General features: G+C 47.0%; 12 protein-coding genes across 21 annotated transcripts in view; 10 read left to right on the forward strand and 2 right to left on the reverse strand.

Annotated features, from left to right (window-relative positions):
* Window positions 1-1,186: 1,186 nt before the first annotated feature.
* cica (capicua transcriptional repressor a) lies at window positions 1,187-19,165 on the forward strand. Of its 6 annotated transcripts, none has more exons than XM_084696169.1 (20): window positions 1,187-1,354; window positions 4,112-7,860; window positions 9,101-9,232; window positions 9,368-9,521; window positions 9,891-9,987; window positions 10,135-10,317; window positions 10,537-10,669; window positions 10,826-11,004; window positions 11,212-11,350; window positions 11,519-11,586; window positions 11,768-12,665; window positions 13,109-13,248; window positions 13,384-13,544; window positions 13,774-14,306; window positions 14,519-14,754; window positions 14,850-15,010; window positions 15,245-15,396; window positions 15,486-15,623; window positions 15,823-15,948; window positions 16,168-19,165. In XM_084696169.1, the coding sequence occupies exons 2-20, from the start codon at window positions 4,272-4,274 to the stop codon at window positions 16,440-16,442; spliced, it is 7,494 nt and encodes a 2,497-aa protein (XP_084552295.1). In that variant the 5' UTR covers window positions 1,187-1,354; window positions 4,112-4,271; the 3' UTR covers window positions 16,443-19,165. The 6 variants fall into 6 exon arrangements, with proteins under 6 accessions (XP_084552295.1, XP_084552297.1, XP_084552296.1 ...); XM_084696171.1 differs by having other exon boundaries at window positions 14,522-14,754; XM_084696170.1 differs by having other exon boundaries at window positions 13,387-13,544.
* A 452-nt stretch (window positions 19,166-19,617) lies between these two features.
* On the forward strand, window positions 19,618-26,694 carry LOC146295332 (glycogen synthase kinase-3 beta-like). The gene is made up of 10 exons (XM_084696175.1): window positions 19,618-20,028; window positions 21,730-21,917; window positions 21,992-22,075; window positions 22,174-22,284; window positions 22,397-22,527; window positions 22,767-22,971; window positions 23,131-23,226; window positions 23,461-23,647; window positions 23,752-23,829; window positions 24,270-26,694. The coding sequence occupies exons 1-10, from the start codon at window positions 19,854-19,856 to the stop codon at window positions 24,332-24,334; spliced, it is 1,320 nt and encodes a 439-aa protein (XP_084552301.1). The 5' UTR covers window positions 19,618-19,853; the 3' UTR covers window positions 24,335-26,694.
* Window positions 26,695-30,602: 3,908 nt separating this feature from the next.
* On the reverse strand, window positions 30,603-32,326 carry LOC146295333 (ladderlectin-like). Its single transcript, XM_084695712.1, has 7 exons — window positions 32,296-32,326; window positions 32,113-32,188; window positions 31,947-31,994; window positions 31,566-31,768; window positions 31,250-31,384; window positions 31,035-31,146; window positions 30,603-30,950 (listed from the first exon to the last, which is right to left on the reverse strand). The coding sequence occupies exons 2-7, from the start codon at window positions 32,171-32,173 to the stop codon at window positions 30,889-30,891; spliced, it is 621 nt and encodes a 206-aa protein (XP_084551838.1). The 5' UTR covers window positions 32,174-32,188; window positions 32,296-32,326; the 3' UTR covers window positions 30,603-30,888.
* Window positions 32,327-34,980: 2,654 nt separating this feature from the next.
* Window positions 34,981-36,707, forward strand: LOC146295334 (ladderlectin-like). The gene is made up of 7 exons (XM_084697140.1): window positions 34,981-35,022; window positions 35,120-35,195; window positions 35,314-35,361; window positions 35,540-35,742; window positions 35,927-36,061; window positions 36,164-36,275; window positions 36,360-36,707. The coding sequence occupies exons 2-7, from the start codon at window positions 35,135-35,137 to the stop codon at window positions 36,425-36,427; spliced, it is 627 nt and encodes a 208-aa protein (XP_084553266.1). The 5' UTR covers window positions 34,981-35,022; window positions 35,120-35,134; the 3' UTR covers window positions 36,428-36,707.
* A 1,318-nt stretch (window positions 36,708-38,025) lies between these two features.
* On the forward strand, window positions 38,026-39,584 carry LOC146295335 (ladderlectin-like). 2 transcript variants are annotated; one of them, XM_084697141.1, is made up of 6 exons: window positions 38,026-38,166; window positions 38,293-38,374; window positions 38,701-38,828; window positions 38,955-39,089; window positions 39,182-39,296; window positions 39,364-39,584. In XM_084697141.1, the coding sequence occupies exons 2-6, from the start codon at window positions 38,320-38,322 to the stop codon at window positions 39,432-39,434; spliced, it is 504 nt and encodes a 167-aa protein (XP_084553267.1). In that variant the 5' UTR covers window positions 38,026-38,166; window positions 38,293-38,319; the 3' UTR covers window positions 39,435-39,584. The 2 variants fall into 2 exon arrangements, with proteins under 2 accessions (XP_084553267.1, XP_084553268.1); XM_084697142.1 differs by having other exon boundaries at window positions 38,114-38,132.
* A 30,986-nt stretch (window positions 39,585-70,570) lies between these two features.
* On the forward strand, window positions 70,571-86,603 carry LOC146295336 (glutamate receptor ionotropic, kainate 5). 2 transcript variants are annotated; one of them, XM_084695424.1, is made up of 19 exons: window positions 70,571-70,685; window positions 71,327-71,491; window positions 72,128-72,225; window positions 73,316-73,481; window positions 74,247-74,425; window positions 74,631-74,684; window positions 75,340-75,501; window positions 76,454-76,606; window positions 77,732-77,836; window positions 78,021-78,128; window positions 78,433-78,636; window positions 80,045-80,158; window positions 80,772-80,881; window positions 81,052-81,225; window positions 81,510-81,675; window positions 81,839-82,064; window positions 83,509-83,637; window positions 84,121-84,293; window positions 85,145-86,603. In XM_084695424.1, exons 1-19 carry the CDS (start codon window positions 70,571-70,573, stop codon window positions 85,787-85,789), a joined length of 3,246 nt encoding a protein of 1,081 aa, XP_084551550.1. In that variant the 3' UTR covers window positions 85,790-86,603. The 2 variants fall into 2 exon arrangements, with proteins under 2 accessions (XP_084551550.1, XP_084551551.1); XM_084695425.1 differs by having other exon boundaries at window positions 84,121-84,242.
* An 842-nt stretch (window positions 86,604-87,445) lies between these two features.
* LOC146295337 (cell adhesion molecule CEACAM5) lies at window positions 87,446-99,631 on the forward strand. The gene is made up of 9 exons (XM_084697215.1): window positions 87,446-87,537; window positions 87,932-88,261; window positions 89,119-89,403; window positions 90,475-90,741; window positions 91,942-92,229; window positions 92,451-92,705; window positions 92,912-93,029; window positions 96,101-96,151; window positions 96,637-99,631. The coding sequence occupies exons 1-8, from the start codon at window positions 87,492-87,494 to the stop codon at window positions 96,117-96,119; spliced, it is 1,608 nt and encodes a 535-aa protein (XP_084553341.1). The 5' UTR covers window positions 87,446-87,491; the 3' UTR covers window positions 96,120-96,151; window positions 96,637-99,631.
* Window positions 99,632-107,196: 7,565 nt separating this feature from the next.
* Window positions 107,197-113,463, forward strand: LOC146295338 (uncharacterized). Of its 2 annotated transcripts, XM_084696176.1 has the most exons (6): window positions 107,197-107,449; window positions 108,473-108,601; window positions 108,774-109,100; window positions 109,187-109,350; window positions 109,577-109,692; window positions 110,486-113,463. In XM_084696176.1, the coding sequence occupies exons 1-6, from the start codon at window positions 107,332-107,334 to the stop codon at window positions 110,646-110,648; spliced, it is 1,017 nt and encodes a 338-aa protein (XP_084552302.1). In that variant the 5' UTR covers window positions 107,197-107,331; the 3' UTR covers window positions 110,649-113,463. The 2 variants fall into 2 exon arrangements, with proteins under 2 accessions (XP_084552302.1, XP_084552303.1); XM_084696177.1 differs by lacking the exon at window positions 108,473-108,601 and having other exon boundaries at window positions 107,198-107,449.
* A 3,820-nt stretch (window positions 113,464-117,283) lies between these two features.
* gnb3b (guanine nucleotide binding protein (G protein), beta polypeptide 3b) lies at window positions 117,284-120,828 on the forward strand. 2 transcript variants are annotated; one of them, XM_084696179.1, is made up of 8 exons: window positions 117,284-117,350; window positions 117,821-117,966; window positions 118,127-118,211; window positions 118,388-118,544; window positions 119,318-119,384; window positions 119,650-119,851; window positions 120,015-120,231; window positions 120,722-120,828. In XM_084696179.1, exons 1-8 carry the CDS (start codon window positions 117,294-117,296, stop codon window positions 120,826-120,828), a joined length of 1,038 nt encoding a protein of 345 aa, XP_084552305.1. In that variant the 5' UTR covers window positions 117,284-117,293. The 2 variants fall into 2 exon arrangements, with proteins under 2 accessions (XP_084552305.1, XP_084552306.1); XM_084696180.1 differs by having other exon boundaries at window positions 118,148-118,211.
* A 3,295-nt stretch (window positions 120,829-124,123) lies between these two features.
* tpi1a (triosephosphate isomerase 1a) lies at window positions 124,124-126,493 on the forward strand. The gene is made up of 6 exons (XM_084695431.1): window positions 124,124-124,358; window positions 124,673-124,796; window positions 124,934-125,151; window positions 125,514-125,599; window positions 125,697-125,784; window positions 125,946-126,493. Exons 1-6 carry the CDS (start codon window positions 124,247-124,249, stop codon window positions 126,062-126,064), a joined length of 747 nt encoding a protein of 248 aa, XP_084551557.1. The 5' UTR covers window positions 124,124-124,246; the 3' UTR covers window positions 126,065-126,493.
* A 640-nt stretch (window positions 126,494-127,133) lies between these two features.
* Window positions 127,134-135,018, reverse strand: LOC146295341 (gamma-enolase). The gene is made up of 12 exons (XM_084695426.1): window positions 134,948-135,018; window positions 132,857-132,942; window positions 131,981-132,076; window positions 131,780-131,838; window positions 130,967-131,036; window positions 130,592-130,725; window positions 130,087-130,309; window positions 129,694-129,891; window positions 129,351-129,552; window positions 128,815-128,923; window positions 128,483-128,541; window positions 127,134-127,816 (listed from the first exon to the last, which is right to left on the reverse strand). Exons 2-12 carry the CDS (start codon window positions 132,939-132,941, stop codon window positions 127,747-127,749), a joined length of 1,305 nt encoding a protein of 434 aa, XP_084551552.1. The 5' UTR covers window position 132,942; window positions 134,948-135,018; the 3' UTR covers window positions 127,134-127,746.
* A 2,709-nt stretch (window positions 135,019-137,727) lies between these two features.
* Window positions 137,728-137,982, forward strand: part of LOC146295342 (cell division control protein 42 homolog) — a 5,196-nt gene continuing 4,941 nt past the window's right edge. Inside the window, exon 1 of the mRNA XM_084696181.1 lies at window positions 137,728-137,783. The gene's annotated coding sequence lies outside the window, so the exon portion shown is untranslated. The remainder of the gene's footprint in view (window positions 137,784-137,982) is intronic.

Consider the following 137,982-nt stretch of genomic DNA (forward strand, 5'->3'; position numbering starts at 1 on the left):
ACACCAAGTGGGTGGGTGCCTCTCCTTCTGGGAGAATGTTTGTGTACACCAGGACACCCGTTAGTGTGAGTGTGTGGAATTACACGTGCATGTTGCGTAACGCCGTAGCATGTTCAAACGGTGTGGTGGCTGGCTGCGTGAGAAGCCTGCAGTGCTGCAGCAGCGGAACCCAGATAACTCTCGCCATCTGTGTACAGACTGAGCACATCTGTGAGCCTGTGCATATGAATGTATGTCGCACTGCAACAACATCTGCACACTCCCATAGAGCTGTATGAAATTGACTACCTATCTGAGTTACAAACAGTAGAAGAATGTATAAGTGGGTCAGTCCCTCAGGAACAGTAATCCGAGGTTAAGACGCTCGACCCTTCCTGTTTGGCTCAGCTGATGGCAACAAGCACGATGACCTCATCGCACTACTTGGTCATTGGCCTAGAGACCCTCTATCACTTGGCCAATCACGAGATGATTTGGTGACGTTAGCGTAAAAGTCTGCTCAGGTTGGAACGGGGAGGCGGGCTTTCTCCTGAGCTGACGTCAAGCACAACTCAAGGACCTCTGTGGATTGCCTGATTTCATGTACATAAAGAATAATATGAAGACAGTTAACATAAGTAGAGATACATTTCACACGAGAATAAGAAACCTCGTCGCGTTTTAGACCTGCCAATACCAAACTCAACTGTCATATTAAGTCAGATTTTTTTTCATCCCCTCCCCTTTTCACCTGCTGATTTACGAATTGTCTTTGTGCTAGCTCTGATGTAAGCTACAGGTTTACAGTTGTTCTCGCCAAAGGTATCCCTACGTTATAACAACCGCTAACCCAATAGTTGACAACACGGCATCTCCCAAATCACCCGTCTGAAAGAATCTGTTTACCTGTCTGTCACTATCTCTGCGAGTTTGTAGATGGGGAAACAAGCAGATACATTTTTCTTTCATTTCCCCGCCTACCTCTTGTTGCAGACACTCCTATTGGGTACCGCAGAGCAGCTCCTAAACAGCTGTTCCATGTTTTCCCACAGTATGATTTGACTGCATGCGGTGTCCATCAAATTTACTTAGTCGTGTAGCTCCACCCGTGGAGTTTGTCTCAGGGATATTATTGGCTACTGTACCCATTCGTGTTCTCTGATTGGCTACTCGGACTAGTTGTCAAGGCTCTGTGCTTCATTCACCATTTTGAGACTGTAGTGTAGAATGAAAAAGCAGTAGTTTTCCTCCTTTTAAGTTGCTTTGCCGAGGAAAATGACAGCACGTTAATCGTCAACCGCGGACTACAACCTATTCTGTACTATTTCCTACTGACTGAATTGACGTCTGACCTACATATAAAATAACTGTTTGGGTGAGTAGCCTGCATCCTATAAACATTTCTTCTGCAGTAGCCTACTGCAGTAGACGTTTCTGCTTTGTTGAGCATGCTACGTTGTTAGACGTTTGCTTCACAGGTCAGCTATAAATAATCGTTATTATAATGCTATTCACTAGTTAATAGTATTCTGCAAAGATAATTAAAGGAACGATTGGACACGGTGGTTCATTGAAAAGGGAGCGGTACGAGTGGTTATGTGGACTAGTAAGCATACAAACTTTTTCCCTTGAAATTATTCATCGCCATAACCATTAGACTTCCTAGAACTGTTTTCGCTCGTTGCGTTAGGAAGCTTTAGGCCAACGGCTTTTCACACCTTACTCCTACGTCTAGTTGTCATTTTCTATTCGATTCTTCTCGTGATTCAAATGTAGGTTGCCGAATCTATCATTCCCATGCCTTGCGGGCCTTGTTTTGATGTTACAATTCTTACTTTTGTAACTTAATGTAAAATGTAACAAATTTACACGCGCCAGGAGAATTGTTATAAAGTTGCGCCTAGTCTCGAGCTTCACGTTAAGAGGACTGTCACTTTAGATTTTCCAACTATTTACTTTGTTCTCAGTCTACAGCCGGATTGTTCAAGTTGCCTTAGATGTTGCCTATTAATGATCGTACTTTTAGTAAAAATGAACTACGTGTCAGCACACAATGTGTTTATACAGGCCTATCGTACCGTAAACTTGTCTAGAAAGGCACGATTTCTCCGATAATGTTTATTGACTAAATATTTTACAAGCGGCCTTGGAGTAGTTAGGCCTGCGTCACGGACCGGAGGGCCCTGTTCTGTAGTAAGCAGATTGTAATCTCCAAAACACTACGACCAATACGGGAGGTTGACACATACGGTACTATGCAGCTCAACTCAGTCGGCTTTCTTGACATCGTTGTTGTAGCCTACTATATAACTGTTGTTAGGCCCTGTTTAAAGGTATTGTAAGCTTGTGATATTTCATGGGATAGGTTGTTTGCGTTTGTTCAAAAGCCGGTTCACGTTGTCAACGATGCACTTTGTGCTGTACGAACTATAAAGTAGTTGTTAGCATAGGCCTACAACATCATTCAATACTACTACTCGTTAGCATGATGTACACATCGGGATCAGCGTGTAGACACAGGCCAGAAATGTACTTTAGTGACCATGTTATAACACACTCACTCAGACCCGCTCTAGAATACACAACGGGGCTAAAAAGACTCCTTACCCTTTGATTATTTTTCTGAACTATATCTCATTCAGTTTATGTAAGAACAGCTGCATTGTATTCAACGCTATCGCAATCTTTCTCAATGACTGAGTGCACTTATAAGACAACAATGTGGATCCTTTTAGCTTGAGAAAGTGTGTCAGTTCATTTCTTTATGATGACTGTTCTGTGAATACAATCTCATCATACCTCCTAAATAACATTTACATGTAGGCCTACAGGAATAGGCTGCATACTGATACCGACTAGGCGTATAGCCTTCCTTATCAAGCAAGGTTGTGAATATGTGTGGGTGTGGTGAAGAGTAGTTACGGAGGTGCCTAGTCAGACAGATATGAAAAAGAATGCCATACATTCAATAGTGATGTGACCAGCATTTGAAGGCTGCCACTTTCAGTAAACACTGACTTGCATGAACAGGCAGACTCACACATTTTGATAAGATATTCAGTTCAGTGAAGAATGTATCCCGTTTCTTTGATCCAGAGCACATTACTTTGTGCTATTTCAAGTTCTTTCTTGAACCTTTGTAGTCATGTGTGCGCTTTGTTTGATTTTGAGAACGCGGATACCTTATTTGCTGACAAGTCATGTTGTAGTGTCATGAATCATGATGTGGTGTTGTGGCATCTTACTGAAACTCCAAGCAGGATGGAAACTCAGTATTGGAGTAAATGAGCCATCTTATCCACTCAGTAAACTAGACCTACCCTTACTACTACCTACTAATAAGAAAACAAACTGGTTTGCTTTGGCTGGCTTTTTATTTGCCTAAGTCAACAACATCTTCCTCTTTTATGAGGAAGGCTAGCAGTGGCATCCTAGCGACATGGCTAGCAGTGGCTTCCTAGCGACACAGGGAAATCACAGACGGGAGAGAAAGAGAGAGGATGAGAAACGAGACACGGAGAAGCAGGAAGTTAGCTAATAGCGCATAACAGGAAATAGCCGTGCTGATTGTAGGGGCGGATTGGCTGAGCTATAAAACAGATAAAGGTCACTACGGGTGGGGGTGTGGTAGTGGGAGGAGAAGAGAGATCGAAGGAGAGTGAGAAAGGCGAGAGAGAGAGTGCTCTAGAAATGCCAATGAACTAGGAATTCCCCCACCTCCTCCTCCTAGCGCGCGCGCGCGTGTGTGTGAATAAGTGCTTAGACTAGTCTGGGCAAGTGTCCCGAAGTGTGTACACTGCTATTCTAGACATGATGTTTTCCAGTGTTACCATGTTCTACTGTCCAGCTGAGGTTTTCGCACTGCTATATTGGGAACGTGTTATTTTTATGTATCATATTAAATGGACTGGACTGTCATACTGTGAAATGTTTAGCTACTACTGAGGTGTAATGATTTTGTAAGGGATAAAGTCCATTGCTTTCAACTCTGAAATTGTGAAATTTGTAAGCAAACAAATTACTGAGCAAATCTTTCATTTTGAACAAATATTCAGATTTTGGGGTTGATGTTAACTTTGGGATGGATGTTGTTTTGAAGAAGTTAATCCTTGTCATTGTCATCTTCTATCAGGGTGTGTATGGGAAAGGAGAGAGCGAAGGTAACTGAATGAGAATAAAGTACGGGATGAGAGAGAAGAGAGGGGCAAGGAGAGAATAAAAGTAAAGAAAGAGAGACACCGTCAGTGTCCCGGTAAACAACAAACCACCGGGCTGACCAATCAGATGACAACATGAAGCCCATCAAGAAGCTAGGCAGGAGCTCCCCGCCCTCCACCAGGGCCAAGGGGGGGAAGAGGAGAGGGGTAGGGGGCGACAGCCTGGACGGGGGGGAGAAGAGAGACCATGCACCCTCCCCCAGGGGCCACCCCTCCCCAGATTCCTCTCAGGAGGAGCCAATTTTGTCACAGACCATGGGCCACGCCCCCCGAGAGGATAGTGGGAATGTGTCCGAGGAGCATCCTAGGACCCTGGGAACACACAACGACAGCAGCAGTGGCGGTAGCAGCACGGCCAGCGCCAACAACAGTCCTAACCCTGCCTCCAGCCGCAAGACCGCCACCTTCAAGGCCCGCGTTCCCAAGAAGAAGTATACCTCGGAGCACTGTGCCATCGCAGTCGGTAACCCCAGCACGCCACCCCTGCAGCAGAACAGCACCAGCAGCACCGTGGCTGGAGTCCACAGCAGTATGGTGGGCCGACAGTCTTCATCCTCCTCATCTTCATCCTCCTCCTCAGGCTCAGGTTCGATGACAGGAGAGAGTGGGGTACAGGGCAGAGACAGCAGGGGGGCAGGAGAGGAACACTCCATCCTCAGCAGAGTCCCTCAGGGCATTGCACCTGACCCCGCAGCCCTGGAGAGGGGGAGAGGGGCAGACAGGGAGCGAGAGGCGCCCCCCCCCAGCCCCGTGGTGCGATGCTCCTCCACGGACACGGCCAGCGAGCACTCTGCCGACCTGGAGGTCAGTGACCCGCGGCCCCACCCGGCTGACACACGCCCCCAACACCCCCCCCCAGGGGCCGCCCCCGGGGCTCACACACTCATGCATGCCCCCCGCAGCCTGCCGGAGGCCCTGGCCGAGACCCTGGCCAAGGGGCTGAAGAACCAACGCGTCTTGGCTCGGCAGGCGTGTGCGAGGGCAGGGTTGACGGGCGAGGAGGTGGAGCGGCGGAGGGGGGAGGGCGAGGCCGCCATGGACTTTGTGTTCCGAGCGGGCGTTGTGCGGAGGGTGAGCGGCGAGCACGGCAGCCTGGAGGTTCAACTGAACGGCGAGAAGGGCCTGTGCCGCTACCCGTTCTGCGAGGGCCCGCGAGAGGAGCCTGTCGACATCGTCCTGGATGCCCCGCCCCCAGGCTCCCAGCCAGTAGCCATCGGCACTGGCGTGTGCGTTCCGTTCGGAAGCGGGGCCGGCGAGGACGTCGGCGAGCCGCAGAGGCAGTGGTACCGGGAGGGCGTGATCACCCAGGTGGACAGCCACCCCGCCGTCGCATACCCCTACCGCGTGCTGCTGTGCGAGGACAGGAGAGCGCCCTCCGGCGGTGAGGACGGGGTCAGCAGGGCCGCCGCGGGCACCACGCAGGCCGTGTGGGTCTCCCGACAGAGCCTGCGTCTGCTGGTGCCCCCCTGGGACCTGGACCTGCCCGGGGGCGGGGAAGCAGGGCCGGATGGCGACGGAGAGAGGGGGATGGAGAGGGAGGACAGGGAGGAGATGGACGTGGAGCAGGAGCTGTGTCGTCTGAGTCGAGGGATGGCGCCGGGCATGGGGTCTGTGTTGGGGCGTGGTGGGCTATCCTACCCTGCCACAGCTCCACCATCCTCCTCCTCCTCCACCGTCAGCTCCCCTGTGACCCCCGCCTCTGTGCTCAGCCTGGGGCCCGCCAGAGACTGGGACAGGGACCTGGAGAGAGAGAGGGACATCCAGAGGAAACAGGAGAGAGAGAGGGAGCGAGAGAGGCCCAAACACAACCCCTTCCTTCCTCTCACCCCCGAAGAAGACATGGAGGTGTCCCACTTCAGCATGGTGCCAATTGGGGCGACCATACCAAGCGCCAAGGTCATGGGGGTGTCCCAGCACCGACCCATCCTCTCCAAGCCCCCCCCAGGCTACCTCAGCCCCCACCTCTCTGTGGTGCGGGGCATCGGGACTCCCCTGGGCCCCCACCTGGCCCTCAACCCGCACCCCCCTCCCTCCCCAGTGCTTCTAGGCCTGGATTCTGCCGCGGTGGGAATGGGGGTCATCTCTACCCCCCAGCTCCCCCCTCTCCCCCCTATCTCCTCATCCTCCTCCTCCAGACCCTCCCAGGAGAAGACTCCCTCGGCCTCCGGCGGGGGGGCGGGGTCGGGGTCGTCCTCCCGCTCCCGGACCCCTCTGACGGCCGCCCAGCAGAAGTACAAGAAGGGCGACGTCGTGTGCACGCCCACTGGCATCCGCAAGAAGTTCAACGGCAAACAGTGGAGGCGCCTGTGCTCCCGCGAGGGCTGCTCCAAGGAGTCCCAGCGCCGGGGCTACTGCTCCAGACACCTGTCCATGAGGACCAAGGAGATGGAGGCCAGCGGAGGGGGGGTCCGCGACCGCGGCGGCGCCAGCAGCACCGGCACCCTCACCCCCTCAGACCTGCGGCTCGGAGGAGGCAGGACTAGCTCCGAGTTTGACTGGGACGAGACGTCGAGGGACAGTAGTGAGGCCAGCAGCAGGGGCGGAGACTCCAGGCCCCGCCTCGTCCTCCCCTCGCTCCTACCCCAGGACCTGTCTCGCTTCGACTTTGACGAGTGCGAAGCGGCGACCATGTTGGTGTCCCTGGGGAGCTCTCGCTCCGGGACCCCCTTCTCCCCCATATCCAACCAGTCGCCCTTCTCCCCCAACCCCTCGCCCTCCCCTTCCCCTCTCTTTGGCTTCCGCCCTGCCACCTTCAGCCCCATCGCTACTCCGCCCTCCCTCACCCCGAGGCGCCACCGCCACCTCAGCGGCACCAAGATGGGCACCCCCGGCTCGGACCGCGAGCGCCACCTGTCGGGCATCGTGCCCACCTTCCAGACCAACCTTACCTTCACGGTGCCCATGAGCCCCAGCAAGCGCAAGCTGGATGCTCCCCCTCCGCCCCTGCCTGTGTCCCAGGACTACGCCAAGCCAGACCAGCTGGGGGTGCTGGTGGGCAGCGACGCCTTCCGCGTCCTCTCCCCCCAGAGCCAGCCCACCACCCCTTCCTCCCTCTCCTTCCCCCGTCCCCGCAGTGCCACCAGCCGCCCCCCCTCCTCCGCCGCCTCCACCCCCCCTCCCATGCTGGTGTCCCCCACTCCGCCCTCGCCCCTCCCCCAGGAGCCCAGCCCCCGTCGCCTCGTGCCCCTCCGGGACTCCCCCGTCATCGTCAGGAACCCGGACGTCCCCCTGGCTAAGTTCTCCGACGGCCCCCTGGCGAGGAGGGAGCGACGGAGCCGCGAGCTGAGCCAGCCCCCTCACCTGTCCTCTGGCCTTCAGGCGCCCGTCCCCATCAACGGCGCCGCCACCAACGGCGCCGTGCTCCTCCGGAACCCCACCTCCACGCTGGTCCTCGTCACCTCCTCCCAGTCGCTCACGCCTGCGACCTCCCACTCCAGCCCCGCCTCCAGCGGCTCCATGGCAGGCTCCGCCCTCTCAGGCTCCGGCACCGGGGGCAGGGAGAGAGACAGGAAGTCAGGGGGGCACCAAGATGGCATTGGGGGGGTGCTCCCCCAGCCGGTGGCATGCCACCCCTCCCCCACGGCTCTGCTGCCCCTCATCCTGCCGGCTGAGTCACCTCATCCTGCCCCTCGCAAGGACATCATCATGGGACGCCCGGGCACAGGTGAGAGGGGATACATGGATGGTTAGATTAATGCATGGATTTATTCATTTGTATAGTCATTGATAATGAATACATAGATGGCTGATAGACTGGTTTAATGTTTGGCGGATGGAGAGAAGACTGCTGATGTAACTCTCTGACAGGCATGCTCTTTAGTGAAGCGTTAATGTTGCTGCTTCGTGGACGGTATAATTAGCTCTTTCTGAGCAGGAAGCTGCCCATGTGTGGGCTGCTGAAAAAACAGGACCTAAAGATTTTGATTTTATTTCATTTAGAGGAGCTGAAGGTGTGTTTTGGCTGTGTGTGTGTGTGTGTGTGTGTGTGTGTGTCTGTTGGGTAGGGTTATAGAGTGCAAGTTCTTGGTCATTGTGCTCGCTAGAGTTTCAGTGAAACTTTAAAGGGAGTATATATAGACATGTCTAGACATATAAGACTGGAGGAGGACAACAATAAGTAGACGAACGCACACACAAACACCATGTCACGTGTTTGTTTTTCATCCTAATCAACTGAAAAGGAGTCCTGGTTTTGCAGTGTTGTCATAGATACTCCGTCTGGCTGGGAGTGCAGTAAAGCGTGGATTTCTGCCAAATCTAACGCTGATATCATAATTCACAATTGTCTCCTTCACCTCTCACTTTAGGCAAACTCCTTTGAAGGGTGAAAATAGCTCATGCATATTCATACAAGTTAACGCCTGCAGGTGGCAGAGGACGGAATCCCTCCAGTTTGCTCCTCGATGCTCCATAGGGCGTGATGCTGTGGAGAGGGCAGAGGGGAAGGGCTGGAAGGAAAGGGATGGAGACAGTAGAGATACAGAGAGGTTGTGGGCTCATGGTCTCGTGTCTGTCTAGACGTGCGGTCTAGTCTGGTGTATATGGTATAACAGACTCCCGCATGATCACATGATGGCCAGGGAGGGGGGGGGGGCTCGGCCTGGGGACTTCACACTGACTTCAAACACACACTTCAAAGAACCAGCCTGTCAGAACAGCCTGTAAACACACACACACTCGTTTGTGTCCTCCACCAAGGAAACAGGCTTCCTACTACACTTTTCTGATTGTATCATATGTATTGCCTAAGAACCAGCCTGACAGCACTTCTCCTCCAACAGCTCAGCCGATGGAGAAGTTGATATTCTTTTGTAACTGGACCCGAAACAAATCAATGTACTTTATCTATTCCACATTGACAGGAGTCTTCCCCCTTTCTCCCTCCTTTTGTACTCCTCCCACAGTTTGGACCAATGTGGAGCCCCGGTCAGTCCCTGTGTTCCCCTGGCATTCATTGGTTCCTTTCCTGGAGCCCAGCCAATCGGCTGCTTCTGCCCACCCTGCTGATAGCCAAGAGCTTGTCAATCAAAGCAAAGGTGTTCACTACATTTTTCCTCTCAAGTTGAACAGTATTGCTAGTTAACAGTGTTACCTATTGTATTCCTAGTTGACTATGTGGCATTTACTTTGTACTGGAAACCAGCTGAGAGGTCTGGGTTTTATTTTCCCAGAGCCTCGTTGTGCCTTGGCCCTGGTGGGTGATGGGCAGGCGGCTCCACCAGACACAGAGCGGGGATCTCCCTCATGCCCGCCTCCCGCAAGCGACAGCCAACCAGCAGAGAGGGGCATAGCTGACAGCGAGACAGAGAGTGACGCAGATGACCCGTGAGTAAAGATGATGACAGCAATTATCTGTCTGTCTACTTTCTAGACACCCAAGGACAACGTACCCACAATGCAGTAGAAAGTACAAAATTGCAGTAGAAAGTACAACATGTATGATTTTGAATCAAAGAATTCTTGTCTTCTTGCCAGTCAATGAACACAGTAAGTCTTTGCAGAACACATTGTGAATTTTCATAATAGACAGCATTGAATACAGGTACATGATGGGGCTTCACTCAAGTGAACATAGATGCTGCCGAAAATCTGTAAAGTCACTGATGTTTTCTTTCTAATCTTGCATTTCAATCATTTATTAAACAATCTGACCCAACTGGGACATGATTTATGAAAGGAAAACTGACCCTGCAGGTTCTTCCCAAGTGTGTCAGAACCTCCATCCTCTGCTGGTCCTATGAAGCGCCGAACACAGTCCTTGAGTGCGCTTCCCAAAGACGGAGACAGGAAGGTCAGTCCTCCCCGAGAGAGACATAACTCCATCCCACATCCGACTTTCCATCCCTCTGTCTTTTCCGTGTGTCCTTTGTTCTAATGCAGGCCTGCCTTTTTTCTGTCTCTCTCTCTCTGTCTCTCTTTCTCTCTCTCCATCCCTTAGAGGGAAAAGGACCACATTCGGCGGCCAATGAACGCGTTCATGATCTTCAGCAAGCGCCACCGCGCTCTGGTCCACCAGCGGCACCCCAACCAGGACAACCGCACGGTCAGCAAGATCCTGGGGGAGTGGTGGTATGCCCTGGGGCCCAACGAGAAGCAGAAGTACCACGACCTGGCCTTCCAGGTAGGACGCGCCCCTCTCGTCCAATGCACATGGGATGTCCAGTAGATGTGTGCTTGAATTTGTACCCTCTCTGTCTCCGCCCTCTCTCTCTTATCACTCTCTGTTGCAATCTGTCTCTCTGTTGCACTCTCTCTCTCTCTCTCTCTCTCTCTCTCTCTTTCTCTGTATTTATCTCTCTTTCTCTGTATTTATCTGTATTTATCTTTGTCACTCTCTCAGGTGAAGGAGGCCCATTTCAGGGCTCACCCAGACTGGAAGTGGTGTAACAAGGACAGGAGGAAATCTCTGTCTGAGGGGCGGGGCACTCCGGGCGCCAAGGAGGCCCGCGAGAGGAGCATGTCTGAAAGCACAGGTGTGTGTTTGGGTGGTATCACAAGTTCTCTGTGCACACACCACGTTTGGAAAGGCTGTCGCAGGATTCATCTTTCACCTCTTCCATGTACCCTCTTTCTCCTCCTCTCCTCCTCCTCTCCTCCTCTTCTCCTCCTCCTCTCCTCCTCCTCCCCAGAGCCCCCTCCGGTGTCCCAGGCGTCGGAGGGAAAGGCCGTGGCCTCAGGCTGGGCCGGCGGTGGGGCTGAGCGGCGAGTGGGTGGCCTCTACGGAGCCCAGCTGCCACGCCCCCGAGCGTTCTCCCAGAGCGCGGTTCACAACCTGGAGAGACAGGAGCCAGAGACAGGCCTGGAGAAGGTAGACTCAGACGCTTCTGTCGTCTCCCTTTAGTTTATGCGGAGGATTTACATTATTCCTGTCCAATCCTGTCCATTATTCCTGTTTTTGCTGGAGGATGTTTCAAGGGTTTTAGAATATTAAGTGATCTTCCCTTTCTTCACCCGCCTTTCTCTCTCAATCTCTCTCTCTCACACACACACACACACACCATCTCCCTCCTCTCAGTTGTGTCAGGAAGGGGCAGGGTCATTCCATAGCCGTCTCCCTCCCCTCTCTCTGTTGCAGCGCAGGACTAGCGAGGATGTAACCAGCGACGAGGAGCGCATGGTCATCTGTGAAGAAGAAGGGGATGATGATGTCATGGGTAAGGTCACTTCCTGTGTCGAATAGGTCATTTGTGGTCCCAAGGTGTCACACTGCCATTGGGGCCATGACCATAGGACCTGGCTGTTGTCATATGATCCCCCCTCCCCCTGCTCTAATGTCCCACCCCTGACCTGGCTGTTCTGTCTGTGTCCACCCTCCCCTCCAGAGGATTCCATAGACCTGAAGTGCAAGGAGAGAGTCACTGACAGTGAGGAGGATGAGCCTGATGGACAGGTACAGCGCTGGGTTCTGCTTCACTTCACTTCCTTTTTTTCCAATTTCAGTTCTCTCTCTCTGTGACAGAAGAGATATCCCCATATTTCCTGTGTGTGTGTGTGTGTGTGTGTGTCTGCCTGGTAAAGGGCACACAAGGACATTCAGTTAAATCTTGTCTTTGATCCCCCATCCCCTCCAGGGTGGCAGCCAGACGGGGGTGCACTCCTCCCTCCCCTTCTCCGCCTCCACCCAGGAGAGCGCTGCGGGGGGCAGCACAGACAGTTCTGAGAGGAGGAGGAAGAGAGGGATGGAGGGAGGGGAGGAAGGGAGCGGAGGATCTAAAAGAGGAGTCGAGGCGGCGGGAGGAGGAGGAGGAGGAAAAGTAGGAGGGGGGCAGATTCCGGCTGACTCCTCCTCTGGGTCAGTCCTGAACACGCTGCCCACCCCTACTCTGGGACATGGTTTCAACCAGGTGCTGGGTGCTGTCTGCGTGGCCCCCACCATTGTGACCAATGTGGTACGACCCATCACCAGCACGTCCATCCCAATCGTCAGCAAGCCAATGGAAGGACCCGTGGCTCTCAGCGCACTCCCCCAAGAGAAAGCCACCCTTCTTATTGGAGGAGCGGGAGCAGGAGGCGGGACAATCACAGCAGGGGGTGGGTACCTGTCCTCAACCTCCCCCAATTCGGTCAGTGTAGGCAGGGTTGGGCCTGGGGGATTGGTCACCAGCCTTGTTCTGGGAGGACCTTTCCCTGCCCAGCCAGCCATTCAGCTGATAACACCTCCCCACCCGCTCTCCTGCACTGCTCCTAGCCTCTCCCACTCCACCTTGCCCCTCCCCCTGCTACAGCCACAGTTCCTCCCCGCCTCCTCGCTCACGCCCCCCGGCGCCAAACAGCCAGTCACACAGCTCCAGTACATCTTGCCCACCCTCTCCGCCAGCAGCAACCCCAAGAGCCCCTCCCCCCAGCTACCCCAGCAGCCAACCAGCATCCTCGCCCTGCCCTTCTCCCCGCCCACCCATGTGTCCCTGGCCAATGGAGTGCACTCGGGGGCAGTGGCAGCAGTGGGAGGGGTCAGCCCCGCAGCAAGAGGTGAGATAGAAAGTAGGGTCCAGCTGACGGGGCTGATGTTAATGATGGAGCGCGTAGAGTGTTTTTAAACATGGTGGATGATAGGGACGCTCATCTCTGTTCTCATCGCCAGTCTCTTTGTTCTTATCTGTCAGGTTGATAGCTGATGTGTATGTATACATAGGCAGATATGAATATATACTGTGTGCACTGTGTAATAGACATTACTATGAAACAGTTGTATGTATTACATGCACAAGAATATCGTAGTGTCACTGGTCAATGAAAGCTTTAAACGTCTCAACATCTCTTTCTCCCTTACCCTCTCTCCATCCATCCATCCATCCCTCCTTCCTTCCCTTTCTCTCTCTCTCTCTCTCTCTCTCTCTCTCTCTCTCTCTCTCTCTCTCTCTCTCTCTCTCTCTCTCGCTCTCTCGCTCGCTCTCTCTTTCACCCTTTCCCAGTCCAAGCACAGTCTCCAGTCTTGCAGAGCAAGATGATGGTTCCCATGGCAACAGTGAGAACAGGTTCCACTCCTCCTCAACCTATTTCCCTGGTGGCCCCGCCCCTTCCTGTGCAGAATGGCATCCAGACAGGAAACAAGGTTTCGACAACTATCAGTCACATACAAACAACATAGAACCATAGGAGGTTCTGTTTATGATATCCCATGGGATTTAACAATGAAATTTTCCTTGGCTAATCTTTAGTAAATATATCTGTGTTTGTCCACGTTCAGCAGATAATCCAGATAGCTCCCATGCCAGTGGTCCAGACCAACGTCCATCCCACTGGAGCAGTGCACACTGGGAACCCCTTCCCTGTTTCCATGGCAACAGCGTTGATGGCGCCGGGCTCCGCCCCACCTCAGACGGTGCTGCTGAGCTCGCCTGCGACGAGGTACGAGGAGGGCCCCCCCTCCCCTACTGACATGCTCACTGTGACCTCAGACAGTGGACTGCTTGAAGCATACGTACGACTGGTTGAACATGAGAGAATCTGTATCTCCACTTCCATGTTTGGTGTTTTGGATGTCAGGACATGTGCATGGTCCTCTATTGACTGGCAGGACTGTATGTACCCATTGTATGTATCAGCTGACCCTTTCCCCCTCCTCCTCCTCCTGTAGGATCACCTATGTTCAGTCCCCCCCTGGGGTGGTCTCCACGGCAACCGTCCAAGCCCCACCCCCTCCAGACCCCGCCTACCTGCCATCTCCCCTGGCAACGCTGGGCTTCACTGCCATAGCCCCAGCAGGCCATACACTGGTTCAGCCAATCGTAGCAGGCCAGCCTCCCATGCTAGCTCCAGCCCCTCCCCGGTCAGCTAACGGCAGCTGTCCATCACAACCTTCCGGCTCCATGGCTCCAGGAGCCCATCACCAGTTTCTCACTGCCATTTACCCCTCCCCGAACGTCACTCTGGCGACTGGAGTAGTCTCTGTGGCGACGGCGCCAGTGGTCGCCACAGCTGCCGCTCTGGCTGGTGTCCCGGGGGCGCTGGCACAGCCCACTAGCGTGTGTCTGCAAGGGCTGATGCCACACACACTGCTGGGGGAAGCAGAGCCCGGGCAGGAGGACACGGGAGAGAGGCAGAGAGGGAAGGAGAGGGAGATAAAGAAGGAGAACCTGGCCGACTGTCACACTGACGTGGAGGCGACAGGTACGTCACACCTTGGCGTCTGACTGGCCGTCTGTGTCCATGTCCTGGTCCTTGTCCCACAGCTGCTCCATCAGTCAGTACTGTCACTTGTCCTGTGCTGGCAGCAGCTCTCCTGGTATAGAACAGGGTGTTAGTGATTGTGTTAGTTCAAACTGTATCCACTCTGGGTTGTTAATCAGTCTCTTTGTGTGTGTGTGTGTGTGCTCCACCAGCAGGTGTAAAGGAGGAGAGAGGAGCCCCTCGACGCATCAAAGAGGAGAACACCAGCGAGGACTACGACTCCCCCCGCGAGAAGCCGCAGACCAGGGTCAACCGGGAGAGAGAGGGCGGCTGGGAGAGGGAGGTGAAGAAGGAGAGTGAAGGGGGCAGCTGGGAGGCCGAGAGGCCCAGGGAGAGGGACGAGCGCAGCACACCGGACGGGGACGGCAGAGGAGGCAACAGCAAGGAGGTACGACACCCGCACGCACCGCACGCAGACGTGCATCGCTCTCTCACTTTGTTGATCTCTCTTCTCACACTTTCTATCTCTCTCTCTTTGTTCAGACTGGACCCAGGGACTCCCTCCCTCGCTCCCCTCCGCCCCCTCCCTCAGGATTGGACACTCCTCTGCCGCCACCTCCCTGTGACCGAGACCCCGCCCCCTCTGCCAAGAGGATCAAGTTCCGCCCACCGCCACTCAAGAGGACCCCTGACTCAGTTGACAAGTGAGTGACAGGATGAGTGACAGGATGAGGGAGTTTGAGAGAAACAGGAAGCGTTCATTATGACCACGATTCACGACGAGCTGTGTTCGTGATACCATCGATGACTAATGAAAGAGGCAGCTATCTAGCTGAGAGTAGAAAACGTCATTGTCCAACTGCATCCACAAACTGAACAGGTTGTCCTGGTGTGTGGTGCTTTGTTCCGACCGTCTCTCTCCTTCCCCTCGAGCCCAGGGTGCTCTCGGGGTCCTACTTTGAGGAGCGCTTCGCCGAGCTGCCCGAGTTCAAGCCCGAGGAGGTGCTGCCCTCCCCCACACTGCAGAGCCTGGCCACCTCGCCCCGCGTCATCCTGGGCAGCTACCGCCGCAAGAGGAAGAACTCCACCGGTGAGAGGGGAGGATGGGAAGCGATGAATGGAGGAAGAGAGGGAGAGATAGGTGGAGATCCGTCATGACAACCCTTTCCCTTCTCCCAGACCTGGACTCGTCGGCAGAGGACCCCGGCTCCCCCAGGAGGAAAACACGCCGTCTGTCCAGCTGCAGCTCCGAGCCCAGCACTCCCAAAAGCGCCACCACCAAGTGTGAGGGGGAGATCTTCACCTTCGACAGAGCCGGTGTGTAGGAAACGCCGTGACCTGCCGCAACAGCGCCCGACCTCCAAGAAAGAGTGTTCAGTTGACCTGAACCTTTTTCTGTCCTCCATGTTACTCCTCCCGTTTTCTTTTCCTCTCATGTGACCCCTCTCTCCGTCCTCCGTTCTTCTTCTCCTCCTCCTCCTCCTCCACCACCTCCTCCTCCTCCTCCTCCATCCAGGAGCAGAAACCGAGGATGTCCTGGGGGAGTTAGACCGGGTCCCCTTCTCTTCCCTGAGGAGAACCCTGGACCAGCGGCGCGCTCTGGTCATGCAGCTGTTCCACGAGCACGGCTTCTTCCCCTCAGGTAACACCGCCTGCCCCACATGCCCCCGCTCCCTTTGCCGCTTACGGTTCACTGTGTTTTCACACAACCTGTGATCTGCAACCTGTGACCTTCCATCGATCTGTCAGTGATGGTTTGTTGGGTTTCCATTCGCTTCTGCGTTTTTAAACCTGTCCGTTCCAGCTTTCAAACAGGTCAGTCACATGGTCATTAAGTTGTTGTTGACCCTTCCCACCCCAGCTCAGGCCACAGCAGCCTTCCAGGCCCGCTACTCAGACACCTTCCCCACCAAGGTGTGTCTGCAGCTCAAGATCCGCGAGGTCCGGCAGAAAATAATGCAGACGGCCACGCCCGGGACCGCCGACCTCGGGGGACCGACAGGGGGTGCAGCAACCGGCAACGACCCCGCCTCCGCTGGTGCACTGGGCTCAGCCAATCCTCAGGCCCGAGAGGACAGCGGGGCGGAGCCAGGGGAGAGACGTCGGAGCCCCGAGGAACCCAGGAGCGAGGCGTAGGGGTCCTGCCAGGGGAGAGAAGGTCGAGGAGCGGAGAGAAAAGAGAGAGACTGTGTAAAAAGTGAGGAATGAGTGTTGACCCCCGAGCATGTCCTTGTACGCGTGGTAACAGGACTCCCTGTGGCGTCAGCGCTACACTGGCACTACACTCAGCACATTTGTAGTTTGTATTTTAACACAGAGGCTTCTTCTCTCACTCTCTCTCTCACTCTCTCTCTCTCTCTCTCTCTCTCTCAAACACACACCATATATTCACACAAATATTGATATACACATGCTCACACAGCTTGGTGCAATCTCTGGCGTGTACAAGGCTCAGCCACACACACACACACCTCCCACCAAGTAAATCAGACTGTTACTACGGGATGGCATGCCCAAGAGCTGTCACCAGAACCACACACACGGCACTTTGTCACTGGTGCAGAGGCAGGATGCAGGATGCCAGCTCTCTGATGCCATTGATTTGACCCCACCCCCCACCTCCCCCATTCAGCCCTGTGGGGGGAGGGGCAGGATTTAATAACCTCTGACCTCCGATGATAATTCCACAGCCCCTCTATGCTGCAAAACAAGACAGCACTGAACTGGACACACACACCTCTCACCGCATACACTTCACACACACACAGTCAGTAAACCCAATCTCATCTGACCAAGCCACTGCAATGGCCTGCACAGTTATAGGGACTGTATAAAAATGTTAAAGAGACTTGAACATGGATCGACCTCCTCCATTTCCTCCTCCGCAGAGATTAAATGTAACTCAGTGTGACTGACCAATCAATTACCTTGTTCATTGCCATGACAACTGACATGGTGAGCTCCCCGTGGCTGGAGGTGATGCAGTGTGTTGGAGTTTCAACCTCATGGCCACCGATCCTGTCTAAAGAAGCAGAGCAACGACACCAATCACCAGTTGACTCCCCCTAGCAGAGCACAGGGAAGACCAGACAAGGAGGTTTGTCCACCGTGATTGGCCGGCCCAGATTGATTCACGCCACTGGCAACCACAGACTCGGCCATCCCTCAGAGAATAAACTGGTATACAACAAAACAAAGCGAGATAGCTAGATTTTTAAAACAACCTTCCTTCATCATTCACCCAGTGGATATGTTGCTTTCTCTCGTGGTTTTGCCGTGAAAATAACATGTTTCATGTGGCCTGTTGCTCTTGTGGCTCTAAATGGTGTTTCTCCAGCATAAACTGTTTAGAAGGGGGCCCGAGAGCGCCTTTTGTCCCGCTCATGAGGAGTTTATTTCTGGCCGTTCCGCCCCCTCTCCTCCCATGACTGGTCACTAGGCTCACCAAGGAGGGTGCAGGGAGTGCTTGTTTTTAAACGTCAAAATCAGGTGTTTGCACAACATGTGGTCTCTGACTGCAATTAAAAATCAGGAAAGTATTGTTTTTAGAGATTGTTTTTAGTACAATTATAACCTTGTTCTGTCGTGTTAACAATCTCCCTCATTCTTCCACTCGGAGACCCCTTCCCCACCTCCTTTTCCTCATTCTCTTTCTCTTCCATATCCACCTCTTCTTATTGTCTTCTCCCTCCTTTTGCACCTCGTCCAGCTTGCTTCTCGTCCTCGTGTTGTCCTTCCCTTTGTCCTCTTCCTCCTTTTCTCCCTCATCCTCCTTCCCCTCTTCATCATCTTCCTCTTCTACCCCCCTGTTCCTCCTCCTCGTGTCCTCTCTCTCTCTCTCTTACTCTCTGTTTCTCCAATGTGGTTAGAAAGTGCCCTTCAGCCCTGGTTCCAGGGTGAGCATGGTTCTTTAGCTCAGGATGGCTCTGGTTAGGGTTCCATCAGGGACAACACATCCTAGACCAGCAAAGGGGGGTGTTCTCTAAAGCCCCCTTTTCCTCCTCCAACTCCTTTTTCCTCCTCTCCCACTCCTTCCTGCTTCCTCCCTTAGTCACTTTATTTCTCTCCCAGTAATGGTGCAATAGGACTTTCTGAATGGGTGATAAGTTATTTGGGTCTGTGCCATAGATATTGACAGTACAGTGGACCCACTATAGAAACGCTGGTGTATAGAAGAGGAAACCTCAGAAATAATCTACTATTGAAGAGATTATAGAAGGCGAGTATGTAACTTACTAAAAGTCAAAGAAAATTCAAATAGCACTTTTGCCTCTTCACGCATTTGGCGAAGAATGGGGGTAATTATTATATGGGTATATCTTTATTTCTCTGTGTAAACAGTTGGATGTGTGTGTGAAAAATATATATTTCCATAATATGTGCATATAGAGGGTGTGTGTGTTTGTGTGTGTGTTTGGGCTCATGCATTCACAGTATGGACGTTGACTGACCCCTTCTGGTTCTCTCACACTGCGTACAATAATACATTATCAACCTTATAACATATAGTTTCTATGGTCACACGAAGACTATTGAATGCTCTCTTGACTGTTATAGTGTCAGGTAATTCAGGATTAAACACAATGTATCAGTTATTCAAATGCCAACAGGTGAAAGTCTACTTGACATGCGTTATACATGCATGTGCACACTCACACACACATGCACAGACATATACACACACATGTATGCGTGTCCACCGTATGATTGTGCTTAAAAAAACTATCCTTACTTTGGAGAAGGAATTTTAGAATGAGAGAGATGGGTGTAAGCTCATAAACAGGCATGTTGACCATGTGCAATATTTCTAAACAAAAAAAACAACAAAATATTGAAAACATTAAAGACCTAACACAATATTCTTTATTGCTTGTGCTTTATTCTGAACGTCATGGTGATCTGGTGTTTGTCTATAGTTTGTTGTTAGGAGGCTAAAAGAGAGAAGACAAATAAACGGTAGGACACGTGTAGCAGAGGCTACTACATCCAGTGACTAATTTGCTTCTGGGTGTAAGCAGTCAGGTCTGTAACTACACTATTGTCAAGACATGGATGGGTTACCAAATTACCTTGAAATGTACAGCTGACGTACTATATCAACGAAACGGGTCAAACTGGATGGGGTAGGCCTAAATTATGTACCTAGTTAGCATCTCTAACCTAAATTACTGTAGGCTACATTTCTCTGCACCCCTTTGTGAGGAATTCTATTTATAACATGGTTGAAATAACAGGAGAGAGCGCCATCTCCGGTGTAATTTAAAAGTGACATTCTAACCGTGTAGTTGTTTTCTTTCTTAGAAGACAAGACGGCCAGACCTAGGCAGCAGCTACCGTCAACTTCATATCCCAGGAGGCAATGCGATCTGTCAGTTCCTAAGGTCTACAAGCCCAGACAACCTACGAAAGGGAGGACTCGTCGGTGCGGCGACAATTCTGTCGGTCTTTCAACGATTATTGTTGTTAAAATAGCGGCATACATTACAATTCAATTGGGTAGAAGTAGAGCATACCAAGCCTCCCGCCCCGCTACCCCTGCACAGAGATATGAGCGGCAGCGGGCGGCCCAGAACTAGCTCGTTTGCTGAGCCACAAGGTGTACCAGGAGCCGCCGCAGCATCCGCTGGATCAGCCGCTGCCGTGGGGAGCAGCACAGGAAAGTCCGGGGTCCCGCAGGCCTCGGGGAGCAGCTCGTCGGGATGCTCGAATTTAAAGCTGACCAGTACGTTTATTTGATTTATTTTGTACTCGATAAGTAGATTTTCACAATTTAACCCTCAAATGTTATGTATGTATTAATATTCGATTTAAAAGCCTCTGAAGGCAAGGCTAGCCAAGAAGCTAGCTGTTACCTAGCTAGGGTAACGTCAATTACAGTAACTAAAGCTAACGTTTGCAGGGTTTATAGCAAGAGTTATCTATCTTGTAAGGTCTAAGCCAGTTGTTTTGTGTGGTAGCTAAATTATTTTAGATAAATATTATTTTATTTAGTGGGAAAGTTGTCTGACTCAGCGTGCTTAGTTTGCTACACCAAGCAAGAAGAAAGGTTAGCTAGCTGGCTACTCGGCTGGTATCCATTCAGATAGATGGCTAGGTAGCTAAAAAGGGTGTGTGGAAAGAGGTGATATAGCTAGCCAGCTACAAGTGAACCACTGTCTGCCAGTAACGTTTGCTGTCCTGACCAAATTGGAATCTAGCTAACTACACATAGTAATGTGTAATGTAATTCTATTCGTTGGTTGTAAACGTACGAAGGTTAACGATGACTGATGACAAGGTTACATACAGCTAAGCTGTGACTCAAAGTTCTAATTGCATGGTAAGGCGCAATGGTAACATCTGGAGGTAGATATTCGATAAAAAATGAATTTGAATGCCTTCTTGATAGGACATTGATTGTTGGTATTTTGATAGGTTAAAACAAATACCTCTACAGTATTCATCTCAGAGGTTTGATTGGGTGTTATTTTCGCATGGTAGAAAAAGGTGTGTGAGGGAGCAAGCGATATGAGTCCACAGGGGGTCATTCTCAGTGCTTTGGGTATCTCTACCAGTTTCCAATTGAGTTCTACTCCAAACCTTATGTCCCTGTCCAGACAATTACACACACACACACACACACACACACACACACACACACACACACACACACAACTCAGTGACCTAGGTCACCATGCAGTGGGTAGTGTGTGAGCAGGGTTCAGGTGTAACAGATATGACCAACAGGCCTATTGGATGTCTATTATCCTACAGGCCAACTATCGTTCACCGAAATTGATATCATTCGAGTAAAACACACGGGTGGTGCCGGCTCTGTGGGCTTGTTGACGCTTTTCCATAAAGCAAAGCCCTTAGCCCTCGTGTTATCTGTGAGTATCAATGTTAACATGGGCCCGTTATGACTTCACTGGTAACCTGTATGTCAGACAGTCAGGTTCAGTGGTTACACAGGTCTAGTCTAGGTGGTAGGCTTAAGCCTACTTCTAGTCTGGAGGACAACATGACCCTGCTGGTCTCTGTTTCAGTCCCATGATGAGTTATAGTTGACCCTTTAACCTGTAAGACAGTAGCCCCTGAGGACAGAACAGGTTAGGACAAGTCAGGTGGGTTATCATTATGACCTGGATTCAGGTGCACCAAAGTTCAAAGCTCTGCTACACAGATGAAAAATGTTTAATTTTCAAAGCATAGCTTTGAGCATCCTTTGCTTGTCATCTAGGCTACTTTCTGTTGAGTTGATATAAACCACAACTAGGGGTTTACCTAATTATGTGAGGTTTCTGGGATACTTTTCACAATCAAAGAGTATTGATCTTAAATTAGTTTTGGGGATGAGTTAACAATCCTAGATCACTGACACTCATTTGATTTCCACTAATGATGTCACTTCCGTCCCCTCTTTTCCCTTTCTCTTGTTTCCCAGGAGACAGCGGAAAGGTGACGACGGTGGTCGCCACGCCCGGCCAGGGCCCGGACCGCCCCCAGGAGGTGTCGTACACAGACATCAAGGTGATCGGTAACGGCTCATTTGGTGTGGTCTACCAGGCACGACTCATCGACAGCCAGGAGATGGTGGCCATCAAGAAGGTCCTGCAGGACAAGCGGTTCAAGGTAGGGGTCGCGTCCTACAGGGTACAGTTCTTCTTCCTCCACAAGTTAGACTGATGGATTCTTCTCCCCTGCAGAACCGAGAACTCCAGATCATGAGGAAGCTGGACCACTGCAACATCGTCAGGCTACGCTACTTCTTCTATTCCAGTGGTGAAAAGGTACGTCTCTCGTTCTCACCACAGCGCCCCCAGCCTTTCTCAGAAGCCTCACTAGTCTTCACCATGGTCCTTCAATGCTGCCCCTCTCTCCTCCGTAGAAGGATGAGGTATACCTTAACCTGGTGCTGGACTTCGTCCCAGAGACTGTGTACAGGGTGGCCCGCCACTTCAACAAGGCCAAGAGCATCATTCCTATTATTTACGTCAAGGTAAGACTCATATGCATACAATTTTTTTTACCTCCCTCACCCACGTCTCTGTGGACCTTCCTATCTCTTCATTCACTTTCTGAGAATACATCTCTCTCCCCCCCCCCCCCAGGTGTACATGTACCAGCTCTTCCGTAGCCTGGCCTACATCCACTCCCAGGGCGTGTGTCACCGAGATATCAAGCCCCAGAACCTGCTAGTGGATCCAGAGACAGCCATTCTCAAGCTCTGTGACTTTGGCAGGTACAGACACGGACCCCCTTTGACCGTGCAGCCAGTCTCGGGCTTAACAGGACTGGATGCATCCACATATCAGATATCCACTGAAATGGTTGTGAGTGGAATGCCAGAGATGAAGGTGACAGCTAGCGGGGACATGAATAACTGAGATGGATGGACTCCATGTGAGAGTATATCAGTAAGAGGCAGGGGGTTTTCAGCTCCACCTCCATGACCGTCCCCCCCTTTCTTTTGCCCCACAGTGCCAAGCAGCTGATCCGCGGGGAGCCCAATGTGTCGTACATCTGCTCGCGGTACTACCGCGCCCCGGAGCTCATCTTCGGGGCCACCGACTACACGGCCAACATTGACATCTGGTCGGCGGGCTGCGTGCTGGCAGAGCTGCTGCTGGGCCAGCCCATCTTCCCCGGAGACAGCGGCGTGGACCAGCTCGTGGAGATCATCAAGGTAGGTGGCAGAGCGTGTTTGTGGGTTATTGTTATCGTTGGGGGGGGGGGTGAGTCTGAGAGATTAGATGTGTATATATGGAGGGGGGTTAGCGATATGTGTGTTTGTCTATTGGGCTCCACCCACCCACCCACCGGCCTGCCTCCTCCCGTCCCTCAGGTCCTGGGGACCCCGACCAGAGAGCAGATCCGAGAGATGAACCCCAACTACACAGAGTTCAAGTTCCCCCAGATCAAGGCCCACCCCTGGACCAAGGTACCTGGCCTCTCTCCCAGGAGACAAGGCAGCATCTCCTCTCTGCTGCCACCAGCCTAGACAGATTTGGGATTAGGAATGTAAACTTGCCAAGACTCTTGTTTCAGTGTGTAATCACTTTTTTTATCTTTTTTTTTATCCCTTTATCGCCCATATCTGTCTTTCCTCCATGTTTTCCTCCTTCTAATCCTTGCTTTAATCTCTACCCATTATGCCCTCTCTCTCCCACCCCAGGTGTTCAAGCCTCGCACGCCTCCCGAGGCCATCGCCCTGTGCTCCCGCCTGCTGGAGTACACCCCCGCCACACGCTTCTCCCCCCTCGAAGCCTGCGCCCACACCTTCTTCGATGAACTCCGCCAGCCCAACGCCCGTCTGCCCAGCGGGAGAGACCTGCCTCTGCTCTTTAACTTCAGCACCACCGGTACGTCCTCCTGAGGTCGTTACCTCACACACACGCGCGTACACACACACACTGTCACCATGGTGCTTTAACCGCTCTTTGTGTTTCTGTCCGTCTCCTTCCAGAGCTGTCCATCCAGCCCCAGCTCAACTCCACCCTCATCCCTCCTCACGTCCGCGTTCAGACCTCCGCCTCCTCTCACGGTACGATGGCACGCTCCACAGCACCATCACAGTAGTCCTGCCGTCCCCAAAGGAAAGGAAATGCCGCTAAGTCGTATTGCCGCTTGACACGATTAAAAACACTCCCAGCAATGTGCCACCATACTTACTTTAGGGTTAATAAGTGCACAATATTTGGTGATGATAAATAAATAAAAAGTATGCATCCTACAGTTTCAAAGTCTCGCCAGAAGGGGGTGGTGTTGGAACCACCACCACAGTAGCTCAGTCCCAGTCATAGGGCTGTCGTAATTACAATGGTAGCACATGGTGGAAATTGCATGTACACTATATCAATATGATTACTAGTATATCTCAAGTAGGATAAATAGTTATTTTGAAACAAGTAGAGTATCCAATGGCATTTATGTCCTTTGTTTTTCTTCTCCCTCCCCCCACTCTCCCCTGGGTGTCCTCCATAGATGGGATTGGTTCTGATGGTTCGTCTCAACACAGCTCTGTACCCGGCTCCCTCAACAGCACCTGAACCATCATCAACCTCAGCTCACCTGCCAGCCCCCCAACCCTGCGTGCACACACTCTCACATTCACACACACACACACTCACACACATACTACATCCTGGACAGCTTTCTCCATGCTGCTTGTTATCTCCCATTGGTTAGAGCCATTCCTTTTTGTACTGTACATATACACACCTGGGAACTTTTGTTAACGTTCAACTCAAACAAAACGAGTGCTCTGAGAGACATGGAGAGACACACTCACAGTGTTATTTCATGCCCTACTTTGACTCATTAGCTCAGTTCTATGTGTGTGGTTAGAAGCCTGATGCTGCTGCTGATTGGTCGAAGGTCCTGTTGGAGGGGCGGGTCCTCTGGATAGTCACTTTTTTTCTTAATTGTATTTTTCGTATTCCTTCCGCTTATTTTTTTTCTCCCAACAACACTTTTTTGTTGAAGTTGTTTTCTTTTAACTGGAGTTTATTTATTGGAGACAGACGACCACATGATCAGCTCATGGCCCCTATACCACATAATGTTAAAGAGAAAAGCTCTCTCACCTCCAGGGCTCCCGTTTAGAGTATTTTGAACACATACTTCCCTTCAACCATACCTGGGATTGACCTCCATTCTGATACGACAGGACTGGTGGAAGGCAGCAGAATTATGTCAGGGTGTGACCTATCCCTTATCGGGTCAGAGGTCAACTCCCAATGAGAGGAGGGAGGTTTTGTGATTTCAGACGAGGCTGTCGTGTTTTTTCTTCTTCTGGCTAGTCAGAAACCATGAAGGCCCCCCCCCCCCCCTTGACAGGGTGTTTTAGAAGCAAATTGTTTAGTTGTGGAAACACATACTCGGACCTGGGCACTATATGGACGTGGAGAGAAACAGTAGTGTTTTTTATACGTTTTATTAAATTACCATGAAAACTGACGACAACAGCTGCTTTTTTTTATTTTTTTGCTTTTTTTGCATACTTAATGTAAATGTATTTATTATTTTAAATAGGTTTTCAGAGTGCCACTATTCACTCTGAAAAGGTTGGGGAGGGACGGAAGGGGAAGGAGGTCGAAGTGATCGATTTACTAGCTCTATTTGTTAGCCATTTTCCATCGGTGGGAAATGTCTCTAAGGAAGTCTTAATATTGGTTGCAAGAAGGATTTCCATAGAAATAAGACACACAAACACACACACGCACCCATATGCTGGATTGAGACAGCAGTTGTAAAGGATTTAACAACTGTGGTACAGCCGTCTATATAAAGAAAGTATATAGGCTTTCAGCAGCCATTTTGACTAGAGTATTAACTATGGAATAACTGACTCCTGCTTGAACAGGACACATCTCTGTGCCCTTCAGTTCTGTGACATAGGGTTTGTAAGTGTGTGTGAATGTGAGTTTGTAACCATGTCTACTCTTGTTGCCAATGTTGTAGGCAGGATTCAGAGTTTCTTTAATCCTGACATCATGTAGCTACTTCACGTGAGACGATGTGGGATGGTTGAGGGGTAAAGCATGACTGGGGTTTGGTGTCCGACAATAGTGTGTGTGTGTGTTGTCCTTGTAAGCTGTACCCTTCAATCCAGACCGCACAGTTTAAAAGCCAGTGTAGTAGGTTTAGATCAGTTGTCAGTACTGACCACTTGAAAGCTTCTAGTGCAAGCCTTTTCTATTGTGAAACCCCGCCCTCTCGTCTTACAATGTGATCAACAACCCTGTATAATAACTTTGTTTTACAGAACACTGTACTGTAGGTATGTTTTATGAAGCTTCCCTGGTGTCCCCTGTAAGGTGGGGTTTGGGCATTAGCATCAGTTATAAACCTGAAAAGATTTAACTCTTTCCCATGTGGCACCTCGGGAAAGAAAATACATTTAGCACACCTTACGTTGACATCCTTTGATTTCAGAAGCCATTAGTTCCCCCCCCCCCCCTAATGTATTGTACTCTTGTTGCACATGTGTAAATATCTCACATTTGTGTTTATTTTTGATTCCAATGTTTGTTGGATTGACCTGTCATGGGATGTGAGCTGGTCACCACGGCCCAGGTTCATTTTCCATTCATCTGTTTGTAAATACTTTTTTTTCTTTCTTTCATGTCCTGATCCAAGATGTACAGAAATTAAATTGATGCTTTTCACCTCAACCGGACCCTCCCCCACCTCCCTCCCTCCCTGGTTGTGTTCTCCCAACATGCTGGATCTCTCTCCTCTGCCGCTTGTTCTACATCCCCAGACTGTGGTAGCGGACATTTGTCTGTCAGACAAGTTGGGAAAGCTGTAATAGTGCAGACCAGTTAAACCAGGAGGAGGGAGACACAGAACCCCCATCTGTCTGTGTGTATGATATGGGCTCATTTAATAAAGTGATGAAACAGGAGATGGTTTGAGGATTTTACTGATGTCAGGATGAGTGGCCATAGCAATGGCTGAAGGCCTACTGACACACAAGTGTAATCTAAACTGTTAAAGCCATTCCATAGCATAGTTGTGGATGCAATAAAGGTCTAGATTAGCATTGAGGCAGCAATCATTTTGAGGTCCAAATAGTGGGACAGACTGTTCAATGTCACTTCAATGTCTAAAACACTTCAATGTCTACATCAACACTTCACCTGACCATGCATCATCACGTCTATCAAGTTGGCAGCTGACAGCCAATAACTATTTTTCACTTGTGTTTATTTCCATGCTAGTCAGTTATTCATAGAGAGAAGGTCAGCCAATTCAACTGTTACATGTTACACACTGAAGTACTGGTCAAAACACAAACTTTATTGAATGAGAAACATCACAGAATCCCAACAATAATTCAGGGACAGAGTTGCAAGAAATGTACTAGATTAATGGTATGTAGGGATTGTTAGAGAGCAGATAAATTCGGCTTGCAGATCACACTGAGCACCAAGCCAACCACGATCACCTGAGGACCAATGGAACAGTCAGATAGTAACAAGGACTGAGACACATCTAAGTCAATATATATCCTACTTCCAAAGTTCATCATTAAACATGATGTCCTGCCACTCTCGTTGCCGTCATCCAAAGCATGCACGTGAATGTAGTCAAACTTGGACCCATCGCTCCAGAACCACGAATCTCTCTGAAGATTAACCAAATGTTTGTCAAGAAAATAAAGCATGGATGCAAGCACTGATGCCTATGGACTATTACATCCACCCTTGCTTACGTCATAAACATTGGTCCCTCCAATCCAAGTACGGGTGGAAGCTCCTGTCTTTCTCTTGACCACTTCCTGGAGGATGTTGTTCTGCTTCAAGGTGTGCACAGAGGCAAGGTGTGCACCCAAGCGCAAGCAATACAACTGTAGAAAGAAATGATTCATTTTCTCAAAGAGCAACATTCTACCCAACAGAACAAAGTGTTCCACAAGCTTCCAACAGGCTAATTGAATATGACCCATAATTAGTATCAATGTGTACAATTATGCACAAATAACAACTGCCCCATTACTCAGTTACCTCAGCATCAACCCAGTTAGTTGGATAGGACAGATAAAGGTAACATCTTTTCCCACAGTTGGACCATCCTGTAGGACATCTACTCCCTGCTTCTCTTCTGGGGAAAGTGTGTTGTTTTTTGCCCTTAACCACATGTCCTTGAAAAGATGGAGGATGGGAAGAGAAAGAGATCAGTTGTAAGGGTTGTTGTTTAAATGTCACATATTCTGTCACATTCTTCAAGCCATGGTTGCATGTTTTTGCATTGTAACAAAACAATTTTAAAACAGTATTTAATCATCATTTGGCTTGACCTGCGCCCAGCGTCTAACCCACCCAGCAGAGAAATTGTAATTGACAATTTGACTATTTCAAATCAGAAGGCAACCTGATCTAATAAAAAGGCTAATATGACGGACAATCCTGGATTTAAATTAATATTTGTTTAAGAGCCACTATTATAGTTCCAGTCTTGTTCCATACAGAAGTACATTTTATTCGGGTTAAGAAAATATTTTCACATGTTCGTCTTCGTTAACAATATTGGTGTTATTGTGTTGTGCATCTCACCTGTAGCCACAGTCACGGAAAAGCCGGCACAGAGAAGCAAATGGATGATCCACATTGCTAAATTGTTGGAATCCGAAAATAAAACGAGTATGTTTTAGTCTGTCAGAATTCCTGCAAACATAACCTATTTTAAAATGTCAAACCATCGCAGTTTAAGAAATAGGGTCTATGCGAATTTCCATTCAAGCAATTTTAGGTCGGACAAGTTGTGCACTAATGGATACCAGCTGATGGTCATGGCTGCATTACAGAGAGCCAGTTGCGAATCTAGATTCCCACGTTTGGGGGGACTAAGCCCCTAGATAAAACCGATTGTTTTTCCAGGAAACTAGGGGGGTCTGGGGGCATGTTCCCCCAGAACAAACTGTTGAAAATATCATTTAAAATACTGTCCTCTAGTGGGTTCTAGGGTTTTATTTTGATTTAAAATATGAGAAAATATATATATTTGGGGGGGGTTAAGGAAACTGTTTGGGGGGCTCCAGCCCAAAATAGGGCTAGATACGCCCATGCAGAGAGCGGCAATTACACTCACAACAGACAACGCTTCAGCCACTAGTGGGCCTTGTGTTTCATTGAAAAACGTTCTCCCAAAGTAACATACATTTTCCCTTAACAAGGTTCAACAATAAATAATAATGCACATTCAGAAACAAACACAAACTACAAAAACGAGGTCAGAAGTCAGAGTACAGTTCTAAGTAACTAATATGACAAATGACAACACACACATTTAACCTGCACAAACAACCTTCCACAGCATCATCACCTGTTCTGCATGCTTCCTCTGAGTCCTACAATTAAAGCAGATAAACATCGTGTCACTGGGGCATAGTAAGGCGTCACAGTGGTCATCCATCTCTTTTAAAATAACACATAAAGAAACCAAACCTAGTAATTTGATTCTATGGAGTAGATTAACTGATGTTCGGGAAGAAGGTAGCGCACCAAGACTCTTTACTCCAATCAACTCATACGCATCCCCATTTTCAATTAGCCTACGAGTTCTGTATAAAGTCATTTCCGTTCCTCTGGTCCTTGTGCTAGCATGTTATCGTCACCCTCCCACCCTTCCCTTTCTCCTCTCTGCTTCTCCCTGTCGTGTCGTCTATCCAGGCTTCCTGGGGGATCTGCTCGAGCTGCTGCTCTGTGACCCACTAGAACTCTCCGCCACGGCCTGCTTTAATAAAAACATAATTTATTCAGTTGCTGGTGTGTTACTGAACTCGTGAACTCAGCATTATTTGTTATTTTTCATACTTTACCAGTTTCCCAAGGTGACAGGGGGGCTTTTTGTTGGACAGGGCAAGAAGAGGATTAGATAAGAGTCCCATCCTCCAAGTAAAACAATGTGTGATCACTACTGTCAGGTTTGAAGTTCTATATCTCTGTGAAAGAAACAAAGATACCAGTACATGTTACTCTCTTTTTATGACTGGAACCTTTTGTTTTTTACCAGCCTATCATGGACTTACCCCATGGTGTCCTATCTAGTGGTCACACCCATTTTAACATTGTTACACTGGGTTTGAAACAGATTGACCTTACAAGGAACAACCAAATAAATGTTATGGAGTGGCCATCCCTATCCCTGGACTTTAATCCAATAGAAAACTTGGGATGACATCAAACATGCAGTTTTTGAGGCAAAACCAGGAAATGCAGAGGAAGAAGGTTGTCAAATCATCCTGGGCTGGAATACCAGTTTACGGGTGCCAGAAGTTGGTCGACTCGATGCAGCACAGATGTGAAGCAGTTCTCAAAAACCGTGGTTATACAGCAAAATATTAATTTATTGATTCACATGAATGCTAAATCTTAAATTTTTGTAAGTTTTGTGTTTTATGCATTTGTTTATGCATACTGCAAAAAAAATTGAAGAGCCCAATATATTCATTTCCGTCATTTTCTGTAACATAATTAAATATTGCTAGAGTTTTTTGTCATGTTTTAATGTAAAATATAATGTGCAGTGATCCCAACAAATGGAAATAAAACATTTGATTTTGTACACAAGGATTTGAGCTTTACTCACATTTAAAAAAACACTGCTATTATTTTGAATACAACTGTATGTGATCAAATGCATTCAGGTATATGACCATAGAAAGTCTCAATACCTGAACTACTATGTGTTTGGTTCTGTAAAGGAGTTTCTTTGTGGGCTATTATAAATATGGACGTGAGCAAACAGGTGGAAGTAATCAGTGTGGTGGTAGCGCTCTGAATACAAAATAAGCTCTCACTGAATCATCTGTTGGTTTCAACACTTTATTGAATGAGAAACACTTTTAAACAATGCTAAATAAAAGAATCACCAACCAACCGATCTTCTAATCAATCAACATTTTAAGAAAAGGTCCACAGAAAAAAGGGCAGTTTTTTGCTCATTTATATTCTAAGTACAATGAATTACACAACTATAGTATCCATTCTGTGGTTATAACAAACATGATTAAGAATTGATTAATAATTAAGGATGATTAAAAAAAAGATATATTCAGGCTCCATATGGTGCTGCAGTTTTACAAGCTGGTCTACATTCATCTGGCGCAGATAAAGCCAAGGGCTTTTTGGCAATATAGATCATTCCAAGCCCCTTTACCTGAGAAAAAATATAAACAGTAATCATTGTTTATGTGTTTGTCTTTGGGAGAAATTGTGTGATTTGTGTGATAACGTGCTTTACCGTCATAGTTGATATTGATACATGGCTCCCGTCGACGGTAATTGTTGGGCTCCTTACGGGCCCAGTATTGGAAGTCAAACCTTGATCCATCGCTCCACAACCACACTCGGTTCTTTGGGAGATTAACAGACATTTGAATGTCAAGAACAGGCTGTTGGAATCAAACATGAATATTGTGATGCCTGTGACCCAACCTTACATCCTATCCTTCTTACCCTAACAGCATCTGTCCCCCCAATCCAAGTCCAGGGGTATCTACCAGTCCTGCTTTTGACCAATCTCCGGAGGAAGTTTTGTTCCCCCAAGTTGTGCACGGAGGCAAGATTCCCTTTCAACTGCAAACAGTACCGCTACAGGAAAAAAATGTTCTTAGCACTTTTATACGTTTCATATTAAAACATTCTACCAAACTGAACTGGGTTACAGGAAAACACGAAAATCTAATAATATTTATTATTATCTGGGATTATTCCGAGTGTAATATTGTTAATTGTTGTTGTTTTTTTGTTACTGTTCTAGCAGCCTAGTTACCTCTGCATCAACCCATTGTTTTGGTTGGGGCACATACAGGTAAATGCGTTTCCCGTATCTGGCCCATCCTGAGGGCCGCTTTGAACGACATCTCTGCGCCTCCGCCATTTCCTCTTCTTCCCCGAGCTCTTCCAACGCGTCACTCTTCAGCTCCTCTTCTGTGTCGAGGAGAGACGGTGGGTTTCCATCCTCATCCATTTGTCCTAGAAAGGTATAGTGTTACACAGCGCAGTTATTAATGGAAGTCTATTCGAACAAGGAGATTGAGAGCTGCACGAGGGCAGAGACACATCTCACTTGGCCTAAACTGTAACCTTGGCTGTTACACCCATGAAGGACACAGTGTGGACGTATGGATGAATACCAGGTTCATCATCTTACCCAGAGGAAGGTCCTGCTGCTGCACTTCCGTAGAATCCATGCTGGGCTCTGTTGAGGGGACAGGTATGTCATGAGCAGGGACATTGGGTTAAAACTAGGATTGTTGCTCCTGTGCATATTCAGGATGTGTTTTGATGTGTGTATGTGTGTTTGGAGTGTATCTCACCTATTGCACCACTCAAGACGAAGGCAGCAAATAGAAGAAAAGAAATGGTCAACTTCGCCATGGTGATGATGGAATCCTGTAAAAAGACAGACAACATAGAAGATTCATTCTAGGGTCATTGCTATCAGAATTCAATCCAACCAAATTCAACATGTTGATCCAGCTGAGTGGAAGTCTCAGTACCTGTTGAAGTGGGAATTGGGTGTCAACAAGCTTCTGTTCCAATACAGAGAAAGTTCACAATATATACTTTGATAACAAGGAAATACATTAACAAGGAATTTTTTGTGTGCAAATGGTAGATTAAAAAGTAGATTGCAGATTGCTTTGTGAAATCCAACACCCGGAACGTTGAAGAATGTTTTCCTTGATTGACCTGCTGTCCCAGGTGTCTGTGTCTCAGTCGTGTCACTTCCCTGTCTTTATCTCGGGGTTGATCAAGTGACAGTTTGACATGCAAAATAAAAATGCCAAGGTCCTTTTGCACCACACACACAACTGACTACCATTGTAATGATTGGAGATTAATAATAAGCATTGCTTTGTCTGCTGAATTCAAAGGTACAGGTGATTTAGTTAGGAGATAAGTGATTAAGTTCAACTGGCTTACACAGAGGACTATTGATTAGGAAGAAAGTAATTTCAATAACAGACCTCATGAAATAAATAACAAGCTTCATATTATCTGTGCATTTCATACCAAAGCATATACATATCAATTATGGACTAGATTTTGATCATGAACACATTCATGTTAATCAGTTGCAAGGTTGTTTTATAGGGTGCTCAAGGAATCATTGGCGGAGAGGTTCCATTCCATTTAAATGTCAGATATCATATTTGTACAGGGTTCGATGTTCTCCTTTGTCAGAGAGACATGGATAAACCCTCAATGGTTAGTTTCTAAATGCAAGAACTAGGACTAAGCATAAAAAACAGATTTATATAATAAAACATTTTAATGGTACATTGAAATTGGTACAGATTTCATTGAGAGCCATATCCATTTAAAATAATAATTTTTGAGTGTTTTTTCAGGGTTTTGAACCCAAAACCAATGAAGAGCCGAAACCAACAAAAGTTATGTCACCAAGGCGCGTTGTTATACTTGGTGTGTGTATGGTATGATCTATCCATATCAATTGTAAGTATCCTTTTCATTATAAACACAAATGGGAATTTGTTTTATTTTGAATCATCTGAAGAGGACTGCTAGAACCATTTTAATGTCAGAACATTTATACATGGCTCCATGTCCAACCAATTCACTTCATGGCTTTAAATGGTGACTGAACATTGTCAAGAATTCCTTGATTAGTCAAATCACACAGTAGGGGCACACTTTCTTAGCAGGTGGGATATTTAATCAGGATATCGCTGCACTCTGAATTACTAGTGTGACACAGGATCCTCTCTATCTAATTTGCTGCCTCCGCCTCCTCAGCCTCCACCCTTGGTTCTGTGTTGCTTTTGTAGGGGAAATGCGTTCGCTGCTTTCTGATCGGATGTCAAGACGGTGTCTCCGTTGGGTGTGGAAGGGAGCCACTGCGAGCAGAACCATTATGCCAAAACATGTATTGAATCGTGTTTAAAAAAAATATCAATTAATCACTACTACTGAGTCCTCTTGCCTGAACCTTTCTTTTAGTTTGACATTGTTGCTGTAGGAGGAATTCTCACATAGCCATGTCATGATCACACATGAACAGGAACAATATGTAGCCAAAGAGTTTCCAATCAACAGAAACAGCAGATATTCTGATCATGAGTTTCCCAGTGACGATCATGAATGTGTATAGTATCTGAGTGAACAAGGGGAAAGTTCTCAGTGTGGAGGTAGTTCCCTGTACCCAATATAGGCGACACAACTTTGTCCTGCATGGTGCAATACGTGATATGCATTCCAAACACACGTTCACACACCACACCTATGTCTTTCTGACTATCAAGGAAGACAATACAAGGAACAGTTTCCACAGGCTCATTTTACAGCCATGAATTGGATAGCTCTCAATTAAATCTGTACCCATTATACCATTAAAATGTATTATTACATAAATCAGTTTTTTATGCTTAGTCCTAATTCTTGCTTATAGAAACTAACCATTGAGGGTTTATCCATGTCTCTCTGACAAAGGAGAACATCGAACCCTGTACAAATATGATATCTGACATTTAAATGGTTCGGGAACCTCGCCTCCAATGATTCCTTGAGCAACCTATAACATAACCTTGCAATTAAAAAACATGCATGTGTTCATGATCAAAATCTAGTCCCTAAGTGAAATGTATCTGTTTTAGTATGAAATGCACAGATAATTGGAAATGTGTTATCAATCATATTTAAATCATGAGGTCTGTTATTGAAATTACTTTCTTCCTAATCAATAGTTCTCTGTGTAAGCCAGTTGAACTTAATCACTTATCTCCTAACTAAATCACCTGTGTCTTTGAATTCAGCAGATCAAGCAATGCTCATTATTAATCACCAATCATTACAATGGTAGTCAGTTGTGTGTGTGGTGCAAAAGGACCCTAGATCAAACCCCAGAAAGAGGAGGAAGTGATGCGTGATGAGCGATGACAGGATACTCGGTGGATCATTTAGCCACATTCAAGGAGCATTTTTATTTTGCATGTCAAACTGTCACTTGATCAACCCCTAGATAAAGACAGGGAAGTGACACGACTGAGACACAGACACCTGGGACAGCAGGTCAATCAAGGAAAACATTCTTCAACGTTCAGGGTGTGGGATTTCACAAGGCAATCTGCAATCTACTTTTTAATCTACCATTTGCACAAAAAAATTCCTTGTTAATGTTTTTCCTTGTCATCAAAGTATATATTGGGAACACTCTCTGCATTGGAACAGAAGCTTGTTGACAAATCCAATTCCCACTTCAATAGGTACTGAGACTTCCACTCAGCTGGATCAACATGTTGAATTGAATTCTGATAGCAATGACCCTAGAATGAATCTTCTATGTTGTCTGTCTTTTTACAGGATTCCATCATCACCATGGCGAAGTTGACCATTCTTTTTCTTCTATGTGCTGCCTTCGTCTTGAGTAGTGCAATAGGTGAGATACACTCCAAACACACATACACACATCAAAACACATCCTGAATATGCACAGGAGCAACAATCCTAGTTTTAACCCAATGTCCCTGCTCATGACATACCTGTCCCCTCTACAGAGCCCACCATGGAGTCTGCTAAAGTGCAGCAGCAGGACCTTCCTCTGGGTAAGATGATGAACCTGGTATTCATCCATACGTCCACACTGTGTCCTTCATGGGTGTAACAGCCAAGGTTACAGTTTAGGCCAAGTGAGATGTGTCTCTGCCCTCGTGCAGCTCTCAATCTCCTTGTTCGAATAGACTTCCATTAATAACTGCGCTGTGTAACACTATACCTTTCTAGGACAAATGGATGAGGATGGAAACCCACCGTCTCTCCTCGACACAGAAGAGGAGCTGAAGAGTGACGCGTTGGAAGAGCTCGGGGAAGAAGAGGAAATGGCGGAGGCGCAGAGATGTCGTTCAAAGCGGCCCTCAGGATGGGCCAGATACGGGAAACGCATTTACCTGTATGTGCCCCAACCAAAACAATGGGTTGATGCAGAGGTAACTAGGCTGCTAGAACAGTAACAAAAAAACAACAACAATTAACAATATTACACTCTGAATAATCCCAGATAATAATAAATATTATTCAATTTTTGTGTTTTCCTGTAGCCCATTTCAGTTTGGTAGAATGTGTTAATAGAAAACGTATAAAAGTGCTAAGAACATTGTCTTTCTCCTGTAGCGGTACTGTTTGCAGTTGAAAGGGAATCTTGCCTCTGTGCACAACTTGGGGGAACAAAACTTCCTCCGGAGATTGGTCAAAAGCAGGACTGGTAGATACCCCTGGACTTGGATTGGGGGGACAGATGCTGTTAGGGTAAGAAGGATAGGATGTAAGGTGGGTCACAGGCATCAAAATGTTCATGTTTGATTCCAACAGCCTGTTCTTGACATTCAAATGTCTGTTAATCTCCCAAAGAACCGAGTGTGGTTGTGGAGCGATGGATCAAGGTTTGACTTCCAATACTGGGCCCGTAAGGAGCCCAACAATTACCGTCGACGGGAGCCATGTATCAATATCAACTATGACGGTAAAGCACGTTGTCACACAAATCACACAATTTCTCCCAAAGACAAACACATAAACAATGATTACTGTTTATATTTTTTCTCAGGTAAAGGGGCTTGGAATGATCTATATTGCCAAAAAGCCCTTGGCTTTATCTGCGCCAGAAGAATCTAGACCAGCTTGTAAAGCTGCAGCACTATATGGAGCCTGAATATATCTTTTTTTTAATCATCCTTAATTATTAATCAATTCTTAATCATGTTTGTTATAACCACAGAATGGATACTATAGTTGTGTAATTCATTGTACCTAGAATATAAATGAGCAAAAAACTACCCTTTTTTCTGTGGACCTTTTCTTAAAATGTTGATTGGTTAGAAGATCGGTTGGTTGGTGATTCTTTTATTTAGCATTGTTTAAAAGTGTTTCTCATTCAATAAAGTGTTGAAACCAACAGATGATTCAGTGAGAGCATATTTTGTGTTCAGAGCGCTACCACCACACTGATTACTTCCACCTGTTTGCTCACGTCCAGGGGTACACACATATATACATACATACAGACATACTGAATACCACATGTTACATAAAGGGAACATACAAAACATACATGCATACATACAAACAAACATACAAATAGCTATGCACAATGATTAAAACAGGTAAACATTTATCTTATTTATCTTTGCTTTACTGTAGCTGCACCATAGGTGGGCTGTATACAGTGTAGTACAATATGCTCTAAAAAGAGATGTTTTAACTTCTTTAGTACACAAATGAAATTTGCATGCCAGCATATTTGCTTGTCCATTTCATTTACAGCACTGGCGCTGTATGTCATCATCGTCACAAAAATCCTCCCTGATGATGTGGTCCAGGTATTTTGTTTTGGCAACTATGTTTAGCTCTTGCCCTGACAAGTAAAAAGAGGGAAAGCATAGTTCCTGTCCTCTTTACTTCTGGCAATCATTAAAACACTCTTTACATTGAATTTGATGTCATACTGTAGTCCATAGTTTGAGCAGACTGTAAGCAGTTGCTGTAGGCCAGCACTATATGAAGACATAACTAAATCATCTGCATACATGAGATGATTAATACATCTATACTTCATGAGATGATTAATACATCTATACTTCATGAGATGATTAATACATCTATACTCCACCATACAACCAGTCGTACACACTTCTAATGTCTTAGAAAGATCATCCATATACAAATTAAAAAGAACAGGTGTCAATATTCCACCTTGTCTAACCCCATTGGTAACTGGGAAAGGAACCGATGTCTCCCCCCACAAGGAAACTCCTTTACAGAACCAAATACATATTTGGTAGTTCAGTTATTGAGACCGTCTATGGTCATACACCTGAATGCATTTGATAACATACATGTTTGTTTTCTGGTTGGGCCTTGTTTTTTCATGGTATATTTGTATTTTCTGTAATTATTAGAGACTAGTGCACAGTGCCCTTGATGCAGTCAGTGATTAACAAAAATTGAACATTTATAAAAACTCCTTTTCTGCATTTCAAAAAACAATCAAAACTGCTTTTAAAAAAACAATTAACTACTTACAACACCACAACATTAAGTGACAATACAACAGGTAATGTCGTTCTCATTTCTAGCTGGATCGCTTGTTGATTTGACTTTGGTTGGATTGTCTGTGTTCTGAGAAATGACGACGGCTGTTACGATTTTTTTGGGAATGTAGCGCCCCCATCTGGTTCTATGTCTGATGGGTGTTAGGCCTACCTGTAATTTAGCAATTACCATCAACTGCTACCAGCTGTTGCTCATGAAGTGAATTGACTTCAAAAGTCGTCCGATTGTTTCTGTTTCGCATGATTCCTGTATCTCTCTTTGCTGAAAGGTAACTTTGTAAACACACAGCAATCTTTCAACAGGTAATGTCGTTCTCATTTTTAGCTGGATCGTTTGTTGATTTGACTTTGGTTGGATTGTCTGAGTTCTGAGAAATGATGACGGCCGTTACGAAATGCAATAACCTTTAGTCAAATCTGTCATTTTAGGATAGGCTAAAAATCCCTTAAACGATCATGTGGACCGTTCTTCTCTTTCTCTGTGCTGTATTTGTCCAGAGTGGTGCAAGAGGTGAGAGGCCAATGAAGTTAGGCCTATGTTTAAAACTAACTCGTAGCCTACTGAAAACTACAATAGCATCCATTTATGTAGGCCTAATGATTTTGGCACCATGGCAAACATTCATTAAACCGCAGAAAGCAATTTTCCACACATGGTTGTAAAGATGTATGTCTTGTGACAATGTTAATTTAAAAAAAATCCACACCCGACCAGTACTGTAGGCTAATCTACCAAATTAATAGTACTTCCATTTTACGTAACTAGTCGGTACCCTGTCCGGTGCTCAATCTCCTTATTCGGAGACCTCCCGTTGACCTATTTTTATTCCTTTTCAGGAGAAAAGAATGACCGAAACAAACGGTCTGAACCAATATTAAAACCCCGTTGTCCCCCAGAGTGGACCAAAAATGGACAACGCTGTTACCTGCATGTGCCTGCTCCAAGTAATTGGGTCGGTGCCGAGGTAACTATGGGCTACCAAGTAAACAAGGCAGTTTGTGCGTTCTTGCATCAAATACCAGATTACAGGGTCTGGTCATTTGTTTTTCCTGTCAAGGCTCCAATATTTTCTTCTTTCTTAACACTACAGCAGTTTTGTTTAAGTTCGGGAGCTAACCTAGCCTCTGTGCACAGCTTAAGTGAGTACACGTTCCTCCAGCAATTGGTCAGCAGCAAGCTTAATAGCCACCCCGTGAGATGGATTGGAGGTACCGATGCTTGTCAGGTGAGCATTGGATTCATGGATGTGCCATAGGCTGTGGGATGCGTAGCGTACTGATGCCTGTTTTCTTGACCTTAAATTGTATTCTCTCTCAGAACCGGCTGTGGTTCTGGAGCGATGGGTCCTTGTTTGACTACTCTGCCTGGGCTGCTGGGGAGCCCAACAACTATGGTGGCAGCAGGGAACCATGTATAGTGATGAACTGGGGAGGTAAGGTATATTGACTTGGATCTATTTCAGTCCCTGTGCTTGTCTGATTACTGCCATTGTTCTTCAGATGAATACAAATGGAACGATTCTCAATGTGACCAGGAACTCGGCTTCATCTGCTCCTTCAAACTCTGTTAACTCTTGACACACTGATTACAAATTGTTCTTTCAAATTGAGACAACAAAAGATGAGCAGTCTCCTTACATTGTGTACTGTGACTTGTCCTATATGTAATGTCTTTCAAAACAAATGCCATGTGGGTTAATTTAATAAAGTGCTGAAACAAGTTATTGCCTTGTAGTGCCGTTCACACTAGAGGGAGACATTGTATCTTGCATGTTTCACTGACGTGGATGGTTTGGTAACATGACAGGCAGGCACAACTCCGTTTATGACCTAGCTGTGTGAGTTGTCTGCCGTCACCACGTAGATGTGTTGCCTAGAAACAGCCTATGCTGTTTTGACTGCCAATGTTTGCCTTAATTTATTAATCAGACAAAAAAATCTAACCTGGCCCGGTATACTGGCAAGACTTGTTGCCAAAGCTTTTACAGGATTAAAAATAAAGTGGTCTCCTTGGAGTTTTGTTTGCACATTCTGCCCCTCAAACACCTTCCGGGTCACCTGGCATGGCTAGGTTGCGAGTTGTGTTGTATTTGTTACAATACGCTCCCATCAACTCAATTCTCCCAAGGAAGTATTTAATTGTAAAAAATATATGGTTTGAGCCATGTCCTTGTTGATGGGTAGTAGGACTTGGATTTACCTATTGACTCATTACAGCAGAACCAACACCTGTAACTCCTTGGTTTATCCACAGTTCCCGCCTTATATCAAGGTCAAGTTTAGTCGTGCTAACACACAGGCTCAGCATTTACCAGTTGGTGCAGGGTGTCAAGTGTAATCCATTTTGAGATGCAGTTTTTTGTCTGCGGATTGTGTGTGTGTGTAAGCGTCCTTTGCCAACAGTGAACTTGCCATCTGTTTTAGCCTTAAAAATATCACACTCGATGTGTGAATGAGAGACAGAGGACGAACGCAGAGGAGCACAGTGGGAGCCATGGAGAGAGAGCAATTCACACTGACTGTTTCACACCCAACTACCCCCCTAGGGGCTGGCTAATGTGCTGTGAGCTCCAGTCTGTCAGCCTACCAGCTTCATCCATCACCGGCCATTCAATGGGAGAGGGAGGATGAGCTGAGGTGCATGAGTGCCAGATTGTCAGGCAGTCATGATGTACTGGGTTTAAATGAGTGACTTCAACCTAGTACAGAGGATATACTGTTATTTAAATGCTTATACTATTCTAGAATCTACTCATCTAAATAATCTTGAAGCATTATTCACAAATAAATTATCCTTAAATGCATTACACGTCATTAAGAACAGCTGTGATATTTCGTTTTACATGCCGTGCTGTGACAGATATCCATCAGCAGTGCAGTATCTTGTATGCCAGTTTTCTGGCATGTGATTGGCTGCAAGTATATCTTGAGTTACACTTAACATTCTCACACATCAAACTCTGACCACATAGGCAGCCAAATAACCACCAGTGAATGGTCAACACTGCAAGTGTTTAAGGGGACATCAATGACACATTGGTCTTGTCATATAGATGACACCTCAACGGATGGACCATGCATCAACAGAAACATGAACGCTCCCGTTGTGGAAACAGCCTCTCTGTACAGTAACCTGGGCTTATAGGTAGGGCCAGTGTTGTGACATGCCCAAGACTGTCTTTCATTCCACTGTCATTTATGACTGGTTGGTTCAGTAGGTTCAGGGGTCCTCTTTATGGTCCTCATACACACGGGGAGTCCAACACAGCTACCATAGCAGAAACACAGCACACCCTTCCTCCATGCTGCTGATTTACTGGCATGTGAGTGTGGGCGCTACTGTAGTAATGACACTGAGATACGATTCATTAACTTTCATGAAAGGCGCTCTCTGATTGCATTGGCATCAGCCAGTAGGACAGTTTAACACACACAGCTGGGTCGTTGTGTTTATTTGTGTGTCAGAACTGTCTTAGAGGTGCTGGTCTAAGACTGTGTGTGTGTGTGTGTGTGTGTGTGTGTGTATGTGTGTGTGTGTGTGTGTGTGTGTGTGTGTGTGTGTGTGAGCGAGAATCAGAGAGACTCCGTCTGTCTTACTACCATTGGCAGCATGCCTGTGCTCCTGCATATGCACCCATCCATACACCAGCCTATAGCCATATGGACCACTCAACAAGGAGTCTGCTCTCTGCTCCTTATCTCTCTCTCTCTCTCTCTCTCTCTCTCTTTCTCTCTCTGCCCCCCCCCCTTCCCTCACTTTAACTCCCTCCTCGACCTATCTAAGGTCACCAAGCATAGCTTCCTAATTACAGTAATGAAGTCAGATGCAGAACCAGACTCTGAAAGAAGGAGGGGCAGCACAGCGGGGGATCAGGGAGTAGGGGGGAGGGCGGTGATGAGGAAAGGCAAAGAGAGGGAGCAAGGGAAGAGGAGGGAAGGCCTAAATGAATGTAATGGATCCGTGGGATGATGAATGAGGGCCACAGCAGCCCCTTCCGAACCACTTACCTTAGACAGAGGCTTGGAAACAGTATCAAACACACGTTTGTCAAACTCTGTTTGATGTACAAGGCTCTCAAAAGATCTTTTGTATTTCGAGAAAACGTGAAAGGGGGGAATTTTCCCTTTCTACTTTATTTAACGTGCCTCTTCTTTTACAGACAGAGTCTGCTGTAATCTGTCTCCCTCCCACGATTCAATGGCTTTTATTGGCAAGACAATAAACTCAGGCCAATCGCTTAAGTACTTGCCTTGACGTAATTTGTCTGTAAATCTATATGGTTTTACACACTATGTTAACGGTCAACAAAGAGGCGTTTTCCCCCTTGGTGGAGTGATAGTTAGGAACTTGATGAAGGCTGTGTGAATCACCCCAGTTTAGCTACAAGAGCTCAAGAGACACTGAGAGAGGGGGCTTCAAAATAATGTAAGAAAGCTCCTCCTTTCCTCCCTCCCTCTCTCCCTCCACTGCTCATTCCTTTCATCCTTTACTGTGACCGCAGCAGAGGACAGGATGGAGAGATGTCTGATCGAAAAGAGAAAGGAGGAAGGACCTGGGAGGAATGGAGAGAGAGAAAGAGAGAGAGATGGAGAGATGCAGGGATGGAGGCATAGACAGACGGATGGTAGCGGCTGTTGGCAGCTGAGTGTGGATTGCAGCCAGGGCCTAATGGTGTGGTCAATGCCAGTCAGACCTGACCCCTGACCTCTGGAGCCAGGCTTATGAGACAGAAATGGATCCAGGGTCTGATCTTACCTTGGAGCTTTAATGTGGATGTCTGTGGTTCTCTGTCATTTATTTTAATAGATACAGACTCTCTCTTTCTCTCTCTCTCTCTCTCTCTCTCTCTCTCTCTCTCTCTCTCTCTCTCTCTCTCTCTCTCTCTCTCTCTCTCTCTCTCTCTCTCTCTCTCTCAGAAGGGTGGTGCCCCTTCCGTCTACCTGGACTTCAGCTTGGACACAACATACCAACATCCACATCCAGTAATAGTAGGTCCTTGACAAGTGGAATTTGGAGCCAGACCGTCTCAAGTCTGGCATACTCTCTCAATTCCAGAGGAGAAATGGAGAAAGAGAGAGGGGGAGAGTCATGGAGGGAGACAGTTTGAGTAGAAGAAAGGGAAAGGGAGACAGAATTAAAGAAGGTGCAAGAGATGGCAGAGGCAGGGACAAAGGGCAGAGGGAGAGGAGACAGAGCATGTGCCCGGGTGTGTGTGACATTTGACGTGGTGGTATGGCGCGTGCAGCATGTCGCCCTACCTTCCTGCCCCCGTGTCAACACCTCGTACTGCGACAGTGTCGAGCTGGCTGTCTCGGCCTCCAGCAGGAGTTTATCTGGCGGAATCATCCCTCTGCCTGGTCGTTCATCACCATCACTTAGCTAGGACACCGCTGCTCACGTTAGCATTTCAGAACATGAGGAAGACTGATCCTCTTCTTAGGGTTTTCGCACAGTTCTCTCACCTACTCAGTTTCCTACCCAGATCATGTTTCTCAATTTAGGAGACCCCGGATTATGCAAATGACACGCCATTTGGACTCTCCTTTTAGCTGCTTGACTAGAGCAGAGAACGTGTATTTATGTGGGGAAAGTGGGTGTGAGAGAGAGGAAAACAGTGAGTGTGTGTGTCTGTGTGTGTCCATGCAAACTAGGCTGTGGTTATAACCTGGTGCCTTTCCCACGGTCCATGCATGTGTGCTCACAAACACTTGGGCATGTATGTGAGCACACACTTGTATGCGTGCGCATGTGTGTGTGTGTGTGTGTGTGTGTGTACCCCCACGTGAGTGTGTGAGTGCACTCATGTGTGCAACCATAAATCTTTCTTCGTCATACTCAGAGCTGCATCCCCCCCTTCCCCACCTCTACATCACTGCCCCTTCGTTGCATTCCCTCCTCCCTCTCTGTCTCTCTCTCTCTCCCTCTCTTTCTCCCTCCCTCTCCATCCTCTTACACTCCACCCCCCTTGTTATTCACCTTGTTTCTCCCCATACGTAGTTTTCTTTCCCTCTTCTCCTCTCCTTCTCTCCCTTTCTCCCTCCCTCATTGATGGTGGAGGCTATGTGAGTGGAATGTTGAGCTGCTGATCACTATTCCAATGGCGACGGATGGTAACAGGCTTGAATGTCAATTCTCTGCCTTGCCAACACATCCCTCTCCCTCCCTCTCTCTCTCTCTCTCTCTCTCTCTCTCTCTCTCTCTCTCTCTCTCTCTCTCTCGCACCTGTCTTCCATTCCCTCGTGCACTCTCTCTCTCCTCGCTCTCTGCCTGCGCTGGCTCTTTGCTCTCTCCTCCCATGTGCTTCTCTCTCTGCATTCTCCCTCTTCCTCTCTCCGTACCTCTCTCCCCTGGCCTGGTCCTCCCTGCCTGGCGTGAACAGAAGGACCACACAGACGCCTCCTGAAAGGGAGGACAGGGAGGGAGAGAGGGAGGGAGGGAGGAGGAGGGAGGGATGATAACACACTGCAGTTTTACATGCAGATAAAGGAGGAGAGAACACACCGCCCTCCGGCAGGGGACACACACGTCAAACTGTGTGTGCATGTGTGAGTGTCTGTGTGTGTGTGTGTGTGCAGAGTTGTGCGCATGAGTTTGTTTGAGCAGTGGGAGAGCATGTGTGTGTGTGTTATGCTGTGTACAGGTCTCCATCCTGTCCTTGGAGTGTTTTTAATCGGTTAGCAAACAGCTTCTATCATGCTGTATTTCAACATGAATGCATTAAATAGGATCTCCTCCATACGCAGGCCAACAAACACATGTACTTCCTCTGACATAGTCATACTTCCTCTGAGACAGTCATACTTCCTCTGAAATAGTCATACTTCCTCTGAGACAATCATACTTCCTCTGACATAGTCATACTTCCTCTGAGACAATCATACTTCCTCTGACGTAGTCATACTTCCTCTGACGCACTCATACTTCCTCTGACACACTCATACTTCCTCTGACATAGTCATACTTCCTCGGACACACTCATACTTCCTCTGACACAGTCATACGTCCTCTGACACACTCATACTTCCTCTGACATAGTCATACTTCCTTTGACACACTCATACTTCCTCTGACACAGTCATACTTCCTCTGACACGTGGTCTGCATTAATATAGACTCAGCTACATTTTCTTAAAGGTGTGTAGAGACATGTTTTGAGTTTGAGTTTTCACATGACTTTGATGATCTGTTAAGGTAGCTGAAGCCTGATCGTATGTTGCATGTTGGAACACTCCATAATCATACCCACCACCATGACCACCATGACCCACAGGGCAACACTTACACAAAGAAACAAAAGCCAAGTCAAAGACACTTGAAGAATGTGAGACAGACAGAGTGAGAGAGAGAGAGAGAGAGAGAGAGAGAGAGAGAGAGAGAGAGAGAGAGAGAAGGGATGTGAAGGTAATTTATAGAGAGGGATGTTTCCTAACACTTCCGTGGAGCAGAAGGTTTATGAGGCCTGTCTCCCACGTGATTAGGCGTTCCCTTTCCCCTCATCCTCTCTGAAAACACACACACAGTCACTTGTGCACTCATTTTTCTGATGTAAACAATATATACAGCCTGTGTGTGCGTTTTCTGTGACATGTATTTCTGTGTGTGAACCAAACTGAAGATTCCAGACACCAGTGTATGTGTTTGCAGTATATGTGTTTGCAGTGTGTGGTTAGATCCAGTTGCCCGTTAGAGCACTTTTGTATAGTGTTACTGTGTGACCATGCTGGATGTGTTCGCTTGCTTGTGTGTGTGTGTGCTGATGTTCTGGGCTGACAGACAGCAGGGTATGAAAGAATAGCAGCAGCTGACATTTGTATGGGATAGAACGTCAGAATGAAGAGACACAGGAGAGAGAAAGAGGGGAGAGAGAGAAAGAAAGAGAATGAGGAGGGCGAGAGACAGAAGAGAGAGAAAGAGGAGAGCGAGAGACGGAGGAGAGAGAGAGAGATAGGTTGGTTTTGAGGCTGGGACTCAGGCTTCATGAGGACATGAGACTTCTCTGTCTGTGCGCCTCTCTCTCCTGTTCCCCCCCCTCTCGCCTCTCTGTTCCTACACTCGCGCTCTCCCATCCCCCTATCCCTCCTCCCACTGCTGCCTGCCTTGCTCACTCGCTCGCTCTCTCTCTTTTCCCGGCGCTGGTGCACACGCTCATAATCGCCGTCTGTCCATTTGCCATTCGGATGAGGGTCTCTCTCTCTTTCTCTTTTGCCGCCGTGGCAACTGCTAAACGCTAACCGTGCTGGAGCTAAGCATCGGTCCATGGAGCAGGGGGCCAGACGGGTGAGTGTGTAAGAGAGGGATTTTCCCTCTTTTCTCTACCTCTTCTTCCTTCCTTTCTCTTTCCTCCTCTCCTCCCCCCCCCCTCTCTCTCTCTCTCTCTCTTTCTCTCTCTCTCTCTCTCTTGGATCCTTTTTTCATCTTCTCTCTCACTGCAGTAGCTATTCCTCTATTGTTCTTCATTATTCACCTTTTCCAATCGTTTTTTTCCCCAATTCGCCCCCCTGTCATCCATCAGCCATGTTATCCTTCCTCACCTTCCTGTCCGTCACTCTACAATCTCTCCTCTCTTTTTCTCTCCTCTTCTCCTCTCTTCTCACCTCTTCTCCCCTGCTCTCTGTTTTGATCTTCTCCTCTCTCACATTCGTTCCCTCTCTCATGTCCTCCTACATCCTTCATCGCCATAGTCTGCATCCACACACATGATCCCCAAGTCAAGGAAACCACCCATTCAGACTGAGGTGTCCAAACATCTATGTTCACCCCAACATGCTTGTCCCTTTCACCTTCCCTTTACCCATCCCTCCATCCCCCCATCCATCCCCTCACCCCTCCATTTCTTCATCACGATCTCTCCTGATTTCTCCCCATTACTTACCCCCCCTCAACCATCCACACACACACATGCTGACAGATAATTGGTTAAACCAGCAACAATCAAGATAAATGCTAACTGCTAACACTATTATTGCTAGCTAGCCATTAGCCAGTCTGACAGGGAGATGATAGCCCAAGATATGATACCTTCTGGGTCCCTATCACCTTTTGTCATCTGTGTGTGTGTCTGAATATCTCATATCTGTGTATGCGTGTGTGTGTGTAGTAAGCTTGGCACAAGGCTTCAGGCGATGTGAGGGGCGAATACAACAATGACAAACCAGAGTCTGTTCAAGAACGCCCCAACCTCGGGGGAGGGTTAGGTTGCTCAGGCACGTACACACACACACACACCCACCCACACACACACACACACTTTTCTTTCCTGACACAAATAGATTTACGTATGGACAGATATACATATATATCTATATATATATATATATATACACACACACGAACACACACACACAGGCATCCCTAAACAGTTTACACACCCACACAGCGACAAAGATCCAGGTTTCAGTGTGTGTTCGGCATGCATGGGATAAACAGGCAACCTGGGACCCCAAGCAAGAAACTAGGATTGAGATCAGTGAGTCATGAGGAAGGCCGGTGTTTGTGTGTGTACTATGTGTGTGAGTCCTGAGGTGCACGACAGAAGTCGTAAATGGTCCTGAAATGCTGCCTTGTCTCTGGTCCGGAATTTAGAACCCAGCAGATGTATACAGAGATGGATGATAAATGCTGCATGGACATTTATCATGTTTATCATGCTGCGTTGATGTGACTTGTACCAAGTGTCTGTTTGTGTTTGCGTGAGAATGCCTCCTTATGTGTGTGTGTATGTTTCTGTTTGCTATCAAGTCCCTGTGTGTGTGTGTGTGTGTGTGTGTGTGTGTGCTTCTCTCCACAGTATATCCTTTTGAGTGAGAATTTAGTACGTGTGTGTTTCTATATGTATTTGTATGTGTGTGTGTGTGTGTGTGTGTGTGTGTGTGTTTCTCGTGGGTTGTACTGCTGGAGTGAGTTTTAAGGTAAGATGCTGGGGTTCAGTGGTCCAGAACCTAAAGGCCTAGCTAGCTAAGAACTTGAGCTCTGAAACAGTCATGCCACCTGACCCATCTTCCAATCCCAACACCAACATTACTGCCTGGTAATGCATGTGATGGACCACTCTGGGATGCCATGGCAACAAGACAAGAACATGTAGAAAGAGGAGAGGGAGAGAGAGAAAGAATGGAAGTGAGAGAGAAAAAGAGAGGGAGAGAGAGACGGAGAGAGGGAGAGAGAGAGAGAGAGAGAGAGAGAGGGAGAGAGGGAGAGAGAGAGAGAGAGAGAGAGAGAGAGAGAGAGAGAGAGAGAGAGAGAGAGAGAGCACTGTAGCCTAAAGGTCATCCTCAGGGAGCCACAGACCGTACGATTTAGCACAGTTCAACATTCACCCTCTCTCTCCCTCCATATATCCCCCTCCACTCTCCACACCTGTTTCTCTTATCCCTTTCTCTCCCTGTCCCCCTACACCTCTTTGCCAGATGTTCAGTTTTTTCCATCGCTTACCCATTCTTCCTCACCTTATCTTCCTTCACAGCCCTTCCTCATCCTCTCTTTCTCCTTCTTTGTGTAGGTGTATTATTTCGAGTTCCTGTATCCAACACCTGGCCTCCTTCCACGGCAGCCGTCTTCACTGTGGTAACCTTTAAAGTTCCCAGCGTCCTTCACACCTCTAGCACCCAAGCGGCTTCCTCTGGGGGGTACCATGGCAACCCGCTCTTTTCCTAGGCTGCCTGTCTCTTGGCTCTGATGAATTCAGAGTGGGATTTGGGGTCATTTTGATGTATGATACGGCCTCAGACTCACACACGTACACACACCCTCACACACATAAACGTGGATGCACGTAAGAGAGATACCTGTTGAAGACCCGTAGATGCCAGGCAACGGTTGACAAGGTTCCAGAACATGGGTTCCACTCAGTGATGTCACAAAGAAAGTGATAACGCTACCATGTAGAGGACAATGAACAGGATTCTGGAATTCTTCCACAATGTTCTGACTTTCTGACGTATTGGCGTCAAGTCTTCATGTCAAACTGTGACATGTTGGATTTACCAAAACGTCCAAAAACCGAAGAAGTCCTCCTCTGCTCTTTCGTTCTGACTAATCATCTTTTAAATTAATCAAGAAGGTAGCGTGAAATCTTTCCCCATCCCTCCTGCAGCGAGAAGCACCTGAAAGCAATTAACTACCGAAATATAGATGTAGATAAGAGAGAGGGAGAGAGTAAAGATGGAGAGAGAGCAAGAGTAGAGATCGAGATAACAAAAGAGAGAGAGAGAGAGGAGAGGAACAGATAGACACATCATAGTAGAGAAGGAGGTAAAAATAGAAAGCAAAAGTGAGAACGGGAAGAAGGAAGGGGGGTAATAAAGGAAAGGGCAGAGGGCTGAGGAACAGGTGAAGAGTAGAAAAAGAGACGGAAGGTGAAAAGGAAATAAACATTCTGGGTTAGGTGGAGGGGATTTTTTCAAGAAGGAGAAGGGGCGAAAGACAGGGTAGGAAGAAAAGTGGAATCGGGGGAGGGATGGATATAGAGGTGTTCAAGTATAAAGGGTTTACCTCGAACAGATAGCAGTCTGTGCATGAGTTCAACCCTCTGACTGACAGCCAGAACTGGCATTGTCATTCCTTGCACTCTCTCTGCCCCCCTGAAGAGAGAGGGAGAGAGAAGGAGTGAGAGAGAAGAAGAAAAGAGCCTGAGAGTGAACAATTGCCTTGGAAAAAATTGGACTGTCGCCACAATTGGGGCCAATTAAGCGAATTTGATTATATGCCTTAATCTTGCCAGTCAGGTAGAGATAGATAGCGACAGGGACGGAGGGAGGGAGGAAAGAGAGGAGAAGAGGGGCCACAGATACCATTATCTTCCTCCTCTTTAATTGAGTAGTTTTTTCCCCCCCTCTGTCTATTCATCTCTAAGCCAGATCTACTACTCCAGGAGAAGCCGGTCGCAGTGTACACACCTTAAACTAGAGAGGCTGGGAATAACAGAGTTGGGCGGCGGGTGGGGGGAGAGAGAGAGGGAGGGTAACCTGTTTGAAAAAATTGAAACAGAATGTTCTTTTTTGTCCCCGGCCCTTTGATTTGCTAGCAGCACACTCATTCATTTTGCCCCCTCTTCATCCCGCCCGCCCCCAACCAGCAAGCCTTCACCTCTGGCTGCACACCTCGCTCACTGCAGAAGGATATTTATTTCTCCCTCTTCTCGTCCTCCACTCAAGCCAAATTGCTGAGATTTGACTCCTCTCTTTTAACACTCCAACACGGCGAAGGAAATCAACTGCTCCAAACATCAAGACCACACGTCCCTGTTTACCCCCTCCTCCTCCGCCCTCCTTCCTCTTGGATTCCTTGTCCTCCTCTTCCTCCCTCCCTCCTACGAGACCGAGCCACCTCCCACCCTAAGGAATCTTCTGACATCGGTTGCTGGTGTTGCCTGATTCATTCTGTGAGTATTGTTCTTCACGTCTGTCTCCCTCTCTCGCTGAGGTTCTCTCTTTCCCTCCCTCCCTCCCTCCCTCCCTCCCTCCCTCCCTCCCTCCCTCCCTCCCTCCCTCCCTCCCTCCCTCCCTCCCTCCCTCCCTCCCTCCCTCCCTCCCTCCCTCCCTCCCTCCCTCCCTCCCTCCCTCCCTCCCTCCCTCCAGCGGCGCGGGACAGCGTCATTGTGTGTTGACAGGCTCTTCTCTGCCTGTTAGAGTGATTATATTACAAATTGTTTCATTTGCCACTCTCCTATATTGATACAGTACTCACACAGGTTGACTGGTGGATTATGTGTGTGTGTGTGCGTGTGTGTGTGTGAGAGAGAAAATATAAGAGAGAGCTGTGAATGTGAAGCTGTAAGAAAGTACCTGTTGTTGTAAATGTATGTCTGCTGTCTTCCTCTCTCTCCTATATGGATATAAATAAAGATATATTTTCATAGATAGAGAGGGGAAGATATGCAGCAAAGAGCCTAGGGTGAATTTGCCCATGTGGTACACGCTCTACCCGGTGAGCCACATGGCGCCCCCCTCTCTCTCACCTACTCTTCCTTTCTCATTCAGCTCTCTGCCATCCAGTTGTAAGACTATTACAAGCTTCATTTTAGATGTGGTACAATGTGGGAAGGAGAAAGGAAAAAGGAGGGAGAGAGACAAAGAAAGAGAGGAGGGAGGAGAGAGACGTGGAGGTGAGAAGTTAGGCCAAGGAGAAGTAATGCTGAAGGGAGGAGAGAGAGGAGGAGGGGAGGAGGGGGGAGGAAAGTCAGAAAAGAATGAGGAGATTGGAATGGGTGAGCTGGAGAGCTAGCAGAGGTGGTTTGGAACAGAGGTTCTTGGAACATTAGACAATCTGTGACGTGGGTTTGATTTTCATTAGGTTGTTGTTGTTTTTCTTGGCTCTAGAACTCTGTTGCCAGGAGACAGCTCAATGAACGTCCAAACCTTATGTCTCTCGGACCCCGTGATTGGGCTTTTGTACCCATTTGGTTTTGTTTTTTGGTCAGGTGGGAGATATGGATTCAATCCTCATGTAATATATGCAGGACCATGCTGTGATGATAATGTGTGCATCTCTGGTAATTCACGTTCCATTGGAAGCCTCAAAGCTGATGATTGCTGTGCTTTGGCCAAGTGTACTCCAGCACTCCACAGTATGGCCCCTATAAGCTGCAGAATCTCAGTCAAGATAAGATGTGGTTAAACTCTGAGTTGAAGTGGTTATATAAGGCTGGACATGTAATAATTAGATCCCGGTGACTCACAAAGGACTTCACAATAGATTAGCATAATTCCGGCTCATTTCTGCCACTCACTGACCAGCATTCCAAGATTTAACCAGCCGTCAGACAGAATGATGCTCTCTTAACTAGAGTGCATTGTGGTGTGCGGAGACAACGATGTCTCTGCATTCATGGAAGTGAACATTGATTTCAGCAGTTGGTTATCAACGCATGTCCAGTTGTTGGAAAGTCTTTGAACATCCTGTTACAGTCTTTTAGTATACTGTATTGTTTATTACGTTGTATATTTAGGAGGTTTATTATATTATATGTTAGCTTATCATAGGTGTAACCTATGTTCTGAGTACTTATATGTCATGTTATGCCAGGTTGCTTTGTGTTGTCCAAAGACGTTCAGTGCCCAGTCTGACCCTGTGTTGTTCTGTGCATCTGACAATAAAAGACTTGAACTTGATATTCACTCACGTCAATGCTGCATTGAAAGTTGCCACCTGAAAAGCTGTCGTCCAGCAGGTCATATATTTCTGCCCCGCAATGAATTCAGTTCACTAAAGAAGTGCTCCATATTTCAGCGATACCCAGACATAACTGCTCCATTCTGGGGTATGGGCTGGTCTGTGGAGGCCAAAGCTGGATGGAGAGATCCATCAGAGAAGCGTGAGAGAGCCAGAGAGCTGATGGCCTCCATCGCTCATAGTAGGTGATGGTGGGTTATGATTACCTTGGAGTGATTATAGATGCCTGGTGGCCTGAACGACCGTACAGCGATGAACACCACTCTCCTGTGTGTGTTTAAAGGTGTGTGTGCGTGAGATAGTGAGAAAGGTTGAATGTTTGTGCGTTTGTAAATGTGTGTGAAAGAGAAATGTGTGTGTGTGTGTGTGCAGCTCCATCCTCGAGTCTGGGAGCTGCTTAGTCAACGGTGTTCAGTGGAGCGCGACGCAGGCTGCTCTTACTGCGGCATGTCACTGCCTCTCCAGCCTCCGCAGCACACACACACCCACCAGCACACACACACACACACATCTTCTCATTCCCCCTCCACCAATGTTCCAGTCAGAGGACAGCAAAGGTGGGATGAGGGCATGGGTCAAAGTCTGCCCTCACTGGATTGTTCCAGCTGTGTTCTGTCACACTGCTCTTGGACAGTGGGACATCCTCATTTTGCTCGTCATTGTGTGGATGACAACAAAATCCCAGCGTAGCACACCTTAGATAAGGTGATAGGTGCTGGGAGTCAGGACAGTTCTAGAACCTTGGCTCTGAAAGCTCTAGAATGTATTGGAAGAAGAACAGGGTCTAATATGTCTGTACTGCAGACAAGGAACAGATGGAAGGATCTTAAAATCTACTACTATTTTATCTTCGTTATTTCTAGTTGTGGACTGGTACATTGATACAGGAAATGTATGCACTTACATTCTAAACATCATCTTTTGGTATTTACATGTAACTGACAATAAACCTCTGAGAAAGACAACTACTTCTCATTTCATGCCACTGAGACTGGTAAATAAGCATTCAGATGAAACATGCTTCACTCTGAAGTGTTTGTGTGTGTTGGATGCTGCTTGACATTACGTCTCATTCTATTCTGTGAGACGTGGCTTGTTGTGAAGACCACCTGTGGAGAGGCATGCCACACAGTTGCTTCACCAGCCAACCAATCAGGATTTCATGATGTCATGTCTCATTTCCTGCCAAAACCAAAACAGAAATCTCCCTCACTCTCTCTCAATCCACCTCTCTCCCTCTATTTTTATTTTCTCTTCCCCCTTTTTCTCTTCTTCCCTCCCGCCCCCATTCCCCAAACAACTATGCGAGACATTGAGAGGAATATAATGACCCATCATTAGTTCAATCAAGTCTGTTTGATACAAGTTCATTCACAAGACCAGAGGCTGTGCTGGAAAGATGACGTGTCATGAAAGCTCTTTTCTTTGCACAAGGAGTGTGGGTGGGTGTGTATGTTTGTGTGCATGTGTGTCTGGGTGCTTTGAAATAAACATGAATCTGCAGAGTTGAGAGAAGAGAGATGAGATAAAGAAGTAAGTGATATTACCTCTCATTTATCAATGATAGGTATGTGTATGCAGACTGCTTTCAAGTGGAGGAGACTGAACTCGCCTTCAAACAAACCTGCCAGTGATTTACCAAGGCAGCAACTGTTTTCAATGTCGTCACAAAGCAGCCGTTGTTGTCTCCCGATGTCAGCGCCCCTGCTGGGTAACGAGGCTGTTCTCCTTGGTTACCGTTCTGCTGGTGTTCGTGGAAGTGGTGTTGGTGTGTGTGTTAGGGGGGGGGGAAGGACCTTGGCTTTTAATTAGAGGCTGATTTCCCCAAGGCTTGCTCCAGTCCGGTCATCACTGGCCTTGGGAAAGCTTTCATTTCTCCGGGGCCAGAGGCCTTCAACAACGCCACACAGAAATCAATGGTCCCATCCCCCCGACCCCCCAGCCCCCTCTCCTTAACCACCCATCTGATTTTTGAGGGACAGTGGAAGGGAGGATGGGGGGAGAAGATGGACTGGGAGAGGATGAGAGGGAGGTGAGGGAGGTGAGGCGGGGGACTGTCATACAGAGTAGGAAAGGTGGGGTTCTATTTTTGATCTACTTCAAGTTCAAGTCTTTTATTTGTCAGGTACACCAAACAACACAAGGTCAGACTGGGCACTGAAATTCTTAAGACAAGACAACGCAAGCACCTGGCATAACATAACATATAAGTACACAGAAGTACACAGATCATTTACATCTATGCTAAGCTTAAATAAGTGAAACTTCCTAAATATACAGATAGTAATAAATAAACGACTATACTAACCCTAGTACTAAAACTCCCTAAATATCCAGATAACATTAAATAATACACTATACTAACCCTAGATGCACATAATACCTATTACAACCCTATACTGGCGTCCAGCTCATTGTGTGAATGCCCGGCTCAGCCTCCCCAATCTCCAACTCTATCTTCTCCCACTCGTGTACCTTCACCTGTCCTGTCCAGTGAGAGTCCACCCCAGCTCCAGCCCCAAGCCCCAAGCCCCAGCTCCAGCTCCAGCCCCAGCCCCAGCCCCAGCCCCAGCCCCAGGCCCCAGGCCCAGGCCCAGGCCCAGGCCCAGGCCCAGGCCCAGGCCCAGGCCCAGGCCCAGGCCCAGGCCCAGGCCCAGGCCCAGGCCCCAGCCCCAGCCCCAGGCCCAGGCCCCAGGCCCAGCCCCAGGCCCCAGCTCCAGCTCCAGCCCCAGGCCCCAGCCCCAGCCCCAGGCCCAGCCCAGAGCTCCTCCACCCCAGCTCGAACAGGAGCAATGGATCAAACAGAAGGATGCAATGTGCTCCTCTCCTCCCGCCCGTGTCTCTCATCCTTCCTGGGTCACCTCGGGCCCGTGGACGTCAGGGCGCATCCTCCTTTCGCCTCCTCTTCCTCCCCCATCGTCATCCTCATCGCTATCTCATGTTCCAAGTGTTGCTCACACGTATGACACATGCCATGTGTCTGACACCTGAGTAACACTGTCAGCCTGTGGAGATCACACCTCCCTGGCAGAGCTCGTAGAGGCTTCACCCAAATGAGTGAAAACTCCCTGCTGTTAAATACCCGGTGGGCCACAGCAACTGACAGAGATCTAAAGGTTGGCTAAAGGTTGCCGGTTCAACTCCGGGCTATGTTCCCAGGCGTCGGGGCCCTCATACAGCTGGTCCCCACACCAACGAGCACACAATGGGGACCAATGAAAAGTCGATTGGCCGTGGGAGTGGTGTCGAGTGAGCGGTCTCTGAGCTGGGGAGCTCTCAGAGACTCCTGCAGGGAGCAGGTTCACCAAGCTGGGGGTGAACTGGTGCCGTGTGAGTCCTTCTGCTTGTCTAACTCCTGGCCCAGAAACCACCAGCATCCTGCTGAAGGGACAAGCTGTGTTTGCCATTCAGTTGCCAATTTTACCAGCAAAATGGTTTCCAACCATTTGTTGAAGTTTGACTTTTTGTGCATGGGTTTCTATTCCTGGTGTTCTGTATGCAGGACCTCTCTGTGAGGCTGCAGAGTCCACCAGAGGAACACATGCAACTCTGATGAAAACTCTTTAAAGCAGACAGAAAACACACAGGGAGCCATCCCATTTACATGTTCTACAGTTAGTGGTCATGAAGGAATGGAGGTGTGTGTGTGTGTGTGTCACTCACAGTATGTGGAGATGTGGAATGAGTGTTTGTGAAAGAGTTGTGTGTGAGTTGTGTGTGTGTGTGTGTGAGAGAGTGAGAGTGAGAGAGAGAGAGAGAGAGAGAGAGAGACAGAGAGAGACAGAGAGAGACAGAGAGAGAGAGAGAGAGAGAGAGAGAGAGAGAGAGAGAGAGAGAGAGAGGGAGAGAGAGAGAGAGAGAGAGAGAGAGAGAGAGAGAGAGAGAGAGAGAGACTGGCCTGGACAATCCTTTGAAGTGCTCAGTATTGGCATATCATTAGTAGAATGCAGAGCAGTGTGCTCTTTTACACACACACACACACACGCATGCATGCACGCACACACACACACACACACACAGATGGATATGCTCCAGGATTTTCTTGAAAATGTGTTGCAAGATGTATATGTGTGTGTTTGTGTGTGTGTGTGTATTTGTATTATTTATGTGACTGTCTGAACTGTGTGTGGGAATGTTGTTTTCATCTAAATGTTAAAATTTGAAATTAGGCTGTGACAGAACATATTCTTAGAGTAGCCAATCTCCATCCTTTGATCCCCTTTAATTAACAGATGAGACTGTAAATCGATTTGATATAGTTAAGGGTCGCAGAATGCTCACCATATCTCATCACTGGAAGTGGAACTGTGCGAGGAGTGTCAAAATAAAGAAGCTATCCCCTACGAATAAGCAGAGTAATAAATGGGTAACCAAGTGTAGCAGCGGTGGTGTGTGTGAGCGTGTGTGTGTGTGTGTGTGTATGTATGTATGTGCAACCTGACAGTTTAAGGTGAAGTATAAACCCTACTGTTGACTTTATCATAATGATGGCCATGTCTCTCATGTGAATGATTGACAGTATTTGGACTCTGATGTTGACTATCATGCTCTTTTACATTGATATACAACCCAACACCGACATACCATGAGAAGATCTAAATAATTATACGTGGTGCGCGTGAATCATATCGACGTGTTTACCTCCAGGCGAGCAGGAGTGAACGCCTCAAGGAGGCGTCGAGCTGATGGCATTCTGCACTCGTATAAATATTTCAACATAGAAATGCAGAAGGACATGCTGAGCCCTCCCAAGGTCAGGGCCAACGTGGCTCAGCGGCGGAACGAGCTAACTGAGCGCTGTTGTCTCCATAATGCTGTACGACCTCCGACCCTGTTTCCTGAGACTGACTCTCATCCGTCACCTTCAGCATTTGTCAGGCGGTTTGAAGCATCAGTGGGGTCTAATCATATAACTGTGGCTTACGTAGATCAGTCGTACAAGCTGTGGATGAGCCTAAGCCCATCTGCTGTGCTTTGGATCAGCTCATCCATGTGATGTAGAAGGTCGATGAACCCGTGTCGGCAAATGCTGTGGATTGATCCGCTAAATGGGGAATCTTTGCCTTGGGTTTGCCGTTGCCTTGATGTGGTTTGTGTGTGTGTGTGTGTCTGACTGTTGATATAATCTCCATTTGCGTAATAATATCCTCTATGCTGCCGCATTTTCACTCCAGTAACTGTTTCCTCAAATGACTTCAGACTGCAGAACTACCCTAGAGAGAGGGAGAGGGGGAGAGAAGGGAGAGTGGGAGAGAGAGGGAGAGTGGGAGAGAGAGGGAGAGCGGTAGAGGGGGAGAGGGGAGGCTGGGAGAGAAAGAAGAGTGAAAGAGGAAGATAATGACCAAACCTATTTGAATGTACTAGCCTAAGGCTCACTAGGTTACACACACTAAGAAGAAATGACTGAGTTTCCTGATAATACAAATCAATGCCTGGACACAGAGTCCATTAAGAATGTTGAAACAGGCACTCTGCGTACGACACTACCGACCACTGTCTCTAGAGTCTGGACAACAGTGCCAGCATGGCATCTGCAAATCAAAGATTCAGTTTTTCCTCCTGTACCAGCTCACTAGGCTCTTTAACATGAAAAACACTTGTGTGTTCACAGTTACTGACCTCAAACAATAGGGACATAATGAACATGGAGGATAATACATATGTAGAGTGTTAAGATGGAGAACAATGGACTTTTATGATCCATTGGCACTACTGTGTGTGTGTGTGTGTGTGTGTGTGTGTGTCTGTAAAAGAACCTTTAAGAGAATGGGATCATTCTGCTTCTGGAAGATGGGGATCTTAGTGAACATAAAGCGAGAGAGGCAATGTGAATTTGAGATACAAAGACGGGCACAAGGAGGGGGGAGATAGAATGAAAGAATTGGAGAGAGTGAAAGAGAGAGAGAGACATATGACTGTCATGCAGAACTGGTTGATGATGGGAATGAGATTCTGTCTTCACAGCCCTTCTGATGTGACATCAAACAGCACAAGGTCTCTGGAGCAGGGTGCCCTCTGACGTGTGTGTGTCTTTGTGTCTTATTGTGTGTTCTTAGTGCAGTGTGTGTGTTTGTGTCTGTTTACAGAATACACCACGTGTTGAGTTGCCTGTCTCTGAATTCATTTATGTGAATAATGTATATATATATATATATATATATATATATATATATATATATATATATATATATGTCTGTGAATGAGAGATAGAGTGAGAGAGAGAGAGAGAGAGAGAGAGAGAGAGAGAGAGAGGACACAATAACGAGGAAACAGCCCGTTTCAGCCTGTTGCTGAAGCTGTCTAACCAACACAGGGTCAGACGAGAGGGAGAAGATGAGGGAGGGAAAGAGGGAGGGGGTGAAGGGAGAGACAGAGGGAGGGGGTGGAGGGAGGGGGTGGAGGGAGGGGGTTTGAGGGTGGGGGTTGAGGGAGGGGTTGAGGGAGGGGTGGAGGGAGGGGTGGAGGGAGGGACAGAGGGAGGGACAGAGGGAGTGACAGAGGGAGGGGGCGATTCAGATGATATGTTTGCTTTTAAGAGTGGTAAGTGGATCTGACAGGTGCAACAATGGGCTCATGTGGACGTGTCGTAATTAGATGGGAGTCTATGGCCCGTCGTGTGGAGCTGCAGATTAAAGCATCAGAGCATCAGAGCATTATCCTGACTGACACAGTGAGGAGAGGAGAGAGGAGCGGAGAGGAGAGGAGCAGAGAGGAGAGGAGTAGAGAGGAGAGGAGTAGAGAGGAGAGGAGTAGAGAGGAGAGGAGTAGAGAGGAGAGGAGTAGAGAGGAGAGGAGGGGAGAGGAGAGGAGTAGAGAGGAGAGGAGTAGAGAGGAGAGGAGAGGAGTAGAGAGGAGAGGAGTAGAGAGGAGAGGAGTAGAGAGGAGAGGAGTAGAGAGGAGAGGAGGGGAGAGGAGAGGAGGGGAGAGGAGAGGAGAGGAGAGGAGCGGAGAGGAGAGGAGTAGAGAGGAGGGGAGGGGAGGGGAGGGGAGGGGAGGGGAGGGGAGGGGAGGGGAGGGGAGGGGAGGGGAGGGGAGGGGAGGGGAGAGGAGAGGAGCGGAGAGGAGAGGAGCAGAGAGGAGAGGAGTAGAGGGGAGGGGAGTAGAGAGGAGAGGAGAGGAGTAGAGAGGAGAGGAGCGGAGAGGAGAGGAGTAGAGAGGAGAGGAGGGGAGAGGAGAGGAGCGGAGAGGAGAGGAGTAGAGAGGAGAGGAGGGGAGAGGAGAGGAGTAGAGAGGAGAGGAGGGGAGAGGAGTGGATACTGTGTTCAGTATTAGTTATTTCACAGAGTCAGTAAATATGGACATTGAAGTGAAGCTTTTCACTGTGAACCTCCAGATAGTCAATGCTGAGGGAGAGATGCACTCTTCTGCCCCAGAGAACATAGCCACAATGTGGCTGTAATCGACCTGTTTGACAAGTGTGTGCGCTTCACAACACACACCATCGATCCAGCAGAGAGACTGGCGAACACACACTAGTTGGAGATTTTATTTTTTATGAAAGATGAAAAAAAACTGTACAGATGGACACCAAAGGCTTGATCTTTTGTTCAGTTACACACTTCATTTCTTTCTCTCTCTTTACCTCTCCTCTCTCTTACTCTCACATCCCTTCCTCCACTTATTTCTCTCTTCTTCTGCCTCTGTCTCTCGCTCTCTCATTTCTCTTGTTCACTCACTCACACACACTCCTACATTCACACGAACATCAAAATGACTGAAATGGCGCTTGCAATCTCACACTCCTCTCTTCTACTGTCCTCTCCCTCTTTTTCACACTGCTACCGTGGCAACAGAGGACCAGGGGAGAGATAAAGAGGTGAGGGAGGGAGGGAGGGAGGGAGGGAGGGAGGGAGGGAGGGAGGGAGGGAGGGAGGGAGGGAGGGAGGGAGGGAGGGAGGGAGGGAGGGAGGGAGGGAGGGAGGGAGGGAGGGAGGGAGGGAGGGAGGGAGGGAGGGAGGGAGGGAGGGAGGGAGGGGGAGCAGTGGGTGAGAAAGAGGTAAAGAAGATATTGGTTGTCAGGGTCCATGTGTGTGTATCTCACACAGAGAAGTAGGTGTCTCTGTCTGCACAGTGTCGGTTGCATAATTCCCCCCTCTCGCCAGCTAAAGCTAAAAATGGCTACTTTTAAGGCAACCAATCACTCCTTTTGAAAAAGCTGAACACACACACAAATGACTGCAGTGAAGGACAGCACAGGAAACATATTTCAGTCAGCACTTTTGATTTGTGTCCTTGATTTTGTGTGGGAGTTTGTGTGTGTGTGTGTGTGTAAAACAGCTGTATGTGTGAGTATGCAGTTCTATGTGTGTATCATCAAGTGTGGTAATCACCAATGAGTGCACACACTGTGATTCAATGAAAACTAGGATTGTTCACTCTGCACCCTCTCTCACACACATATCAGCTGTTTGTGAGTGTGGAAGTGATGTGGAGTTGTATCAGTGGGGCTGTATCAGTGTTGTGTGGTGAACCATGTTACATTCTACACCTTCCACACTGTGCTGCAAAATCTCCCTAGGGGGTATCTAGGAGGCTTATCCCTCTATATGCTAAAATACTCAGCAATGTAGAATAGTCAGATACACATATACACACATCTCACAAACACTGTATTGATTTGCTTTGTTAATCCATTAGCACCATCTCTGCAGGGTAGCTTGTTACTCCTTTGTGTGTTTCTTCCTGTGAGTACCTGTGTGTTTGTCTGTATGTGCGTATGAGTCTCTGTGTGTTTGTGGACATGGGTGTGTGTGGGAGTGGGTGTGTGTGTGTGCTTATGTGTGTGTGTGTCGGTATCGCAGTCAGACAATGTCCTACTTCACGGCTGGTTTGCCAGTAGCCGCTGGTCGTTGGGGACAGAGCAGAATCTCAATGAAGCCCAGTCTGCTGCTGGAGCCTGGATCTGTGATTCAGCACTTCACCTCCTCCCCCCCTCTTCTCCTCCTCTCGCCCTCTCTTCTTTCTCATCCCCCTATCCTGCCTTCCAACAGACAGGCTCCCTGGGGACCTCGTCAGAGGACCCCCCCTGCCCCCACCCTCCCCCCCCCCACCCCCAAAAAAAGAAAAACCTTTTGATCTCTTCTGGCTAGCTCTTTTAGCTATGGCGCTAGCTACTCGGAGGCCATATGCTCACATGAAAGAGGACAGAGAAGAAGAAGAGGAGGGCATGAGGGGAGGGGAGGACAAGAAGGAGGGAATGGATGTAGGGAGGGATGTGGAGGGGCAGCATTGGAGGGTGTAGAATTGGAGTGGAGTGGAGAAGCAATTGAGCAAAAAGGTCCTCCTCTCAGTTTGATCCAACAAGGGTTCTTCACACCTTTGAAGGCTTCTCCACTGTGGATACGATGCTGCTTGTTGTCATCAGTTCCTCTTCCTCTGCTCCTTTCCAACAGCAGAGTTTGGAGAGCGTGTGTGCTGGAGAAGGTGTCTGCACAGCACTGAAGCAGGATGAGATAGGAGACTCGTTGGGCTAGTTGGACCTGGTCCACCAATTAAAGTCAAAGACAAAGAGATTTATTGTCGCCAGCATAGTACAACACAGGGTCATTCTGAGAGTGAAATTATTGTGATGTGGCAAGCAACAGCTACGCATACACGCGTGAAATGGCGAAAGGAATCATCTTAGCTACGAGTATAAGATTTGATGAGAGTGTAAAGGATTTATGACAACTTATATTTACCTTTAAAAGGCAACGTCTCATGCCTTGTTCTGAAGTCAAGGTTGTTTCAAAGAACATGCATTTTATATATATATATATATATATATATATATATATATATATTTCTTATATATATATATATTTCTTTGTTTTCTTCGGTCTGAACTCGCCTGGTTCACCAGCTCTCTATGGAACCACACAACCACACAAACTCACCTATCTTTTGGTTACCACGGCAACACAGTGTGTGTGTGTGTGTGTGTGTGTGTGTGTGTGTGTGTGTGTGTGCGGGGGGGGTTGTTGTGGGAGAGCCTGATTAAAGTCTTTGAGGAAAAGATAATCTCATTTACTTTGTCAGTGAAAAAAGACACTGATTTAATCAAAATGTATTTTTTCCTTTTAAAGCCTCTGCTGCAGAGGTGCAGAGAGAACAGAAAAGCATGTCTCTTAATGGCCTTTGAGTGGAAGGTAATTGAGAGGGCAAATTCTCAGTGGGATAGAGTATTTGCCGGCTACCACACGTAATGGTGATTTTATTTAAATAACCAATAGAATTGGCACAAAGCCTAAGTGTAAATGTGACGTAATTAGGTGATTTTTTTTTATCTGATCCTCTGTACTCCTAAATTGTTGTAGTAAGTAATTACAGTTGGCCTACATATGCCCAAAGTCATTTTTACATTGCTCTGAATAGAGTCTATGGGTCGGCCAATCAACAAGGGTGAACACTACCCTTCTAATTTGTGATTCAATCAGTGGCTGACCTTGTTAGTGTTTGGGACGTTGCCATGACAATAAAGTTACTACAAACAGGATCACACTCCCCTATCATCAGAAATGTACGTGTGTGTGTCAGGGACAATCAAACAATTACAGGTTTCAATCATCAATCCATCAGGAGAGTTCACAGAATAGGATGATCAATTCTATACATCAATTTGGGCTGTTGGTTCCGCTTACGTAAAGACCCTGATGAATCCCAATGCTAATATCCATTCACAATGCATTTATAACCTCCCCCACATCCTCCCTAACCAGGTGCTGGTTACTGAGACACCACTGAAGGGAGAGTAGACAGGGAGGGAGGAGAGACAGAGAGAAAGATAGAAGGATAAAGTAAATAGGAAAGAGAGACCAAGAGAGATGGAAAGAGAGAGAAATGGAGGAAGGAGAGAGAGAGAGAGCCAGGCTTCATCTTCCAGGACAACAAGAAAACCAGCGGATCTTGTAAAAACCAAAGGGTGTTTGTGCGCTCTCTCTTCACATCCCGTTGAGACGGCCTTGGAAGGAAAAAGAGAGACCACTTATGGATTTTTAATCTCTCGCCCTTTCAATTACCTATCAGTGCACTCTGTTCAATTGACATGTTTTATGAGGGGGCGGGGGTGGTGAAGGGGTCCACCAAGGTCATTGTCACCCTTGTCTGAGTAACCTGTGGCATGGCAGAATGCAGTTAGAAGAAGAAAGAGAGATGGTGGTGATGGTGGTGGTGTGTGTGTGTGTGTGTGGGGGGGTTGTGGTCGGTGCTGCTGGGGCTGCCTCTGCTGACCCGTGTAGGCCCAGCTGTCACTCACAGCCCCCAGGAATCTCCTCAGATGTCACTTACACTGTTAGCCTGGAACAGCAGAGAGACGTGGAGGAGAGAGAGACACACACAGAGAGAGAGAGAGAGAGAGAGAGAGAGAGAGAGAGAGAGAGAGAGAGAGACAGAGAGACAGAGAGAGAGAGAGTGAGAGAGAGAGAGAGAGAGAGAGAGAGAGAGAGAGAGAGAGAGAGAGAGATAGAGAGAGAGAGAGAGAGAGAGAGAGAGAGAGAGAGAGAGAGAGAGAGAGAGAGAGGGGGGAGGGGAGAATAGATGTGAAGAGCTCAGCCGGAGCTTAGTCAGACACAGAGAGCATGAATGTAAAAGCAGTGAGGGCGAGACAGGAGTGGGCAGAGTTAATGAAAAAAAGGAAGATGAGGGAGGGAGGGAGGGACAGCTAGAGAGATCCAAAGGTGAAGCAAGAGCGAGAGAAAGTCCATCTTGCTCGACTCCGAAGACACATCCATTTGCAGCCCGCCTTTGATATCCAAAAGATATTCTTAAAATGGAAGACTTCAAAGAGAGCTCTTGAGAAACCCAATGTGTCCTGACTGTGAAACGTACTCAGAGATCACCATCTGACACACCCCTCCTATCACTCGTCGATGCCCGCGGACATGAAAATAAAACACCTACATCTGTTTGATCTGACTGAAACACTGAGGCGAGGCCTTGTTGGCTTAGTTATGATCCTGACATTGGACGGCAGTGATCACCATCGGATTGCTGTTTTCCCTTATCAGTCATGGTGTGAAATGGGATTTATTTCCTGGTGTGTATCTTTGTTTGTCGTGTTTGAGACATGCAGACAGACATAATTCGATTTAAGGTGCTCTTGGTGTCTCTCTGAATGATCGCATTGTAACAAACCTGAAGAGAGAGAGACTGAGAGAAAGAGAGAATGAAAAAGAGAGAGGTTATACCAATGGGCATGTTGGTGTTTTGTGGTTCAGACCAGTGATAATCAAACAAGACCATGACTCCAGGTCGTTCTTCACCCACCAATTAGAAAGTTGATTTGGTGGGATGAAGCTTTGATCCCTTTTTTTTCCACAACTACAAGTATGCTGTTGGCCCACTGCTCATCTTTCACAGTCAGACATGCGGCAGACTGATGGAGAAAACAGAGGAGAAAGGAAGGGTGGCAAACAGATTGCGAGGGGGGGTGTCAAGGGATGTGGGGAGAGAGAGGAATATATAGAGACAATGAGAGAGACAGAATAAGAGCAAGAAGGAATTGAAGAGATAGAGAGAAAGGGAAAGAGAGAGAGAGAAATAAAGAAAAAAAAAAGAAAAAGAAAAAAAAAGAGAGTTTCAGATGAACCGTGTTAAGGGAGATGTAATAGCCTGATCCATTTCCTACCAGACGTGTGGGAGGTTGTGGGCAGGATCTGCCGAGTCACAGTCCAGGCCTCATCTGCAGAGCTCCGTGAAACGCCCCAAACTCCGTCTCCATCCCCTCACCCTCATTCCTCTAATCCCCCTCTCCCTCTGCCACCTGCCTTTGGACTGCAAATCTTCTATTTTCTGCTGTCGCCACAGCAACCTGGACCTGCTATAGGTACACTGTACCCAGACCTTAGAGGGGAGACGTTATTGGATGATATCTGGAACGCTAAGGGATGGGGATGAGGATGGGGATGACACTACTCTTGTTCCCTCATAACTGCCAGAATGAATCACCAGAGAATATCTGAATTTGTATTGTTCATTTGTTACTGTAAGATTTTCTTCAATATACAAATGACATGAATCATACTGTACATAGTGCAGTTTGGAGTAAGTTTTTAAGACCTGTTACTCTCATGAATCACAGTATCTAATACACTCTTCACTGGAAGTATTTATATACACAGTGGTTAAGTCATTGCATACTTGTCTTTGAGCGATGTTATGAATGTTTATTTGTATAAATAACGCATATTTATTTGTACCATGGGGATTCACAGAGCTGTGACAAATGATAAAAAGGTGTAAATCGAAATAGATTTCCTCCAGACTCTAAATGAGCTGTCCTTGACACTTCAGTGTGTTAGGCTGCAGTGAAGGGCTTGTAAAATGGTCGCGAATTACTGCTGGCACAGTTATACAGTATCTCTTGCTTTCTTTCAGTTTCTCTCTTTTTCTCTTTCTCTTCCACTCTCCGTCTCACTAAATTTTGACCTCTTTTTCCATCTTCTCTTGCTCCTTCACTCTCTCCCCATCACTGTCTTTCCTCCTCTGTTTCCCCCTCCCCTTTTCATTTCCCTGCAGTCCCTTTTCCCATCTCTCCATATTCACTGAGCAGGTCCTAGCGTTGACCAGTCTCTACATCATTACCAAGAATATACTTCCACACGGACAGTACAACCTTACATAAGACATCACTTCCTGTCAACAGCAGGGACTGGACATATGGATGGAGGACTGGATGAAACAGATGGGCTTTTCTCTAATGGCACATTTAAGTAATGACAGACAGAGAGAGAGGAACAGAGAAGGAGGGATGGAGAGGGAGAGGGAAAGGGAGAGAGTTTTGCTTCCAGAATCCACTGACATTTTAGTGGTGAATGTGTTTTTGTGTGCGTGTGAATGTCTACGCGCAAGAGTGTGTGTATGTGTGTGTCATAATTACAGCTGTGATAAATAGTCTCGCTGGCATTTAGTGCCCAGATCTGACGATTTTGTAGAATTACACCCTGATAGGAAGCAAAGGGAGGACATTATTGCTATACGGGAAGCGAAATGCTCTTTAAGCTATTTCATTTAGCTGTCATAAATGCTGCTCTCTGTTTCATCTCCTTATCTGGGGGATGTGGAAAGAGTAGGGATCAGCTTTCAGCAGTGGCTATAAGACAGATTTTCACCTATACACAACAATATTAGAAAAGGCCCTGCACTATATTTACTACAGAGATATGAATCAGCCAGATTTCGATTTAGTTTTATAACTTCATTGTCCCACAGGCAAACAGGAAGGGAGTCTCAATGGATAAACACAGTATACTGAGTCATGTTCTAGGCAAAACTACTTTTCTTTTCATCATTACATGACAGGCATGTCAATGGCCACTCACACAAATGTATATCTGTACTGTAGCAAGAAAATGGAGACAAGCAATGTCGTGGGCACTTGATCTGGGCCATGTACAGGCAGGGAGTATGTACACACACAGACATATGGTTGGCATCAATCAAGCCTTGCATATCAAAACCAACGCCATTGATTTATACAGCTTTTCTGAACAGATGCCACAAGCTGGGCCCTTGGCATATGGAAAGATCTCAGGTCACCATTGGGACAGCCCCGTCAACAGCACACCCACCCCCTCCATTCGTCTCCAGGATGTGAGGTAATTAAAGAGGAAGTGGGACCGTGGCGTCTCCCGAGGAGTCGCTAATTAAAACTCTATATGTAAATATTTAATGTAGAGCAGCTTTCATAAAGCTAGCAGCAAAGAGGACAACAACATGGCCATTGTCAGGCACCAAGGGAGAAGAGCGATTTCATTTCCTGTTTCCTGTTTAAGCTTAAACAATCCCATTCCTACTCTGTTTCTACCAGCTGTACACCCATCCTCTGACTCACATCTCATAGATTGGGGTTGAAGGAGAAAGAGAGAGAATCTTTCTCAGAAGGCCCCCCAGTCGCAGAGAATCGGAAGGAGAGAGGGCTCCAGAAAGACTCTCTCTCAGCCCTCCAGCTGGAGTGAGCGCTTCGTTGGGAACGGAAGAAGCGCCCATAGCTGGGGGGAGGGGGGGAGGTGTTAGTTTAATTTTAGCAGCAGTCTGATTAAGCCCTCTTATTATCTTAGCATGGCTAGTCTTTTAATAGGAGCTGTGGTCGGGCAGGGGTTGGGGGAGGAGTGGTGGCTGTCTTCCCGTGGTGTAGGGGGACTGCCACTTACTCATCATGGACAGAGAGAGATTGACACACACACTGGCTGCAGGGTGCAGGGGAGGGGGGGAGGTGGAGGGCAGAGGAAGGGATGTAAAGAAGGGGAGGGAGGCAGGGGAGACCGAGAGGAGAGGAAGGAAAGAGAGAGAAGCGCACGGAGCTAGACGGGGAGAGGTAGGAGGGTGAGAAGGAGGGAGGAAGAGAGAGAAAGAGAGAGGAGGAGGTGAAGATAGGTGGAGAAAGAGAGAGACACGCTGCTGTAGAGAGATGGAAAGGAGACTACTATCGTGTGTAGGTTAAGCTAAGATTAATTCACTATTAACTGGTGATTTATACATTCTTAATAGTTGTTTAATCAATATTCATGAGAGTGGTTGCTCTCAATTTGCATATTTGTGGTCAGCATTTTACTTACACAGTGTGTCTCTCATAGAAACAGAAGCCTTTGTGTCGAGACTTGATGTTCCACAACAGTGATCAGCCCCGACTATAATCAAATAAACACCCTTGCAAATCTACTCCAATCACAGTATCAGCAGGTACATGCTCACACACTGTACTGAGGGGTATGTTTTAATTAGCCTACTTAAATGAAGCCAGGGTGGAACTGTGGTATAATGGATTGTTTATCTTTCTTTTATGAGTTTGCAGCACTGTGTTGTTCTCAGTGTTCTGTGTACAGAGTACAGTGTGTCCCTTTGTTTCCAGCCTCTCTTTCTCAGCCTCCCTTAGCCTCTTTCTCTGTCAGCCTCTCTCTATTTTGCCACGGTCCAAGGTCGATTCCTTTGCTCTAAGTGTTGTGGTGGTGCTCCTCAAGGTTGAAGGACTGACCATATTCGCTTCCCAGCTTTGCCAGGGTGTTTAGGTAACCTTGGTCGACTTGGAAGCCGGCCCTAAATTCAGATCCAACTTCAGGAAATCTCAGCAGCTATGTATATCTGTTATTACTCATCTTGCAGGGTACATACTCTCACACACACATTTGGAGTCTGCAACTACCCTCTCTCTCTCTCCTCCCCTCTCTCTTTCCCCACCAAACCCCTCCTCTTTTGCCACCTCCACAATTCAATTTCATCCCGTCCCCTGTCTCTCTTTTCCACCCCCCCCCCCACACCCCTCTCTGTCTATCTTTGCTGACACAGTACTCTCATCCCTTGTTCCCTGCTGGTGTCTCTGCAGTCGGGTCACATAGGCCAGACCACAGCTTCTCACTCTGTACTATACTCTCCTCCCACTCTTCCCGCCAGCTACCTCTCTCCATTCTCTGCTAACCTTCACCGTGTAGTGGCAGTAACCTATCCGCCTTTCCTCCCTCCATGACTTGAGCGCTGCCTCTCTCCTACTATCTGTCTCCCTCTCCCTCCTTCCCTCCCTCCCTCCCCAATCTGTCTCTCTGTTCCTCCCTTCCTCCCTTTCCTCCCTCCCTGTCCATTACTTCATAACTCCCTCACTCCCTCCTTCCATCTCTCCATCACTGTCATATCTGTAACGATGCTAAACCTGTCCCCATCCCTCTTCCTCTCCGTCTCTCTCGTGCATGCCCCTCTCCTGCCTTTCTACTTGTGTCCCTCCATCTCTTCTTCCACCCCCCCCCCCCTCCTTCCCCCCAACACATCTAGAGATAACCCCAGATGACCTCTGGCTGACCAGACAGCTGATATAGAGTCCCCAGACATGCTCTCCAGTTCATATGTCTCCATCTTGACCAGCTAGATACTAGCATCTCCCCATCTGCCTTATTGATGTGGCCTGCATGGAGACGGTTGACATAGATGTAGGGGGTTCAGAGAGAGGGCGGACATGAGAGGTGAAGTGGGGAATAAGGTCAGTCATGTTTAATGAGCTGCATGCTTCCTTTCAATAGCTCTGCTGGTTACTGGAACACAGTTCACAGAGGCTATTTAAGACATCTAGACAGATTTTCAACACACCAGCTTTGCAACAAGTGTGTTTTGTTCATACATAGAGACATAGTAGAACTTAACTAAACCAACACTCCTTAGTGTCACCCGCGAGTGAAATTTGTTCAGTGAACTTTGTTTTTTCTTCCACGTTTCATCGCCACAGTGGCACTTACATGTCTGAAAGCATGCGCTTCTCCAAAGATGACGGAAGCGCCTTGCGCTTAACCTGCATCCCGCTGTTTCCCGTGACAGAGAAGTGCGGCGCGTCTCGGGCAAAATGAGCGGATTACCATGTCATAAAAGCGTTTGAGTTAGCAAGACGACTTCGTGTTGACGGCAAAGCGCAACAAAATCGTCTTATCCCGGAGGGAAAGAATGCTAATATTTTATATTTAGGACAGTATTAAGGGCCATTATCCAACAGACTAGGACTTGATCCGGATCTTCCTTTGTAGCCCTGTCCTCTTTTGTGATGTTCTGGAGTGTTGAAAGGGAAGGGAGGATGCGTCGGAAAAGCTGTCCAGTATAAAGTAACGTCAACCGAAGGATGGAACTAACAATGACACAACATTTGCTTGGTACAAGACATTCCTTTTTACTGGAAAGTCATTAATTCGCATAATTTTTTATTTTATTTCTGCCAAAGCCCATTTCTCATTTCCCTGTCAGTGTCCTACTGAATTGTCTGTCACTCAGTAGCCTACTTCTCTTTTCCCTCCCTTCTTCTAAATCTCTCTCTCTCATTGTGTTTTTCTACTATTTCACCTATATAAACTCACTTTTCCTTCTTTATTTATCACCCCTCATCTCTCACTTTCTGTCTTTCCCTCGTATCAGCCTGTCCTACTCAACTCCCTCAATTTAAATTCAATTTGGAATCCAATTTAAATTCATACAGGAGGCTTCATAGCCGAGGACAGATAAACATTTAGCAAGGCTAACAAATCACACCGTTGACAGAATAACTCCCTGTCCATGGCAGGTGTGATGCAGTGGAGCTAGGCTGGATGGACTGGGTAGCCTGTGGCTACTTGACTCTCTGTAACTGATGCAAATCCGTTAGCTGTGATCCACTTTGAAGATGTATACCTTTTTCGTTTTGCTTTCAAAGTCCTTGAAAAAATAGTTATTTATGGTTCAATTCTCTTTCTCTCTTAAAATTGAATTTAGCTCTTTTTTGTTTAGTATTTCTCATGCTTTACTCCTTTGTGTATGGCTGTTGTGCTTGAGTGTGTGTGTGACTCCCCACTTGAGGTCACATTGTTGATGATGTCCTAATTTGTAATGGTCTGTCATCACAGCATGTCTTTAAATGGGCCATTATGATGTTGTTTGTTACCGCAGCTTGACAAATAAAGCTTAAGGATGTGATATATGCACCTGAAAATGCTACATTAGTCGGTTCATCATTCATTCACACCTTGCGAGCTGTGTCAGTGTTGTAATGACTCCTTCCCGCCAGCAGGTGGCGGACCAGGCAGCCAGCACACCGTTCTCCATGAGGAGCAGTGGAAGATGCCGGCTCTGCCAGCGCTGCTGCTGTCGACACACTTCCTCCTCTTCCTGTTGCTGCTGACCATGGCCCCTCGCTCGCTCACCCAGACCCCAGCCCTTGCCGCCGTACGCATGGGTAAGGATACACCCGCCATGCGTTTGTGTGTGTGTGAGTGTGTCATGCTTTGTGTCTCTAAATTCTCAACTCTCCTTAGTACAGTTCTGATGAACTATCTAAAGACATCTTTCATCGATACACAGCAGCCGGTCCTTGTAAAACTCCTCTACCTCCTCAGCTAAGAAAGCTTGTAACTGTCCATGTCATCCATGTCGATGGACATACTTTTGGTTGGCTTTTAACTGTGGATTCAGGTGGTTGCCAGGGGTGATGGTGTTGTCTGTCTGAGGGAAGATCTTTCTGTCTGGTGTGTGTGTGTGACTCAGCCCTGACTTCTATCAGACTGATGGACTAAATGTTAGTCAAAGGTCAGCTCTGCAGAGGCTGCCACACACACACACACTCACACACGTACGCTAACACACATCAGGCAGATGACAGGTGGGCTGAGAAGATGTGGCTCTCTGGATCGGAGGCTGCGATGGAGTCTGGCATGTGTGCTGAAACTCTCTTTCGTCCACTGTGTGTCCATGTGCGTGTTTCTGAGTGCGTGCTTGTCTTCCTCCATCGCTTTGCGTCTGCCTCAACTCTCCCTCTCTCCCCCTCCCGCTTGCTCAATCGTGTTAACTGAGTCGATCAAACCCTCCTCCCCCCCCCAGCGGCCATCTTGGACGACCAGTCCTCTTGTGGTCGTGGCGAGCGTCTGGCGCTGGCCTTGGCACGAGAAAACATCAACAGCCTGATGGACGCTCCGTCCCGCGCCCGCGTGGAGGTCGACATCTACGAGCTGCAGAAAGACTCCCAGTATGACACCACAGACACCAGTAAGTATACACCACTGCCACTATGGTTGACTTCAGTATTGAATGGCTTGTTTGTAAAGTAAATACCCCCCCCCCCCCCCCCCCCCCCAGAACCAGGAAGACGTAATTGTCATTGATCTCAGGCAGGGATGGCTGGGATGTGGATGACAATGCAGTATCACACAGACGCACAGACACACACACACACACTCTCTCTCTCTCTCCCTTTATCGCTCTTTCTCTCTCACTCTCACTCTACAAGCTGGGGATCTGTCTAGTGTCTGAGGGAACAGGTTCAGCAAGGCAGAATTAGAAGTCTAATCTCCTGTGGAGAGAGGAGGGAGTCTGATTACAGTTATGACAGTAATTAATCACGGGTGTCCTCCATTGACGCCTAATTTGATCTACGGTCCAAGAAGAGGACACAGACACGACTGGAACTCGTCCAACATATTGACTCTTCCTCTCCTCTGGTGCTGGCAGATCCACTCTCTTCCTAATCCTCTTTCGTGTAGGCTACTTGTCTTCCTCTCCTCTCTTCTCTTATCTGCCTGTAACACCTTTCTTTCTTTCCTTCTCTGACTGTCTGTTTTTCTCTTCCCTCTCTATCTTTCCACGACCACTCCATCTCGTCCCTTCCCCACACCCCACCCCCAGTGTGTCAGATATTGCCAAAGGGTGTGGTGTCAGTGATAGGCCCCGCCTCTAGCCCCGCGTCAGGCTCCACTGTCAGTCACATCTGTGGAGAGAAGGAGGTGAGTCCAACCTCATCCGTGTACACCCCGGCCTCATCCGTCAACACCCCGGCCTCATCCGTCAACACCCCGGCCTCATCCGTCAACACCCCGGCCTCATCCGTTAATACCCCGGCCTCATCCGTCTACACCCCGGCCTCATCCGTCTACACCCCGGCCTCATCCGTCAACACCCCGGCCTCATCCGTCAACACCCCGGCCTCAGACGCCTCCACTACAGCATCCTCCATGCTTTCTAGCCTCTTAAAGCATATACTGTATGTAAATCCTTTATAATACAGCAATGCGAATCTACCCAAACATTGTAAAATCAGGGGCTCTACTCCAGCTACAGATCATCTATAGATTTATGATATAGATATTATATGATATGATAAGTCTTGATAGATCGTTATAAACGTTATCCAGTACAGACATCACTGCAGATATACAGAGAGATACCGTTATATTCCTGATCTCCTGGGATCTCCTGAGTTAATAAGTAGTTATATGTATGATAATAGCTTCCTATTTTATTTCACGCTTAAATGACCTTTTCCATAAGGTGCTATGTATATTAAACCTTCTGTACTCGGATTACCATAGGCTGTCAGTCACACACTGACTCTAAAATTAGATTCTGCATGCTATCGCTCCAGGGCTTTTTTTTCCACGTTAAATCAGTTATGAGAGAGGGGGTTTCAACCCGGGGGGAATGAAAATTCCAGTCCATCAGTTTAAGTCAACCCTGGTGGGTCGTTTGGAGCCCCAGGGTTGAGGATCCTGATGTAAAAATGTGCTAGCCTGTTAGCATGTCCGCTGGAGGAGACTAGCTCCTGCAACTGAAACACCTTCTGCTTTCTGCTCCTCTGGCTTGGAATCACCTCAGTGATGGACTGAGGATGTTATTGAGAACAAAGCTTTACCTCTACCCAACCCACGACCCCTACATCCCCTTTCCCCCGTCTCCCTCACTTCAACCTCTCCTCTTTTAATATGAATCATCCTGTCTTCATGCTTTTAGACACACCATCCTACTGTTTGTGAACAACGTGTTTCACATACTAAATATCGGTGGTGCACTGAAACTGAAGCCTTCCTCCTGTTCCAGATCCCTCATGTGAAGATCGGACCGGAGGAGACGCCCAAACTCCCATATCTGCGCTTTGCCTCGGTTACGCTTTACCCTAGCAACGAGGACCTGAGCTTAGCCATTGGTGCTATCCTGCGTTCCTTCAGCTATCCCACCGCCAGCCTCATCTGCGCCAAGGCCGAGTGTGAGTGGGCACACATGCCAACACAACGTACACACACACACACACACACACACAGAGACCTCACGCTCTTGTATGAGGGACTTCAGTCCACGCGAAGGATTACCAGAGCCCTCGACAGAGTGGATTATGCTTCAATGATGAGCTACCATACACTTGCACACACATACACACACCCTCCCTGATGAGCTCCCTCTGTGCTCGGCTGCTCAGGTTTGGCCCAAGGTCGCGGGTGATCATGCTCTGAATACGACTGCCGCCGCACGTCCCCCCTCCTTAGACACCGCTCTTTATCGATCTCTCACTTTTCCACTCGACTGCTCTGGTCTGGCCAAGCCTCTGTTGTTTTAACAGTTTGTCTCCAAGGAGACAGTTACTCTGTTGTTGTTTTCTGCTTGTCTCCCACCCTGTTAAATCAGAAGCCACACGAAGGCTTTGTGTGTTCATTATTACTGGAATTTAACGTTTGCAACAGGCTAGCTCACTGGTGCCTGAATGTTAGGAGATAAAGATTATGGAGCCGAGGGAGTTCTGTAATACTTAGGAAGTAAAATATAATTTGTTATGTAAAGTTGAAAATGAATTCATTATCAGTCATGTAGCTACACAGAAACAACGCTGCAAAACCAAAAGGACTGTTTGTTTCTTGTTTTAACTGGTACTGCCTGTTTCCTACACAAACATTTACTCTGCTTTGGCAATAAAACCAACCAATCAAACGTTATAATGTTGAATTTGTTTCAATTTGTTAAATGTTTGTTAAATCAGGCCTGCTGCGATTGGAGGAGCTGGTGCGTCGGTTCTTGATCTCACGTGAAACACTGTCTGTCAGAATGCTAGACGAGAGCCTCGACCCCACCCCTCTTCTGAAGGAGATTAGAGATGACAAGGTGGCCACAATCATCATTGACGCCAATGCCTCCATTTCCTACCTTATTCTCCGAAAGGTAACAAATACCCCCTGGAACTACCATGCTCTGAACACTGTCATAGTCTGAACACTGTCCATATTTTTTACTGATAACACAGAACTTTCCTCAATGAAAGAATAACAGTAATATAACTGAATGTTCATCGCAGAGAAACACAGTTACCTATCTCCCTTCTCTACTTCCCTCTCTTTCTCTTCCTTCTCTTTCTCACCTTCATCAGGCATCGGAGCTGGGCATGACGTCAGCATTTTACAAATACATCCTCACCACAATGGTAAGACCATCCACCAATCAAAACTCGTATGTCCCCATAAACACAAATGGGGAGCCTCCCCTCCTCTGCCAGCTGTGCCCACATGCCCCTGTGGTAACTCCTGCCATGAATGACGGGCCAAATGTGTGTCCGGTTTCTCATCTGAAATGCATGCTGGTCCGGGGCAGTTTGTCATCATTATGTTGCTGCACGCCGCGTGCCCTTGCGTGAGGTGACATCCATAGTTAATAATATTTCTACATCGTATCCCTGCTAACAGTCGCCTGGTATGCAGGGCGTTCTCCCAGCTTTTCTCCTACAAGGGCAGTTGACTCTTCAAGGGCAAAACTGCACTTATCCCAACTTTGGATAGGAACCAAAAATCTATAAATCATGACATCCCTCTCTCTCTTTCTTTTTTCCTCTCCATCCCTCTCTCCCTCTCTCCATCTCTGTCTGTCTTTTTCGCCCATCTTGATAAACTGCTTGATAAAATGCATGGCCTGTCTGCCTGCATGGCCTGCAGGTGGAAGACCAGACTCATGCCCTAGGTCTGGTGATGTCATCATAACGCGCCCTGTGCCTGTCTCAATAAAACACAGACCGACAAACCTCATAGCCCCACCCACTTACCTCGACCTTCTGGCTTGACCCCCTCCACCTTTTTGTTCCTCAGGACTTCCCTTTGCTCCGATTGGACGATGTTGTTGACGAGCAGTCCAACATTGTGGGTTTTTCCATGCTCAACAGTTCGCATCCCTTCTACCTGGAGTTCATCAGAAGCCTGAACCTGTCCTGGAGAGAGGGCTGTGACCTCAGCCCCTACCCAGGCCCTGCGGTGAGGACCGGAACATACAACACTTCAGCACTTCAACACTCACATAGTATACTGACCATATGCTCATACTCCTATTCCCAGCCTCTAGATCTCAGTACCCAGGGTATTTTTTATACTCTGGGTTTTATTCGACATATTAGCGCTTGGAAAGAGAACATCCTTGTTTAAGCTGTTCTTGGTTACGAATACACCGTTCCTAGTGGAACCCTTCAGTGAGAACTATGAACATCTCACAGGGCTTGTCCACATCTCTCATTTAATCCAGTTTTTTTCTGGTTCCTGTAAACGATTTATGTAGCTCATATTTCACTGACGTCATACAGTATGTGTTTTAGTACTGATAGGACTTTCAATCTGACACATCCTGGTCCGTGCCATCACTCATACACTCTGTTAGTGCACACACACATTCACACTGCATCTGTGTAGACACATGCCACACACACACACACACCTCCTGCTATTTCTTTTTTACACTATAAGTTGTGAGCAGTTGCCCAGCTGCCACAAGCAATCAGTTTGATTCACGTGCTGTCACTCTGAGTGATGGCTGGACGGACCTAGTAACGCTCATGTCTGATTGGCCAACGGAGACAATGCTCGCACATGGGCCGCTGATTGAGTAATGTTGATATCCAACATTCCTGTTCCTCTCCGCTTTACAATCTGTCACTTGTGCGTTCCTCTCCTCTCACACACCTCCTCTTTCTCATCCCTCTCTTTCTCTCTCTCCCTCCCCCCTGTTCTCGCCACTCTGTCTCTCCCTCTCTCGATCTCTCTCTGTCTGTTCTGTGCCCGCCTCATTCTATGTACCACGCCCTTTGTGACTTTGCGAGCAATAAACAATTTAATCAATGTGTTTTTCACCCTTCTCTCTCCTGCTTTCTTCCTCCCACTATCCTTCCCCACTCCCCTCTCTAACCCCCCCCCCTCGCCCTGTGCCTCCCCCCAGCTGTCCTCGGCCCTCATGTTTGACGCGGTGCACGTGGTCGTGGGTGCTGTCCAGGAGCTGAACAGGAGTCAGGAGATTGGGGTCAAGCCTCTCAGCTGCACCTCTCCTCTCATCTGGCAGCACGGGACCAGCCTGATGAACTACCTCCGCATGGTAACGCTTAGCAACACCCTAACTCTGCACGGGAACCCCTGGCAACACACAATCACATCACACTGTCTCCACATGCTAACTTAGAGCAGTGAGTTGGGGCACTGAAGGAGGAACAGGCTGTGCCCTGCGATGCTGTAGCGTGTTGCATTACACACCCTTGTGAACAAGAGGGCCTGCATTAGAGATCAACTCCATCTGCTCGGCGTCAAGGGACGAAATGAGATCCCATTCAAAGGCTTAGCATTGTTTGTTGTTTTTCTGCTTAGGATTGATTTTCCATTGGTGTTGTCTTCTTCATCAGAGTCTATAGGTGTTGTTGTTGTTGTGTTGTTGCTGTTGTTGTTAGCAGCGGTGTTCTGTTGTTGTTGTTGTTTTTGGCAGCAGTGTTGTGTTGTGTTGTTCTGGTTGGCAGCAGTGTTGTATTCTCATCAGGATTGTTTTTGTTGTGGTCAGGGGGTTGTCTCTGTTTCTCCAACAACCCCCTCCTCTTCGATTTGTCTCCTCTCCAATTTGTGTCTGCCACCTCCTATCTCTCTCCATCTGTCTCTCCGCTCATCCCTCTTTCCCTCCCAGACATTGTTCTCTTGCACTCCGAGCATCCTTCCGTCATCCCCTTACTCTCTTTGGCAGCAGTTCCACTCCCCTTCTCTCCTCCCTGGTCCCCTTATCCCTCCATATTTCCCTCCATCTTGTCCGTGCTTCACGCCTCCTGTTTTGGGGGAATGATTCCCTTTTGCTAACCTCTCTCCCTCTCTCTCTCTCTCTCTCTCTCTCTCTCTCTCTCTCTCTCTCTCTCTCTCTCTCTCTCTCTCTCTCTCTCTCTCTCTCTCTCTCTCTCTGTCTCTCTCTCTCTCTCTCTCTCCGTCTGTGCTCCCCCGTGTCTCAGCTCTGGCAGCTACGCGATACAATGCTGTTTGTCTAGGATCAGCCATGCTGATCTCTCTCTCCCTCTTTTCCCTCTCTTCCCTCTCTTCCCTCTCTCCCCTCTCTCCCTTTCCCAACTACCTCTTTGGCTCTGCTTTTTCTTCTCTTTGTCTTTTCACTCTATTTCCGCTCCACCTCTCTGGCCCTCTCTTCCTTTGTATATCTGGCCTCCCCTTCACACCCACCACTTTCTCCCCCCAGGTGGAGTATGATGGTTTGACAGGCAGAGTGGAGTTCAACAGTAAAGGCCAGAGAACCAACTACACCCTGAGGATCCTGGAAAAGCACCGCGGTGGTCATAAAGAGGTCAGCGTGTCACAGGGTCACGGGGTCGCGGGTTACAGAGTGGTCGCGGCTCAAGGGGTCAAATAGCAGGCTATGCTTTCTCATTGATTGAGACGTTAATCAAGAATTTGTTCCCCATACTCCTCCTTCCCTTTCTTCACCCTCATCCCTCTCTCTCTCCACCGCTGTCTTCTTCTCTCCTCAGATTGGTATTTGGTACTCCAATAACACTCTGGCGATGAACTCGACCTCTCTGGATGTGAACGTGGCTGAGACTCTGGCCAACAAGACTCTCGTAGTCACCACCATCCTGGTTAGTCTGCTACCTACTCTGTCATCTCCCACAACCTGTGACCGACCGTGTGAAAGGTACTGCTACCTCAGTAACCACAGTAACAGAACAGAGGCCAGAAGCATAGGTGGAAGATGGAAGACCGTGGAAGCATGAGGATCATTTACTGCATCTGTAGGAGGGTGGACGTTTGTCACAGAAATAGCCCTCTGACTGACATTTCATTAAAAGGGAACATTCTGATGTCAACTCTAACTGGTCCTCTTGCCTGGACTAGATTCCACGCTGGCGATAATTTACATCGGGTTCACTCTGTCCATTGCAGGAGAATCCATACGTGATGCGTAAATCCAACTTCCAGGATTTCCATGGTAACGACCAGTATGAAGGATTCTGTGTGGACATGTTGAAAGAGCTGTCAGGCACACTCAAGTTCTCCTTCAGGATCAAGCTGGTGGATGACGGGCTGTATGGAGCTCCAGAACCCAATGGATCCTGGACCGGCATGGTGGGGGAGCTCATCAATAGGGTGAGAACGCAGACACTCCCACACACACACACACGCACTCCCACACACACACGCATTCCCACACACACACACATTAAAAGTCACACAGACATAGAGAAACACACAGACCTATAGATACACAAACACATTCCACTACAGAGAGGAGAGGGGTTTTGTTGTCCCGATCCTTTTTGTTATCTCTGTCACAACCCAGGCCAAGCACCACAACCGTTGCCATAACAACCTACTTCAAGAGCCTATGTTGCAGCAACTAAAACGACACAGCAGCAATTACTGATGTTATCTACAGCAGTGCATCTGCCTCTGCCTCCCATGGCTGTAAGAACGCTGCTGATAATGACCATGATAATGATGATGGGGATGATAATGGAGATGGCTGGAAAAGTAATGACCTCGGCCTGCCCCTGTGTATGGTCCTCCATAGGGAAGTGCTCTGTGTGCGCGCGCGTGCGTGGGTGACCTTGTAAAACTGTTAAGAGGCTAATCAAGTCTCTCTTTGTCACTAATTATGCAGTGGTTTTTCAATTAGGCCCCTGATCCTTAGCTGGGTCGACACTCTCTCTCTCTCTCTCTCTCTCTCACACACACACACACACACACTGCGTGCATGCGGGCGCACGCACAGGCAAGGACGAGGGCCACAGACCCACACTCAAGTCAAATGAACACACTCTCTTGAGTGTACTCAGAGACACCCTCTCAGTGGAGAACCCATACATTCACACACATCTACTTATGTCAATTCCATGAGCCACACACACTCCCCCTCACTTTCTCATTGAACACATTCTTCAGTCACAGACACACACACGCACACACGCACACACTACCCCTCCGCCAGTGCTTCTGTCAGATGAAAGTGGGGGAAACTAGCTAACGAGTATGTCCTCATTAATCAATTAAGCTGTAATTAAGACACGGATGTGTTTGGGGCAGACTGCTTTCAGGGTCCATATCTGCGCGTTGCTCCTTTTGTCCTCTACCACTCTGTCCGCCCTTCTTTACCTCCCTGGCCAACGTTTCCCCCTCCCTCCTTCCCTGTCTTTCTCCATCCCTCCTTCCCTGTCTTTCTCCCTCCCTCCTTCCCTCTCTTGCTCCCTCCCTCCTTCCCTCTCTTTCTCCCTCCCTCCTTCCCTCTCTTTCTCCCTCCCTCCTTTCTCCTTGTTTCTCTCCTGCGTGTCTAGCTGTGCTCCTAACTTCAGTGTGCTGCTGTGTTCTTTAGGTGTCAGTCATGCTTTTATGTCCACAAAAAAACGAATGCAGTTTGACCCCTTGTTCTCTCTTCCCCCGCTTGTCACCCCATCACCTTTTCATCCCCCTTTTCTCCTTTTCTTACACTGTATTTCTTACTTTTTCTTTGTCTCTTTGTCTCTTTCTCTCTTTATCTCTCTCTCTCTCCCTCCCGCAGAAGGCAGACCTGGCTGTAGCAGGCTTTACCATTACCTCAGAGAGAGAGAAAGTGATTGACTTCTCCAAACCTTTCATGTCTCTGGGTATCAGCATCCTGTACAGGGTCCATCTGGTAAGGCACCACACACTCTCACCTGCTTATGCCTATACACACTCACACACTCACTCTCACACACACACATACACACAGCAGAGCTTTTCACAACATGTTGAGTTCCATATTACTCCAGACTGAAATGCAGCAGTGGTACACATATGTGATGCTCAATAAGAAGCGTGACATGGATGACTGTCCCCAGACAGAGTTATCCATGCGAGTGTGTCTATGTTGCAGTAATTATGCTGGCTCACTGGGTAATGGACAGGCTAACAAGCCTCTCCAGACTGCAGACCTTAGCTCATCTATTATGGGGTTATGGAGCTCACAGGCCAGAGCATCGGCTGTCTGATGACTCAAGCTGTTTACTGGTTAGCGCTGTGTGTTTGTTTACCAGTAAACAGGACACATGCACGGCTTGGCTTGGACACACTCACCCTCCCCCCCAGCAGTGACATGTTAACACTGTGCCCCCTGGTGTCTGAAATACAATGTGAATCAGTGTGAAGCACTGCTCACGGGGTCTTGGTCTTGGGCCGCGTGTTTTCTTAGAAAGAGAAAACCTGACCACTAAGCTCTCTACCACCCCCACCCCAGTCTAACCTCTATTCTCTATGGACGCTTCCAGGGCAGGAAACCAGGATACTTCTCCTTCCTGGATCCCTTCTCCCCCGCGGTCTGGCTCTTCATGCTCCTGGCCTACCTGGCCGTGAGCTGTGTGCTTTTCCTGGCAGCCAGGTAGATGCAACACCCCCACCTGGTGGTGGGGGACTAGAACTGCACAGAGTGGACAAAAACTACTCTACAGAGTGTAAAAATCCCACAGTTGGGTCATGTATGTTGTCTATCTGCCTGCCTGTACCTTGGGGTGTGCTTCATTTCTCTGACCTGGTTTCCTTCCCCTCCAGGCTGAGCCCGTACGAGTGGTACAACCCCCACCCGTGTCTGCGGGAGCGCAGGGACATGCTGGAGAACCAGTACACCCTGGGGAACAGCCTGTGGTTCCCCATAGGAGGCTTCATGCAACAGGGCTCAGAGATCATGCCCCGAGCCCTCTCCACACGCTGTGTGAGTGGGGTCTGGTGAGTGTGTCCGTGTGGATGCGTCTGTGTGTACCTGTGTGTGTGTGTATCTGTGCATGTGTTTATGTGCGTGTGCAGTGGAGACGATGGTGCTCGTGCCCGGAAGGGCCTGTAAACATTTGGGAATATTCTGCGAATATTCTGATTTCTTAGTAAATGTTTACATTTACACACACACACGGGCGTGCCCGTAAACACACACGCACACACGCGCACACACACATACACACACTGTGCAGCTGAGCCAGCCTACAGCTGTCTGTGTGGATGTGCTTCTCCCTCAGGTGGGCGTTCACCCTCATCATCATCTCTTCCTACACGGCCAACCTGGCAGCCTTCCTGACCGTCCAGAGGATGGAGGTGCCCATAGAGTCACCTGACGATCTGGCAGACCAGACCAACATCCAGTACGGAACCATCCAGGGAGGGAGCACAATGACCTTCTTTATGGTGTGTGTGTGTGTGTATGTGTGTGGTCCACTGACCTTACTTTTCAGAGCTTGCTGCCTCATTCCATCTCTCCCTTTCTCTCTCTCTCTCTCTCTCTCTCTCTCTCTCTCTCTCTCTCTCTCTCTCTCTCTCTCTCTATTTCTTTCTTTCCCTCCTTGTGCAGAACTCCCGGTACCAGACCTACCAGCGCATGTGGAACTACATGCACTCCAAGCAGCCCAGCGTGTTTGTGAAGAGCACGGAGGAGGGCATCGCCCGCGTGCTCAACTCCAAGTACGCCTTCCTGATGGAGAGTACCATGAACGAGTACTACCGCCTCCTCAACTGCAACCTGACGCAGATAGGAGGCCTGCTGGACACCAAGGGCTACGGCATCGGCATGCCCCTAGGTGAGGGAGGGAGTGAGGGAGGGAGGGAGTGGACGGAGGGAGGGAGGGAGGGAGGGATACCTGAATCCTTTGGGCGAGAGAGCGGGAAATTAGGAAAAGAAAAGGAGGGAGAAAGAACTTGGTGAGACAGCAGCTGCTTGGAGACAGGATAAGACAGGTAGGGGAAGGAGGGAGAGCGAGAGGGAGGAAAGTGAAGATAACGGTGAATATAGTTTCCTCCTCCCAGCGTGATGGGGATGCATCTGCAGTTGGGAGTGGAGAACAGGTGCAGGTGGAAACAGATCAAGAGGATAAACTCTCTGGTTGTTCTAAAGAGTTTGGGTCTTTTGGGGTTCCACACACTTCAGCTAACTTATAAAAGAGTAGCGCCCTGACATCTGCCTCATCCCTCTTCTATTTTCTCTTATTCTACTTCCCTCTATCCAGCTTTCTCTTATTCTCTCTCTCTCTTCTCTAACATCCTTTGTGCTGCAGGGCTTTTAAAACATCAGGCTTGGAGGTTCTGATTGGCTGGAGAGTAACAAATTGTAGCTTCAGGCTAGATGATTCTTTTGGTGGAGGTCCGACTCCCCCCTTCTTTCTCTTCTCCGCACACGCATGTACACACACACCTCCACACACACTCTCTATCCCTCTAGTAACCAACTCCAAACTATTCAAACCTATATCGAAACAAAAGTGAGATTGAAAAGCATCTAAGAAAGGAGAGGTCTTCATCCTTAAGGTAGTCAAAGAATAAATGGTTTTCATTTTCTGTGTCTGTTACCCTACAGCTTGTTTTGTGGAGATCTTTACTTCCCTTAAGGACCAGCATCCTTTACTCTCTCTGCAGAAAGATCCATTATTGGTTTGCTTGTGACATTGTCCAGCAATCAAAACACTTCATTTCAGAGAACAGAATATCAATAGTTGTCTGTTTCCTGGTGAAGAGGACAGAGAGAGCCCACAGGTGAAAAATAACACCTGGTGTCATGGCCACAAACCTGTCACCATGGACACGGTTGCCACCTCCTTGGCAACGTTGATGCGCCAGAGTCGGGGCTGCTAATTGGCTGCCACCTGTTCACCAGTGACAGGATGATTGCAGCCTATAGAGGCGAGAAACAATTATCCTCTCTTTATCGAGGACAGTCCATCACTGTTCTCGTGCCTCCCCTTTCCCGCTCCTCTCCTTTCTCTTCTTTTTGTTTCCTTTCTTCCTCACTCATTTCAATCTGAATCAATAAAGCATTATTGGCACAGTCACTCAGGGCCTCACAGAACACTGCCAGAGAGAAGAAGTGCGGGGACAAATCAATAACAACAAACAACAACACACACAGCCTTGTAATCACTGCTAACAATGTCACCCCACCTTCCTCCTCCCTTCCCTCACTCCTCCTCACACACACCTCCACTCCCTTATTTCTCCCTCCCTTTACCCTCCCCTCACCCCCCTCCCCAGGCTCTCCGTTCAGAGATGAGATCACTCTGGGGGTGCTGCAGCTGCAGGAAAACAACAGGCTGGAGATCCTGAAGAGGAGGTGGTGGGAGGGGGGGCAGTGCCCCAGAGAGGAGGACCACAGAGCCAAGGGTGGGTGTTGTGGCTGCATGTTTATATATAGGTGTGTGTGTGTGTGAGCATCTAGGTGTTGAATCTCCATTGTCTTGACTAGGACTACTCTTCCTGTTGCACATTGCTCAAGGCTTGCATAGAGATGCTGTAAACAGGCAGACAAGCAGACAGACAGAAAGACAGGCAGACAGACAGACAGACAGACAGACAGACAGACAGGCAGGCAGGCAGGCAGGCAGAGCTCCAAATGTCTGGCAGCATCTGTGTTTGTGTTCCGGCTGTGCCCCCTCAGGCCCCATGGGCGCTGGGTAAATGAGCAAGTCAGTGATTGTGTAAACAAACAAGGGATCTCCTGGAGTCAGATCTAAGAAACTAGTGTTCTCACTGTCTTCATAGCATCTTTGAAGATGAAGAATCTCCTTCTAGTGATACTGCTGCAGAATACAGTAATGAAGTTCAAGGGGAAAATCCTTAAAGTAGGTGTGTGTGTGTGTGTTCCAGGTCTGGGCATGGAGAACATCGGAGGGATCTTCGTGGTCCTCATCTGTGGCCTCATTATTGCCGTGTTCGTGGCCATCATGGAGTTTGTGTGGTCGATGCGGCGTTCGGCGGAGACTGATGAGGTACGCCCTCACGCCTGCCACGGGCCCGGCCGCAGCCACAGACACCCGCCAGTAGGTTCCCATGGCAACGTGCCAGCCAGCTCCTTGCTCGTTTGTCTGCATGCGTTTGTGTGTGTGCGCGCGTGTGTGTAGCAGTGTGACGTGCTTTAGTGCTGACAGTACAAATGGAAGGCGATCGCAGAGCTGTTTTCTTCCTTTCTTCCTATTGCATCCTTTCTTTTCTTATTCCCCCTCATGTCCTTCTTTCTTTCTTTCTCTCCTTTATCTCCCCTTCTCTTTCTTTCTGTCCTCCACTATTTCACTCATTCCCTCCCTCTCTCCTTCTCCCTCCCTCTCCCCTACCTACCTCCCTCCCTCTCCCTCTCCTTCTCCATCAGTCTCTCCTTCTCTCTTTCTTTGTCACTCTCTCTCTCTCTATATCGTCTCATTGCTATTCCATCCACTGCTCCAGAGTGGACGGTTTATGTTATTCTGTCTGGATAGATGATACTGTTCCTGACTTTCATTTGCTCTCTCTCTCTATCTCTGTTTGTTTGTATTGCTGGTGTTTTTCTGCCTCTGAGTCTCTATCTCTAGCTGTGATGCTTCCAGATAAATGTGATGCTAGCCGGTTATCTTTGCTGAGAGAGGAGGCACATTCCATCATGGGGCCCACAACGTTACACTGTTAGCTCCAGAGGAACACTAGAAGATATTCTGTTTCACACACTTAAACACTTAAACACACAGAAAGCCACCCAAAAAAACACACACACACGCTTCCAGACACACACATAGACGCATTGAAATGACATTCAAGCACAGAAAGCCCTCAGACACTCCCACCGGAAAGTACAGACACACTTTGGGAGCAGCTGTTTCCATCTTTGGCTTGATGGGTTTGCACCTCCCCCCCACCTCAGGTGTCGGTCTGCCAGGAGATGCTGAGCGAGTTCCGCAATGCCATCTCCTGTAAGAAGAGCTCCCGCTCCCGGCGGCGACGCCCCCTCACCAGCACAGGGGGCGGAGTCCTGCGCCACCCCTCTCGCCTCGCTCTGGGCGCCCCCCGGCCCATACGCCTGGTTCGAGAAATGCGCCTCAGCAACGGCAAGCTGTACAGCGGCGCGGGACCCCTCACCGGGGGCGGGCCAGGGGCCATGGGCGGCCCAGCCGACATGGGCCCTGGGCCACAGCGTCTCCTAGAGGACCCCCTGGGAGCCAACACCACCCCGCCCCCTCCCCCGCCCCTGGCGGCGTCCAACGCGGTGGCTCCGCCTCCCTCCCGAGCCAGTTGCACTCACGTCCGCATCTGCCAGGAGTGCCGGCGGATCCAGAGCATGAGGTCCGTCTCTTCCTGTCCGCGGGTCCCGGCCCTGCCCATCGGCCACTCCTCCATGTCATTGCCACGCCTACCACCACCCATGCCCCCTTCCTCCACCAATACTGACAGCGAGGGAGGAGGCTCGGCCAGCCCGGCAAGAAGACCCAAACCCAAGCCCACCCCTCCCCCGCGACCTATACCCCCCGCCAAAACACCCCAGACAGACCTGTTAGGGACACAAAACTGAGGGGGGGAGGGATTTGAGGGGGGGGTTTTGATGGGGTGAAGGTGGTAAACATGTGACATGGATGGATGTAACAACCCACTGGGTCCTGTCCGTAGGGTTTTTGGGGGGAAATACCCGCTCAGTTTGTTTTCTCTGAAGCAGTAAACTGGTTAACCCACACTCAACCAGTACACTTGTTTATGGTTCAACCATGCCTGGAGACTAGAGGACAGCTGAGGAGAGAGAGAGACAGATATGTAATAAAGAGAGAGAGACCCCAGCATTGCCTCTCCCTATCTCTCCAGTGGAAAGAACCAATGGTCTCCATGTTGTTATGCAACAGGCCATCTGCGACATCAGGAGGGACTTTTTTCCGGAACACACCTGAGCGTTGTTGTTAGCTCTCCTGTCTCAGGAATCTAGAACTCCATCTTTCTGCTCAACCTGATAGGGTGACCTGAACTATCCCACAATGCCCCGAGAGGTTTATAAAGACCTAAACATGTATGAGACTTGTAAGACATGTAATGTCATGGACTCTCTCGTACTAACTGGAGGGGGATCACCTGAGAACTTCTATCTTCTATATGAGGAGTAAACTGAGGACTGAAAAACTGTTGGTTCTTCTTCTTCGAGTTACAGACTTTAAACATGTATTTTCTTTTCTACCTGGTTTTATTTTTCTTTCCTTTTATTTAATTTTTGTGTTCCTGTCTCCATGAATTTTGTGTCTTTATCGTCATGGAAAAATCTGGTGTGCATCCATCAGACATAATCCTGATTGAAGTGGACGGTAGAAGTGACATGATGGAATTAATGGGAAGATACATAAAAAAGCCTCAACAAGTATTATGACTATATTGCTACATACTTGTTTATGAAAAGACAAATGCACATGGACATATTATATATATATATATATATATATATATATATATATAAATATATATATATTTGTGTGTCTGTGTGTGTGTGTGTGCGTGTGTGTGTGTGTGTGTGTCTGCGTGTGTGTGTGTGTGTCTGCGTGTGTGTGTGTGTGTCTGCGTGTGTGAGAGAGAAGACAGATGGGAGGTCAAATTGATTTTTAACATATTTTATGAAATTTCTTTCTTATATTTCCTCAGATTTATATACCTGTTCTAAATGGATTATTGAGAAAATTATGACAATGGGATAGTATTCTGATGATTATATTGTTATTATTATTACTATTGAAGTGTGGGGTTCAGTAGGAGGGGTGCTACCCTCTTATGTTAAATATATAGACAAACAAAGGTATTTGGAATAAAAAAACTATATATATAAAGTGTTGTTGACAATTTATCTATTGTATCCAAGGAAGTAAATCCTGAAAAGATCCTGAAAGAGAAACAGACCACTCACAAAATCGTGTACTGCACCACGGGGAGGCGCCTCTGTCACGATACAAAGCAAAAAAGCACAGTATCTGTTTAATTGCTTGGTCACAGTCTTAGTTTAACCGATTATGAAACTGCACATAATGTTTAAACTATAATAACCGCCTTACGGTATGTAAGAAGTGATTCAATCATGCATTCTCAAGAAAAATGACTTAAAAATCACCGCATAGATCAGAGATGAATTCAGGAAGAGGCGTGTTCCTTGCGTATAACACCTTAGCCTGGGTGTGTGAACGCTCATTCAGTAGGTAAAAACAAATAACGTGCACTCTTACCTATCTACGGAAGGACTTGAAACATCCATGATGGATTTCTTGAATTTGATGTTATTTTTGCTGTCAGTTACCGGTAAGATTAGTTTAATGTATATTGTCATTAGCCTACTTTGAGAACATCTTTTTTGAGGGGATTTGTTTCATATTTTATTTCACGTTTTTAGACATAATGTCCACAAACTGGTTTGTGGTTCAATCCATAGAATACAAGGAGTAGGCCTATTGTAATTACCGATGCATTGTTGTAGTGTATAGTGTGTATTTAGGCTTGGTTAATTAGCCCTAATGAAGAAAGCAGATTATTTTCCTCAATCAAATAATTTAATTCTTAGAGAGTTGAAAGTTTGTCGTCTAAAATTGTAAACCTTAATGAAAATGACTTAATGGTGCTGGCTGTCGGTGCTTAGACCCTTTACCCTTGAAAGGACACGTTGAATAACACCTGCTGCCTCGCTGGTTTGCCACAGGATGCTGCTTCGGAGAGAAGGCATTGCCACCAGGTCCTGTGGAGGGAGTTATTGGGAAAAACGTCACGTTTACCACGGTTGTTACTCCGGGAGATTACCTTACAGTATCCTGGACTTTCAACGGCGGGAGCGGACTTGTGGCCGTTGTAACACATGCTCCGGGAGGTACAAACTATGGTCCCGGCTACGAGGGAAAAGTGTCGCTGAATCCAACTACCGGGGTGTTACAGCTTGGGCCTTTGACTGCTAAGGACAGCGGAGACTATACTTTAAACATGATCAACAACATGGGCAAAGCCACCACTGGTGAAACTACTTTAAAAGTTCTCGGTGAGTACCTTCAAAAACGTCAAAGGTGATGCACAGTGAACTTGAATAATCCTTTTTTTTTTGTAAACATAAACAATTATTCATTGATAAATTATTCATTTAAATCATTGATTTGCAATCCATTTTTATTTCCGCTATTGCAAGTGGATATGGTAAGCTTAGTTTCAAGCACTAAACATGAGCAAACTGTCAAAGAAGTCTCTAGGGCGTGGCACCGTTGTTTAAAAGAAAGAAATACCTGTCCTGTTTCGAAAACAAATCGATCTGCTATGATGTCTCCTCACTTGACTCAAGTTTTATTACACGTTGTGTCCTAAAGGACAAGCAAATTAACTTGTCTAGTGGTGACTAAAATATAAGTTTTTAGTTTGTAAATGATAGATGTAGAATGTCACAAATGTTTGCTAATTGATGCCAACAAAGCTGAGTTGCCATGTTGACCTCTCTTTATGTCATCCTTTATTATTTACCTACATCTGATGTGTGCCCCCTCATGCATGGATTCATTCATCTGTTCATTAATTAATTCCTTAATGAATCCCATGCATCATCTGCTTAGTCTGTATTTATGTTTCACAATACTGTTTGCCAAGGAAGTAACCAATGCATTCCATCCACACATCCCCCGCCCCTCCCCTCATCCTTCCCTGCTTGCATTGACCTCCTGCCTTCCTCCCACCTTCCCACCCTCCTGCCTTCCTCCCACCTTCCCACCCTCCTGCCTTCCTCCCACCTTCCCACCCTCCTGCCTTCCTCCCACCTTCCCACCCTCCTGCCTTCCTCCCACCTTCCCACCCTCCTGCCTTCCTCCCACCTTCCCACCCTCCTGCCTTCCTCCCACCCTTCCACCCTCCCAGAGCCCGTGTCTGGCGTGACCATCACATCCAGCCTGACTGAAGCTGTGGAGATCAACAGCACCGTGGTCCTCAGCTGCACCTCCAAGGGCTCCTTCCTCAAGTATGCCTGGCTCAACGGCTCCGCCCCTGTGGTTCCCGACGGCACACACGTGACCCTGAGCGCAGACTCCCGCAACCTGACCGTGACTGCTGTCCTGAGGACAGACCTGGTGGGGCCCATCTACTGTGCCGTCTCCAACAGCCTGGAGAGCGAGAAGAGTGCCCCCTTCAGCCTCCCCGTCCACTGTGAGTACTTCTGGACAGTAGTCACCCCGATTCGGTAGTTGGTTTTGTTGTTTGTGTTGTTCTATGATCTCTACTGTATTTAAGGCCTGTTATGCTAGACTCATGTATGCCTGGGGTAGCCATTTTGAAATGGTAGATTGTGTTTGAGTGTTTCTTTAAGGCTTATGTGGGTGAGGCCAGTCTCCAGTCACAGACTTTCATACAACTTATCTGAGCTTCCTGTGTACACAAGGCCTGTGGTTGGCTACCACAAAGAGTCACACATACTGTGAAGAGTGATATCACATCTTACCCCTCCTAACCTCTTCTCACTCAGATCTGGTCTGGCTATAGAAGTTAGCCTCAGCTCACAATTACACAGTAACATATCAAAAATAGTTATTTTTATTACACCACCATTTACACTTTATCATACCATTCACTATTTACACACTTTACATAATTCCAACTTTATCATAACCAAATGTTACCCAACATTCAAAAGTCCATTGGTAGAAATGTACCCCGTAGGTAAAATGCATTGACCAGAAGACTCTTTCTTTTGAGGGTAGCATAGTCCAGGCTTGTTCAGACCCACTTACTTCTTCTGCTTGATCTCCAGTCAGGCTGTGCTAAGCAGGTGACAGGAAATGAGATAAGATCTGCTGCTGTTCTGCATGATGGCCTGGAACAGAGCAGCTGGCTAGGAGATCTCCCAGGCTTTACCTGACCCAGCCTGACAATCAGTCCACTTTACCTGACCCAACTTGACAATCAGTCTGCTAATTCGATTTTACATTTACATTACATTTAGTAGACTTACAGTAAGTACAGGGACATTCCCCCAAGGCAAGTCGGTGCCTTGCCCAAGGACACAACGTCATTTTTGCACGGCAGGGAATCGATCCGGCAACCTTCTGATTACTAGCCTGACTCCCTCACCGCTCAGCCATCTGACTCCCCCGATTTTCAACATTTATAAAAATACTTATACAATCGTTGAATTGAATTGTAAACACAGAGACATAAACGCAGCATCATGTGTGGCAGCTTAACACGGTTAAGTCTCACCAAGCTGTTTCCCTCATACAGTCGGGCCTGAAAACATCGCCATGACCATCAACCCAACTGGCGACTTTGTCAGGAAGGGTTCCACCCTCACTCTGACCTGCTTGGCCAAGTCCAGTCCAGCTGCACAGTACAAGTGGATCCACAAGGGTTTGGAAAGAAAGGAGACAAACTCAACACTGGTTCTGGCAAACGTGGATGAGAGCCAGACGGGGAACATCACCTGCATGGCTTTCAACGCCAAGACCAAGCGCTACCTCTCTGCCCCGGTGGTGAAGTTCACTGTCATTGGTGAGTTTGATCATTGTTTGCCATTTTGGGAACTGTAAGTTTATTTGTGGGTTGTGGGGAATGGATTTGAAGACAAACGCCCTACATGAATGGCATTGTTGACATATGTGGTATGAAACTGGTTTAACTGTCAAGTTGACACCTTCGGAACATAATACTTGTCAGATTTTATTTAAACACTTTCAAACACGAGTCAGAGAATAAGCACTTCAAAATGTAAATGAGAAACATAGCCTTGATATATTCCCAATTCTAAAGAGTTTGCCTGTAGCCACTACTCAAATGCCACTGTCTAAAATAAACAACTTAATTCTCCCTGAAAAGGTAACACTAACTGACCAAAACAAGTTTCTCAGCCTCTGTCTTTGAGACATTAGGTTAGGGTGAAGGTTAGGTACTGAACAGTTGTGCCCAGTACACATGCTGTACTCAGTAGTACACCTGGTCACGTTGAGGAAATTGGAAGTCTTTTGATGTTAGATAGCCTATAATGTGACCCCATCAGTTACTGTATGTTGGGATGACGCATCATTTTCAGATTCTTTGGAACCTGTCATCTTATGTTGATCTCATGATCAGACCTGGCAGTGGTGAACTGTCCTGCCCTGTGAAGGTACTATAACCTTTATGAGCCAGTGTATCGCCTGATGCAAGCTACTGTGTTTACATGTGAGACAGGCACGGGGGCCTTCTGTGTTTGTGACTCACTCAGACCTGCTGACCCATGGGTGCTGCTCTTTCAAGAGTTATTGGCTGTTGCTGTTTTCTTCAAAGAGAGAGCGAGAGATGCGGGGGGAGATTGGGATCAGCAACCATTTGAAATATTTTGTGAATTTGAGCATGTGTGTGCAGCTACTGTAGACATGGAGAATGGCTGCCTGGATATTTAACTATTGCTCCACCACAAATCACACAGTGACACATTCTTGTCAGCTCAGGGGCGAGGAAGTGGTGATTTTCTTCTGAGAATTCTGGCCTGTGAAGGTACCATTTGTGAGACTGTTGACAAACAGTGGTTAACTGTTGCGTGCCGACAGTGACTCACCCTTGGAAGATGTCTTCATGCTTGCTTTCAGTTGTAGCTGAACAAGCAGCCTTGGGGAATATCACCTTACTCTCAGTTTGCCACTCAGTCAAACACCTTCCTTCCTGTCCCATGTGTGTGTGCCAATGTGTGCCGGTGTGTGTGTGTGTTTGTAGATGCCATCTCCGGTACTAAGATCACTGGCCCCAACGCCACCCTCATCGCCGGCAACAGCACGGCCAGCCTCAAATGCTCGGCAACCACCGGGATATCCGGTGTGTTGTCAACCCGAGCCTGGATGAAGGACGGCAAGTCGCTGCTGTCTAGCAATAGAGTGAACATATCAGGTGACTGGACCCAGGTGACCATCAGCCCGGTGCAGAAGGAGGACAGCGGGGAATACAAGTGTCAGCTGAGCAATGCAGTCAACCAAGAGGAAGCCACGCACAAGATGGTAGTCTACTGTGAGTATGACACCACTACCTGTCTGACCGGAAGTTGGAAGCATTACAGTGATCATTTACATGATGGTCATTTATACATGTTCGTATATATATGTGCGTGTATGTATATGTAACGACATAACGGTTGTTTGTCCAAGGCCATTGACAAAGTTGAAATCTTGTGGTAGCAGTGCTATTCTGGTTCAGTCGTGGTCAGCTAATCACCGTCTTCTTTTCCCCAGACGGCCCGGAGGAAGTGAAGGTGACGGGTGAAATGGCCGTGGAGATCACCGAATCCGTCAAGCTGAACTGTGTAGCCAAGTCACTCCCCGCCGCCACCTTTGTCTGGAAGTTCAACGGCACGTTGACGCAGGTGACGTCACCAGACTACGTCATGGAGAGCGCTGTGTACAAAAACACAGGCATCTACACGTGTGAGGCCACCAACGCCGTTACCGGACTCACCAGCTCCGCCGCACACACGCTGTCTGTCAAAGGTAAGACGGGCAGACCTTTCCTGTGGGTTGCTATGCCAACCCGTAATTCGTCATACGGTTTGGGACTGAAACTGGCACTTGTGACAAGCTGCAGTGTTCCCTGTTTCGGTTCCCTTTTGTCTTGTCTGGACCTGGAGTCGTAAGCGTATTTGAAATACAGCACAAACCGTGACTGGCCTAATGGTTGATTGATCATCCCTGTGCAGAGGAAGGTGCTCTGGACGAGGGCCTATCAGATGGAGCCATCGCCGGCATCATCATCGCTGTACTCGTCCTCGTGGCGGCCATTATAGCTGGAGTTGTCTACATGAGACGAAAACAAACGTGAGACCCCATCCCCCTTGCACCCACACACACACACACACACACACACACAGAGAGGTGGTGTCCTGTTAGATCACAATGTTGTGTCACAATCCACCCAAGGCAATGTGATGTGCCTGTCCTATAGCTGCAGAAACTTCCACTCCTTCTCGCACACAGTCAGACACACCTTACGCACATTCCTGAGATAGGTAGCTGCCAGGTGTGTGTGCCTGCCCCCCCCCTCTCCTCCCTTGAGGGCGTTCTCAAACAGCAGGGCGAGAGCCGTTGAAGACACAATGGACGGTAGCTTAGTCTACTCCCTCTCCCAGGTTTGAATTTGAATGGATATCCCGCCACCCTATCCTCCCCTTATCGCCCCCTCTTCCCCCTTTCCACTCTGCCCCTTTCCTCCCCCTCTCCTCCTCCATTCTCTCTCCACTATGATACCACCCCCCCACCCTCCAACCCCACCCTGCCCCCACAGACAGCAGGCCGTAATAGCAAGATAACACTGTGTGACTTGACAGGGGGTCACCGAGGGTTAAATGTACCTAGCGAACCCACACACACACACAAAGGCTGCTTTAGGGTGGGGCCTGCTCTGTATTATCGGAAGCTTAGCCTTAACCGAACCTCATTTGTCAGCCTCAGTCACAGTCAACACTGCACCAGGTGAGGCCTTGACAGATTCTCTCTGTCTGGAGTTCCTCACACACTCACTGATATTTAATGCAAGCCAGTTGGAAGGAACGGCTAAAACAAGGAAAAGGAAAAAAGCCAGTTAATCTGATGCAAATGCCCCATACACACACACACGCACACTCTTGTTCTGGGAGAGAGATGTTTGCGAGCGATAACCAACGAGCATGGCTCACATGTAGTCAAGACTGAACTCTGTCACACTCTCGAAGGTGGCTAGAAGCTACTAGCGCTGGCAGTTGCAAAGACAGAACATTAAGAATCTGCCTTACTGACTGGTTGGATGGATGGTTGGTTTTCATCCTTATTTCATTCATGTTAAAAGAGATCAGAAAGGGTGGATTTGGTGCAGTGTTGAAAGCTGGGTCGCCGCGGTTGGTTGGATTTTCACCTCCGTGTTCCTGCAGCTGCACACATGCGGGCAGACATGGTAGAGAGAGATACAGTAAAGAAGAGGGGGGGTGGGGGGAGTGGTGGGGGGCAGTAGAGGAAGAGAGAACCAGGAGAGAGGTGATGGGAAAAAGAGGGGGAGAGCATTCCTATTGGCTGATTAGACCTGGAGGACAGAGTTAGACTGATGTGTAGTGCTTGTATGCACTGTATGTGTGTGTGTACAGAGATTGCCTGTTTAAGGTACAGTCGAAACAGGTTACCTGTCTATGAGCCATCCAGTCTCTCCACTGGAACTGTCACCCTGGATTAGGCCTGGATGGCCTTCAGTATTTCCAAAACACCGTCAGACAACATTCCACACCTCGCATCCCCTCTCTCTCTCTCTCTCTCTCTCTCTCTCTCTCTCTCTCTCTCTCTCTCTCTCTCTCTCTCTCTCTCTCTCTCTCTCTCTCTCTCTGTCTCTTTCACTCTCACTCTCACTCTCACTCTCGCTCTCTCTCTCGCTCTCTCTCTCACTCTCACTCTCGCTCTCTCTCTCTCTCTCTCTCTCTCTCTGTCTCTTTCTCTCTTTCTGGCTCTCTCTCTGTTTCTTCATTTATCTCTTTTCTTTCTCTCATATATCTCTCTTTCTTCCCTTCTCTCTGTCTCCCAGTTAGACTGACCCCCCTGCCCAGCCTCGTTAAGATAACAAACTACCAGGGTGTGGTGCCCCCAGGCTCCACAGCCCCTGTCCCAGCCCCCCCTCCCTCTAACAAATAACAGATGTTTGAATGGGGGTCCAGAGGGCCAAGCCCATCGTTTCACACCCGAATAGATAGATGAGGGGGGGAGAGAGAACTGAGGAGAGAAGGAAAGAGGAGAAGGGTGGAGGCGAAACTGTACAGCATGTCCCCCTGTCCCTTATCACGGGGGAATCCCCTGCTCTCTGTCTGTCTCCCCCCTTTGTAGCAGTAGTAGAAGGTATACGAGAAGGCAGAGGCAGGGCGGCGAGCCAGGGCGGAGAGGCTGAGGCTATGGCTGGAATGTCCTCTTCGTGTCTGCACTAGCGTCAGCCTCTTCCCTCCTGCCCGTCTCTCTCTCTCCATCCATCTCTCTTTCTCTATCCCTCTCTCCTTCTCTTGCGTGTTCTCCACTGTCCCCTCTTGTGTATGGTTCTGCTCATTACATTTTAAGTATTTGTATTCATGTCATCTATTTTCTACCCTCCCCCTCCTAACAGTTGCCCCCTCTCCAATTCAGTTATTCCGTTAGGTCCTGGGGGTGATCCCACGCCCTCTTGTTTTTCCTATCTCTCCTTCTCTATCTCTCTCTACCTCTCAAACCGACTCGTCGCTCCTCCTAGGAGCGTCGTAACTCAGCGATGCTGCTGACACACCTGCAGGGTCAGAGGTCGCCCCCTCCACCCACTCATCTGAAGACGCTCCCGCAGCTGTTTAGATCCATCAGCGGTGTTTCTGCTCTGTTGCTCGTAGCTTGGTCCTTGTTAGCATTGTAGCCAACACGATTTATTTTTATATTGACCGAGCAAAGCTACTCCATTGAACCACAAACTGTTATCCTTGGACTCCCAGGATGCCCTTGTGGTCTGGGACATGGCAGTTAGGGAGGTCATGTAGCTACTTGTGGCCAGTCAGCCAGCACATCAGCAGAGATATGAGGAAGCCAGTTTCTCTAAAACACGATAGCGGTCCTGTTGGGTGGATCTTATCAAGCCTTATCATTTGCAATGCCATTTCTGCTGTCAACGTGCGCTCTCTGGCAGTGGTGTTTTGAGAACGGCATGTCACTGTTTCATCTTTTTAATTCCGAGCTTCATTTTCACGAGTCAGTTCACCCTATAACCGACAAACCTACACCCTCATCACAGTGTAGCTGATGATCTTCTACTGTAAAGTCTAACTGAAAATCTTCCATATCAGAACATCTTCCCAGATTCCGGAGAAGTGGGGTCATGATCTAACCCCTGACCTCCATCTTCCTGTGCTGTTGTGTTTCAGGGTCGAGTCGCCATACTAGAGAAGAGAGAGGCTGCATGGAGAGAGAAACAGGTGAAGCCTTTTTTCAGAACTACTTCCATCAAATTGTATTGTAACAAGCAGGCGGGCAGCCATTCTGGCATGTAGGCAGACAGACAGACAGACAGACAGACAGACAGACAGACAGACAGACATGGTAGTGTCTTGTTGCATTGTAACACAAGCTAGACCTGCTAGGCTCAAGGCACAGAGATAAGAGTGTTGACTTTAGGAAGAGGCCAGGCCTGGCACTTAATGCCAGACCGGAGTGGGGTTGAGGGGAGGGGTGGCACAGCTTCGAGAAGTAATTATTATCCGATCTTGATTAGTAACTGAAAAGTAACTTGAGTTTATGAAACCTACCATTTCCGATGTTGAACTAAACCGTGTGAGCTTGAAGTCTACTTCATTCATGGGGATGATGAGAGGATGAGATATACAATGAGAGGATGAGAGAGATGAGTGGATGATATTGTACATTGCTAGGTAGCTGATGTTTTTCGTTGTTCTTCTGTTAGGAGCATTCAACCCAAAGCATCTACTGCTGTTTTTACCCAAGATCTTCCTCTCTGGCCTGGGAGGACCAATGAGCTGTAAGCCTGCCCCAGGTCCAGTAGAACCAACCAGTCACAGCCAAGCCCCACACCAGACTGACCCCCCCCCCCCACCCCTTCTCTGGTTCCAGGGGTGCCCAGATGTGGCCTCCTGGAGCTTCGTAAGGGGCCCGGAACCTTCCCTTTCTTTGTCTGTATGGTCTTCCTGTTTCTCCTCCCTGCCACTTCACTCATACCCCCCCTCCCCCCACCCTCTTCTTCTCCATTCATTGGAATGTCATCAAGGCCCTCGCCGACACAAATAAAGACTTCAGGCACTCTAAAGAGAATGAAGATGCCCTACTGATCATGGCCGATGTGTACAGCCTGGAGAAACTGGAGGAGTGTTCGAACATCTCCCATAGTCTACAGGGACTCTCTCTTTCTCTTTCTGTCTGGATGGAGAGGTCTTCTTCGCATGAAAGATGAAAGACTGAAGAAAAATCTTTGTGAAAGCAAGATTGAACATGCTTCAAGTCAGAAAAAAACAGACAGGCTGCAGCATTTCTGTGGGCAGATGACATTCCACTGGTTTTGGAGGGAAAGTCGCAACTTCAAGGAGGCACGCTACAATCTACCAAGATCACTTATCTTCTGGATGACTTGTTTCACACCGGATCTTTCTATGATTTTACTTTTGTTGCTTTATTGTTTGTCATTTCATCTTTTGAAGCAGTATGTCACTCAAAATACAACAGTTATAATTTCTTTCTTATGTAGTTGATTGGCCCTGACTTTTTACATCTGTCCTTGTTAATTAGATTTTCCAAAGAAAGTGTTTGTTTTGAAAAGCATTACATTTATTCTCAGGACACTGAAAATGGTTGCTTACCTAACATGTGAAGTGTATTTTGAGTAAACTATCTCTTTAAACCTGGAGTTCTTACTCCCTCACAGTGTTTTAGAATAAGAGTTTTGTTACCATAACCAATCATATTTTTCCCTGCTGTGTTGATTAACAGATTAGGAGCCTGTTCTTTGCTTTAGCCCTGAGTGTTGGTGTAAACCTGCAAGCTGGAGATAGCTCCTCCTTGGGGGAGCTGAGGTGTTTAAGGTGCTTTATGTAAACCTAGACTGTTACATGCACTGATCCACCGATGGAAAGCAATTTATCATGAAGATCACAGCTTGGACCGCACACTGCTGAATGCACACACACAACCTGAACACACACAAACACACACACACAAAAACACACACACCCACACAAACACACATTCACAAACACACACAAACTCACACACACACAAACCCATCTGCTGGTTGTTTCTCTGTTTTGCGATTGTTTTGACTAGACTACTAATGAACATGATTTACTGCCCATCACTGTAAATAATATCCAGATATATTTTCTTTTCATGTAAATGTGCTTTGTTAGGTTCTTAACATTTTAGGATTTGTTTTTCGGGTTTTCTTGCTGATCTTTGAATACTTTCCGCAAATCTTCATGTGTTTACAGTGAGTGCATACCATCCAATTGACATTTATCTCCACTTCTTTATTGTGTTACCATGGGAGTGTTTGAATACCTATTAAATGCTTCCTCCCTTCCTTCAAATTCACTGAACTAACCTCAAAAAAGGAAATTAGGAAGAAAGGATGCATTCTGTGAATAATGGAACGGGGCCCACACATTTGTTTTTGTTTTATTTATTCTTCTCTTGCTGGAACATCCTTGTTTGTTTTCCAGGGAATATTCAAACAGTATCACCGGCTGGCCAATCCTGTTTTCTATTTCTCGGGAACCAATCACACAAATGTTCTCTCTCTCATCTGTCGCTAAGATTGTGAATGACTGAACATAAACGCGGAGCAACGGTTCCTGTTTTTACAATGCTGCATTGACTCTTTACTGCTCAGAGGGCCGGGGGGGGGTTCAACCTAAAGGGGAGGGGGGGGGGTTGCTCTCCCCTCCTCACATCTCCTCTCATCTGGTATCCTTTCCTCTTCACCTCTATTTATCTATCCCCTCCTCTCTTCTCTAATACACTCCTTATCTCCTCTCTTATTTTCTTCTCTCTTCCTTAACTCCTTTCCCTCTCTTCCTGTGCCACACCTTGAGTGTGAGAGGTACGGTGTGCCCCAGAGAAAAAAGAATCTGCCATAAAACCTGTTTGACACATACAGCCCGGGGGAGGATTCGGAGTGCAGAGAAAGGTTGAGGTTTGTGTCAGCAACACAGGTTGTTTTTGTAAATCTTTGTAGCTGTTGGTAGGTAGGTTTAATGTGACTTCCCCAAAAAGTTGAGCTGGGGCCCAGGTTTTTATTTATATTTTTTATAACTGATTGGTTTCAACCAATTGTTCATGTTAAATCTGAAGACACTTAATCCTGCCTCTCCACATTCCCCATCGAAACTCTCCTGTCTGAATCTGATGCCCTTTCCCCCTTCGCCCTGTGTCATTGACTCCTCCCAGCCACACTCAATTTTTCAGTCAAATCAACCCCTTGAATGAAGATCCTTGCACAGCACATCCTGGTTAACCTGATCCCCTCCTAGAGGACAGCACACACACAGAGAGACTTGAATTTTAATTACATTCACCGCAGTGCAAGTCACAGTGCTTTTGAAAGCCCCGAATATGAAACCAGAATTGTCTGAAGAAGAGCCTGTTTGTCGACAATTTGCAGTATCAATTTCAAGTTGATTTTGGGCTTTAGGAGGTGTGATATTGAACTAGTTCAATTGTTGTCATACTTTTCTGAGACTGTTTCAACTGGTTTGACTATAACGCTAACAACACAAACGTTCTGCCAATGACCAGTCCATCCAGTTCATTTGTCTTGAGTCAACAACAATGCCTTACATTGTGTACACTGTTAGTCAGGTTAGTTAGGTAGGCCTACTTAAAACAGTGGTGCTGCTGTGACATCATACTGTACTTGAATGCAAAAACAAGTCAATAAAGTTTTAACCATTTGACCAGTCTCAGTGATTTAAAAAGATGATGTCATTGTTGTTTTTGGGAGCATGGGGCTCTTCCTGTAGTGTCAGGTGACCCAGTGGAAATCTGAAGCGAGAAGGTGTGAAATCCTATCTTCTCAATACCACGTAAAGTTCTCACTGATGACCAGATGACCATGGGGCAACAGGTGAAGTGTTGCTCTTCGATGGAAGCAGATACTCTCTGTACCATATTTGCATACCAATCCTTTACTAACCACAACAGACTCATTGTCCCTTCGGCTTGTGATTAGTCAAAAGCTTGGTCGTATGTGTAAGTTGCGTCATGTTAAACTCAAAAGACCCTATGCTCAGATATTCTGTACTGTGTGGCATTGGCATACAAGATGTTCATCTCATCTTCAAGTAAACACTGTCAGGAAGTAGGTGTGTTCGGATGTATGATGACATCATGTTTTGAAGTTCACCTGGCAGAGTTTGACTTTGGGTGTCTCGTCGTGTTCATACATTGGTGAACACGGCCAGTGTGGATAGCCCTGAGTCACAAATGAGAACTTTCCGGTTTTCTCTCGTGTGTCACTCAACTGGAAGAGTGAGATCGGGACGGGAGAGGGGGTTGGCGATAAGAAGGGAGGGGGTTGGGAAAGAGAGCATAGGATGTTTCTATCTTACAAACCAGCTTTTCTGTAGACCAAGCCTGTTATTACTATACCATATAATCATGCAGTGTGTCCGTGTGTCTGTCAGTCTTGTATCTGTGTGCTTTTGGAATAGTTAGATTAAAGAATTAGATAACTTGCTGGTACAAGCCCTGTCTATTCTCTATTGACACTGTTTCTTGTATATCAAAATGAGGGGGTTCTACTTATTAAGTACACAACCTAAAAAGTTTGTCTGTGCTGGCAAGTAGTACGTGCAGACACCTTCTCTGTCAGGCCCAGTCAGGCAAATGTATGTATATGCTGCCACCAGGAAGACTAAGGCACTGAACATTCATTCAACGTCGAACAACGTTCTCTGTTGAAGCCTAATCCAAACAACCTGCATGAAGGTTATTTGGCTCGGATAATCGAGCCCCAGACATAGAGATTCCTGGCATCATACTATGATGTTGTAACAGAAGTATTCTCTGGCTTTCACACACAGCAGAGAGTATCTGACTACCAACCGATATAGCTAACCCAGTAACCATTTCACACAGAAGGTACACAGGTAAACTGGTAAACACTGGCATGTCCAGTGACCTCTAACCATACTCAACTTCTTCTTTCACCTGGTCATCCGAATGCAGAACAAATTCGTGCTGTCAAAATGATTCAGAGAACAAGTCTGTAACGGTGTTGTAAATGATTAAGACGCTTTATATGAGTCAAGAGCTCTCCCAGAAATCTGATATGTTGTAATAAAGTTAGTGATTCATTGCGAGACAAACAAACAGTTGTTCACATGCAAAATAGCTTCCACAAATTGTGTGAGAGGGTGTGTGTGTTGCATTTCATGTAAAAAGTGAGTAGCCTATTCAGGAACGTAAGGTTAGGCTACAGGATTGGACTTGCTATGACAGCAATTACACAGGAATGTACTATAGGTTGTCTCTCTCACACACACACATAGCCTCAGTAGCTTGCTGCCAGGTATGTGTACAGCCAATGGTAGCAACAGGAGGTCAGGTCACATGCTGGGGGTAGGATCAAAGACGTAGTCCTTTCCACAGTGACAAGGACATAAGACAAAGGTTTACGTACAGTAACTTGACAAGTAACAACTCAAATTCTACTGTCAGGTTGGGTTACTCCGACTAAAACATGCATGATTCCCATGTGTGTGTGGGGGGAGGGGAGGGGGCGCTAGTGAGAACACAGTCTAGTAGCCCCTCTACTGTGCCCTGTGTAGTATCCTGAGCTTAATGGCTGGCAGTGCCAACTTGACACCAGCTGGGTCTAACCTAGCATACCCTGGCACCTTAAGGCCAACAGAACATCCTGCCTGAGGATTCCTGCTCAGTCAACATCATCATGTGAGATCATCCTCACGCAAAATAAATGTCACTAATCTACCATGTGCAGTCAAAAATCTGAACCAGCATTTGGACCAGAGGCCCAGATCTTAACTGGGATCCAGCCCTACACCTAGTCCTCAGCCCTACACCTAATCCTCAGCCCTACACCTAGTCCTCAGCCCTACACCTAGTCCTCAGCCCTACACCTAGTCCTCAGACCTAAACCTAGTCCTTAGAATTGGCCTCTGCCATTCTCAGGATTAGTTGTAGCTCAAACAATGAAACGAGACCTGTTGGACGAGTTTAACCAACAAAAAAATATTCAAAAATAGGTATTGTCAGTTAGTCAAAATCAGTGTTTCCAACTAACTTCTTACATTCTCAATAGTCACTTCTGGGAAATAGAAAAAATCAGTTAGCAAATATACAAATACACAGAGCAGTGCAATGCAGACAAGCAGTAAGCGCTTACAGTTTTAAAGTATGTTACAAACAAGGGATTCTTGACAGAGAGGATTTGCGTGTTGGTGATTTCCATGTTTGGAGATGGAGTTTGATCCAGCTAAACTGGATGGATCAGGTGGCAGTACCAGCTCCCTCCTCCCACTGAATCTGTTGACCAGCAGGCCAGACTTGATAACCAGTCCAAAATAACACTCACCTTCATTCATGCTGATTCAATAAGCTTACTTTCTAAGGATCCTTATCTTCAGAAACAGCACAACTATCACAGCTCAGAAATGAAGGTAATATCGTGGTTGGATATGGGGGATTGCATGGATAGATTATACCATTGAAAATCCCATTCCAAACCTCTGCAATAGAGGTTTGGAATAGAGAGCACATAGCACTGTTGTCAACTACAATCTCACAACTTAATAGTGGGAGAGCAGTAAAACTATAACAAATGTACCTACAGACTAACCCATGACATGCATTAGATTATATTGCGGACGTGTTTCAATTTGTGGGATAGGTCCACTCATGAAGTATTATAACATAAGTTTTTGAACTTTGATGGCACAGTTCATAGATTAGAAACCACTATCCACTTAATCAACCACAATCACCTATACTCTCTGAAAAGCAATGTTGCAAGATGGCCCTGAGCACTGGGCCATGTTATAACAACAACTATTTTATATTGCTCCTCAGGAAGACATGCGCCTTGCCACAGGATGCACTCTTGCAGAACAGACACATAACCACAAGCCACAGAGGCAGCCATGGCTTGAGTCGAACAACGTTACAGTATCTGATAGGGTTTCTCTGTCGCGTTTAATCAGCAGCTCAGTTCAAAACACACAAGGAAATTCATTCGTTTTCTGAGGTACTACTGTTTACAGTGGATTGGGTATTGTCCTATCATTCATTGATGGAATTCAGGATATTTGCTTCCCTGAGTACTGTTGCCTCCCCCTGACTTCTTCCTGTGCACCAGCTCAGAAGGTGTGTGTGGGAAACACTGTTGTGCTGAACCCCCTTCTGGGCTGCCACAGCTGACTTCTGCCATTGGCTGGCTGGATCAGATTGTCAAGGCAGTATTAAGATTTCCTATCTGGCATGCTCCAAAAAGAGATCACAGAGTGGAAAACAACAAGGAGAAGAGATAAAGCAGAAAATGATATCATGAGACTGAACCAAGTTTTCAGCTGTTTCTCAGGAACTGAACGGAACTTTACGAGGAAGGCTATTCCCTTCCATTTTAATTGTGTCCCACGTTTTTATATTTTTGAAAAATGCCTGGTAAAAGGTTGGGTGGGCGAAAGTGAGCGTCATATGCTGCACACATCGGAAACTGAAAAGGAGTATACTCCAGTCAGAACCACTCCCCTCTATGTACTCCCCTCAGAGAATGCTTCTGATTCATTTTTTTCAACACCAGCAGTTGCACAATTGAGCTAAATATACATTACAAAGAACATCTCGTCATTTTGTTTCTGTATCTTTTACTGTCGCATCCCTAAATGACGTCATGTGGTTGAGTTGACACCTCACTTCCTCACTGTCACATGTATGGTGATGTTCACAGAACATACTTGATTTAGTTGTCACACAATATATCTCGACAAAAATGTAAAACAATGTCAGGACACAAAAAGTGTGTTCAAGTGTATAAGTGCTTGTGCGTTCTCTCTTTCACGCACGCACACGCGCACGCACGCACGCACGCACGCACACACACACAACATAGTTAACCAGAAATAGGATAGGCTTGTCTCTATGTATGAGCATTTTGTGTTTTCGACACAACTTTGGAATGAGTGAATCAATCCATTTGCGAGAAATGGTGGGATCCTGTGAGCTACAGGTCCCAATGATACTAGAGCGCCCTCTAGTTGTTGACAAGGCACTACACCCATCAAACCTTAATGCAGCTGTAGAGAAGAGAAGAATGTTTTTTGTTGAAATATGTGGGGTTGTTAAGGATGGTAGAAGACCTTATATTTATCAGATAGTGATAACAGAATTAAAGTAGGTGCAACTGGTTTCAAAGTGGATTATTTGTAATTAGTGTGCATTGTGTGCATTGTGCAATCTCACACTCCCAGTGAGTCAGAGAGAAACTTTTGTGCTGCATCATCTATATGTTCCGTCACACCTTTCCATGCTAACTACATCTATGGCAATCACTTGGTAATGTGTCACACTTCAAAATAGAACTTCCCATATCCTGCTTCACTATTGCTCGCAGATGATTAACAGACCACTGGAGAATGTCATGTTCAGATGCACAGAGACTTCTGCTGTTGTGAATGTTTTAAATCTGACGTGAGAAAAATACTTTGTTTAAATAACCAATAATTTTCATCAAAAGTAAATAGGATGTTAAGAACACCCATATACCATCATAACAATTGCAAACTTGAAAAAACACATCCATAGATAGACCATGATAACCAGTGATAGATCATGATAACCAGTGTTTGCAGGCTTGTGTACAGATTTTTTCGCACTTGAGTTCAAATGCAGGAAATAGCCAGGACTGTTTACAGTACTGAAGGGGTTAAAAGGACAATCCTCTTAACCCTTGTGTTCTCCTCGGGTCATTCTGACCCATCAGTCATTGTGACCCACCGTCGTTTGCGACAACTTTACCGCATACAAAAACAAAGTGAAGCATTTTCTTTTAAACGTTGGGCTGTCTCAGACCCCCCACATTGCGAAGGTTAAAAGAAAAGAAAAAAAATTGCTTTTGTATTGGGTAAAATTGGGTAAACACAACAATGGTTCGTTATGAATCTTTTGGTCATGTGACCCGAAGGCAGCACAAGGGTTAAATGACTCAGATAGCAGTAAAAAAGTTGGTTCATGCAGCCATGTTTCATAGACCTACTGTTGGAGCCTGTTAACTATTTATCAGGTTCACTGGACCTGATAGGAAAGTTATTTTCTGTGTAGGTTTACCTGTCACCTTTATCCAATTTTCTGTCTCTCTCCCTCCAACTCCTCCTACCTCCCCTCCCCTCGTGACTTTTCGGCACACCCTCCGCTCCCTATCTCCCTCCCATCTCTCCTCTATTGTAACATCCTCCCTCCCTCCCTCCCTCCCTCCCAATGACGAGTTCCCGTCCCACCCCACTGACACTGCCGCCGACACCCTGTTAACCACGTTAACTGCATCACTTGACTCTCTGTCCCCTGTCAACCAGGCCTGCACGATCTTCTCCCTCCTGGCCGTGGCTTACGGATGTTATTCGTGAAGAACGGTCCACCCTTCGGCCAGTTGAGAGGAGATGGAGCAAGTCCAAAGACGGTCTGGACCTTGATAAGTATCACTCCCTCCTTAAATCCTTTTCTTTTCACAAAACTGGTGCCAAAACCCACTACTTTCTGAACAAAATTAACTCTGCTTCAAACCCCCACAAACTTTTCTCTACCTTCTCCACCCTTCTTAACCCCCCCCCCCCCCCCTCCCGACAGCAGACGTCTTCTCCTCCTTCTTTGAGAAAAAAGTTGCCGACATTAGCAGTCGGTTCCCTAAACCCACCTTTCCTACCCTCTCACCCTCCATGACCCAACTAAATTTCTAAACTGTTTCTCTACCCTGTCCGAGGCAGAGCTCCCTGACCTCATTCTCTCTCATCGCCCCACCTCCTGTCCCCTTGATCCTGTCCCCACCCCTCTCTTTCAAACCATGTCCCGTTCCATCATAACTTTTCTTCTCCATGTCCTACACTCCTCTCTTACCTCCTGCACCCCCTCTACTCAAAAAACCCTCCCTTAACCCTGCCATCCTCCAGAACTACAGACCAGTATCACTGTTACCCTTATTTTCAAAAACAATTGAACATGCTGTATCTAACCAACTGTCAAACTTCCTCTCTCAGAACAACCTGCTTGACCCCAACCAATCGGGCTTCAAGACTGGCCACTCCACAGAGACTGCCCTCCTTTCAGTCACCACTGCCCTCCAGTCTGCCCTTCAAGGTCATCCGTCATCATTCTGCTGGACCTTTTTGCACTGCACTCCAGTGGATCTCATCCTACCTGTCGGGAAGATCCTACCAGGTGTCCTGGGGAGGCAAACTGTCAGACTCTCGCCAGCTCTCCACTGGTGTCCCACAGGGCTCCGTTCTTGGACCCCTCCTCTTCTCTCTTTACACCACCTCACTGCACCCGACTACATCAAGTCTCTCCTGCAGCCTTATACCCCCACCCGCCACCTACGGTCTTCTTCAGACAACACAAGCTCTTCTCCTGCCTGGCCCCCCAGTGGTGGAATCAACTCCCCACCTCCATCAGAGACACTGTCTCCCCACCTTCAAGAAAAGGCTCAAGACACACTTGTTCCGGAAGTACAACGGTACTTAGGAATGGTTTGCTGGAACCAATGCTAGTTTCCTCAAGGATCACAATGACTCTTGCATAGAGACTTGTTGCTCTTGTTAGTTAGTGGTAACTGATTTCAATGGTTGTACTCGCTGCTAAATATTTTATTTAATCTTGTTTTTTACTGTTGCTTGCTTTTCTACAGGTACACTTGCACTTATAGCGATTCATGTTGTTTAATTGTAATTTGCTTAACTACATGCTCTTATGGTTCTTCCCTTTGGCACTTATTTTTGGTTGTTCACAATATGTGCTTCATGTTTTGGCAAGCCGCAAAGTTTTGGGGCTATCTTGTTGTTATTATCAGTGACCTATGCACTTTGTAAAGCTCTCTCTTGGAAGTCGCTCTGGATAAGCCTCTGCTAAATGAATAAATGTAAATGAAAGATAAGGTCAATTACGGACTGATCGTCTATCCAATTGCCCATTCCCATGTAAGAACACTGTGTCATTCACGTGTGGTTTATTCGTATAGTGTGTATTCCTTTGTTAAAATTTGACCTTATAAAAGGCTATGAGTGATGAGGGTTCAAACTAACCACAGGACATTCTGTTATAGACATTCTCAGTTCACTCTGCATAACAGTAAGAAATGTGCAGTATTCGACCACGTATTAAATCAAAGTGCGTCTTTGTATATGTACAGAGGTCACAAGGTCATTTTCTTCTGTCTCCCAGAGGTGACATTTTGGGTCCTCCCCTGTTCGTGCGTCTGCCGAAGTGTCATCCTAGTCTAAGTTGCGCAACATTTAGGCTACCGTGTGCGTGAGCTACATGTTTGGGGTTGAGTTACCCTTACCGATAAACTAAAATTTGCTTTCTGCTGAATCAACTCAGATGCGCCTTTCCACACAAGGAGGCACGTTTTATTGTAGATACTAAAATGTCGACTAATGCGGAATCAACCCTGTCCGAGGGAATGTATTCCAAACTTATTGACAATGAGCGTTCCTATTTAGACGAGTCTGATGCAAGCGTTCCAGATGTTCAACACAATTCAGGTAAGACGTATTAACTACCATTGTTGTTGATCGTTTAAAATATGTTTATCGCGACTGTAATTAAACACTTGATGTGACGCAGAATCTTGGTTATGATGAACTATCTCAACTATAGAATCTGGATTATGGAAGAACAGATGTGCATGGCAATGCAAATGCAATTAACAACTGCAGGCTTTCAGAATAAAAATTCAAAATGTTCCTTATCAACTTCTTTCACAATTTCACGATTGTCAAATAATAATTCCTTAAAGTTGACATATGAAGGATATTGTTTTGTAGAAATAAAACTTCTCGCCCCCCTGCTAAAACACGATGCTTCAGATAATGTTTTGCATCAATGGGGGGAATATTTGTTCAAAACTGGCAACCCCTAGTTTGCGTAACAGAGTTTAGACTAGATTGGCCGCACCCCTTTCACATAAAGTAAAGCCTAATTTATACTCATGTCGTCGACACTTTTGAAATGTTCACCGACGAAGAAAAAAAAGTGTCGCTCAGGCTGCTGCATTTAAGTGAACCTGGTTCATAGGTTCAAATCCATTTGAACCTTAACCCATTGTGTATATTCATATTTATACTCAAGAAAATTACATAAAACGTGCAGTTTGCAAAAATTACCAATAGAATGAACAATTGGGAAATTAAAAAGTAAGTTTCTGTGTAGCAGCCACCCAAGACGTGTATTGTCTGAGGGTCAATATGACCCGAGGTAACACAGGGGCAGTCCCTGTGCAGTCTAAACCTGTCAGGATGGAAAAGGTGAGTCAGGTCACTATATCGTCATAGTGACCCAAAGGTAATAGGTGTCAGTATTTCTTAAAACAACATGAGGATTAACTGACAGATGACATACAGATTCTCTCACTCCTCATTTCCTCAGTTCCTCATACACAGTTAGATTCACAAATACAGTGTGTCCACTTACATGCAGGTCGATTCTGTACTTACCTCACTATTGGCAGCAGAGACCAATCATATTGGTTTCCAGATGTATTCTACTTGTATTGTATGTGGGAGCAGTGTTGTCGGTGTCACCTTGGAGAGGGGCCTCCAGACAGGGGGGCCAGGGGCCCTACAGGTTGGCCTCCATGTGTCTGGCTGTTCTGTGTGCTGTCCTGCTAATCTCCCTGGTTGCGGTCAGTGCCCACTGTGAGTTGAACCTGTTGTCGGTAAGGTGTGTGTGTGTTTGTGTGTGTGTACGTGTGACTCTGTACTTTCTATAATGTAGTATAGTGTATGTTGCTTTGGAAAAGATAGTCTGCTTAAATAAGAAAATTACATTTTCCTGCTTGGACCAATCCCAATTTCCTGTTCCTCACAGCCAGGAACCAGGCCCAAGGTCTGCCTGGCCCACAGGCTGCTCCCCAGAACCAGTCTGAAGGCCAGACCCAGATGCAGACCCAGACCGCTGATGTAGCGATGCTGATAGAATCCCTGGCCAAGCTGCACAAAGAGAGAGATGATTTGCAGAAGGAGAAAGATGACTTGCTGAAGGAGAGAGATGACTTGCAGAAGGAGAGAGATGACTTGCAGAAGGAGAAAGATGACTTGCAGAAGGAGAGAGATGACTTGCTGAAGGAGAGAGATGACTTGCAGAAGGAGAGAGACCAGCTGCCGACCCATACTGGGCCTCAAGCGGTAACACCCGGTATGCAGTGTGTGTGTCTGTGTACTTAAGTGTGAGGGTGTGTCGTGTTATATCGACGAATCCCCCCATGTGTGTCATACGTGTAGCCACCAGGAGTGCTGCACCCACCATCCCATGTGCTCATCCCTGGCTCCAGTTTAACAGCAGCTGCTACTACATCTCATCCTTCAGTGACAGTTGGGAGGATGGTCAGCACTTCTGTCAGGAGATGGATGGACACCTAGCCATCATACACACCCCTGAGGAACAGGTAGGAGGGAGGGATGCAGGGAGGAGAAGAAGGCAGGGAAGGAGGGAGAGATAGAAAAACAATAGAGAAGAAAGGGGACAGGAGAGGAGGAGAGGGTGGTGGTCATCACAGCACAGTTCATCTCTAGCGAAGGGGGAGGAGGGAAAGGATAGAGAAAGGGTGGAGGGATGGATGGAGGGGAAGTACAGTGTACTTGATGCACGGAACTTCTGTGTCTTGTGTCCAGACATTTGTGTGGGACCAGCTACCTCGAGGTCACTGGAACGCCTACTGGTTTGGGCTCAGTGACGAGTCCACCGAAGATGACTGGGTCTGGGTGGATGGAACCAAGCTGGTTGGAGGGTACAGTTCCACTGTTGTACAAGTACCTACAACATACTAGAGTTGCTTTATTAGACCTTTTAGAATTGTGATGGATTCTATGTCAAAACTAATGGACTGTGATTCTGGGAAAGGAGATATATAGGATATTGGAACAGTGTGAGAGGCAGTCTGTTGCTTTTCTCTTGTCACTCTTCATCCCTCTCTCCCTTTCTCCCTTTCTCCCTCTATCTCTTTGATCGTTGATCATGGGTGTTTTTGGAGGGGTGCTGTTTGTGGACTGGGGACAGGAAGCTCTCCCCTTTGCTCCAGTTACTAGTAGAGGCTGAGTAAACAATGCCACCAGCCTTGGGTGCTCACCCCTGGTCACACTGGCTCCTCCCCTTCTGCTGTGTCATCATATTCCCCCTAATCTTCACATGATTTATCTTCCTCTTTCTGGTATTGTTTTCCTTATGGTTTGTTGAAGTGGTTGTATATTTAGTAGTTAGTTCTCCTTTAATCTGCTGATTTTACTTATTTATCTGACTTATCTTGTTTGCCCTCTCTGTTCATCCTCTTTTCTCTCCTTCTCATCCCCCCCCCCCCCCCCATGATCCTCTCTTCACCCCACCTCCAAATCCTTCTCATCTTCTTCTTTTTCTTCTCCTTCTGTTTATACATTGTACTTCCTACTTCAGTCTGGTCAACCATACAAACCACAAATGCGTGTGTGCATGCGTGTGAAGTGTGTGTGGTTGTCTGTCTGCGGTTGACTGCTGAAGCAACAAGCCAAGCTCATTTTGAGAACTATTTTCTCTCGCCTTCTTTGTAGTTTCTGGGAAGACGGCGAGCCTAACAACCACATCAACGAGGACTGCGGCTACATTGTGAAGACACAGAAGCTGGAGCGCAAGGCCATCCGGAGCTGGTATGACGCCCCCTGCTCCATGCACTGGCCTTTCATCTGCGAGAAAGAGATGGGAGCACCCCAGTAGAGAAAACAATTGCAACATAACCTGAGGTTGTAGGCTCCATGACTAGATCTTCCATTGGGCCTCATAAAAAATACATAAATAAATGATGGTAGTGTAAATTCAATATAGACAATGGGTTAGCATTAGAGAATATATATGGTATAACACTATAAAAATATTGATTCAGTCATAAGATAGTTTGATGATGGATTCCATAATAGATTATAGATAGTTACTAGTAGGTACTTAGAGGGCTTTTATTTTTTGGTGTAATACTTCTACAGTGTTTTATAGTTTTTCTTGTTTTTGTATGTGTTGGTCTTAGGGTTCTTGTGTTGTGTGTGTGTGAGGCTATAACCACTATCTCTCTTACAGTAATGGGAATTGTCTCTAATGAAGATTTATCCATTTATCAAGTTGGGGTTTTGTTCAAATCTAAAAAGTCTCCTACTGTCAAATGACTCTTAATTGTATCACGTTAAATAACTCAGTAATGGCTGTAAATTAGACATGTAAATGCACTCGTCCCAAAAATTGTGACAAACCTTGCAAAAACCCAACCAACGTGTTATTTTTCAACCTCTAGGTGGCAGTGTTCATTCAAGGGATGAGACACACTGGCCTCCCAACACACACACACCACCATACTCATGTTGTATTCCAGAAACAAATGTGTATGCCAAATGCAATATGCCAAAAATACCACAATGTCCTACTGCATACAGTTACATTTTGCAGCATACAAGCCAGCGTTCTTTCTGGCTGTTTTGACCCACAATCCTCAGCTCAGCAAAACATCCGTCACATCAACTGAACTACAGACATTACAAAGTAACAACAGCAGAGCTGTGGTTGCCCTCCAACAGTATGTGCATCTCTGGTCTGCTCCACAGTAAAGAAAATTGCACTAACCATTTTTTTTTTACAAAACTGTAACATATGTATTTGTGAGCAAGGGGTCAAAGTCCTTGCACAATGTGATGACAAAGTAGTATGTACCAATTGGATGCACGACGCATGCAACAACGTCTTTATATCTATCAATCTATCGATCTATTGATTTTTCTGTCTGTCACTTTCATACTCCCTTCCCTCCTGGCCTTATCCCCCCCCCCCTTCCCCCGCATCACTGTCCCCTCCTCCTCCAGGCTTCCCATACACCTGATAGGCTTACAGAATCTAAACGGTTCCTTCCAGCGACCTTGACTCTCTCAGGGATGTCAGCCAGAAGAGGGCACACTGACCCAGCTGCGGCCTCGCAGACCCTACAAACCACGCCTCATAAACTGACATAAAGACATCACCTGACAGGAAGTCACAGAGGTCTTCCAAGAAATGGGATTCAGTAAAGATAATATATGGTAGTCATTGGTCCATATATACAGTTAAGATACAGTACATTAGTTGAACTTCACTGTATATGTGACACAGAGCATAAAAGGACAACTTCCACTATGACACAAAAGACAAATGGTACATTTCACTCAGGAAACCACAAAAACGCAAAACATCTACCTAACCACCTAACTGAGAATATCTACCAGAACAAGTAAAAAGAAAAAAAAAGGAATGCATCCTTTCGAGTGACAGAACACAACTATTGTGTTCACTAATAGTAATATGAAAACAGCTATAGACTAAGCATGCTTCACGGGCTAGACACAGCAGGCCAGGGTCTATGTTCACACTCCTGATCATTGTTGGGTCATGCATATGTAAGAGATGGGATTTGAACAACCATTTTTTTATTAGGGAACCCAAACATTTTCCAAAGATCTGTACCTTTTCAACAAGGAATTTGTGGAGGTCTGGGTACAGATATTGCCTTTTTTCAAGTCACAAAGCCAGGCCGCTCCGCACACTTAACATTATCCGCTTGGCCAATCTTCCAGTCGGGACTCCTGTTCTCACCCCCTGACGTAGGTTTAAGTGGGATGGCTTTCTTCATCTCCCCTGCAGCGCAAGCCTGCCTACTGTGGGGTCAAAGGTGAGCGGTTTGTGTAGCTGTGTGACACTGCCCCCCTCTTTGAGCCTGTTACAGGAGCCATCAGGAAGCTCACTAGTCTGCTTCTGTCATTCTCAGTTAGTCAGGATTAGGGTAGGAATTGGAGAGAAAGAGGGAGGGTGAGGTAAGGGAGAAAGAGAGAGACACCTACAAAAAGTGTGGAGGAAGGTATAGAGTGACGTTAGTGAAGAGTATGAGGCAAGTAAAGAGAGAGACTATACTACAATATTGTTACTTTGAAAATATTTTAAATGTTTCTTTACATACAATTACATCTAAATTAAAGTGCATTTTAAGAACATTTAAAGAGAATAATTGTTGGCCTGATAATTAAAAGAAAATAATTGTGGGACAAATAGATGTGGAGGTAAAAAAAAAAAAAAAAAAAGAGAGATGTGGACATTTTTCCTTTTACCAAGACTTATTAGCCAGCTCTCTATGTATAGTTTGGTGCTATTAAGTTTACATACCATATGAAATTAGCTATTCTCATATCTGGTATTCTGGTATTTTAGCAGATGTGCACTACACTGCAGTGGTTACAGTAAAGGCATAACAAGTGTCCCCCCTAGTGGCATTTTAATGTGACAACTTGGATGATCAGAGGCTGGATCAGAGGTGTGTGTTAGTGTGTGTGTGTGTGTGCATGGTGTAAATCTGGATGTAATACCACTACGAGTCTACAAACTATCAACTGCAGCAGGTCATCTATTGCCAAACTCACTATATGCAGCTCCAGTGGAAGGATTAACCTGATCTCTAAGAAGAAGTAACTCATACTCATACACTGGTAGTTGGAGGCATAAAAAATAAACTCTGTAACTCGTGTTGTTTGGTGTTATTTTTTTCTAATGAAAAATAAATACAAAGTCAAATAAAACTGATTCCAACACATCTGATAGATGGACAATATTAAATTCCTCAGTTCTGCAATGTTTGTGCTTATTTCTGAGACTTTGAGATCTTGTCACAACGCCTTGGCCAACAGCTCATGGATAGAGTGACCCGTTTACCTCATCTTTCACTGGGTGTTTAAGTGTTGTCATCAGGCACATTGGATATTAGGTGTCACTGCTTGACCAGACAGACTTCAGCATTCTCAGAAACCCCAAACTAATCTTCTGTAACGGCTAGACTTGTGCCCGTTCATCAGGTGTTAGTTGTTGTGACGTACCTACGTTGAGCTAACATCCCTCCCTCTGAACTAATAGACTGTCTGCATGCCTTCAATGCAGAAGGCTACTATTAAGACGCACAGATGCAGTAACTGTAACCACACACACACGCACACCATCCATCCTGATCTTTAACCCCGCCCCGATCTCTCCCTCTCCCTTTCTGAGCATCAACCTAGCTGATCTGTCAGAGTGACGATGGCCAGAGGGAGGTGACTATGCCCACCCGTCTGACGGACGGGGCGGCCCCCTTTGTCCTCTCCTTTCTCGATATCCACATCTCCACCCTTAGATCGCGGTGCGTTCATCTCTCTCCATCTCTATTTCTGTCTTTCTATTTTCTTGTGTTCTCTCTCTCTCTCTCTCTCTCTCTCTCTCTCTCTCTCTCTCTGCCATGACGCACGTTCGGCCTGGTATGCTCTAATTCCATAACAAGATTGCAGATTCACCGGACATCCCATCAGATCCTGATTAACTGGGCTCAACTCATTAGCTCTGACAAACTAATTCAACCCCCTCAACCTTAACCCCTCTGGTCCAGCTCGTTAGCAGCCACACCCTATAAAATTCACAGACCCCCTTTTCCCCACCAACATCCCCTCCCTCACCCCCTCCCTCACCCCCTCCCTCACCAGCCAGCCCATACTAGCTGGGCCCATAATTCTTTACATCAGAAAACAAAAATCCTGGCCCTCAGTCAAGTGGCAGATGTCCAGTAAGAATGATTAATCTATAGGTGACTGAAAGCAAAGAGCTGATGCCATGATACTACCCATTAGGGGATCCTATGGGACTGGATAATTGAACACTGCCTGAAAACAGAGCATAGCAATCACTGGTATTAATTAGCATTGAAGTGGGAAAATCTAATGGATGGTCGTTGGTGCACATTTCAAAAAATAATATTCTAGTGTTATGAATGCACTGTTTTGCACAATGCAGTATGTTACGAACACCTTCATCTCTTCTGTTCTCTCCAAGTTTTCACCTCCACCTGTCCATTGCTCCCCAGGTCTCTGAGTGTTTCACCTGCTCCTGTCTTCTAACCTCATAACCTGATTTTCTTTTCCAATCGGTTTACCTATCTCCTCTTACCATACTCATTCCCATTCTCTCTGTCTCCCTCCCCCCTCTCTGTCCCTTTCTCTCTCGTTCTCTCTCTCTCTCTTCTTCCCAGTCTCTATTTCCATCTACGGGCTTATCTCTTCATCCTTGATCTCCTTCATCCCCTCCAATCCTCATCTGTTGCTCACTAGAGGCAGGGAGAGAGAAAGAGAGAGTTTTTCACAGGTAAACTGCCACCAGTCTTTTGGAGGGAGCGTCAGATGAGAGAGAGAGAGCGAGAAGGATAGCAGGACAGTCTGGGACTGAGGAGAGGAAAGCCGAGTGTCACAGGAACAAGCTGAGACGGAGGTACAGAGAGAGTGACTGCTGCCAAGCAGAAAGGAGCAAAACAGGACCACGTATTTTGTGGAAAGGTGAGTGATTTTTGACACTTTGGCAGTCGTGGTCCTTCCAGCCTTTGTCCTCTAGGATACCACTGCAATGGAACTAACAAATCACTGAGGAACACCACCCAGGACAACTTTGGAGAAACACCACTGGAGATGGATACACACATGGCCAACCCTCAGATCACAGATCATCAGTCCCTGGAGAGCCAGTCTTTTGCCAGGAGGACAAATTGTAGTAGTTAGTCACTAGAGGCAGAGAGACAGAAAGAGAGCTTTTCACCGGAAAACTGTCACCAGTCTGCCACCAATGTGTAGGCTACAAAAATATGCTCTAAACGGCTGTGGGACAAACACATACAAAGTTTTCTGTATTACTGTGGTATGCAAGGAATCCCATTATAACGGTGACAGGGGTAAGGAAATTAGTGCAGGGCCTTACTCTGCATCTTATGTTGAGTTCAGCAGGCTATCAGATACAATTACATGGATCTGACATGCATCTGACCATGGTGCATGCTGCAAAGCTTGTTTAGGGAGGGCATGAAAGAAGAGGGGTGAATTAATGGAATTCCAGCAGAACAAGATGGCTACTAAATTGAAATGTTCATCCCAACTGATGTTCAATGTTTATTGAGGCAGCTTTTTATGGACAGGTTTGTTTTGTACTGACACACACTAGGGTCCTCTTTGCATTTGCAATCAGACTAAGCTATAAGCCATACCCTAACTAACCAAAATAATGCTGGGTTAGAATGACTGTCCAAGTCGACTATCTGCTATCTGCAACTCAAATCAGCCCAATAATTTGTCCTTCATCCATGCTCTTGTGGCATTCTTTGTGATTGTAAAGATAAGCCAGAAATGTTGATGTTATCCATTTAAAAAAAGTTTTACTGAAAAATACGTTTCTAATGTGTCACATTAGAAATATGGACCTAACACAGCTCGGCTCTTAAAGAGAACCTCCATGATCAACATTCAAAATACATGTATTTGGTTTGTACAGTTATGTCTTGACAATGACAGCAAATTATTAACGTACATTCTTACATTATAGTCTTACTCCTGCGTTGTTGCCCCTCCCTTTATGTCCTTTCTGATCCTGAGAGTAAAGAGTAGTCAGTAATCGGATGACGGGAGATTGGACTGGCAAAGCTTCCTTTAAGATGGCCTGCAGGGACTTAGACCTGCCCTCGCCCTCTATTCCACACAGCTCACCTTTCCTCTTGTCCTGTAGCACAGACCAAGCACCACCAGCAGAGCAAAAGGCACACTCATCCCTCTGTTCCAAACTACTTGTCTTCCTTAGCTTGTGGGAAGGGGTTTCATTCATTCCTTGTACAAGTTGATGAGTTGACTTGTATTGAGTGACATGTCTGTGTTGCTACGCTGTCTACAAAGTCATGCTACACTGGTAATTAGTCTTCAATCAGTCATCATAATGTTCTTAGTTTGGGGTAGTAGGAACCTTCACGCACACAGAAGACTACTTCAAACATTACGTGTACAGTTGTCCTTATGGAAACCAATTCAAATTTTACAATCAAACCCATTATGGGATTGGATTTGGTCTCCTGTTTCCAAGAGCAGTCTATGTAGATGTAAAAGTCCTTGAGCCTGTAGCTTGAGCAGGATGCAGCTTATTATGCCTGTATAAGACTAGTGGGTCAGGTGGCTGTGGGGATTATACCTGTGTGTTACCGCAGGCCCCGGCTGGCCGGACCAAGGGAGGAGGTGCTGCTGATGGCCTAGTTTAGACATCAAGGTCACCAGAGCAGTGGACCCACAGATAGCTGATCCTGGGCTCATCCTAGTCTTGGGCATGGGCTTTGTTTGAAAGTCTGACTTTACTGTACGATACTGTATATAATTGTTATAATTAGTTTTCTTACAAGATGCAAGAAGACTGAATCAAAAGCACTCAATGACACAACTTAATTAGCTTTCTCGCCCTCTTTCTCTTCTCTGAATTTTGCTCTTTTTGTTTGCTAGTGTTTATATACGTCGGTAACCTCCCCTCTCAACCGTTGCCATGGGGGAAATGGAGCAGATGAAAAAGGAGGCCGATGGCCTGAAGACACAGATTGAGGTGAGAACTTCCTGGTCCTGGTCCTGGACACCTTTTCCACTTCCTTCTTCCTGTCACAGTGAATTCCAATGAGTATTTTTCCATCTTGAGTGCAAGTTATAGCTCAGGGGTGCAGCCAGAATAATCTTTTTGGGTAGGCCTAGAAAAATATGTATAGGTATCTTTTCAGTTTTTATACTTATTTACTTGCGATGTGCACCCGGTGCATAATTTGTCTGAGATATTTTCATTTTTGGGTAGGTCTTAGAAACAAATTGACCCAGGCCTACCTGTGGCTATGCCTCTGTTATAGATACCCATGTTATTGCACTGATCCTATATTTTAACATGATCTCACTCATCAGAGGCCTTAACACCTTGTAAGATTAAGTTATGTTCACTAAGAACATTCCAAAAATGTTCTGAACCATCACTCTCACAAAATGAGCCTGAAATTATACCCCACCTGTGTTTCCCGTTCACACCACTAGGCGGCCCGCAAGGCTGCGGCAGACACTGACATGGCCTCTGCAGCCTCTTCCGTGGCCGCTGCTCCCCGGGTCCAACTGAAGACCAGAAAGACATTGAAAGGCCACTTGGCCAAGATCTATGCCATGCACTGGCTCACTGACTCCAGGTGAGTTGGCACACTAAAGAGTTGTTTTGTTAAAGGGTGTGATGAGGGAAGTGAATCACGCCTCTATATCATTGGTGGAACTTCATTGAGTCCATGGTCTCGCAATGGACTGTAATTACATTCACATGAAACACCTAAACTTTAATACACACTCAATGAGCTGTCTGTCTTTTTCCTCTAGGCAAATGGTTAGTGCGTCACAGGATGGCAAATTGCTTATCTGGGATGCGTACAATGGAATGAAGGTAGGAAAAGTTTAGATTGTATCCCCTTGGTTGATTAATTTGTTTTTGGTTGGTTGGTTGATTATACGGTACATGTAACCATTTTTAAACAACCTTGAATAAAAATAAACGTAGATTTACAGACTTACATAAATTAAGTGAAAATGGCTAACAAAGTTGTTCCTTTGCGTTACCAGGTGAACGCAATACCCCTCAAGTCCTCCTGGGTGATGACCTGCGCATTTGCCCCTTCTGGCAACCTAGTGGCCAGTGGAGGACTAGACAACATGTGCACTGTGTACAACATCAAGGCTGCCAGCCCAAAGACCCTCAGAGAGCTGGACGCACACACAGGTAACACAGGCTAGCACAGCACAGGGCTTTCCAGTAGGCCACAATATACAGCATGCACAGGTAACACAGGCTAGCACAACACAGGGCTTTCCAGTACATTTACATGTACATGTATTCATTTAGCAGACGCTTTTATCCAAAGCGACTTCCAAGAGAGAGCTTTACAAAAGTGCATAGGTCACTGATCATAACACCGATATATCCACAAACATTGCGGGGTGCCAAACATGAAGCATACATTGTGAAAAACCCAAAATAAGTGCCAAAGGGAAGAAGTTATAATTAAACAACATGAACCTCAAAAAGGTGCAGGAGTGTACCCGTAGACAAGCAAGCAAGAGTTATAAATCAGTTGCAGCTAACCAACAAGAGTAACAAGTCTCTAAGTAAGATTCATTGTGATCCTGGACTAACATCAGGTCCAGCAAATCATTCCTAGGTACAATATACAGCATACACAGGTAGCACAGGCTAGCACAGCACAGGGCTTTCCAGTAGGCTACAATATACAGAATACACAGGCAACACAGGCTAGCCCAGGACCGTAAAGGTTAGTCCAGTTGCTACAGTACTGTACATTGCGTTATCCCTAATAGATGTAATATTGTGGAATTGTTACTTTGTTGTAGTGGAAAATGTGATCTTATTAAAAAAATACGGTTGTCAATAACGGGGTAATCATTGAAGATCATGAAAGCCTGTATAAATGGAGGACAGATTACTTAAAGTACTGTTTTGTTTTGCTTCATTGTTTCTTATTTAAAATTTTCCAGGATACCTAGCCTGCTGCCGTTTCCTGAGTGACACTGAGATCTTGACTGCCTCTGGAGACACCACCTGGTGAGACACTCTGCTTTGATTGGACATGACAGCTGGTTAGAGTTAGGGTCAAGGTTGTTGGCTACAGTAGTTAGTACAGCAACTGTATTTACTCAGAATGAAAACAACCGTGATGCTACCTACAACATGTACAATGTTGTGTAAAAAGAAAATAATTCCAAAGCCGGCGTTTCAAAGCGACCCTTCTAGCAACCACCACTTCTGTCCACCTCCCTCTCCTCTACTCTTTCTCCCCTCTCTCCTCAAACTCCCTCCTCTCTTCCAGCTGTCTGTGGGATCTGGAGACTGGCAAGCAGAAGGTGATCTACATGAACCATGTGGGAGACTGCATGTCCCTGGCCTTGTCTCCAGACATGAACACCTTCATTTCCGGAGCTTGCGACTCCCAGGCCAAGTTGTGGGACGTCAGGGATGGCGGTTGCAAGCAGACGTTCATCGGGCACACCAGTGACATCAACGCCATCCAGGTGAGAGCCCTATTAGACTACATGGTAACTACATTTTCCACTCACTTGCACACATCAGAGGTGTTGAATTGACAAAGTCAATAGGATGTACTGTGTTCCTGTCCTCCACTGTGTACTGGTAAACATCCGTTTCACCTATTCTGTTCTTCTCTTTTCCCTCCAGTTCTTCCCTAGTGGCAATGCCGTGGTGACTGGCTCAGACGACTGCACCTGCAAGATGTTCGACCTCCGCTCAGACCAGGAGGTGATTGGTTACCAGGACACCAGCCTGAATGCTGGTGTTACGTCATTGGCCCTCTCTCTGTCGGGACGTCTCATCTTTGCCGGCTATGATGACTTCAACTGCAACATCTGGGACTCGCTGAAGGGCGAGAAAGTTGGTGAGTAGGAGAGAGAATGAGACAGACAATTAAAGAAAAAGAGAAGGACGGAAGAATAGGTGTGGGATGGTTCAATAATTGTTGGATGAAAGAAACAGAGGGGAAATGTAATTTTTGCTGCACTGTCCTATGTAATACTGTAGTCTTAACTGAGATGTCAAAGTTGCACTGTAGTTGCTATGTTATTATTGCTCCACCATCCCTTGCACTGTGCCCGGTAAATACAGAAAGCTCCTTGACTCTGCAAAACACTTCTAATCCTTGATCTGAAATGCACTAAATATAATAATAATAACTAAATATGCAAACATTTATGTAAATGTAAAAACGCGATGTCTCACTTAGATAAGGGTCTAACCCGTTTCTGTCTTTCTGTCCTTTTACCTTTTCAACTCTTGTCTTTCCTCCTTTCATCTTCTGTCTGTCCCTTCTCTCCTCTTCCTGTCTTGCCTTCCCTTCCATCCTCTTCTTCTCTTGATCCCTGTCTTAGGTGTACTGTCTGGCCACGACAACAGAGTAAGCTGCACTGGGGTACCTCCTGACGGCATGGGCGTCTGCACAGGCTCCTGGGACAGCTTCCTGAAGATCTGGAACTGAGCTGGATCCTCCAGCGGCCACGCCGGGAGAGGGGGAGGGGGAGACAGGGGAGGAAAGCAGAGGAGAGGAGGGGGCAGGAGGAAACATCAACGGAAGAGATCTAAGGATGATGCAGATATTGGTTTTGGGTCACTTCCCGAGGACGTTGTGGTACTAGATCTTCCTCTCTCTCTCCCTCATCCTCATCATTGAATGCAAGTGTGACCAGAGACGGATGGGACGTGATAGAACTTACTGTATAAATGGAATCTGAGTCAGAAATCATTGCATCCCCATTCATGTACAAACGAGTTTTCAGGTTATTGTTGAGAATATTGATATCAAGACAATGGCAAGTCACCAAAACATAGCATATTTGAGACATTATTTTATTGATTAATGTTTATTGAATAAAAACAACCTCTTATTGTATCTAAAGTGAGAATGACAATTGCAGGTATAGATTTTTGACAATACAAAAATTTGTGAAATGAATACAGACTAATAATGAACATGAATTGAGATTTAGAACGACAGAATTACAGATATATTTTTATTGTCTTCATGAGATCTTTGACATTTAAATTCCGCACTTATTAGATTAATAAAAAGATGGTATGTACATTTATTTGTATTTTATAGGTAACGTGTTAGAATGCAGAGTTTATGTACAGTGCCGTTTGGTCACACATACCCAGATGATGTGTACCACTGGAATGTAACATCTGCCATTTTGATGATTCTCAGCTAAACAGCAGAGCTGCTTTGACTTGATCCAAAATGGCCACCATAACTTTCACCATATAAATACTATGTGCTTCAGAAACATGGTCCAATCATATAGTCTGTCACTCATGAGACAGGCTGTCCACCCAACCACTACTTCTATGGTTCAGCAATGCTGAGTTGTATCAGGGAAAAATGCTGTTGAAGTAAACCAATATCTTCCCTCTGGGCTGCATTTAGTAGTAGGCCTACTTTGACACATCTGCAGTGACCAATGTAAAAATGCAATGCGTGTTGAAACCCTTTCTAATAAATCTAGAATTCTGCATTAACACCTTGTTGGCATGTGTGTGTGCGAAAGTGTGTCTTTGTGTGTGTGTGCTTGTGTATGCGTGTGTGTGTGTGTTTGAGTCATCTGGGGTTGTGTCACACTGAGGAAGGGACACATCTGCTGAGGTCAGCAAGAGACCTGGAGTGAGTGTGGTGGTTGTCATGACACCCACCTGACTCTTGGCTCAATGACACAACACCTGGCAGAGGGTCCCCTACTAACAGCCAACACACTCTGTGAAAACACCATCAAAATGCTTTATCAACACACATTTTGCTTTGCAAATACCACCCTCTGTACAACTGAACACAAAACAAGATGTCAGTGATACTGTCAAACACATTCTCACACAAGGGCATGCACAGCATAGACTGAGAAATAAATTGCGGCAAAGCTTCCGAAAGTCCTGAGGCGGAAAAAAAGGCAATGGTCTCTGTGAATACTTCTGTTTCAAAGTATTGACTTTCACTCACAGAACAGTGCACTTCTGAGGAAGTTATTACAACTAAAGAAGTTGGGTACTTTTTACCCATAACTTCCTCCGAACTGCACTGTTCTGTGAGTGAAAGTCAGTACTTTGAAAGTATTTCAGCACTTACCAGGTAAAAGTAGGCCTCAATCTGCCAACCTAGCCCCTCATCCATATTGGTGTGAGGCCTGGTTACAAATATGGTGTTGGATAAATAGTGCAGAATAATACAAGGTTAAATACCAGACCGATGTAGTTATTTGTAGTTTAATGTAAGTACTGATGCAATCACAAGAATACACAATGAAAACAACACACCAGGATGCTCTTGGTCTAGTACAATGAATCAGTCGATGATGCAAATGCGGCTTCAAGACTCAGAATAGAACAGACGGGGCCTTTGGTGAGAAAGTGGTCCTGAAAAGGCCCTGGACGACGCTCAGGATGAATCTTCCAAAATCAGACAGGAGCTCATCGGTAAATGTGCAGAGATTGAGTCTATAGGGAAACAGGCTGCAGACACAGCTGAGGAGCTGCGGTCTCTGCAGAAACAGGCCGAGCAAGGAGCAGCAGAACTAAAAGCTCTGCAGAAACAGGCCGAGCAAGGAGCAGCAGAACTAAAAGCTCTGCAGAAACAGGCCGAGCAAGGAGCAGCAGAACTAAAAGCCCTGCAGAAACAGGCCGAGCAAGGAGCAGCAGAACTAAAAGCTCTGCAGAAACAGGCTGACTAAGGAGCTTCCGAACTATTATAGAAGCACTGCAGAAACAGGCTGACTAAGGAGCTTCAGAACTATTATAGAAGCACTGCAGAAACAGGCAGACTAAGGAGCTTCCGAATTATTGTAGAAGCACTGCAGAACCAGGCTGACCAAACAGCAGCAGTCCTGGAGGCTCTGCAGAAAGCAAAAGCAGAAGAGCTGAAGGAGTGCCAAGAACATATTGAACTCCTTCAGCAGCAACTGAGACATCAAGCTGAAACAAGGTGGAGCAGGAGACCCAAACCGAGGAAGTCCAGTCGTGTCAAGGGCCTAAGCTAATTTTTTGTGTGCATAGATAGAAAACAAGCCTTCTAATATGTTGTGTACAGCATATTGGAATGTAAACCCTGCATGTTCCCTTGTGTACTGGGGTAGATGTGTTGATACTTTGTGTTTTTCAGAAAACAACCAGCAAAAAGAAAAGGAAGGGTGGCTGCTTTGGCCGCATGATGTTCTGGAGAAAATCCCAGCATGCATAGGGGGATGTTAAGACCTTCATCCACCGCCCTCGCCTCCTCCCTCCCTACAGAATAGCTCAATAAAAGAGGCCTCCCAAAAGTTGGGGTCTTGCTTTTTCATTCCTCATAATAGTGGCGAAAGCCTGTTTAAGAGGGATGAAATCTACCTAATTCAATAGATAAACGTTCCATAACGTGATGGAAGCTCTCATCGCCTGTCTTTCAGTGGGAGCAACATTTTAGCATGATTGACCATAGTACCGTTTTTCACTGTAGAATAGAAAGATGATGTAGGCTATACAGACTTATCAAGTCTATTCAAGTCTGACATTAGTTCACCTCTTCATGACTAGACGGGTTGAGACAATGTCATGTGTCGTCCAATTATAAAGTTTTTTTTTTACGGCACAGGAAATGAACATGCATGAGTCAAACGATTGGCTGAAAGGGAGGGAAAAAGGAACGCACATCAGTCAATTGGCCGGGAGACTCTTAACCCCGCCTTTGGAAAGCAAACCTGAGAGAACAAACGAGGTTGTGAGCCAATACGCAGAAGCTATAGCTGAAGGGGGCGGTAACAGACAGGACAAGTATACGCACCACTCTATGATACGCACGCACAGTTGCGACGACCCATCTCTTTCCAGGTCTGTGGCGTCTGTTAGTCATTAGCACTGGTATCCATCATTATTCAGTCATGTCGTCAAGAACGTTTTTTGTCGGTGGAAACTGGAAGATGAACGGCGACAAAAAGAGTCTTGGTGACTTAATAACAACCCTGAATACTGCTAGCCTCCACGACGAAACCGGTAAACTAGTGCAGCATGATGCTATTATTGACTCTCCAAATCTCTTTAACGGTACTCCAAATTTAGCTCAATGCGCTAACACGCTGGTCTTCTTCTCACCAATAATCTGCCTATGCATAATTTAAACCGAGTATAATGAACAAGTATAAATACTAAATACTGAAATGGTTTAAGTAGAAATTAGCCCTGCGTCAGTGACATGGACATTGAAGTCACCTGACAACTCCACCTCTCTCTCTCTCTCTCTCTCTCTCTCTCTCTCTCTCTGTCTCTCTCTCTTTCTATCTTTATCTCTATCTCCCTCCCTCCCCCAGAGGTGGTGTGTGGAGCCCCCACCATCTACCTGGACTATGTCCGCTCCAACTTGGATGCCAGGATTGGAGTGGCAGCCCAGAACTGCTACAAGGTGTCCAAGGGAGCCTTCACTGGAGAGATCAGGTGGTTATACCCACTGCACTGTCTAAACACACTGCCCTGCATCACCTGTAAAAGAACAAGCACTCTTTGTCCCCCTCGCTACGTCCTTCTCTCCATCTCATCTTGTGTCTCTCTCTCCCACCTCCTTTCTTTCCCAGCCCAGCCATGATAAAAGACTGTGGGGCAGAATGGGTCATCTTGGGCCACTCCGAGAGGCGCCATGTTTTTGGAGAGTCTGATGAGCTCATTGGTCAGAAGGTGGCTCATGCCCTAGAGAACGATCTTGGGGTCATCGCCTGCATCGGAGAGAAGCTGGAGGAGAGGGAGGCGGGGACGACAGAAGAGGTGGTGTACGCCCAGACTCAGGTCATCGCAGGTGAACACTGCGGTCATAATGTGGTCATTAGTGAATGCAACCTGAGTGATCACAGGGGAAGACCAAAACTTGAACCCTGGAGTAAAATTTTAAATGACCACTGACCACTGGGCCTTGACCACTGTTACATAGCTTGACTGATAGTCCTTACCCTTTTACCACAAGTTCACCACTGGTCAATGCCTTGTCTAATGGTTCACCCATTTAATCGGGCCATGTTTAGACCATTAGAAGCTTCACCTGGGAGAGATGACCCACAGAATAGCAACCATCTTGTGACTCTAAAGAGTCTTCTGCCTTTTAGTGTTGACTGTTGTCATGCAATGATCTTTTGTCCAACCTGGTGGTGGTGTTTGTTTCAGACAACGTGAAGGACTGGGGGAAGGTGGTTCTGGCCTACGAGCCTGTTTGGGCCATTGGCACAGGCAAGACCGCATCACCAGAGCAGGTCAGCATCCATCTGTGTGTGTGTGTGTGTGTGTATGTGAGGTTGTGTGTGTGTGTGCGCGCATGTGTGTAACCCTGACCTCTGTCCTCTATGCTAGGCCCAGGAGGTGCATGAGCAGCTGAGGGCGTGGCTGAGGGCCAACGTCTCTGAGGACGTGGCGGAGTCTGTACGCATCATTTACGGAGGTCAGTGAGGAACCTGGGCTCCACATGTCACGCACACTCAAACACGCAGATTTGACACGGATACGTACGATGTATTTCTCTCCAATCCCCCTCTCTCTGTCTTTTCCTCCTCTCATTCCTCTTCCTCGTTTCACCCTCTAACTCCCTCACCCCCCTCCCAGGCTCCGTCAGCGGGGCCAACTGTAAAGAGCTCGCCTCCCAAGCTGACGTGGATGGCTTCCTGGTGGGCGGGGCCTCTCTCAAGCCCGAGTTTGTTGATATCATCAACGCTCGTGCCTAGCCGTAGCCTGGGGACCAGCTGACTGCTCCTAGAACGTCACATGACTCAGTCCTTATCCCAAAGTGTTTTTGTGTTTGAAAGCTGCAGTGGAGGTTTGTGTGTGCACATATGTGTGTCTATGAAGTGCTGCACTAGTGTTAGGCTTGGGCTTTTTCACCTACCACACAATCTACCATATAAATGAACCATATATTGTATTAACTAATGCACTGCTTGTGGTTATGTTCACACTGGGTGTTTGTGTTCACCACTGTGTGTGTCATGAGCACAACTGTGATAGTAATTTACCTCCTGAAATGGCTCCTTCTTAACTTCCTCACACCTATTGGTTGAGTTACTGGTCCGTAACTCCTCAGCCAATGACAAGAAACCAAACCCTTCTACTGTACCTGAAAACGACTTGAATAAAAAGTTTTATGTGCTACTGAATGCTGTTTAATCTCTTTTTCCAATTTACATAGCTCTGGCCATCTGCGTGCTTGTGAAGGCAATCTGTTCATGTAAGAGACCCTGTGTGTGTGTGTGTGTGTCAACTGTGGTGTTAAGCTGTAACAATTAGACCCCCTAGTGGCTGAAGGTAGCACCTTCATAAAACATGCAGTGAGTCAGGCTGAAAAACCTGTCAAGCATTAGTGGGTCAGTGGTCGAATTCTCGCCTGCTGAGCGAAGGCCAGCCGTGGGTAGCCATACAGCATTTCTGTGATCTTATGCAACCTTTTCTGCGGGCATTGGAGAGACGAGGATTGTGGGTGCATACCTGGGTTTGCTATGCCACCAATGTAACACTTTTTCATGAATTTCCTAAACATAATTAGTGTAGCATGTACGTAACGCATGGGTGCCCTTTACTTTTGATATAGACTTGTACAATCTGTGTTATCCTTCACATTAACAGAAGTGTAAGTGATACAAATCAATAATAATGTTAGTGGAAACTGGGTAACAGGAACAGAAAACAGAGGCAGGCCTGGCATGATAGAAGTATCCATCTCTTTATTTCACATCTTTATTTTTCTGTGACAGACATTTAATACAGAAACTGTATTTTCACACAGCTATTCTACAGATATAGGAACTCAAGGATGGGAGGTGGGCGGGACGGGCTTCAAGCATGGGGGTACCAGGCCAATCAGAGAGCCACACAAGGGGGCAGGAGTGAGGGAGTAACCAATAGCAACAACAGGAACAAGAGGAGGGATGCAGAGTGAGGAGAGGATTGTTCCTGGAGAGAGGGGTGGTGAGACAGAGAGAGAGAGAGGAGAGGGGGATGGAGAGTGCAGTTTTCATGTCGTCATGGGTGAATGAGTGCATGACTGTGCAACACAATGTCATGTGTGTCTGCGTTTTTGTGTTTTTCTTTCTGTCATCCAAGTCAATATATATATATCAATATTTATCTTGTTTATCCTAATCATCGGTTCCAGTTGTGCTTCAAGCTTCATATATTTGATCGACACAAATCTCTCCATCCAAGTCTGTCAATCTGCCGGAATGTCAGTTTAGTCTGCCTGTCATAAGATTGGTCAGTTCTGTCTGTAGTCCCATCGGTCCTGTGTGTGTGTCTGTAGTCCTGTTGGTCCTGTCTGTCTGTGTGTGTGTGTGTGTGTGTGTGTGTGTGTCGGTGGTGTGTGTGTGGCTGGGTCAGCTGGGTCTCACAGGAGTGGTCCAACAGAGGACGGGTCTCACAGGGCACTGGGATTTCTGAAGTTGTGACCGGCGAAGCGAGCCTGATCGCCCAACTCCTCCTCAATTCTGGAGACAACAAAGAGAGAGAGAGAGAGAGACAGAGAGAGAGATAGAGAGAGAGAGAGAGAGAGAGAAAGAGAGAGAGAGAGAGAGAGCAAGTATGAAACAGATTGTCAGAGGTTAGAATGACAGAGAAGACCCATGCTATCTGTGAGGCATACATAAACTGGTACAATGATGGGAACATAGTCATGACATTATCACAGTAGTCAAGTGTCTTTATTGGCTATTCATGGCTAAAGCTGCTGTGATTGGGTTAGCTGCCCTCCCACCCCCCCCACCCGCACCGTCCCTTGTCCCCTAAGAGGCCAATGGGATTATCTGCTGAGCTGATCCCAAGTGCTCACCGCGATGTGACTGGCTTGCACACATGGGGTGACATTGGCGTGTGGTTTACTATGTGTGACACGACAGTATCTGTGTGTGTGTGTGTGTCCTTGGTGCAGAATGAGTGAGCCTATTCTATTCTCTGATTTTTACATTGTAACATCATTCATTTACATTTCTCAGTAGTCCAAGATATAAAGAGAAATCCCAATTTGACATGTAAGCACTAACTTCATCCAAGGGACCATAAATATTTGATTAGGAGTGAAAGTGATGACAGACAATGAGGGAACAAGATGGGGAATGATAAAATGGAGGGGGAGAGACAGAAGGAAGAACACTGACCTCATGAGTTGGTTGTACTTGGCCAGTCTCTCAGATCTACAGGGGGCACCAGTCTTAATCTGAGAGAGAGAGAGAGAGAGAGAGAGAGAGAGAGAGAGAGAGAGAGAGAGAGAGAGAGAGAGAGAGAGAGAGAGAGAGAGAGAGAGAGAGAGAGAGAGAGAGAGAGAGAGAGAGAGAGAGAGAGAGAGAGAGAGAGAGAGAGAGAGAGAGAGAGAGAGAGAGAGAGAGAGAGAGAGAGAGAGAGAGAGATGAAGCAGGTAGATTTAAATCATATTTCAAATTGTTTAAAAGTATGTGTGTGTGTCCATTCTGTGCTAATGGTTGTGTTGTACCTGCCCAGTGCAGAGGCCCACCACCAAGTCAGCAATGAAGGTGTCCTCGGTCTCTCCTGAACGATGGCTGACCATAACCCCCCAGCCATTAGCTTGGGCCAGTTTACACCTAGGGGAGGGAAGGGGAGGAAGCCAGGGAGGAAGCCAGGGAGGAAAGGAAAGAGGATGGACAAGGGGAGATAGATAGAAGAGAGAGATAGAAGTTGATGGACCATTGGGGAGAGGGGACCAAAGGGGGGGGGGGGGATAGTAAAGTGTATTCAGCAGCATGAGGCACTGCTACACAGAGTTGACAGTTACAATGATTTACTGCCCCGGTAGATTGATGGCTGGATTAAGTACCTGCGGTCACTTGAGTGGTGCCCTGTGACTGGGGTTTGTATGTCTGATTGATGGCACCATTAGTAGGAGTGATGGATAAATGGAATAATGTCACAAATGTATGACTCAGTATGCACAGTGACAGCTGCCAACCAGCTATGTATACTCAAGCAGTTGTGCAGTGGGTCCTGTTGAAGGTCAAAGGTTAAACTCACGCCTGTATGGACTCGGTGACTGAGCCTATCTGGTTGACCTTGAGGAGGAGGCAGTTGCACGCTCTTTCCTCCGCAGCCTTCTCAATTCGCCTTGGATTGGTCACTGTCAGGTCGTCCCCGACGACCTGGATGCCCACAGATGCCGTGAGACGGGACCATGCCTCCCAATCGTCCTGGTCAAACGGGTCCTCAATGGAGACCACTGGAGTGGGGGGGGGAGGGGGACAGGATGGGAGAGGAGAGCAGGGAGAGGGGAAGAATTGTTAGCTCACTTGAGTAGTCAGTGTCAACCAGTTAATGAATTCTCAATCTGTTCACCTGAGTAGTCGACCAGTCAACTCACCTGGGTAGTTGTTGACGAAGCTCTGGTAGATGTCCGACAGCTCCTCTCCAGTGATGTGCCTGTCGGAGTCGGGGGCGGACTTGAAGTCCAGGTCGTACTTTCCGTCGCGGTAGAACTCGGAGGCCGCCACGTCCATTCCGATCACCACCTTGTCTGTGAAGCCCGCCTTCTCTATGGCCGTCTTCAGCAGTTCCAGAGCTGAGATGGAAAGGTGTGTGTGGGGGGGGGGGGGGGGGGGGAGGGGGGGGTGGAGAGAGACAAGGAGGTGGGGGTTATTTCTACAAGAAGAAGATGAGAAGACTCAGATCCAGCAGGGGTTTTGGATCTCCACATCACGGTTCCTGGTGTAGGTTCTGGACCCTCTTAGACCCTCGTGCCCCTTCCCTCTCTTACCCTCACTGTTCTCCAGGATGTTGGGGGCGAATCCCCCCTCGTCACCCACGTTGGTGGCGTCCTGGCCGTACTTCTCCTGGATGACTCCCCTCAGCGTGTGGTACAGCTCTGACCCCACCCTCAGGGCCTCGCGGAAAGACTCCGCCCCAACAGGAAGGACCATAAACTCCTGCATGGCCAGCTTGTTGCCGGCATGGGAGCCGCCGTTAATGACATTGAAGGCCTTGGAGGGAATGATGGAGGGAAACGGAGGGTGAGATGGAGGGAGGTAAAGAGGAGAAGAGGGAGAGTGGCAGAGAATTATGGGGAAGATGAAGGGAGGAGGAAGAGACGGAGAAAGAAGACATGGGAGATGGACATAGCGAAGAAGAGAGAAAGAAGAGAGAGTGAAGGGAGGGAGGTGCAGACAAGGGCGGGAACATGAATAATCGTTGACGAATAACCCTGTTGTAGCATTTCAAAACCTGCGTCTCTCTCCTAGTAGCAGAAGAAGAGTCAGTCTTACTGGTACTGGGAGCACCAGCTCTGTGTTTCCGGCCAGGTCAGCTATATGACGGTACAGGGGGACTGCTTTCTCTGCAGCACCAGCCTTGCAGATGGCCAGAGATACCCCCAGGATTGCATTGGCCCCGAACTGGGCTGTGAAGGAGAGGACAGGGTATAACATTGTGTGTGTGTGTATGGGTGTGTGTGTGTGTGTGTGTGTATGTGTGTGTGTGTGTGTGTGTGTGTGTGTGTATGGGTGTGTGGGTGTGTGTGTGTGTGTGTGTGTGTGTGTATGGGTGTGTGTGTGTGTATAGGTGTGTGTGTGTGTGTGTGTGGGTGTGTGTGTGTGTGTGGGTGTGTGTGTGTGGGTGTGTGAGGAGTATGAGTGACTCACACTTGTTCTCTGTGCCGTCCATTTCGATCATTGTGTTGTCCAACTGCTCCTGCTCCACCACACTGATGCCCTGCGACACAAACACACACAAACACACACAAACACACACTCTATCAGATATAACAGTTACATATAGTTTAATAATACTGAAGCAATTACACCATGTCCATTGCTTGCAGTAGTCAAAATCATGATTAAGCACATTAAAAGCGTCTGTGATTTCTATCATATAAACACCAAGCAGTAAACCTCTGTGTGGTAGTGTCTTAGAGCATTTTTTTACCGCCTGGCTGCATCCCAAGATTAATTCTCACACACACATCTGCCCCCATAAATCTATCTTTCTTCTGTTCTTCTTTCATGTTATTCTCTCTCTCTCTCTCTCTCTCTCTCTCTCTCTCTCTCTCTCTCTCTCTCTCTCTCTCTCTCTCTCTCTCTATCTCTCTCTCTCTCTCTCTCTCTCTCTCTCTCTGTGTCTTTCTTTCCAGTTCCCTCTGCAGTGCAGCAGCACACACACACACACACACACAAACATTTGGACTATAAATATTTCCTTTGTTCTTAGCTCCACACCTTATGGGGCAGAACCATCTTCTTCCAATTAACTCAAAACAACCCCCAAATTGTGATCCCTCCTCCCCGTCCATCTCCACACATCCATTGATCTACTGTTATCGGGGTGGGACTTCCCATTGTCTCACCTTTCAGCTCAACCATCCGGATGATATAGATATCTGTAGATCAATATGCACTCACAAACCAAAACACTGTCTCACATGCATAGGGCAACACACACACACACACTGAACTTACCGAAGCGATGAGGGCAGGTCCCAGAGTGTCATTTATGTGGCCGACGGCCTTGAGGACTCCTGGAGGATGGGGAGATGGATGGGAGGGGGTCGTCGATGAGAGGATGAAAATGGGTGTAGGGGGGGGGAAGTATGAAGAGAGCATCTAATGAGTACTGTAATTATGTTAATAACAACACACATGCACACACACACAAAATACCTTTGCCCTTGTAGCGACTCTGGTCTCCATCCCTCAGCTCCAGAGCCTCATATATGCCGGTAGAGGCTCCACTAGGAACTGCAGCCCTGAACAGCCCTGAGGTAGACAGGGGAGGGGGAGACAGGGCAAGGAAGAGAAGGGGGAGAGGAAAGAGACATGTGGAAGAGGAGGGAGGGAGGGAGGGAGGGAGGGAGGGAGGGAGGGAGGGAGGGAGGGAGGGAGGGAGGGAGGGAGGGAGGGAGGGAGGGAGGGAGGGAGGGAGGGAGGGAGGGAGGGAGGGAGGGAGGGAGGGAGGGAGGGAGGGAGGGAGGGAGGGAGGGAGGGAAAAGAAAGAGAGAAAAACATGTTGAGAGATATATAAGGGAGGACAGACGTGAATGTAAAAAAGCAGTAGAGAGAAGGAAGGAAAACCACCCGGGTGACTGAATGAGCATAATTCCGCAAATCACATAATTCTTTACAAACATAGGTACAGCTCGATGTAGCTGACAGGCTCTTGATTGTTATTGATTATTTTAAAACCTTTTTTCTTTTTTGATTTTGAGAGCTCTGGGATCAAAGAATCAAGGGTTTTACACAAAATATGTTGTTGTTTGAGGGGTTTAACTGTGGGCCTACTAAGGTCACATGAAGGTCATTGTTGTCTGTGTATACTGCATATGCAACCTTTAAGTGGTGTTATATTCACTTCAATTTCATTACAGAGAGATCAAAACATATGTTAAAAGTGTGATTAAAAGAGACCCGTTGTTTTTGATCTGTGAACGTTTCAGAGTGCGTGTGTGCGCATGTCTGTGTGTTTGTGCATGTGTGTGTGTGTGTGCACGTGTGTGTGTGTTGAGGGGAATCTATTTAGACAGGCATGCTGCAGGTCACCTTTCTCTGTTCGCAGGTCCACTTCCACTGTGGGGTTTCCCCGAGAGTCCAGGATCTCCCTGGCAACAATGCTCACAATCGACATCCTGGGGGAGGGAGAGATGGAAAGCGACAGATAGAAAGGCAGAGAAAGAGGGAGAGATAGACAGAGAGATCAGAATCAGCACGTCTTTTGATAACGTCTTTTTATGTTTGTACATAAAGAGTTGAGGTCCGTGTCAGAAAACGCTTTGTCCAGGTTGCAGTTGACACACGTACACCTGATCGGTCCGGCCTGGTGTCCGCTTTTGAGGAAGACCCATCACGTCTTTCTCTAGACTGTCTGTCCACCTGGGCTCAGGCTAACCCTTCCAGCACATCCGGCCGACCTCATCACAACACATTACAGCCACTGTTCTATGACCTTTTTCAAGCGGTTGCTGGGGTCACGAGGTGTGGGGACACGCAGCCTCCATCAACACCATCGGTCGACATTGTCCAAACTGTCAGAGCCCAGTCCATCTGGTCAAGACCCAACTCCCAATTCCCTTGAGCCTAAATCAAGGTTTTCCTATCCCATATTTAATACCAATCCAGTTGATAAAGCCTCACTTTCAGTCTCATCCCTGAGTGACAGGAGGAAGAACCCCGTTTTACATCTGCAGTGCCCTCCTCCATTCTCTTCACCTCAAACGCTTGTCATTTACAGCAGATCCTCAGATACATATCTCTCAACATGGGGACAGATGTAGCTACTTCTGTGGTCCCTGTATCTAAAGAGGACTTGTTTGCTCTGATGTCTGGTAGCATTTATAAAAGGCAGCCACGCGTTTAATAGGATCTCCCCCACACAGACGCTCACACGCGCAGCGAGCATCAGAACGTGCTTTGAGGACACCCGTGTTGCCGCCACACCTTTGGTAGACTGCAGCTCTCAGCACAAATAAGGAGCAAGCGTAAGAGGAGAGGAGGGAGAGAGAGGGAACGAGGGAGGACGAGGGGTGGGGGTTGCAGAGCGAGCCATGATGGGGAGAAAAAAATAGATAAATAATTAAATTTTCTCTTTTGGCTGTGGAAAGGAGGAGGATGAAAGACGGAGGGAGAAGAGGAGAAAAATTGGATTGTTGGAGTGGAAAGGAGAGCAGGCACCCTTGGAGAGAAGAAGGAAGAGGGCACATTTTAGCAGGACTGGCACAGACTGCACACATGTTGACACACACACACACACACACTCACACACACACACACACACACACTCACACACACACACACACACTCACACACACTCACACACACACAAGAAGAAGTGTCACAGGCACAGACAGGCACATACACATGAAAACAGACAGATGAAAACACATTTGTGACACACACACTTTCACACACTCCTTGCTAGCACAAACACCGTCCACCCACTTACTCAAACACACAGCTCACAAATACTGCTACAAATTAATGCACCCAAGTCCTTTTCTCTCCTCACTCTCTTTCTTTCTGTTTCATCTTTATCTCTCTCTCCTTTTCTCTCGCTCAAAAGCACATCCTCCATCACCATTATAATTATCCCCTCACACATCCATGCTCTTTCTGCTGTCTGCATTGGATGCCTATACTGTACATACATTACAGGAACATAGCCATGCGTTAAGTAATATCCCCACAAGCGCACTCTTACACATATACACACACACAGCTGAGGCAGCATCCAAATACTCACACTCTGCACAATACTGGATAGTATACTGATACACTATATCCAGACTGTCACACATACACACACACACACACGCACATTTACAGTGTATCAGTGGACATGCATTGAGTAGGAAGCCTAAAAGCTCTGACACACCAATGTAACACATTACACATGTGCCATAGCATTGTCATTACACCTTCCTACACACACAAACACACACACACACACACACAATCTGTAGCAGCAACATCTCCCCCACCCACACACACCAACCCCTGAGCTTCCCTGTCCAAATCAATACAAGAGGTTTTGGACAAACCAGACATGAGAGAAAATCGACTCACTTGTATGAATGAGAAAAGAGTGGGATGAGCGAAAGAGAGGAAGATGAGAGGAGAGAGGATGTTCATCCTTACCTGCTGTCTGTGTGTTTCTACTACAGGGCAAGCGAGAAAATGCTGGCGGTGGAGAGAGCGAGACGGGAGGGAGATAAACTGAGAGGAGGGGGGGAAGCCGAGGGAGAGAGAGACGGAGAGCAGAGAGGAGGAAAACAGAGGGAGGGGGTAAAACGTGTGACAGAAGGGGGAGGGGATGGAGACATGACTCACAGGAAGATGTTGAGAGAGGAAGGGAGAAAAGGAGGGATGGGAGGAGAAAAAGGAGGTTGGGGACTGATTAATTAGGAGGAACTATGGATGGAGGAGAAATGTTGGGGAGAAAACGATAGGGTGCTGCATCTAAGCTGCACATTAGGGGTAAAAATAGACAGAGGAAGAAAAAGAGTCTGTCTGTTCCATTCCTCCTTCTCATTCTCCCCTTCTTCCTTCTCTCTCTCTTTCTCTCTCTCGCTCTATCTCGCTCTATCTGTTTCTCTCTCGTGGTGCCATAGATGTAGAGTCATGCATGTGTAGGGCAAGCCTGCGTGTACAGTTACATAATTATGCTACAGAACACTAGTACAGCAGCAGGAAAGCAGTCTGTACAAAGAAGAACCACATAGATACAGCACATTACCACGCACACACACACATCCATGTTGCCCAAACACAAATAATGCACTTGGAATCCATTTACTGGAAGTCTTACATTTCTCTGTGGAATCTCCGTCACCACGTTCACCAACATCGACTTCAAATCTGTGTCCAGACCAAATATAAATATGACTGCAGTCTGTTTTATTGTGTTTCTATTAATGAATCGTTGTGCACTTTCGGTTCCTACGAAACAACATCAAATGTTGAAGCTTGCTGGGGGCAAAGTGTTAAAGGCCCATATCGACATACAAACAAATGGACAGGATAGGTTATGTGAGAGTGTGAGTGTATTTGTGTGTGTGTGTGTGTGGTTAAACAAGGCATGCCTAGATAAAAAAAAACTTTTAGAGATAATCTATGATTAAAACAGTGTATTTTAATGGGAGTATGTCTGAAATACGAACAACACCACGTCCTTGACATTCATTTTATAGTTTGCCATGTATGCATGTAATGGGTAAAGAGAGGAACAAAGAGGGAGAGTGGGGAAAATAGCGAGAAAGAGAGGGTTTTGGTTCACAATTAGCTCATTTTCTGGTCGGTCACATCTGAAGGTCACTTGACCTTTTTGTCAACAAGCTCTTCTCCAATACTTCTCCCAATCTGGGCAGTTCCAACCAATCAGACCGACAGCCTTGACTGCCTAACAGCAATGATAACAGCAATGACATTTGACTGCTCTCGGCCTCCGTCCAACTACTATTTTGAACATGCAAGATTGACAAGTGGCCCTCCTTCTAGTTTAGAGACTGGTTTCCCAGTCTCTGTTCTAGCCTGCACAGCTGCTCCTATCTTCCCCTCTTGGCATGGATGTGCGTGTGTGTGTGTGCGTGTGTGTGTGTGTTTGTGTGTTTGTGTTTGTGTGTGTGTGTGTGTGTGTGTGTGTGTGTGTGTGTGTGTGTGTGTGTGTGTGTGTGTGTGTGTGTGTGCTTGTGTAGGCCATTGAACAGAGAGCCACTGTGACAGCTATAAAGTCTGGCCTCCCCTCTTAGGGGTTGGATTTCAGAGAAAAAGACACATGGAGAGAAATGGGGAGAGAGAGAAAGGGAAAAGGAGAAAACTAAAGTGGGGAGACAAGGATGCAACAAACAGGGTGATATTTACAGCAGCAGGAACTTGGCATCCCATCCTGCAGGGACGACTGTTGGCATGTTCATCTTTGTAATTATCCCAGCTAAAATATACAATTTCGTTAAAATAACACACATTTCATGTGTTGTCGTTCATAACATTCCAAAGGCTTCGAACCAAAGAAAAACATTGAGTGGAAGTCATTTGTAATTGCAGACCTAGTGTTTGACATACGTTTGCTTTCCACACCCACATATCCCAGACAAACAAAGATTACTCTGATTGTGACATTAATTATATGATTGGCTTGCAAAATGCAAACTGGTTTTTGAGGTTGGTACCAGGAAAGATTTTGCACTCTGAGTACTCCAGTGCCATCTTGTGGCCATGTTAATTATCCCTCAGTCGTGGCCATTTAAACTCAAAATCTTCCTGTAAAACAAGCACTGTGTAATCTACACTGTGGTTCCTATGGAAATCAGGGGCCACTGAGAAAGAACATAACATAACCATCCTCTAGGACTTATCTGGCCCTTGCAGGAAGACAGTGCCACTGTGCCAGCTGTGATTCAGACCTAGTAGACACTGTTCAGGAAGATCATTTCCTCTCACTGCACTCACAATACAAGCCTGGTGAATGTCCCAAATGTCTCTTGAAAAATGTATCCTGCACTGCTTAGGCTTCATTGTTTTACTCTACAAACCAGGCTTAGACTTTCTCTGAACAAACCCCTTCATGCTAAAACAGATTATTCCCTCAAACTCCTCTTCTGTGGGATACAGGTAGTAATTGTGCTAATTCTCTTGCGATCAGTGTGGCTCATTACAGCCACCACCTGTCTCAATGTCAAGACCCGCAACTTTCCAATACTATGGTAGTTGTCTGGAGCAATGAATGACTAGGTATACACTTCGTCCGTTTTACAAAACGTTTATTTTTATTTTTATTATTTTTACAAACATAACCAAAGACGTTGATTATAAATGTAAGATTTGAGCTAGGGTTCCGTGTTTTAATTTGTGTCTAAATGTTTCCGTCCTATGGGTCCATTGGGCTGAAATCCGTGGCACGCCTCTTTTATGTGATTTGATTTCCAGTCAGAAAACCCCGGACGTATAGGCTACGCCCGTGGTAGACTGTGACAAGGTAAGAAAAAACTTATGTCTGTCTGGGATTTGCCAAATAAGTAGTGAAATCTAAACATTAAAAGAGTATGTTCCATTTGTTACAATAAATTACAAATTATTTGTAGTATATTGATACGATTTTCTTTTTACAAAGAATCTGTTCACTAAACTGTCAACAACTGGCTATCTCAGCTAGCTCTAGCCCTCGCTAACTGTCT

Source organism: Hypomesus nipponensis, chromosome 4, assembly GCF_054491055.1.
Source record: "Hypomesus nipponensis isolate SF chromosome 4, ASM5449105v1, whole genome shotgun sequence".
NCBI classification, from domain to species: domain Eukaryota; kingdom Metazoa; phylum Chordata; class Actinopteri; order Osmeriformes; family Osmeridae; genus Hypomesus; species Hypomesus nipponensis.

What these genes read in the sequence shown, in the direction of transcription:
- LOC146295333 (XM_084695712.1), bottom strand. Translation starts at nt 32,173, where the DNA reads ATGGCGAAGTTGACCATTTCTTTTCTTCTATTTGCTGCCTTCGTCTTG. An exon ending in CGTCTTGAGTGGTGCAATAG is followed by an intron (nt 31,995 to 32,112) that starts GTGAGATACACT and finishes TCCCCTCAACAG; the next exon opens with AGCCCAGCATGGATTCTACG. An exon ending in GCAGCAGGACCTTCCTCTGG is followed by an intron (nt 31,769 to 31,946) that starts GTAAGATGATGA and finishes ATACCTTTCTAG; the next exon opens with GACAAATGGATGAGGATGGA.
- gnb3b (XM_084696179.1), top strand. Translation starts at nt 117,294, where the DNA reads ATGGGGGAAATGGAGCAGATGAAAAAGGAGGCCGATGGCCTGAAGACA. An exon ending in AGAGCTGGACGCACACACAG is followed by an intron (nt 118,545 to 119,317) that starts GTAACACAGGCT and finishes AAAATTTTCCAG; the next exon opens with GATACCTAGCCTGCTGCCGT. An exon ending in GCCTCTGGAGACACCACCTG is followed by an intron (nt 119,385 to 119,649) that starts GTGAGACACTCT and finishes CCTCTCTTCCAG; the next exon opens with CTGTCTGTGGGATCTGGAGA.
- LOC146295337 (XM_084697215.1), top strand. Translation starts at nt 87,492, where the DNA reads ATGATGGATTTCTTGAATTTGATGTTATTTTTGCTGTCAGTTACCG. An exon ending in AACTACTTTAAAAGTTCTCG is followed by an intron (nt 88,262 to 89,118) that starts GTGAGTACCTTC and finishes CCACCCTCCCAG; the next exon opens with AGCCCGTGTCTGGCGTGACC. An exon ending in GGTGAAGTTCACTGTCATTG is followed by an intron (nt 90,742 to 91,941) that starts GTGAGTTTGATC and finishes GTGTGTTTGTAG; the next exon opens with ATGCCATCTCCGGTACTAAG.
- LOC146295332 (XM_084696175.1), top strand. Translation starts at nt 19,854, where the DNA reads ATGAGCGGCAGCGGGCGGCCCAGAACTAGCTCGTTTGCTGAGCCACAA. An exon ending in CTCGAATTTAAAGCTGACCA is followed by an intron (nt 20,029 to 21,729) that starts GTACGTTTATTT and finishes CTTGTTTCCCAG; the next exon opens with GAGACAGCGGAAAGGTGACG. An exon ending in AGCTCGTGGAGATCATCAAG is followed by an intron (nt 22,972 to 23,130) that starts GTAGGTGGCAGA and finishes CCCGTCCCTCAG; the next exon opens with GTCCTGGGGACCCCGACCAG.
- LOC146295334 (XM_084697140.1), top strand. Translation starts at nt 35,135, where the DNA reads ATGGCGAAGTTGACCATTCTTTTTCTTCTATGTGCTGCCTTCGTCTTG. An exon ending in CGTCTTGAGTAGTGCAATAG is followed by an intron (nt 35,196 to 35,313) that starts GTGAGATACACT and finishes TCCCCTCTACAG; the next exon opens with AGCCCACCATGGAGTCTGCT. An exon ending in TATCAATATCAACTATGACG is followed by an intron (nt 36,276 to 36,359) that starts GTAAAGCACGTT and finishes ATTTTTTCTCAG; the next exon opens with GTAAAGGGGCTTGGAATGAT.
- tpi1a (XM_084695431.1), top strand. Translation starts at nt 124,247, where the DNA reads ATGTCGTCAAGAACGTTTTTTGTCGGTGGAAACTGGAAGATGAACGGC. An exon ending in GCCTTCACTGGAGAGATCAG is followed by an intron (nt 124,797 to 124,933) that starts GTGGTTATACCC and finishes TTTCTTTCCCAG; the next exon opens with CCCAGCCATGATAAAAGACT. An exon ending in CCAGACTCAGGTCATCGCAG is followed by an intron (nt 125,152 to 125,513) that starts GTGAACACTGCG and finishes TGTTTGTTTCAG; the next exon opens with ACAACGTGAAGGACTGGGGG.
- LOC146295341 (XM_084695426.1), bottom strand. Translation starts at nt 132,941, where the DNA reads ATGTCGATTGTGAGCATTGTTGCCAGGGAGATCCTGGACTCTCGGGGA. An exon ending in GGACGGCACAGAGAACAAGT is followed by an intron (nt 130,726 to 130,966) that starts GTGAGTCACTCA and finishes TCTCCTTCACAG; the next exon opens with CCCAGTTCGGGGCCAATGCA. An exon ending in TGGGCCTCTGCACTGGGCAG is followed by an intron (nt 128,542 to 128,814) that starts GTACAACACAAC and finishes TCTCTCTCTCAG; the next exon opens with ATTAAGACTGGTGCCCCCTG.
- LOC146295336 (XM_084695424.1), top strand. Translation starts at nt 70,571, where the DNA reads ATGCCGGCTCTGCCAGCGCTGCTGCTGTCGACACACTTCCTCCTCTTC. An exon ending in TGGGGGAGCTCATCAATAGG is followed by an intron (nt 78,637 to 80,044) that starts GTGAGAACGCAG and finishes TCCCTCCCGCAG; the next exon opens with AAGGCAGACCTGGCTGTAGC. An exon ending in TCCTGTACAGGGTCCATCTG is followed by an intron (nt 80,159 to 80,771) that starts GTAAGGCACCAC and finishes GGACGCTTCCAG; the next exon opens with GGCAGGAAACCAGGATACTT.
- cica (XM_084696169.1), top strand. Translation starts at nt 4,272, where the DNA reads ATGAAGCCCATCAAGAAGCTAGGCAGGAGCTCCCCGCCCTCCACCAGG. An exon ending in GGTCAGCCCCGCAGCAAGAG is followed by an intron (nt 12,666 to 13,108) that starts GTGAGATAGAAA and finishes ACCCTTTCCCAG; the next exon opens with TCCAAGCACAGTCTCCAGTC. An exon ending in ACCCCTGACTCAGTTGACAA is followed by an intron (nt 15,011 to 15,244) that starts GTGAGTGACAGG and finishes CCTCGAGCCCAG; the next exon opens with GGTGCTCTCGGGGTCCTACT.
- LOC146295338 (XM_084696176.1), top strand. Translation starts at nt 107,332, where the DNA reads ATGTCGACTAATGCGGAATCAACCCTGTCCGAGGGAATGTATTCCAAA. An exon ending in AGATGTTCAACACAATTCAG is followed by an intron (nt 107,450 to 108,472) that starts GTAAGACGTATT and finishes ATGTGGGAGCAG; the next exon opens with TGTTGTCGGTGTCACCTTGG. An exon ending in TACACACCCCTGAGGAACAG is followed by an intron (nt 109,351 to 109,576) that starts GTAGGAGGGAGG and finishes TCTTGTGTCCAG; the next exon opens with ACATTTGTGTGGGACCAGCT.
- LOC146295335 (XM_084697141.1), top strand. Translation starts at nt 38,320, where the DNA reads ATGTGGACCGTTCTTCTCTTTCTCTGTGCTGTATTTGTCCAGAGTGGT. An exon ending in TGTCCAGAGTGGTGCAAGAG is followed by an intron (nt 38,375 to 38,700) that starts GTGAGAGGCCAA and finishes ATTCCTTTTCAG; the next exon opens with GAGAAAAGAATGACCGAAAC. An exon ending in TATAGTGATGAACTGGGGAG is followed by an intron (nt 39,297 to 39,363) that starts GTAAGGTATATT and finishes ATTGTTCTTCAG; the next exon opens with ATGAATACAAATGGAACGAT.